Raw genomic sequence first — 139,808 nt, 5'->3', positions numbered from 1 at the left:
TGACAGCTCTAGGGATTCCTTCCCAGACCAATTTGCCCATTGCCCTCAGAACTCTTCTTCCTTCCTCCGCAGAAAATGCACGATGAAGAATGACGCCGCCTGCAGGCCCTTGCTGTTGCTAGCCCACAATAAACACAAATACCTGACTCTACCTGTTCCCTCTGTCCTTTCTACCAGCTGCCCATCTGAGCTAGGGACTTTGGTGGCCTAAGAGGAGAGTGGCCACAGCCTCTGTATCAGCGCTGTGGGTTCAAAAGCACCCCATATCTGTGGAGGAAGAGACCAAAAGATAAGGGAGGTGCCCTGTCCCAGGCAGCACAGCTACAGACCCTGCTCTGCATGGTCAATTGCACAAGTAAAGAAAATGGGAGACACAAAAGCCAGGTGCCATGACCCAAGCCTAGAGTCTCGGCAGGACATCAGAGGTGGAAGCAAGAGGCAGCCTCAGCTAGAAAGCAATGTGAGACCCTGCCTCTAAAACAACAGAACAACAACCCCTTAGAGGCGTAGAAAGAACAAAGGCACTGAACGGCAAGCCGACTCTAGACACTGGGGCATGGAAATTTGGTGTGGAGGTAGAACTGCCTCCAACCACTCCACCTCCAAGCTGGCAGAAACTAAAGTTGTCCTGGGCCATGTGTTCTTTCTAAAACGAACTTCCCACTTATGTCAAAAGGGCCTCCACACTGCTGAGGACTCAGGAAACAGCTGAGACCCCACTCTCCTTGGCTCTGTAGACGGAGCCCACAGGGCACATATTCCCACCCCCAGTATCAGTCCTAGGCCCTGTCAATCAGGCTTCATCAGGAGGACATTCCAGGATTCGAGTACCAGATAATGCTGAGCCAAAATCAGTGTGGGGTATGGACCAAGCAGGGACAGTCCTCATTTAGTATCCCTTCACACAGACAGACATAGGTGCATGTACAGACCCACAGTTGGATGTAAATCCAACCACCCCCTTCCTCCACACACTCTAAGCTCCTTGGAGGACTCGACACTCAGCCACTTGGGGGATAGAGCTGAGATCTGCTGGAAAGCAAACCCGAGCCCTCTTGTGAGAACTCAGACAAGGTTCTCCAGACTCCTTTGCATCTTTTCACCTATATGCTTCTTCCCACCTCCCTAGCCCAGCCTTTCCATCTCTCCTCTGAGACTATGCCCATCCTACATCCATCCTCCTGACCATGGCAGTCAGCTAGAATCAAGTGTAGACTATGCAGAAAGCCAGAGAACCCTGAGTAGAGTCCAGGGAAACCCAGAGTCCAGTCAGCTCCTTCCCTAGAGCAGCTGCCAGATACCAGAACATAAAGATAGAAAGACAGGAAACAGGAGACAGGGAAAACCTACTCGAGAGAAGTATGGTCATCAGAGAGAAGCATGGCTACCCCCAGGCTCAAGACCCTGGAACAGACAGCGTTTGAGGCCACAGCCCACAACCAAAAGGCCTAGCCTAGAGGAAAAAGGGCATTTCAGCAAAAGAACAAAGCATTGAAGAGAGGGAGCAAGAGGTCAGCTGGAATGGAACCTCTCATATGGACCGTGATGGGTTCCTCCAGCTGGGCAGAGAAGTACTGTCTAACCTAGACTATCATGGACCAGGCAGTTCCTCCTTTCCAAGCTAATGTGTCCTTTCAGGTCCAACTGTTACCTCTAAATCTCCGGTGCCAAGCATAGGCTCTGCAGACAGAAAAGACTCGGGAAATGTGTTCAGAGGAAGTGGCAAGCCGGGCAAGTGGGTCCACTGGCCAAGGGATGGGCCCGTGTTTTCAGATCCTCAAAAAAACTCAATACAGTATCCAGTTCCCTTTCAGTGTCAAGATGTTCTAGACCCAGCTCTGCTACAAATACAGAGGTCACTTTCCCCTAACTAAGCCCCCGTTTCCTCTTATATAGAAGGAGGGCATGTGACCAGCTCATATCTAAGACTTTTTCTTTCAGGTGCTGGTATTTTAGGAATTTCTCCTAAGACTCTTGGCTGTCCTCTAACCCTATGGTCTGCCCGCCCAGACCTCACCACACCACAAGGGGGAGCTCTACACAAACCCCAGAAAAGGCCCTTATACCCCCCCATGCCTAACAGGTGTGCTGGGCTGTTAGCATCAGGAAATTCTAGACAACATCTCACTCCCAAGCAGCCTGGCCCATTGCATTTTGGCACCTTCCTCTGACAGGCTGAGGTATAAAGTTTTGCCTTTGACAGATGACTTCAGTTTCTTCAATCTAACCCTTACTTCTTCACCCCACAGAGGGATCTTGGCTGTCTGGATTACTCTTTCCTATAGATCATGAATAACTGTTTGGCTTCCTTATTCTGTATGCTTTTCAAGGAGGAAGAAGAAGACCCACCACTAGGATTTGATTTTTTTTAATTTGGAAATGACTTGGAGGCACAGCCACCTACCCCGACCCCCAGAACTTCGCCATCTTTCATGGGTCCCCTGGGACTTCTCAAGCACGCATATCTATAGATGTGGAATAGATGATGGCACTTGGGTGGTTCAGAGAATCCAAAGATGACAAATTTGGGCTCTGTGGTTCCTGTGTCTGGCTGTGGGAGCCAGGTAACCCTGGAATCACTGTTGGTCTCCTGTGGAAATGTAGCCAGGCAGGGAAACCATGTATGACTGAAATATCTGTGGCAGAGGTAGGGGCATCTCCTCTCTCAGGGCATAAATACTCACCCTCGGTGGTCCTGGTCATCAACTCAGTTCGGTAGATCTTGAATGCATCATAGGCAAAGACAGAAACCAAGATGATGCCAAAAACCTGTGCGGGGGGGGGGGGAGAGGAACGGTGGTGCCACAACAGAGGCTGTCAGACTAGGAAAGCAGGACTGGAAATAACTGGGGGATGAGGTATGAGCAGATGTAGACTTTGGTTTGGACACAGGAAGTGTCCCAATATCCCAGCCACAAGCCCTGGGGGTTGGAGATCACGGCAGGGATGGACTCACAAATGCAGCAATGGCAGCTCCCTCCCTCGAGGTCACAGCAGCAAAGGAGACCACCAGGAAGATGATGATGGCACTGACACAGCGGAGGAAGTCCTGGGGAGCCAGAGGCAATGGGGTGTGGGGTCGTTACCTGTTACCCAGAGGTTCCCAAGTTTCAGCTTCCCCAGTCTGATCCCCAGAGGCTGAATTCCTTCCCAGGGATGCTCCCGGACACTGTGAAATTCTTTCAAGAGAGTGAGCTCACAACACTACCCAAAGGATGGGAGCAGATAAATCTAGACCAGAGGGGACACCAGTGAGCACAGGCAAATGGAGCTGGACTGAGCTAGGCCTTTGGTGTGTGGGACAGCAGGCCCATGGTCTGTATGTCCCTTTGACAGGGGCACTCTGATGGGTCAAAGTTCTCTTTTGAGCTTAGGACACAACATGAGTCAACCCACAGCTTGGTTGTGGAAATGAAGGGGGGCTATGAGACAACAGGAAAATCGGGCAATCAGAGAGAAGAGCCCAGGATGGAGTAGGAGAGGCAGGGTTCCTCACCAGACAAGGCCAGTTAAGCCTATCGAAACGCTGGTAGTACTGGGTGGCATAGAGGAAGAGGAAGGCGAGCGTGATAAAGAACTCCAGCAGCGCTGCAGCCATGTAGGCAGAGACGGAGGCCGTGAAGCAGATGAAGATGATGAAGGTCAGAGCCTGTGGGACCAAGGATGAGGCGCTTTCTGAGGAGACCCATGCACAGATCAGGTCACAGTAGTCGGGAGCCCCCAGCCTTACCCAGAAGGAAGAGTTCTCAGTGAAAACATGGAAGTGTCCCATCCCTGGTGACAAGAACCATCAAGGGCATCTCCATGATACCACTCCTGCTATCCCAGGAATCCCAGCAACTCTGGTTGTTTGGTCAGTCCGCATATCCCCAGGAGAATTCCCTGGGACACAGAATACTGGGCACACAAGCAAGCCTCTAGCACTTCTGTCCCCCAAAGCTACTCCAGACTGTTAAAACCCAGTTGGCAAGACTCAGAGCCTTTGATTCCATGCTGAGAGAGACTTAGATGGCAGGAGCCTGCTGCACATGGGATGGCAGTCAGGAAAGGCCCTGCGTTAGCACCATAACCTTGCTCAGCAACCAGGGAAAGCCTGAGAGGGGATGGTCACGGGCCACAGCAGGCTGGTAAAGCATGGCTGCAGAAACTCTACTGTTTGGGATGCTTAAACTTAGGCATGCCAAGAAGCAGCCCTCCTAGAATCTGGAGGAAGACAGACGAACCTCCTTCCCTGCCATCCTCTGCCCACCCCTGACCCAAGTCTCACTCCCTCGGGATCCTGGAAAGTTATCTTTCCGTCTAACTTTAGTAGTCTTGCAGCAAATGATACATGCTGAAACTATGCCAAGAGAGATGCAGCCAGGAAGCTAGGAGTTGTGGGAGGTGCACCTGGGAGTGGAAGGGCAGAAACCTGGGAGGGGCTCGTGAAGGGTGAGCAGAGGAGGCCAGCAGAGGTCTGCACCAGGGAGCTGGGATGGGAGAGATGGAGGCGCCAGGTTGGGGAGGCGGCTGTTACCAGCTCAGTTTCCAGCAGGATGCCTTTGAGGGAAGACAGGAAGGTCTTGTCCACACCGAGGCCCTGGAGCCCTGAAGCTGCTCCTTCCTCTGGGGGCCGCTCCCGGCGATCCCAAGCACTGAACATGTCTTGAGGTTCACAGGGCACAGACTCTCCTTCACCAGACTCCCAACAGCCCAGGAAAGGAAACAGCAATCTGGTTAGAGGAGCAGACAGGAGGAAGAAAGTGCCTCAAGAGCCTGAAAGTAAAGCTGGGGCCTGCTGTGGGACTCTGGGAGAAGGCAGGACCCAGGGGAGGCTTGCCCAGATGGGCTTCACCCAGCTGCCCAGAGTGACTCTGCTCTTGCCTGCAGGGCCCCTAGGAGGCATGGGGAGGGGTGAGGGAGAGGTGGTTAACCCTCCTCTTCCTCTAGCCTAACCCAAGCTGGAGGAGGAAAGAGGGAAAAGGGAGAGAAAGAGATGGGAAAGAAACCAGAGGGGGTGGGGGTGGGGGGTGAGAGACAGAGGCAGAGCAAGGAGTTCCTCAGTAAGCAAAGCCCGAAGACATTTACGCCCCCTCCCATAACCTTAGCCCTCTTCCTTGGCTGGGCCTTTCTCTCTTTTCCTTTAAGGGAGGTGGGAACTGGAGCCCAGCCCAGCCAGTACACTGCTGGACCAAGCTGCAACAGTAAGGACCAAAGAACAAGGGAGGATTGTTGGGGAGACAAGGGGGCGCTGTGCGCCTATTGCACTGCCTCAATGGGCTTCTGTCTCTCCCCCAGTTGAGCTGTCTGACCCCCACCCTTATGTTCAGGATGGCCAGGGGAGGGGATGGATGCTTGCAATGGACACCCGGAAGAGTGGCAGAACAGAGAAAGTGCTAAAAGAAGAGAAAGGACCCATTTGGAGACTACAGAAGGTTCAGGTACCATGGATGCTAAAGAGAGGAGACCATTTTTAAATACAGATATTTATTTGGATAAATATTTTCACGTTCAACAACAGCTTTCTTCTCCTCAGAATTACCCACGTCAAAGTAATTACGCCTGGCTGCCTACAGAGTTGGTGTTCACAAGCAAACAAAATGAAGGGCAAAGGAAATATGGAGAAAGTGCCTGTGCTGGGCGGGGAATTCAGAGGGAAGGAAGAGCCAGTAGTGTGGCTTCCAGGGATCAGCAGGCCTTTGGAGACCTTTTTTGAGAGGGAATGTCACAACAGCATCTTCAACAGCCACAAACTGAAACTGCTTCTTCCCAAAAGTTCTTTCAAAAAGTGCAAAAGTCAGGGTTTCTTCCAAGTTCTCCGTCTTGTCCGGGGACTCTGATGCTTCAAGTAGGACTCTGGAGGACTTGAGCATTCAGGTGCCCTGGCCAGTGCGGCAAGGTGTCAGCCTCAGGAAGGTGGCAAGTGTGACTAAGACGACTTTAGAAGAGGCCGCACACAAACACAAGCAAAGGAGACAGGGTAGAGCCTGCGCTCCAGGCAGTAGCCATGATGACAACCTTGCTGTCCGTGGCATGGCCGCCGGTAGAAGACCGTCTGGTTGTGGTAGAGTGGTACTGAGTTGCCCATTAGGCCCATGTGGGAGCCCCTCTGTAAGCTGGCACAGTGTGTACACAGACATCGCGCATGGTACAGATCCTGGGGGACCCGGTTCAAGTCCCTGTCCAACCTGTGGGGACAAAGCTGATCAGTTCTGAAGGAACAGGCCAGAAGCAAGTGGCAGGTGGGGTCGAGAGAAGGGAAGAAATGGTGTGGTTGTGGACTCAACTTCTTAAATCTGTTCTGGCACGCAATACGGTGTCACTTTGAATGCCATCCCCCTCCTCTCTGAGATTTATTTCCTGCAACTATAGTGTAGGTAGGGGACAAAACAGTGGCTTTCCTAGTGGCCCTGAATGCCAGGCCATAGCCATAGTAACTTCTTTTAGAAGCAGAGGAAGGGGAGTAGCCTCCTGCCGGCCTCCACCAGCCCAGCCCTGCATCTGTCTGATAGGCATGAGGCTTCCTAGTAAGGTACTATAGAAGTTTTGTGGGGCTTTTACAATTACAATTATTACAATACTAAAAACTGGTGTGAGACCACTATGGTGGCACATGCCTGTAATACTGGTACTTGAGAAGCTGAGGCCCAAGAGTGCCATGAGTTTGAAGCTAGCCTGTGCCACATAGAGGATTCTAGTCCAGCAGGGTTACTGAATGAGACCCTATGTCACAAAACAAGCAAACAAAAACCCCAGCTGCCTGAACGCCAAGCATAAAAGGATACATAACAAACACTGGCCATCTCCTTTCACTGGTCTCACTCCCCAGGGAGAGCTGCTTCATGTCCACCCTTCCAGACACTGTTCAAGCATATATTATAAGCACATTTAGGACGTGGACAAGAATTTTTTGTCTATTCAGAAAAGATTTGTGGCAGCTAAAAGCAAAACCAGACCAAAACAAAACAATAATAATAATAAACCCAACTACTGAAAAGAGGATACTAAAAATATTGTGTCCAGTAACCCAGCAGGAAGCCCCAATATGTCAGAACCATTTTCCATACAAGCCCTGGGAAATTGGGGTCCAGTTACTGCAAGCGTTACCCTTGGGAGGCAGGGGGCTGGAGAGATGGCTCAGCAATTAAGAACACTGACTGTTCTTCCAGAGGACCTGGGTTCAATTCCCAGCGCCCACATGGCAGCTAACAACTTTCTGTAACTCCAAGATCAGACAAACACGCAGGCAAAACATGCATCAGGGTACACAAAATAAAAATAAATTAATTTAAAAAATACCCTGTTTGTTTGTTTTTAAAGTTTTGCAATCAAAGTTTGGGGACAACTAATGGTCCCTTCTTGTAGATTTCTTGCCAACTTTAATGGGTGGAGATCACTAGGAAGGGGTGGGGCTGTGTAGTCTTTCCCAAATTCACTTAACACAATCACTTTTTTCTGAGAGACAGCTTGTGGGACAAGTGTTGTACAGAGCATACATCGGAGAAGGTCTGATAAGTGGTTATTAGGGTTCATTGCCTCTCAGAAAAGAGGATGGGCTGAGTACCCCCACCACCATCTGCTACACAAACAGATTTTCCAGACAGCCTCTGAGACCACTCCAAAGTATTAGGAGCTGGTGTCCCAGCTGACCAGCTCCCTATACCGGGGAACATCTCCACGCCCCTCAAAGGCCAGGCTAGGCAACTGAGACATGTGGGGAGTATGAGCACAGAACCCTGGGAAAACACAGAACTGCAGGAATGTGTTTAGGACCAAGACCCTAATTAGTAATACTTGGCTTCTCTGTCCTGATTTCACATCATGGCACAAACAGAGAATTATAATACTTACGTGACAAACTGTGTAAAAGACTAAGAGAACCATGATTTTGATTAAAGAAAACAAGCCCAGGGATCTAGCCACACACTAGCCCTACCTGCATCTGGCATAGCGGTGCTTTGTGTCTGCATCACATATTACTGCTTGATACTTTAGTTGGAAAAATATGAGTTATGGTACAGACCAAACAAGAAACAGAATCAACATAGATACAGGCTTTGCATAGATTATTTTTTTATCTATATATTAGCCTCTAGAATGTAACCTAGACAAAGGAAAGAAGGAAGGAAGGAAGGAAGGAAGGAAGGAAGGAAGGAAGGAAGGTAGGAAGGAAGGAAGGAAGGAAGGAAGGAAGGAAGGAAGGAAACCGGCCTGAACTTGGAAAACATCACCCAACATAATGCAATGAGAGCCGAGCTGAGGCTCAAATTCAGGCCTGTGTAATTCCCAAATCTTTCCGGTCTGTACAGTTAAAAGAGGCTGGTAGGTCAAACTCTCTATGTCCCTCATCCCTCCCCTGGACATGAATACATTCAGGTGAGGGAATAGTAAACAGACTCACTCATAGCTCCAAGGAGATATGGACCTCCTGTTGAGAGGTCCATCGTTGCTGGCCTTGCAGGAATCTGTGTGGGAGGTGTCTCTCAGAGGTTCTGGGGGAGACACAGATGCAGTGCTCAACTTCGGCAACTCAAGGGAATCTTGTTCTTTGCTGGGACAGCAGCTAGGCCAGTGACTGCAGTCATTGTGGACCTGCGAACTGACGGCGTGTCCCACCATCATAGCCAAGAATGCAGCAACCTGAAAGCAAAGACCAGTGAGAACGCTACTATCAGGTCCCCATCCCATATGAGCCTCCCCTGGCAGCTCCCTGAGACCAGGAACCTGGAGGCTTAGCCCTCCTACACCTTCAATGCCATCCCTGCTCCTTTCCCTTTTGACCTGAACTCTAACAGACATTAGGGCCACTCACCTGGTACATGCCGGACACTGTTCACTGGGCCACAGGTACTACCCTGCCTGACAGGCCTTCTGGAAGTAGGCTGACTGGATCAGTTGAGGTGTCCTGCTTTTATTTTCGGCAAACCTGTTTTGTTTATTCAAATTTATTTCCACTATCTTTTGGAGGGAGTGACCTAAGATTAAAAAAAAAAATCAAAAAAAAAAAAAAAACCCTCCAACAACAACATAAAACCTGGAAGTGTTGCCAAAAGCTGTTTAAATGCTGTTCTCATGGAAGTTGTAATAGCCATCATTATCAGCCTGGCAGCCCATTGGGTAAAGTGTTCCTTGCACTTTCCGGGCGGGGGTCGTAGTATTACATTCTGCAATATTGCCTCTGTCTCTGTGAATTGTCATGATGGGAATTTCCCTGGTAGGTTTGCTACCTCAAATTAAAAAATGTCATCTGGTCTCCCTTCCAGGGGCACTGTTTTTGAGACTTCTGCTACTCCTGCGTGGGATCTGACCTCGAGCTGTCCCTCTTCTTACTAGATGTCCCTATCACCTGTCTTTTTGTTGTTTTTGTTTTTGTTTTCTGAGACAGGGTTTCTCTGTGTAACAGCCCTGGCTGTCCTGGAACTCACTCTGTAGACCAGGCTGGCCTCGAACTCACAGAGATCCTCTGGCCTCTGCCTCCCCAGCTGGGATTAAAGGTGTGTGCCACCATTGCCTGGCTCCCACTACCTGTCTTGATGAACACTCCCCTCCTCTTTATCATTTTGACCTCCATCCCCAGTTTTCTCTGATCCCCCTCTCATTTTTAGGACTCCACCTCTTTTAAGCACTATCATCTGTCAGCATGAGTTCTCCCTCACTGCCCATTACTGCCCCCAATTCCTCTTTGCCCTCTCAGTTTGCTACCCTGTTCCCATCCCTGTCCCTAGATGTTCCCTGACCTTTTCCTGGGCTAAGGATGCAGCCCTCACCAGACAGTGCTACCAGAAGCATATGCAGGAGTTTTTGGTTGGGTGGGCAAGACTGACGGAAAAGCTGTGGGTGACTGTCCACACTGCACAAATGAGAAAGCGGAACATGGAGAAAAGAACACCATGTTGCCTAAGACCCAGCAGGAGGTCTCACTCCTGCTCACAGGACCCCAGGGACACACAGCAAGGACAGTTGTTACTCTCAGGTCACTCAGCCTGTGCACTCTCATCGGGCCCTATTGGCCAAGTGGGAGTATGTATACTTGAGAAAGACAGATTCCAAAGACACAGGGCAGTCAAGATCCAGTTTTCTGGGGAGGACTGTGCACACATTAGCCAGCGTCCATTCTTCCTGCACACCTTTCTCTGAATGCCCAGGGACCTCTGCCCCACCCAACACACTCACACACATTGTCTCTAGAATAATGTGTACTGATTTGCATGTGCTTTCCCTCAGAAAATACTCCGGAAGTAACCAAGGAATCAGAAAGTAAATAAAGTATATATCATAAAGGACCACTCTTTCAGATTCGGTAGAACAAAACAGTCTCAAAAGAGAGGTGTCATGGCAACAGAGGGTATTCTCAAGAGTTGGAAGAAATTGCTTTGGTGACTCTTAGGGGCCTGAAAGAGGGGGAGGCATTGAGGAGAAACCATTGGTGGCCAGGGTTAGGACACTTAGGAAGAGCAATAAGGCCAGGAATACCTTCAGCTGATACCCGTGCTCACCCTTGCTCAAGGCTCCCACCCTTGCCTAGTGCTCCTGGGTACCATCTCCCTGTAGATGCTGCTGGTCTTACTCCTATGCACTTGAGTGTGCCAGACACAGTGCTGAACCCTAGGCACATCATCTTACTCTGTCCTGATAATAAAACTATGACATGAAAACTATAACCCTCGCCAAGCGGTGGTGGTGCACACCTTTAATCCCAGCACTCAGGAGGTAGAGGCAGGTGGATCTCTGTGAGTTCAAGACCAGCCTGGTCTACAAGAGCTAGTTCCAGGTCAGCCTCCAAAGCCACAGAGAAACCCTCGAAACTCCCCCCCCCCAAAAAAAGAAAACTATAACCCTCATATTACAGATGAAGAAAGTGAGACCCAACAACATTTAGTAATCTACCCAAGATTACACAGTTAGAAAGACTCTGAGCTGGTTTTCCATTCTAGCCCTCAATAAGTCCAAACCAAAGCTCCTAGCATGAGTCAATTCTCAGCTAGCTGTGGATGGAAGGGGAGCCCCCACAGTGAATGTGTCCCTGTTCACCTGGACTTGTGCTGGACATGTTTCATTTGCACCTACCCAAGGTACAGGGCATTCCTACCCGCTTTGGCGTTCAGCCCTGCTGGCTGGGATCCATTGTTCCAGCTTCCTGTTTCCCAGCCTTTTGTCTGGCACATGGCCTCAGGTGGCTTGTGGTGTTCCTTAGCAACCCCAAGCCCAGAATAGGGTCCTTTAGCTAGCTAGTATTGCTGTTTCCAAAAGCAGGATTCCTACAGGTCACAACCCTAGGAAGCAGACATTGGCCAGTGAACAAGGGGATGCTCTTAGGACTGAAAATGATCCCAGCTCCTTGCCTCAACTGCTGACACTGCAGAATGGAACTGGCCTAGGTGACTGGGACAATGTTCTTCACAAGAGGCATTTGGGGTCTCTCTCTGCCTCTGTACCTCAGGCCAGAGGAAACCTCTGAAAGGAAGATGGGAGATCCCTCTAAGCACACGGTCTTCCCCAGGAGTGGCTTTCCCCATACCACAATGACCAAGCTGACCCATGAACTTAGTCTCTGAGCCACAGACCCTACCCCACCCTGCTTGGTCAGCCTCGGCCCTTATCTCATTAGTAGCTTTGTGGGACTCTTTAGGGTGACTCCCTGCCATGAGAAACATTTTCCAGAGGGTTTCCTCCTGGGGTGACTAGTTTTGGAATCCCTGAGTCATCTCAGCTTCCAGGGAATCCTTGGGGGTGTGGGGGTGGCAATGGGGAGAATCCTGGAGGCGGGAGCAAAGAAACATTGGACCAAGATCTGACAGTAAGAATACCCACCCAACATGTCCCTACTTGCCTGGGCCTGACCTGACTGCCAAACAGGGCTGGAATTCCTACTCCCGTGCCCCTGAGCACCTGCCAGGAAAGGGCAGGGGAAACGTGATGAGCTACATCTTCTATCCTCGGCTTGGAAAAGCGCTTGGGGCTTGCAGTGTGTTCGAATACAACTACCCAACAGCATGAGGAAACCCCTTACCTGCTGCCTTGGAATTCCAGTCTGCTCTTGACCTTGGATGCTCCTTGTGCACATCCTTCGTCACTGGTAAGAGTAGATGTGGTATAGTGGATGTGTTCCTGGAGGAAAGGGTGACATTGATGTGAGTGACCTTAGAGATGCCAAGAAGATTAGCTGCCCTGGACCTAAGGCCCTAAAACAGTGCAACATCCATGGGATTGAGTTCATTTCCACTCACCTTATAAGAAGCTAGGACACAGGTTGTTAGGACGTTGACATCCTTGTGCACCTGCTGCTTAGCAGGTGCTGCTCTTGACAGTGGGTCATCCCCATCACACTCTTCCAGGGACCTAGCAACGGCCAAGATGGAGACCCCTGGAATAATATTCCCACATTGTAATTTGTAGTGATAATGACCCTGGATACTAATCACTTTTTAAAGATTTATTTTTATTATTCTATTTATCTGTATGTGTGGAGGGGGGAGTATGTGCACATAAATGCAAGTGCCCACAGAGGTCAGAGGTGTGAGATTCCCCTTGGAGCTGGGGATTACAGGCAGTTTTAAGCTACCTGATGTAGGTGCTGGGAATTGAACTCAGGTCCTCTGGAAGAGCAGTATGTGCTCTTGACCACTGAGCCATCTCTCCAGCCCGCTAATAATTATTTTTAATACAATTGTTAACTATAGAACAATTAAGGTCAGGAGACTACCTTCAAGGAGAAGCCAGTTTGATCTGGGAGACAAGTGCAAGGGCCCAGGAATGGCACCTTCCCAAGAATAACTCAATTTTCCTATATTCATAGCTCCCATGTTCATTCATCCGCTCACCAAATATTTATTGAGCATCTACTACACAGCAAGCACTGACATTCTGAGTGTTAGAAATCAAGAGGAAGACAAGACAGACATGCCTCTTCCTCCTCGGGCTTACAGTTTAGGAGACAGATGATAAACAATGAAAAAGATAATTTTGGATTATAACAAAGTGCAGTGAAGAAAATGAAACAATGCTATGGCATAGGAAGGCACCGAGCTGCTGTGGATGTGGAGACTGGAGAGGGTGGGAAGGCAACTCTAGCTGGGAAAGCCCTTTTGGCATAACAGGAAGGGTCTGGAGGGAGGGTAGCCTAATCAAAGTCCTAGAGGTGAGTAAGGGTTTGACACATTTCAGACCAGACGCAAATAGGACAATGGAATGGAACTCTAGGGGTGAAGAGGGGTGGGATGAGGTAGAACATCTGGGTGGGACAAGGAAGAAAGAAGATGTCTGGATCCTTCTGGAAAGAGGGAAGAAGACGACAGAGACCAGGGAAGACAGAAGAGAGTTCTTTCTTTGCTACTCTTTAAATGTGGCCAGGGCAAACCTTGGCACAAGCCTACAAGAGGCTTGCTCTCTGCAACATACCAGCCCCTGAGTTTTCTCTCTGCTGCACCCTGAGGCCTGGTTTGATACCTGTGTATCTTCAACCTTAAAGGAGAGGGGAGAAGAAAGGGCAGAAGGACTCAGGGAAGGCTCCCACTCCCACAGCTGAGAGCATTCTGGTTTTTTGTTTGTTTTTGTTTTGTTTTTTGTTTGTTTTTTTCGGGTTTCTCTGTGTAGCTCTGCAGTCTGTCCAGGCACTCACTCCGTAGACCAGGCTGGCCTCAAACTCACATAGATCCATTTGCCTCTGCCTCCCATGTGCTGGGATTAAAAGCGTGCACCACCACCACCCACTGAACATACTGACACCCTGTTTTCATAAAAGCGCTGTTAGAGGAAGGAGGAAAAGCACCATACTGGGTGCCTTCCATCTGTGTTCTCACCAAAGCAAGGAGGAATGAAAACTCCAAGATCATCTATCTGCCACTCGACCAAGGTAACATAGCTAACACTCCCAACACAGAAGCTGCCCCTTACCTATAGTCATTCCTGAGGCTCTGAGATCCCCGTCTATCGCTCAAAACGCCACATTGCCTGCACCATTCACACCCTTTCTGCTTAGCTTCTTCCCTGCATCTAGTTTTCTGTGCTTGTCGCATTTATGTCTGGGGACCATCGTGTCCTGCCCACTTTCATTTTGTACTGGTGATCCTGGGTAGGTGTCATACCCTGTCACTCCCCAGCAGTATCAGGCAGCCAAAGCCAGATCATCTCCCCCAGGACTGGCGTCCGGAGGGTAGGGACCACCTCTAGCCAAACTGGACCTGGGATAGAACTCTCACTTCAGATGTATTTAGACACTTTAAAGTGTCTTGTTTTGTTTGGGGGGCGGTTTTGAGACAGAGTTTCTCTATGTAGCTTTGGAGTCTATCCTGGCACTTGCTCTGGAAACCAGGCTGCCCTGGAACTCACAGAGATCCGCCTGCCTCTGCCTCCCGAATGCTGGGATTAAAGGCGTGAGCCACCAACGCCAGGCTAAAGTTCCTTTTCTTGTAATGGAGTCTGAGTATGTCAAGGTTTCCAGCCAGTGCATGAGGTCTGCACTCCAGCCCTACAGCGGAGCCCAGAGCCATTACCATTCTTCCTGGGTTCGTCCAGAAACTCTCACTGAGTCATCCTCTAAGTAGCCAACTCTTCTCCACTCTGCAGAGGGTTCCAGGGGGTGAGGAGGGGAAGGATGTGGAGCAAACACTCTCCCCACAGGTGATTCTGGGAAATGCCCGTAGGTAAGCCTATGGAGCACTGTGATGTGATGGAGGAAGAGTGGTCTCAAAGCCACTAGTTCACAGAGGTCTTTAAATAAGATTTCAGATGTTCTCTCCTAAAGAGGTTACGACTAAGCTCGCTGTCTGGTGTGTGCTTTAAGCGTTCGTTTGCTAAACGTAAACACTGGAAACACACTACAGCTTTCCACCTGTTATCAGCTTGCTTTCCAAATACCGGGAACGCCTCCCTCCCCCAGTGGAAGAAGACCGGTCTCTCTCAACCCTCTCAGAAGCTCTAATGTGTATCTCCTCAAAGTAAGGGCCAGTGAAGAAGAGCGGTGACTGGGGGGGAAGGCCGGCAGGAGGGGTTTAGAAGGCCAAGAGCTCGAGTTCAGTGAAACTCCCGATTCCAGGCCCTCTGAAAGAGTTCTGCCCTCTTCTGCCCACGGTCTCCACCCCAACTGCTCCAGGAGCAGCGAGAGCCAACCTGAAGAAGAGAAAACAGGCCCAGACTGGCAAACGAGGCTAAAAATGCAGCGCAACCGGCCAGCCTGCGATCTGGGGCTCAGGATTCACGTCCTCTCTCAAGGGCCAGGATCTTTGTTCAACACCAGACTCCAAGTCAGTGCCCGGCTGGACCTCCCCGGATCGCTCCCGCCGCCCCCTGCAAAGTCAGCGCGGTGAAAACGCCTGGACCCCGGAGGCGCGGCGGAAGCCAGCGCGTTCCCTCCCTCGGGAAAGACAGATGTGGGGCTAATGAAAGGGAGAGAGGGAGAGGCGTGGGGCTGGCGGGGGAGAGCGGGGGCGTGGCGGGCAGAGCCGAGCTCCCCCGAGCGCGCAGTGCAGACCACCCGCCGGTCGGCCGCGCTGGTCCGGAGGAAGAAGGTGCGGGGAAGAGGGCCGGGCTGGGGCGTGCAGTTTGTGGCCCGAGGGTCGGGAGCTGAAACTCAACACCGCCTCGGAAAGGATCGTCCCCTTTCTCCGCAGCTTCCCCTCCCCCCTTCCCCCTCTTCTCTTAATCCCCTGGACTGAACCCCTCGCGAGAGGAGTGGGCCCGAGGGGAGGAGAGAGAGAGCTTGCTGAGGGGGAGCGGGAGCCCGGGCAGGGGAGGGAAAGGGTGAGCGGTGCCACGCGCGACCCCGGACCTCTTCCAGCCCTCAGTGTCCGCACCCCGGCCCCAGGCGAGCCCACAGGATTGCTCCTCCCCTTCACTGCTCCCTTTGCTCTGTGGCCTTTTTCTTCGTTCCCCAAGACACCAGGAGCTTCCCTAAGCTTTGGGGGCGCGCCGGGGGCCGGGTTCGGGGAGCGTGAGCCAGGACCGGGCGCCCACGGGCGCCGAGACCGAGAGTGCCGGACGGCCACCTCGGAAACCCGGCAGTGCTGAGAAGGAGTGTGGCCGGGAGAGCCCGGCTGGGCGCCACGCGCTCTGAGGCCTTGGGCGCCGGCCTGCCTTTGCGCTGGCTGACTTGAGCGACTTTAGAGACACGCAGTTCAGTTCTCGCTTTTCCTCCTCCTCCTTCCCCGCGGGTCGTCCCGCCGCAGTGCCCCGGCTGCCGCGACCACAGCCCTGGGAGCACCGCTCTGCGCCGCTGGGGGAGGGTTGGCCCCAGGAGTCGTTCATCCAGCCCAACCACTCGGGCAGCTTCTCCCAGCCCTCGGGGCTAGCCTGAGCTGCCTGGAGAGGCGTCGAAAGCAGCAGCAGCTCCTGCCTCCTCGCCTCGCTGGCCGGGGACGTGAGCTTTGGGCCCATGTGTGTCCAGGAGGCCTCTGCAGTCTAAGGCCACAGCCGTGGGGGCCTAGTGGCCCCCGAGAGACCCTGGGGACAGTTTAGAGCGCGCCCTTTGGATGAGGTCCCGCAGCGACGCCCAGGCCCGCCCCACTCCTCCTCCTGTCTGGCCAAGCTGCCTCCCATTTGGAAAGTTTTGTGGGTTTTCTTTCTCTTCCTCCAACTTTGGGGGAGGCAACTCCTCAAGAGCCACAGCTTGGGGTGACCTTCTGGCTTGGAGGCCGGGAACCATGGTGAGGGGCAGCCATCGCTGAAGTCAGCGAAACTGAGCCTGGTCTGAAGCAGGCGACGCTGGAGTCTAGAGCCATGGCCATTGCCACGTCGGTGAGTCCACCAAAGAGAGGAGGCTTGCCAGGCAGAGACCTCCAACCTGCTCTACCCATTCTCTCTTCTCCCAGGAGCTGTGTCCTCTCTTTTGTTTCCTTTCTCCCTCTCCCTTTGCCTTCTGGGCCTCAGTTGGCCCCTCCTCCCCCTCCCTATTCTCTTTCTTTATAGTGACTGTGGATAGATGGAGGGGGTGGGGGTGTAAACCCAGTCCTATCTGCTCTTTTCTGGGTGGGAACAGATGGACATTGGTGGTTGGCAGGGGCTATGATTGGGAGGTAAGTAAAAGGAGTTTTCTGGCAAAGACCATGCAGCCCACGGAAAATGGACGGCCAAGGAAGCCCAACTCTAGAGTGTTGGATAAAACCGAGCCTATGAACAGGCCGGGGAAAATAATATAGAGGAGGGGAGATGGTATCAGCTTGCCTGGGGCCAGTTTCTGGTAACTGGGGACAAAGAGAAGGGACAGTTAGCATGTTGGGATTGAGGGAGGAGGCCTACCAGAAAATGCAGTGGCACACTGCCATCCGAATAAGTCAGCCATTCCCTCACAAGTCAGCTAGGCCCCAAGGAGGAGATAGAGTAGGGGTGATCACACCCATTATCCATCATTCTCTCAACAGCTCTGGCCTGGGTTTAGGCAAACTGCAAAGCATGGGCCCCATTGGCTAGAATTCAAACCTAATACAGGGAGGAGCCATACAGCCCCACCTCTGCTCTGCTTTGGAGTCAGTATAACAAACCCATTCCTCCTCACACTTGGGCAGCCCTGCAGGAAGGCCAGCCACCACCTGCTTTCCTGCACTCTGGCTGTGGGGAGAGGAACTAGGAAAGTAAAAGAAAAGCATGGCGCGGCAGGGCACCCTCCCATTCCCCTCGAGGATGGCTCCAATTTTCATTCCTTAGACAAAACCCTTTGGTCCTCCGGTGGCAGGGTGCCTTTGGGAGTGCCAGAGCTGCTGTCAGGATCCTGGAGTTACAGTCACCTTTGAAGTCCAGAAGGTTTATGGGGGAGAGGTATTTATGCTAATGAAACTCACAGGCTCATAACAATAGTAATATTTACAATTTGCTTTACACACCTGGCCCTGTGCTAAACTTTGCCATGATCTTTTGATACATTGTCTCATGAAGCTCTCAACTTTATGAGGACATGTTATCATCCAAAAATAGGTATTTGGCTATAGACAGAAATTCAACACAGGAGGAAAACTACAGTACAGTGATGTTAAAACCACTTTGAGGCATCCAAGCAAGCAAGGGACTCAACCCCAAGTCCACCTGCACTTAGAACTTTGCCTTTAATCTCTGGCTAGGTCCAGAATACTAATTTCTAGTTTTCAATTAGGAGAGGTGTAGGGGACGTGGCTCAGTTGGTAAAGTGATTTCTGCATGAACTAAGGACCTGAGCTTGATCCCTAGCACCCACAGAAAAAGCCATGTGCTGGAGTGCCTGCCTGTAATCCCAGCACTGGGGAGGCAGAGGTAAGAGGATCCCAGAGACTTGTCGACCAGCTAGTCTAGCCAAATTTGTGAGCCCTGAAGGAAGACTCTTAAAATAAATAAAGTGGAGCGTGATTAAGGAAGATACTCACCATTAATCTCTGGCCTCCACATTCATGAGCGCACACATGGAAGGGATGGAGAGCACAGAGCCAACCAGCAATCTGTGTTATCTGTTTAGTGTGTTTCTTTTTGTAGACTAGATCTCTTAGAAGCTGCAGTATAATCAGAAATAGTGTGGTGAGGACCAGGCATGTAGCTTAGTGATGGAGCATTTGCTTGACATGCAAAAGGACATGAATTTGACCCCAGCACCTTGAGGAAGGAAGAAAGGATAGGTGGTTGTTTGGGAGCAAAAGAAAAGAGTGAAAGGGCTGGATGACTTGCCTTCTAGCACAAAACGGGATGCAGAGGACCAGCATGCCTGTGAGTGAGCTGAGCATCCTTCTTCCCCTGCTGCAGATGGAGATTTATGTGTTTGCTTGATGATAATGACGTTTTTAATAGTATTAGAGATTGAACCCAAAGCCTCAAACATTCTAGGGAAGTGTTCTGTCGCTGAGCTACATGTTCACATACTCAGTAGGTTTTTTGTTTGAGTTTTTTGTTCGTTTGTTTTGTTTTGAGGCAAAGCATTATTTAGCTCAGGCTGGCCTTAAACCCCTGATCCTCCTACCTCCACTTCCCAGGTGCAGGGATACCTGGTGTGTGCCACCACAACCCCAGACGCTAAATATAACTCCAAGACTTTATGTATGCTAAGGGAATTGCTCCACCAACTGAGTTACATTCCCAGTCCCCAGCCTTCTTTTTATTTTTCATTTTGAGATAGGATCTTACTAAGTTGCCCAGTCTGGCCTCCAACTTTCAACTGGAGGATTGCTTCAGCCTCCCAGGTAGCTGAGATTGGAGGCCTCTATCACCAGACTCAGTTTAACTAAATATTTTTCACTTACTTATCTAAATTATGTATGTGTGTGGCTATATACACAAGTGCAGGTGCCCACAGTGGCTAGAGGCATTGGATCCCCTGGAACTACACTTAAATGCAGTTGTGAGTAAGGCAGTGTGGCTGCTGAGGACCACACCTGGATCCTCTGGAAGATTAGTGTCCACTTTTAACCACTGAGCCTTCCCTTTTGCCCCTGCCTGGAGACTTGTAACTGAATTAGAGAGTCCATGGGGCTACCTGGCCAGCAGTGTCTAACTGACTGTTCTCCAATGTCTCTGGGTAAGCCACATTGCCTGGGATCCTACTGGCAGTCAGTCCTCTAGCCATCACAATGAAAGCTGAATGTGCTGGATAGTCTGAGAGGAGAAAGGTTAGTTCTACTAAAGGACCTTATGGAACTGGAACAAGAGCACTAAGAGGAGCTAGAAGGAGCCTATATACATACCTTACTCACCTTGGAGTCACTGTCCCTCTCTACTGCTGTGCTTAAAATTAAAAAAACACCTTAAACTAAAAGAAAAAAGCAGGGCTGGTGAGATGGCTTAGTAGGTAAAGGCACTTGCTGCCAAGTCTGATGACCTGAGTTCAATCCCCAGAGCCCACATGGTGGGAGGAGAGAACTGACTCCTGCAAGTTGTCCTCTGACCTCTGGCACACATACACACAAACAAAGTACATAACTGTTGAAAGACAATCACACCTGTGGTTGTAGAGGGGCAGTAGAGAGTATGGGCGTTGATACCAGTGCGTTTTCTGCCAGCTACATCAACTGCATGTCGCCGGACCAAGCACATGTGCCCCAGTTTTCCTTCTACGATGGAGATTGTGAGAATTAGATTCAATGTAAACACTTAAACAGTCCCTGGCACTTTGAGTTTTGTGAGTTGGTACCTGAGCTCATGGCCCTCCCTGAAAAGCTTAGGTTCCCACTGGACAGGCCTGGAAATAGATATACTTATGCTGCTTCTGGTAGAACTGTACTTGTTCAGGCTAGGAAAAGCTATGGCTCTGTCTTTTGCTTTCTCAAGTATGCCTTCACACTCCTAAATGAGACTCTTCCAGGCTCTCGCAGGAAGATGGGTCTCTATCGTTGCTTATCAAACCGTTCACTTGGAGGAGTAATCACTGGGGGATTGGGCGGGGGACTCAAAAGAAATTCTGTGGGGGACCCTAGAGAGATCTCTTCATGTGTTCTGAAGAAATTCATTTAGCAGTTGTGTATTGAGGACCAGTTCTGAGTGGGTAGGTAGTGTTGTGAAGGGAACAGAGGTGGCTACAGATGCGGAACTGAAGGATGTAAAAGGATCAGTCAGATAGATCCAAGAATGCTTGGAGTAGAGGAAATATAAGTGCAAAGGCACCGAGATGGGAAAGAATTAGGTCAAAGAATGAGGAGGAAGGGGAATGGGCCTTCCGTGATGATGACATGGTAGAGCCTAATCGGAAGCAGCTTGAATGGAATGGGAGACTGGTCTAGTCTCTACGTGACCTTGTGTGTGACCTCTTCTCTCCTAACTTCCCTACCAGGCCCAGCTTGCCAGGGCACTCTACGATAACACTGCAGAGTCCCCCCAGGAGCTGTCGTTCCGCAGAGGGGATGTTCTACGGGTACTGCAGAGGGAGGGTGCCGGTGGACTGGATGGCTGGTGCCTTTGCTCCCTGCATGGCCAGCAGGGTATTGTGCCTGCTAACCGAGTGAAGCTCCTTCCTGCTGGTCCAGCACCCAAGCCAAGTCTCACCTCAGCATCTCCCACCCAACCTGGCTCATGTCCCACCCCAGAGCATGGCAGTGAGGAGCAAGAGGTAAGAACTGGAGCCCCTCATCATCTCAGGCCTGGCCGTCTTTGCCCCCTCCAGGGCCTGGGGATGGGTGTCAGGGAGGTCTTGGCTGAGACCTTGTCCTTTCACTGAGTGATGACAGATGTGTGTCTGCCCCCTACTCCTGAGCTCAGCACAGGGAGTGTGGAGGGAGCAGACTACAGTGCTTAAGCTCCTGAAGTTGCACCTGTGTCAATGAATTCCACTGCTGACATTTCCACCTCTTCATCCCTAGGTGTATGTGGTACCACCACCAGCTCGACCCTGCCCTGCCTCAGGACCTCTAGCTAGATCGTGCTCATCCTCTCCTGACTCCATCTACAAGGTCCCCAGAGTCAATGGGACACAGCTAACTGCCCCCAGAGATGTGTTAGAGGTTAGAGCTCTGTGTGTGTTGGGTGAGAGCCTGAATTCTCAGGGGTGGTCTGCTGCTGAGCTGGAGGCTAACCCTGGTCCCTCCCTCCAGGTCTATGATGTGCCTCCCAGCATCCTCCGGGCTCCCTCCAGCTGTCCCTATGACTCCCCAGCTTCCTTCTCCTGTCCTCTGGCTCCAGCTGTCCCTCAACCCCCTGGAGAGGATGAAGCTCCCTACGATGTGCCTTTGGCCTTGAAGCCATCTGCCGAGCTGGAGCCAGATCTGGAGTGGGAAGGGGGCCGGGAACCAGGGCCTCCCCTCTATTCTGCCCCTTCGAACCTGAAACGGGCCTCAGCTCTCCTCAACCTGTATGAAGCCCCCGAGGAACTACTGGCAAATGGGGAAAGCAGGGACTCAGATGAAGGCATCTATGACGTGCCTCTGCTGGGACCAGAGTCACCATCTCCAGAGTCCCCAGGAGCTTCTTCCTCCGCTGACCTGGACACTGTGGCCCAGCTTCTGACCAAAAGCCCTCCACTCCAGCACAGGCCTCGGCTGCCCTCCACCGAGAGCCTGTCCCGCCGCCCTCTGCCTGCCTTGCCTGTCTCTGAGGCTCCCACCCCTTCCCCAGCTCCGTCTCCTGCCCCAGGTCGAAAGGGCAGCATCCAGGACAGGCCTCTACCCCCTCCCCCACCCTGCCTGCCTGGTTATGGGGGCCTCAAACCCGAGGGAGATCCAGAGTGCAGGGAGGTAGACGATGACTCAGCGGACCCTCACAATGAGTACGAAGGCATCCCAATGGCTGAGGAATATGACTATGTGCACCTGAAGGTGAGATCCTGGGCAGCCCCGCCAGAAGAGTCTCCCTAGCTCTTTCCCTTTCTCCCGGCCTTCTGCCCTTTAGCTTGGGACTCCAGCACTCATCCAGACCACTCGAGCAAGTGCAACATCCAGTCCTGATCCCAGCACAAGCTAAACAGCTGTCACTTGGCAATGCAAGGACGGCAAGCTTCGATGCTAGGAATACTTCCCTGAAGGCGTGTAGTCTGCTCCTTTCCCTACCACTGATACATGATCCCTCTGCAGGGTGTGGATAAAGCTCAGAGTTCCAGACCCCTGGATAAAGCTTCCGCCATGGATCCCGAATTGCTGGAGAGGGGACTGCAGGAACAGCAGGTAAACCTGGAGGGGTGTGCTAGACAAGATGGACTACAACTTAAGGGAATAGGTATTCCTAACCAAACCATCTGCGAGATGGGGTGGGGCAGGGCCGAGTGAGTACATGGGAATTGAGGACATAACAAAGCAAGTTAGTCACCAGAAGGTGCTGAAACATGGAAACCTTTTTTGGAATCCAGGAAAAGGGGAAAGAATGTGCTGGAAAGAAGTCAGGTAGCTAGGAGAGCAGAAAGAATTTCTGGGCAGTGGATCAAAGCTGCCAGGTGCCCTGTCCCCAGCAGTGAATTCCTGGGTTCCTAAGAGACTGGCTCCTAAGCTGGGCTCCACCACTGAGCGACCTGGGGTTCTGTAGCAACTGCTTTATCTTTCTGGACGTTGAAAGTGAGTCAGTTTCTTCAATTCCATTTATACTGATCTTAGCCAAAGGCCAGAAGGACATCCATCCCCGCCCTCCCACCCCCCACTCCCTCACCCCTGTTGGTACACCAGCACCCTCACCCCTGTTCAGGTATTTCCTGAGTGCGGGATCCTGGTGCTAGGAGGGCTGGCTGCATGGGACATCATGGTCACGGGTAGTGCACAGTGTGGTGATCACCCTGCATGCACTACACTGTGACAAGCCAGTTCAACATTTTGTCTCCATTAGTGTCACTGAGATACAGGCTAGACCTGCACCATCCAATACAAGTTTCCACATGAGGCTGTGGAAACATGAGGCTTGAGCACTTGGACTGTGGCTAATCTGAATTAAAATGTGATGTAGATCAGAGTCTGGTGCGGTGGTTCGGTGGATACAGGTGCTTGCTCCAGGTTTACTGACCTGAGCTGGGTCCTAAGGAACCCCATGGTGGAAGGAGAGAACAGGCTCATGAGTTGTCTTTTGACCTCCACATACATGTTATGGCTTGTTAGCGACACACATACGCACTCACACTAAATAAATGTTTTAAAACTAAAATACATATCAGGGTGCTCTTTTTTTTTCTTTTCTTTCTTTTTGGTGTTTTTAGGCAGTATCTCACTCAGTAGCCTTGACTGACTTTGAACTCACAGCAAGCCTCCTGTCTCGGGGTCCCAAATTCTGGAGTTTCAGGTGTGAGCAACTATGCTCAACTCAGGCTTGATTTTGCAAAGTTGGTATGAACATGAGTCGATTGATTACATATGGATGCTCTGACTTTTTAAACATTTGGATGTAGATAACATTTTTACTTTTTAAATGGGGGTACTAAAAAATATAAAACATGGCTTGTGTTATGTTTATGTTAGACAGTATAGGGCCACAGTCCCTGGTTTGCTTTGCTTGCTTCAGTTTGACAAACAACCCCATGCCCAGCTCTGGGCTACTTTGAGACAAGGAACCAAGGAAGTTCAGAGACTTCTCTGAAGTTGCCCGATGTTATTTGAGTCCAGATCTTTCTGTCATCTCTGGGCACTTTACTGCTGTCTCTGAGAATCTAAATTCTCTGATGATGAGAAAAGCTAACGGGATGGCACTCAGTGAAGAACCAAGGGAGTGAGTGGACATGGCCTTGATGACTCTGTCCTCACTGACCCTCCTCTTGCTCCACAGGAATCCCTGACCCCTGAGGAGCCACTGGTCCTGTCCACTGGAGACCTACAGCTTCTGAATTTCTACGCCGGACAGTGCCAGAGCCACTACTCAGCTCTGCAGGCTGCTGTGGCAGCTCTCATGTCCAGTACTCAGGCCAACCAGCCACCATGTCTCTTTGTGCCCCATGGCAAGCGAGTGGTGGTGGCTGCTCATCGCCTGGTATTTGTTGGGGACACCCTAGGCCGGCTGGCAGCCTCTGCACCTCTGCGAGCACAGGTTGGGGCTGCAGGTACAATGCTAGGCCAGACTTTGCGGGCTACTGTGCTTGCTGTCAAGGGGGCTGCCTTAGGCTACCCATCTGGCACTGCGGTCCAAGAGATGGCACGATGCGTAGCGGAGCTCGCAGGGCAAGCCCTGCGCTTTACCACTCTGCTCACTGGCCTCCTTCCCTAAGGGCCTGTTCGTGCAGCCTTAGTCTCCCTGCCTGCCAGAGCCCTGGCTCCATGTTGAGGGTGGCTAGAGGGCTCTGCTTGAGGGAAAGAACGGATTCTTCCCCTTTTCATCTCTTTTTGGTCATCTTAGCCACTCACCGAGGCATCTCTTCCCCCATACCTACTGCTTTTTGTATGAGCCATTTTGTATAAATTATTTATATTTAATATTTCTTGCTTTGCCCAGGCAGGCATCAGGCCCTCTAGGGGTAGGGAGGGACTGGACTCTCCTCATCAGCCTGGGGTGGAGGTCGCTGTACTGCCTTCTGCCTTTGGGGTTTTGGAACACGAAAGTCTGGTGGCTGAGTGTGGGGCAGGGCAGTAATTGCCCAGAATGTAATAGTCTGGGAAAAACTGGAGGGCCCCTCCCTTCATAGGTCAGGCAAGCTGGTCACAGGCATGGCGTGTACCTCAATAAACCCTGCTGTCTGGTTCCCTGACTCTGCTTCTTGAGAGCCTGAGGGGGAAGAACTGGCATCCATCGCCATTCCTGAGGGACACACAGTATGAGGGGTAATTTTGCTCCTTCAGGATCTATGTGATAGACTAGTCCTCGTCTCCTGCAATGGACTAGACAAAGTTCTACAGGTGCCCAGTGAATGTACTCTTTCAGAAAAACTGGGATGGACAGCAAGTCAAGTGCACTGGTGGGGGGAGGGGGAGCCATGTGTCAGGATCTATACCTTAAATCCTAGCACTTGGGAGGCAGAAGCAGGTGGATCTGGATCTGTGAGTTAGAGGCCAGCCTGGTCTACATTGTGAGACCCTGTCCCACATAAATTGCTGGTGATGGAGATGGATGGGTGATGAAAGACTAGATGAAGGGAACAGTTGGGGAAGGAGATGCTGACCAGGAAGACTGGGAGTGATGCCTGAACTGACACAGAATGAAAGAACTAAGAAGGGTCTGTAGCTAGTGCTTCCAAACTTCATTGTCACATGTCATTAAAGAGGTGCACATGTGGAGAATTTGGCCACAACAGCCTCAAAAGGTCCCTCTTTCAAGAGCACCCCAAAGAGAAAGGTAACCTCAGTTTCCCATCATAGGCCAACGCTAACCAACTGGAAGGTGGCTTCCTTAGGTGACTTCAGGAGAGTCCATCCTGCCCATGTTCTCCAGGCTTCCATCACTTAGAGTAGCTGAGACAGCAGATGAATGCAGTGGGTTATAAAGCCTCTGGACTTGGAAGAGGGTAAATCACCCTCTTTTTGAGTCTTGCCTTTAGCTTTAGTATGAGGGTGTTCAAAACAGTCTTACAGGATTTTGGAAAACAGAACATGCATAAAATTAAAGAATTATTAAGCTGGGCTATCACACATCTTTACTCCCAGCACTTGGGAAGCAGAAACAGGTGGGTTTCTGTACCTGGTCTACATAGTGAGACCATGTCTAAAAAAGAAAAAAAAAAAAAAGGAATTAGTGTTCCAAGATAAAGAGAAGGATAGAAACCAACTAGACCCAGGAATTCAGACCGTAAGAAGCACAGTAATTCTGAAGGAGTCAATAAGGGGAGACAGTCTGAGGGCACTTGCATTAGAGTTTCCTGTATTTGGAAAATTTCTGAGCAGAGAAAGTAATGAAGCAGTGATTCTGTGACTTAGACATATCCCAATGTTGTTCAGAGGAGAAAATGATATGATTTCATCACTGAGACTTGATACTCCTTTCTGGACTTTGGGGATTGAGGGTGAAATACCTGTCAAGCATTACGTTTTTTCAAGAATACATGCCTAATTTTAATATCCATATGCCTGGGTATCCAGTTGAAAATTATGGTTCAAGGGTCTGGATAATGCCAAGATTGTGCAATTTTAGCAATCTCCCAAGCAGTATGGATACTGAGTTCACCAGCCATACTGCATGGCAAGTATGGGGCTTAGGGGAGGTTTCTTTGAGGCAAAGATGCTTGAACTGACAGCCAAAGGATGAGGGAATGTTGGAGAAGCCCTAGGGCAAAAGCTTGTGCAAAAGCCCCATGGCACTGGAAAAACTGAAAGAGGGCTTGCCAGCTGGTTGGAATGCAGAGTGGGGGGCAAAGAAGTGGAATGTGGCTACGGGGAGCATGTGACCAGGCATGCATTGTCTAGAATATTTTCCCTGGTGAGAGAAGTCATTAAAGGCAGTTGAGTAGGAAAGAGACTCTGGCTCAGCATGGCAGCCTGGCAATCACCCTCTTCTCCAGAACCCATGAAAAGACGGAAGAACTCAAACGTAATCCTCTGACCGCCAACATACGCAGCACACTATGGACACCTACCCATACATGTCATGCACTTGTACACTAATAAGAAATTTTAAATACCTGCATTTTTTAAAAGATCATTCCATCTGCACCTTTAGTAACAGATGGGGAGAAATAAAGTGGGCTCATAACACCAGCTGGGAACAGAGATCAACAGCCCACCCAAGTGAGAGAACTATAGAGTAGCATCATAGGTAGAATTCTGTGAGGAACTTGACATGAGATGAAGAAGGTGTTTCAAGGGCAAACACCGGACATCTGACCATAGGTGGGTGACGAGGGTAACATTCCCTCAAAGAGGGGAGCGTTAGAAGACGCTCAGATTGTGGGGGAGGGTGTCACATGATTTCTCTCTTGAGGACCGGAAGGGACATTCGAGGTTAGGTGGGCTACCAAGAGGTTGTTTCACAGACGTGGGACTCCGAGAAGAGGTAGAACTAGGAAACGTATTGTCCGGGTCGATGGTATCTAATGCATATAGCGCAGAGGCAATGGTGAGATGACAAGACAGGCACAAACTCTGAGGAGGAGCATGTGACTGCCATGGAGAAAATAAGCCAGGAGAAGGTGAGACTTGGCAGTTAAGGGAGGAAGTTTAGAAGAAGAGGTGGTCAACAGTGCCAAATGTTGCTAGAAAATGGTGATTCAACCAAGCTGGATGCGGGAAAACCCAGAGACCTGTCCCCCAGCAGAGGACTGAAGCTAGAGAGCCACGCACGGTGCCAACCGATTCCTCCATCTGCATAAACCATCCTGCAATTACTGAATTACATGCCTGCTTCCCCTAGAAACCGCCTCTGAGGGTATCTTGTCCATCCCTTAACCCTCCAGATCTCACATATGGCCTGAGATACAGCAGGCGCTTAATAAATTTTATTGATAAAATTAATGTGGAGGGTGGATGAATGAGTGACAGGGGAGATTGGAATGAGGAGGAATCTCGGCGCTTGACCCAGCTATGCAGTATCCTTCATCTTTTTCTTTCTTTCTTTCGTTCTTTCTCCTTCTTCTTTTAACCGCAGTGGAACCTGCAGCCCCAAGGAACAAACAACGGAGACCCTAGCCCCTACTTCCACGCGGGCCCTGGCCCCCCTTTATCTCTGACGAACAGTCTGGACCCAGGTTCTGCTGACGTGGGAAGGGGAGGAGAGTCTGGAGGAAGGGGAGGGGAAAGCAGCGCAGAGACGGTAGAGACGGAGGAGGCGCCCGCGGCTGCAGAGCTGCAGAGCGGGGTCTCTCGGCCCTCGGCGTCCCGGGCCTCCGCACACAGCTGGGCCAGACAACAGTTCATCCTTTCGGCGAGGCCGACAGGGCCCCTGCGGTCGGCAAGCTGGCTCCCCGAGTGGCCACCGGGACCCCCGAGCCCAATGGCGGGGGCGGCAACAAAATCGACAGCACCGTAGAGATCGCCCCCAACGCCAATGGAGTAAGTGTCTGCGCCCTGGGGGCTCTGCCGACCCACCCACGCCCGCCCGCGCCCCCCGCCCGCGCCGTGCGCCCCGCGTCCCCGCGTCCCCCGCGTCCCCGCGCGCCCACGGCCTCCCCAGCCTCACCTTCTCTCCCCCACCCCTCGCCGCAGCAGGTCGGGAGCCTCGGAGATGCGGTGCCCCCCGAGCAGCTGCAGGGTGAGCGGGAGCGCCGGAGGGAGGGGGAGGGCGACGCGCTGGGCAGCAGCCTGTCGCTGGCCGCGCCCCCAGGCCCCCTCAGCTTCGAGGCTCTGCTCGCCCAGGTGGGGGCGCTGGGTGGCGGCCAGCAGCTGCAGCTCGGCCTGTGCTGCCTACCCGTGCTCTTCGTGGCGCTGGGCATGGCCTCAGACCCCATATTCACGCTGGCGCCCCCGCTGCACTGCCACTACGGCGCCTTGCCCCCCAACGCTTCGGGCTGGGAACAGCCCCCCAACGCCAGCGGCGTCGGCGTCGCCGGAGCGGCCCTAGCAGCCAGCGCCGCCAGTCGAGTCGTCACCAGTACCGACCCTTCGTGTAGTGGCTTCGCCCCGCCGGACTTCAACCACTGCCTGAAGGACTGGGACTATAACGGGCTACCAGTGCTTACCACCAATGCCATCGGCCAGGTGAGGCAGCCGGGCGGGATCTGGAGTGGGAGCTGACGAGGGCAGCGAGGACCCAGCCTTATGCGGCTGCACCCCTCTCGTGTATCCCCAGTGGGATCTGGTGTGTGACCTGGGCTGGCAGGTGATCCTGGAGCAGATCCTCTTCATCTTGGGCTTTGCCTCCGGCTACCTGTTCCTCGGTTACCCCGCGGACAGGTGAGGACTTTTGTGGGGGCAGGGCTGAAAGAAAGGAGGGGGTGCTGGCAGAGCTAGCCCAAGCAGCTGGGCTTGCAAGAGGACAAGGATGGTTCCATTGACTGTACTCTGCCGTCTCCTCTGGACTCCTGTTTAATCGTCTATCTCAGTCTCAGGCTCATCCCCCGTCAAGAAATACCCCTTCTATACCCACATCCACACAAAGAAGTGACTTCACAATTAGTGACCTTTACCCCATCCCCACTGATCAGGAGATCCGTATCCAAAAGCCAATGGCTTCATCTCCAAAGTTAAAAATCACTTCCTCAACCAAAACCTTGTCTCCACATTTCATGTTCCATCTCCCCTTCGTTGCCCTTATAATCCCAGCCACCTTCCTTTCCACCCTCATGGATTGACGGATTCATCTCTACTGGCTAATAGACTACCCAAACTGTTAGCCCATCTCAGGGGCCGTGTTCCTAAAACTTAATGTTAATTCCTAAATAGCAACAGCCCCACTCCCCATCGATCAATAATTCAACTTTGCAAACAGATGACCTCATCTCTGAGCAGTGGCCCATCTCCTACAGTTATTAGCTATCTCCACAAGTAACTCATACTTCCATGCCCACCACCCGATGCCTCTGCTGTGTGCGTCACCAACTCCAAGAGAGCCTCACAGACCAACAGTCCTATCTTCATGGCTGCCCAGAGCTTTCAGAACCTCTTGGACCAAAACCCACATTTCCATGAATCAGTGGTGTCATCTCCAAAGACATCTGGCTAACTAGTAACTATGGGTAGATCCAAATCCCTATCTCCTCTGCTTTTGAAAACCAGGACCACCGACCATCGTCCTGTGATCTACAGTCCCACCTAAGTGACTAATGGTTCAAAGGCATTAATGGTCAGGTTCCTTAAAACCAATAGCTGTCCTCCTTGCTTAGTAATCACATATACCTGTGAACCAGTGACCCTACACCCACAGAGTAGTAGCTCATCTCCAAGCATCAGTAGCCACATTTCCGTAGCCACATTCCTGTGGGACAGTGGCCTCATTCCCAGTGATGGATAAGTTAGTCTAAAGTCAGAGGCCTTAGCCACATGGATCACATCAGTTCATCCTTATGAAAGATAGCCCTAACTTACCATGTTAATTGCCATATTCTAAGGTATCAATGCTCCCCCCACCCTCCACCAAGGACCATTGACCCCTGTCTTCATCTCCCATAGACCACTCATCTCCCAACAGAAACTCAGTTCCTAAAAGTCAGTAGCCCTGTCTTTGCTAGGGGTCAGTGACCATCACCAGTTACCAATCTGTTTGTTCCAGTGGCACCCATCCACCTACACTAAGACCCTCAATTGTTCTATCACTAGGGATCAATTCTCCAGCCTCCAGATATAAGTATTGTGATCCATGGATTAATAGACCCATTCCCCTGGAATAGTAGCTCCATGTCCTGACTGACCAGTGGCCCATCCCACTGCCTGCCCATATGTGTAATGAGACCCAAATCCCAACTTTATGAAACAGTGGTCTCATCCCTAAAGGACAATAGCTGTATTGCACTAATGAATAAATAACCATTTGCAGTACTTCTGGCCAATGGTTACCCACCAATCGGGAGCTCCTATTTGAGCAAGACAAGATCTATTATCTTCGACCAGTACCTCTACCAACAAGGATGAAAGTCCCAACCCTCCTAAGCAGGACCTCATTCTCCACCCTCAGGGTTGATCTCATAGCCATGGTTAAAGCCCTAATCTCTGATAGCCCCAAGAGTCATTTGTTCCCTTCCCATAAAACAATAGCTGCACCCCATTGCCAGTAGTCAGACATCTCGTGTACATAGCTCCCATCCCAGTCCCCTGCCATCCTTTCTTTCAGTTTCAGGCAGGGTCTATCTGTGTAGTACTCTTGACTGTCATGGAACTCCTGAGGCTGGCCTCAACAGCATAGAAATCCGCCTGCCCCTGCCTCCCAAGTGCTGGGATTAAAGGCGAGCACCACCACACCCACTCTGACATCTTTTCTGACTTCAGTACCTCATCCTTATACTAGCTTTGAAGTAGGCAGCTAGGGCTCACCCAGTACCTCCTCCATCAGGGAGTCTGAGTGGCCAGAAGCCCTCCCTACTTTCCAGGTTTGGCCGTCGTGGGATTGTACTGCTGACCTTGGGGCTTGTGGGCCCCTGTGGAGTGGGAGGAGCTGCTGCAGGCTCCTCCACAGGCATTATGGCTCTTCGATTCCTCCTGGGCTTCCTGCTAGCTGGTGTTGACCTTGGTGTCTACCTGATGCGTAAGTGGGACCCTGCCAGAGACCTTTGCCTTGGGTTTCATGTCTTCCTTTCTATATTTCCAGGCCATTTCCACTGCCCCTAGGTCCCAAATGTCAGCTGTCCAGAATCTCAGCTGTTTTTCTGCCCTGGCTTTTTAGAGTCCAGGCAAAGGTCCTGCCTCTTCCCACACGGTCCTCCCACTAGCCGTCATCTTTGAAGTCCTGACCTGACCTTACTTCTGTCAGAGAATAGGCCCTCACTTTAAAAATGAAATATTGGCCACCTATGGTGGCATACAGCTGTAATTCCAGTACTTGAGGGGGCTGTAGCAGAAAGGTTATGAGTTCAAGTGTGGCATGGGCTACATTGTGAGACCTTGTCTCAAATCACAACCTAAATGGAATCCTAAGAAGCTTATTTGACCTTGGATAAAGGTCGATATGAAGGTCAAACAGAAGGAATGTGAGAGAACCTGTAAACTAGGAATGCCGAGTACCCAGATGGCTCTGATCCTAAAGCCCAGCTAGGTTTCAGGAGATGGGTGTAGGCTCTTCCTCCTTGCCACCCAGAGGTTAGTCTGCGGGAGGTGATGGCTACAGCCTCTGCTGAGGGCCTGACCTGGCTTTCTGTCCTTTCCTCCATCCCTCCCTCCCTCTCTCCCCTTCTGTCTCACACCTCCTTATTCCCTGGCCTCTCCTCCCTTCATCCCTACTGTATCTCCAGGCGTGGAGCTGTGCGACCCAACCCAGAGGCTTCGGGTGGCCCTGGCAGGGGAGTTGGTAGGGGTGGGAGGGCACTTCCTGTTCCTGGGCCTGGCCCTTGTCTCTAAGGACTGGCGGTTTCTGCAGAGAATGATCACGGCTCCTTGCATCCTCTTCCTGTTTTATGGGTCAGTATCACCCTTCATCTGTGGCCTGCTTCTTCCCGTCTCTACCTCCAGCATAGTCCTTAGTCCCCGCCAACTGCCCAGTTCCTCAGAGGTGGCAGTTTCCCACCCCTGGGTGCAGAGAAAGAAGGCTTTACCGTACATTCTGCCCCCCTGCCCGTAGCTGGCCTGGTCTGTTTCTGGAGTCCGCACGGTGGCTGATAGTGAAGCGTCAGATTGAGGAGGCCCAGTCTGTGCTGAGGATCCTGGCTGAGCGAAACCGGCCCCATGGGCAGATGCTGGGAGAAGAGGCCCAGGAAGCTTTACAGGGTAAGAAGCGAGGGGTCCCTACCCGTGATGACCTTTGTGGGATTGTAGCTGTGCCCCCTCCAGTGCGGGAGGTCCCGGGGACTCGGCTGTTTCTGATTGCTCCTGTCTTTTTTCCTGAAGAACTGGAGAACACCTGCCCTCTCCCTGCAACGTCCACCTTTTCCCTCGCCTCTCTGCTCAACTACCGCAACATCTGGAAAAATCTGCTTATCCTGGGCTTCACCAAGTGAGCCTGGCTGTCTGAGCTGAGGGCCAGGCCAGTAGCTGGGATAGGGGCTGGTTGGGTAGGGAAAGCCTCCTGAGACCCGGCAGAGGGTGCAGCTGTGGGAGGCTGTGGATAGGGACTCAGAAGCTGTTCTTTGTCTCCCCACCCTGTCACACAGCTTCATCGCGCATGCCATTCGCCACTGCTATCAGCCTGTGGGAGGAGGAGGGAGCCCATCAGACTTCTACTTGTGCTCTCTACTGGCCAGTGGCACAGCGGCCCTGGCCTGTGTCTTCCTGGGGGTCACCGTGGACCGTTTTGGCCGCCGGGGCATACTGCTTCTCTCAATGACTCTCACAGGCATTGCATCCCTGGTCCTGCTGGGCCTGTGGGATTGTGAGTGACTTCTCTTCTCCACGTTGTGGGAATCCTACAGTTAGTGAACCCCAACAAAGGTGTCTCAGAAAGGCCTAGCCACTACATTTAACATAGGCCTTCCAAGACTCAGACCTTCCCCAGACCACTATTTATCTGTGTAAACTTGTCTGTCCCTCCATTCCATTACGGGTGCCCAGAACCCAAACTGCATGGGCCAGAGGATGACCTCAGAGACTAGGCCGGGCATGCGCTCCTCACCTCCATTCATATCAACCCTGTTGATCCCCCAGATCTGAACGATGCTGCCATCACCACTTTCTCTGTGCTTGGACTCTTCTCCTCCCAAGCTTCTGCCATCCTCAGTACCCTCCTTGCTTCTGAAGTCATCCCAACCACTGTGCGGTGAGAGAGGGGTGTTGCCAGGGGGAGGGGCAGGGCCAGCCAGACCCCGAGGCCTTTGGCTGAGGTAAAGGATGAAAGAGAAGCTTCTGGAGAAGAGCTGAACTGAGGCCACTGCTATAGGCTCAGTGTCTTCTCCATGTTTCTCAGGGGCCGTGGCCTGGGCTTAATCATGGCACTTGGGGCGCTTGGAGGCCTGAGTAGTCCAGCTCAGCGCCTCCACATGGGCCATGGAGCCTTCCTGCAGCATGTGGTTCTGGCGGCCTGCGCCCTCCTCTGCATCCTGAGCGTTATGCTGCTGCCAGAGACCAAGCGCAAGCTTCTGCCAGAGGTACTCCGGGATGGGGAACTGTGTCGTCGGCCTTCCCTCCTGAGACAGCCACCACCTAACCGCTGTGACCATGTCCCGCTGCTAGCCACTCCTAACCCTGCCCTCTAAACAGCCTCTGAGCACGGCGATGGGAAGCTGGCCACACAGAAAGGTGACAAAGGGTCCTAGTAAGGTAGACAGGAAGGCAAGGCCACCCCACCCAAAAGGCTCAGAGGCTCCTCACTCCAGCCATCTAGGAGAGCTCAGAGGGCCTGTCCCCAACCCCATCTCCTCCCTGCTGCTTTTTGTTCACTTTGTCAGCAAGAATCAGTGCGGGGTGGGGGGAGCATCACACTATAACCATTAGGTCTGGGCTCCATCCTGTGCCCAAAGACATCTTCCCAGGCCTCACTCCTTCTCGCTCTTTCATTCTGTTTCAATAAAAGACATTTTGAATAAGTGAGCATATCATAGCCTGGACTTCCCTCCCTTATGTTGTCCTTTTATCTCGTGGGGAAAGACTTTTCTCAGTGGGGCACAAACCGGTAATAACGTCTTGTTTCTCACTCTGCCCCGCTCACTGCTGACTCTGCCAGATACACTTTGTCTCACCTCATCCTTACAACAGCTGCAAGGTCGGTGTTTGAAGCAATTAAGCTTTTGTTTTGGGGAGCTATAAAAATTAACTTTAGGGGCTGGAGAGATGGTGGTTGTGAGTGCTTGCTGACCTCTCAGAGGTCTGCTCACAGCTGCCTGTGACTCCAGCGCCAGGAACCTAACCCTGTCTTTCGGCCCCCAAAGCACCCACATGCATGTATGCGCACTAACACACGTGCCAGAAGATGATATGGAGCAGGTTAAAGTGAGAGCTCACAGGATGGAGAAGCACGCTTACACAGCGCAGCATACGCGCCTCGTCGTGAACTCCAGCAGCACTCCTTCCCAGAAGCCTCATGCAAGTTCCTCTCTAGCAAGCATCTGATTGGCTAGCTCAAGCAGCATTCTGCTCCACCCCTAATACTGAGGGAGTTAGGACAGGACTGGATAGTGTTTAAAAATGAATAATGGCTGTCTGCCATAATAGTACTCTTACCAGTGCTCAAGGACTAGATAACTTGCCCAGGGTTACAAAGCTAGTGAGACCTTGTTAGAGCCCAGACAGAGTTAGAGTTCTCTTGGGCATAGTGGCGCACGCATTTAATCCCAGCAGTTGGGAGGCAGAAGCAGGAGGATCTCTGAGTTGGAGACCAGCCTGGAATATATGAGTTCCAGGCCAGCCAGAGCTACTGAGTGAGACCCTGACCCAAAAACAAAATCAAAACCAGAAACAACCCCCAACACACACACACACACACACACACACACACACACGGAGACACACACACACACACACACACACACACACACACACACACACACACACACACACACACGGAGAGAGACAGAGACCAAAACAGAAAAGGAAGAAAGAACTAGAGTCCACCACTGCCACCTTCCCCGCTCAACTTTGAACACCTCCCTTGGCAGTGGGGAAAGGAATCCCTTGGCTCCCCTGGGAAGTGGCAGTAGGAGGCTGCAGCTCAGTTGGTAGAGTGCCTTACACTAACCCTGAGGTTTGATCATCAGTGCATGTAGTGTGTGCCATAATCTCAGCACCCAGAAGGTGGAGGCAAGAAGATGAAAAGCTCAAGGAAATGGTCAGTTACATCTGGAGTTCAGGGCTAGCCAGCCTTTGGTACATGAAGCACTGTCTCTAAAATCAAGACAATAAACCCCACGCTAGGAATATTAATAAGGAAGCTGGGCGTTGGTGGCGCACACCTTTAATCCCAGCACTCGGGAGGCAGAGGCAGGCGGAGCTCTGTGAGTTGGAGACCAGCCTGGTCTACAAGAGCTAGTTCCAGGACAGCCTCCAAAGCCACAGAGAAACCCTGTCTCGAAAAACCAAAAAAAAAGAAGGAAGAGAAGTTTGTGGTTAGGGAGTATCAAGGGGCTTCTTTGCTTTAGAGATGGGATCTTCTTAAAAAGCCCAGACTAGCCTTGAACTTGCTATGTAACCCAGGCTAGAAGATTGCTTTTTGTTTTGTTTTTTTGAGACAGGGTTTCTCTGTGGCTTTGGAGGCTGTCCTGGAACCAGCTCTTGTAGACCAGGCTGGTATTGAACTAAGAGATCCTGCTGCCTCTGCCTCCCGAGTGCTGGCATTAAAGGAGTGTGCCACCAGCACCAGGCCTAGAAAATTGCTTTTTGGAGGAGGTGAGGCACCTTCATAGGCAAGAAGCTCTGAGGTATTCCCCATACTCAATGTGCCTAACTCCAGCCAGTTGCACAGGCAAAGTGGATTCTTCGAGGCTGGAAGGGTGAGTTTTATCTTGGGGTGGTTCTGAGAGAGGACTTTCTAGGAAAATGGAAGTCATTCCTCTCCAAGAAAAGAGGTTGGTCATCTAGCTCTCAGCAACACTGGGCTTCCCTTCCCCTTCCCCTTTGCCTATTCATGCCTAAGGCCACATGCTATCAATAATGCCATGCTACTGGGCTCCAAATAATTGTGTTCCTGGAGACCTCACAGGGGCATACTCGGTTAGTCTTCACAGTCCCTCAGTAAGGAGCCGTTTTTATTGCTGTTCCATCACATTGCAGGAACAATGAGAACTGAGAAATTGATGGGGCTTGCTGTTCCATGGCAGAGCCAGGGTTCTAACCCAGGCAGTTGGTTCTACTCGCCTCTTGTTCATCGAGCCAAGTAACTGGTGTTGCTTTTTGCTTTGTGTGAAATGAGTTTAACCATGGCTTCAACTGGAGTAGAGGTTCTTCCTCCTTTTGCTTTCTTTCTTTCTTCCTTTCTTTTTATATATAGGGTCTCTTTTTGTATCCCAGGCTAACCTCAAAGTCACAATCCTCCAGTCTCAGCCTCCTGAGTGTTGGGATTCACAGGCCTTTACCCCAAGTCCCAGCTAAGAGATATTTCAATGAAAAGCCTCATTCTATAGAAACACTAAAGAAACAAAACCAACCAGAAAGCTACTACAGCTCCTGTATGGGATAAAAGGAAGCAAGAGAATGGTATGAGCCACACAGGGAGGTGCGCTTACCCCGGCTTCTAGTCTGGTGGAGACAGTGTGTGTAGACCCAACAACTGATGTCAGCTTCTCCAACCATGTAACCTTATTATTGGATTCTCACCCTATGGAAAAAGTGACTTTCTCTGAGGCTGTTGCCAGACTATAGCTTGGAGAGGCAACTTATTGAAGGGCCTTTGAACTGGCCCATGGAGTTGCCAGATCTTGAGGAGGTAGATCCTGCAATCTTCCAGTACAATACTCAGAAATGGTGTGGTTTTTTTTTGAGATAGGGCTCAACACTTTAGCACAGCTAGCCTGGAATTATATAATTCATGCTGGCTTTGAACTCACAGTGACCTTCTTGCCTCAGCTGGGGCTATAGGTGTGACACACCATATCCTGCTCAAGACAGGAAATTTTTATAAGTGCCATGTGAGAAAGTATTTCTAATACTTTATTTAAATTTTTATTTTTTAATTTTGGGTTTTCCGAGGCAGGGTTTCTCCGTGTAGCCCTGGCTGTCCTGGAACTCACTCTGTAGACCAGGTTGGCCTCAAACTCAGAAATCTGTCTGCCTCTGCCTCCTGAGTGATGGGATTAAAGATGTGTGTGCCACCACTCAGTTATTTCTCTAATACTAAGTTCACTAGGAACCCCAAGAATTTCAGGGAAGTAGTTTTCAGGAAAATAAGAAGAATGATTATTCTTTTTGTACTGGTTGAAGTATGGGCTTTATAAATGTTTTAGTTGGATTTACAACTAAGAGTCATAATGAAATGTTGAGAGGTAAGTCAAGAGGATATAGAGGGTACATTTCCAATGTTAAAAAGTTGTATGAAGCTGGGCGGTGGTGGCGCACACCTTTAATCCCAGAACTTGGGAGGCAGAGGCAGACAGAGTTTGAGACCAGCCTGATCTACAAGGGCTAGTTCCAGGACAAGCTCCAAAACTATACAGGGAAACCCTGTCTCGAAAAACAAAAACAAAACAAAAAAGTTTTATGAAATAATTGCTTGCTATTAGGTCTGACAAAAGTTCCATCACCAGGACCCACAAAATGGGACAGAAGAAGCAACTCTAACAAGTTGTCCTCTGATGTGTACATGTGCACTGTGGAACATCCCTGTCTCCCAACATACAGTAATGTTATTCTTTAAAACTATTTTTAAATTATTTAAAGTGACATGAAGGGTGGCTGGAGATATGGTTTAGTGGTTAAGAGCACTGACTGCTTTCCCAGAGGACCCGGGTTCAATTCCCAGCAACCACATGGCAGCTCACAACTATCAGTAACTCCAGTTCCAGGGGATCTGATACCCTCTCACCGGTGCACATAAAAATAAAATTAAAAAGAAATAAAGTGACATGAAATATACTTCTTGCCTTCTCAAGACAACCTCATCTGCTCACCGTGCAACCAGCCAGCTGCCAATCTCTGCTTTGGCCTCAGGTTTGAGAGGAGCACATGTCCCACATCTCATTCACTTGAACTGACTGAAAACTCTCAGGACAAATAATTACAAAGTGTATAGAAAATGCAGACAGGTATAAAAGAAGGAAAACAAACTTGTCAAACAATGAAGTGCATACATTGGCTTCCTGCTTGGTTCTGAAGGAGGCTGGGGAGTAAGGGCAGGGTGTGGACCAGTCTGGTGTACAGGTCAGAGCCACTCTACTGCACCCTCTGGGTGGAAAGTGTGAGAAAACTCACCGTGGTGTTTCTGGAGAAGGGCACTAATCATTTTATAAAGGCAGAGCCGTTGTGAAATGCCCACTCCCAAAGATCCTCACACTGGGGAATCGGTTGCAATACATAAATTTGGGGCTACAAACATTCAGACCATAGCAGGTTATATACTCTATTACAAAGATGGGGAAAGCTCCTTGACAAAAACACCCTTTTAAACTGGCACTCAGGAGGCAGAGGCAGGTGGATCTCTGTGAGTTCGACCCTGTCTCGGGGAAAAAAAAAAATTACGCTTCTAGGGACAGCAAGACGACAGAGCATGAAGGTGCTTGGTGCCAAGGCCTGGAGACTTGAATTCCACCCTGGCCTCCTATGGAAAGTTAGCATAGAACCGTCTCCACAGTTGTCCACCAGAGCCATGCATGTATGTACCTCCTCCTAATTAAAAAAATTTAGCTCTGAAGTCAGATGAGGTGGTTCACACCTATAACCACAGCAGCTAGAACCAAATACCATAGACCGAATATATTATATAAGCAACAAAAATTGATTTCTCAGTTTTGGTTCAGTGGGTGAAAGTGCTTCCTCCCCCCCCCACCACCACCACCACCACCACCACGACAGGGTTTCTCTGTATTGCTTTGGAGCCTGTCCTGGATCTCACTCTGTAGACCAGGCTGGTCTCAAAACTCACAGAGATCCACCTGCTTCTGCCTCCTTAGTGCTGGGATTAAAGTCATAGAGCACTATGCCCAGCAAATTTGGTGAATTTACTTACTCTATGGTGAGGGTCTGTGAGTGATAAAGACAAGCTAAGATAACCCAGTGCATTTTAAGGCAAAACTTCTTTAACTGGATTGGAACTAGGAAAAAAATATACCCAGGCATGTTGGCACAGGCCTTTAATCCCAGCACTTGGAAGGCAGAGGCAGGTGGGTCTCTTAAGTTTCAGACCAGCCTGGTCTACAGAGTGAGTTTCAAGACAGCCAGGGCTACATGGTGAGGCCCTGTCTCAAAAAAACAAAAGCAAAAATTGCCCAAATCTTTACTCTGCTGCCACAACAGAGCTCCAATGTGCTCAGTCTATTCTCGTTAGCCAGAAGTGATGAACAGAAAAATCTACCAAAAACTGGGTTTGTTCAAGAATGTCAACATTTTTCCATGCTTCTGCTTCTAAAGCATGGAAAAGGAAATAGTAGCTAGGGGTTCAAGGGAACACTACTGTCTTAATTGTCTTGTACAGACAAATATGGCATGACAACATGATTAGGACCACACCTGGAAAGGCCTTAGTTATGAGTTTGTGCTTATTGGTGGCATCACAAGTCTTTTTAGCAACAAGAACAAATAAGGTGCTCAAGTAGTAAAAGTAGAGTGGAGAAAAATAACCAACGTGATAGAGTAGAATGGAGTGGACTTTAAAAAATGGAGACCAGAGAGGGGTAAAAAGCCACTCACCTGCCTGGTGTGGGTGCTGGTGTCCATCTGAAATCCCAGCACTTGGAAGGCAGAGGCCTGGGCTACATAGTGAAACTGTCTCAAAATAAAACACCCAAAACAGTTCACAAAACATAATTTGTTCTGGGAGCATGCCTTCAAACACAGCAATGGGAGGCAGACACGGGCAGATCTGAGTTTCAGGCCACTCTGATTTCTGTGTAGTGCACTGGCCTTCCACAGCTATATAGTGAGACCTTGTCTCAAAACAATTTGTAAGGATCTTTCAGAACTAACCATTTTGTGCCCCCTGGTGGATAGTGAGTGAGACCAGAACAGTATTTGTGTAAGTCCAGTGTTTCACATCCCTCCCCCTCTTTTGGGGGGCGGGGGAAGGTGTTTAAAGACAGGATTTCTCTGTGAAACAGCCTGGAACTCTCTGTAGACCAGGCTGGTCTCAAACTCAGAGATCCACCTGCCTCTGCCTCCTGAGTGCTGGGATTAAAGGCGTGCACCACCATTAGGCCCACCACCTTTTTGAGACTGATCTATGTAGCTCTGGCTGTCCGGGAACTACATAGACCAGGCTAGCCATGAACTCAGAGATATAGCTGCCTCTGCCTCCCAAATGCTGGGACTGAAGGCATGTATCTGGACTGAGGCTGGACTAGGCCCAGTATCACATTCTTGTTTTTGGTAACCAAACAAAATAACCAGTGAGTAATAGCCCTAGTCATGGAACCTGACAAGGGTTTGATCCCCAGAAATTCACAAAGTCACCCTATTGACCTTTGTGTGTGCTTTGGGACACCTGGCTTCCTAACAATTTAAACAGAAAATGATAGAAATAGGGTCACACTTTCTAGCATAGGCTAGACTAGAACTCTAAGCAATCCTAAATGCTGGGGTTGGTCCCAGGTCAACCACGACAAAGTTCCCATCTTTTTCTTTTTTTTTTTTAAAGATTTTATTTATTATGTATACAACATTCTACTTCCATGTATACCTGCACACCAGAAGAGGGCACCAGATCTCATAACGGATGGTTGTGAGCCACCATGTGGTTGCTGGGAATTGAACTCAGGACCTCTGGAAGAGCAGTCGGTGCTGTTAACCTCTGAGCCATCTCGCCAGCCCCTCCCATCTTTCTAATACTGAATTTTAGACTGCTTCTGTTACTCAGCCTCTGCAGAAATCTCCAGAGATCACATATTCCAGCTTTATCTCAAGAAAGCGATCTATACAGAAGAGGTAGAATGACCAAATTCTAAAACACATTGGTGGCTTTCCCAATACATGGTTTCCCAAGAAACATGACAAGGTTTCGGGCTTCATGGACAGCTGTTTGTGTTCCAAAGCACATATAGGTCCCAAGTAAGACATCAGAAATAGTAAATGGTAGAATGGACGTAGAGGCTAAAAATATATCTTGGGTTGGAGTGGTTAAGAGCCCTGACTGCTCTTCAAGAATACCTGTTGGTGGAGTATGGTGGTGTTTGTTTTTTGGTTTAAGACAGGGTTTCTCAGTGTAACCTTGGTTGTCCTGAAACTTGCTCTGTAGACCAGGGTCTCCAACTCAAGAGATCTACTTGCCTCTATTGGGATTAAAGGTATGGCCACCAAATTTGATTCCCAGCATTCACAGGACTAGTCCTTGGGATTATAACACCATCTTCTGGCCCCCACAGGTAGTGCAAATATGGTATACAAACCCCCAAAACCTTCTCTTGGTAACAGATACTAGATCTAGTACCCAAGATTTCAGTCTGACATTAAGACATAAAACTGCAGCTCTCAGCCAGGTGGTAGTGGCGCACACCTTTAATCCCAGCACTCTGGGAGGCTGAGGCTGAGGCAGAGGCAGGCCAATCTCTGTTAAGTTTGAGACCAGCTTGGTCTACTAGAGCTAGTTCCAGGACAGCCTCCAAAGCCACAGAGAAACCCTGTAGACAATACCCCAACAAAAAAACAAAACAAAACAAAACTGAGGCCGTCTGGCATCTAACTCAGAGATGCACCTACCCTTGCCTCCTGAGAGGTAAATGTGTGGGATGAAAGTGGCCAGGCGCCTTTTATCCCAAGTGTGGAACAGTAAGCCTGGTTCAGGGAATGATATCCTTACACTTGTCCCTGCTTATTTTGTAGTTTTGAATCCATAGAGGCACAAAAGGGTTAGATAACCCAAATTTACAAACAGTAGTCACCGTACTCGGGTTTTGTCAGGAATATACTTGTTTTAGATCTCACTACGTAGCTCTAGCTGACCTGGGGAGATCTGCTGGCCTCTGCCTCCCAAACAATGGGATTAAAGGTGTGCACAGCCCTGTCTGGCTCCAAGAGTTATTAAATCAGCGCATGCCTATAATCCAGGCACTGAGGAAGACAGGCTCTTCGGTCACCAGAACTTCAAGGACAAACAGTTCCATTATCAGCCAGGGCTACATAACTTTGTACCAAAAAACAACCATTACTCTTAATTATTCTTTCACTGGCCAGAAAACCCACCATCCTCAACTGAATGCATTATGTTGTAATTTAATTTCTACCTTAACTTACAATTGACAACCCTCTTGAAAACAACAGTACTTCTCTCTCCCCAAACTAACAACCATCTATTACTTAAGAGAAATGGTTTATAAATGGTATTTACACCCAAAGTGCCAAACAATTTTTTCATAAACAACTTTATTCATGACACATTATTTTAAAAAAAAATTCCCATCCCCTGGAAATGAGTTAAAAAAATAAACAAAATCCACCTCCCACCTCCCTGTTCCCACTTCCTCCCATTCCCTCCAAATAAAAGGGAAAAAAAGATAAAGAAAAAAATAAAACAAAACAAAAACACCTGAAAAACAAAAACACCCCAAAACTCCCCAAAACAAAGTAGTGCATTTCCCCAGGGGTATGGGGAATTTACACTGGAGCCACTGGGAGCGAGATCTTCCGGCTACAGAAACCTGCAAAGAAAGACACTCAAAACAGAAAAAGAAACACAAAAGGAAACAAAATAGATCACCAGGCGAACTGGAGGGGCAGGGAGCCCGAGGAAAGAAGGGTAGGGTGGGCGTAGACCTGGTAGGACAGGAGCAGGCAGGCAGGGACTGCAAAAGGCAGGGAGAAGACGAGGGAAGGAAACAAGCTGAACAGTTTGGTGTCCTTCCAGAGCCCTGGGTAAAAAAAAGCCCTCCTACCACCCGTGCCCACCTACCCTTGAGCAGGCCCACAGAGGGTGACGGGGAGCAGGGAAAACAAGGAGCAGCTTGCACAGTTGAGATGTGTCCATGGCGAATCCCCAGAGGGAATATGTAGCCCCTGCCCCACTCCCTGGGCCTTCCCCTACTCCCCAAAGCAGGTCCCTCCTCACAGTTAGTTATGGGATTCTCCCCCCTTCCACAGTATATCTTTTTTTTTTTTTTTAAATATTTTTTTTCCATCAAGGTCATCTTCTGTTTTTCTTTTTTTTTTTTAATTCTTTTTTTTCCTTCTTTCCTCTTTTTTTCCTCTCTCTCCTCCTAATACACACTTTTTTTAGTAAGGGGAATACCATGATGTCGCTCTAGCCCGGCCCCTGGAAGAAAGAAGGAGAGTTAGGTGTTAACATGGTTACTAGAGAGCTCAATGCAAGAAGACCCTCCCCGTGGGCCCGCAACTGCCCCAGTGACCGTGGGAGCATCTCAAAAATGAGTGCTCGCTCCCAGGAATAACAACTGGCAAACTGGGGGTCTTGAGGGGGAAGCAGGGTGGGGTAGAAATATATCTAAAGACACTGAGGGACAAGAAAAAGGATCCATTGTTTATCCAGTCTCCACAGCTCTTAAACCCTATCTGGTGAAAAGGCAGGGTTTATCTTAACATACAATTTAAATGCAAGGACAGAAGTAAAGCACAGCCACAATCCGGTGCCACTGGGCCCAATCAGACAGCTAACCTTGGAACACACTGGCATCTCAGTCCTCCCACAGGGCAGTGGGAGGATCAGTCTGCAGCTGGATGCTTCCAAGGAATCACACTTAAACCCTCCCTAACTCTGGGAAAAGTAGCAATGTTCAAGCAGTGCTCTCCCTACCCGAGGCTTTATCATTCTTAGTGTAAACACTTTCACTGCACCAATTCCCAAAGGAAGAAATCAGAGGGAGGAAACATCTCAGAACAACTTTGCCCTCATCAGTTTCTCCTCAAGAAAACACAGAACTGGCCTCCTGAACTGGCCTGCAACTACTTCCTCCCTCTGCACAAGCAGGAAGGCCAAGTCTCTGGAAGCCAAAAGGAGGACAAGGGAGCGAGGGTCCTCAGATCAGGAGAGAATGAAGCCTAAGGGCTCATGGGAGGCGGAGAAGAGGAGCAGCCCATCTATCCTGACCTGTAGACTCGACCCCGGGGCCTGCTGTTAAAACCGCTGTAGAATCTCGATCGGGAGCTGTTGTAATTGGTAGTCCGGGCACGGTATCGGGCACGCGGGAAACCCCGGTCTGTTGTACTGATGCCTGGTCTGTTGGTTCGTTTGGGAATCACCTGTAAAGGAGAGAGGACAGAAAGCCTTGGCTTCAAGGCAGAGAATCTGCACAGAACCCATAGCCAAGGCACTATGCTTACCTTGATTTGTCTTCCTCTAAACAGGGACTCATCTAAGGCCAGGGAAGTCCTCACTGACTCTTTGTCTGAGAACTCTATATACGCAAACCTGGAAAAAATAATTTGTCATTTTATTTGACAAATAGCTCACAGGTTAAACCCAACTTGTAACTACAATTAATTGGAATGCAACTTGGTAACATTTTTAAATGATTAAATTAGTTAAATAACAGTATTTATAGAAATTTCTAACTACTTTTGGGGATAGTGAACAAAGCTTGCAATCCCAGCTACTCAGCAGGCTGAGGCAGAAGAACCCAAGTTCAAGGCCTGCTCATCCTAGAGTTGACTAGCCTGGGTAGATTAGAGACCCTGTTTCACAATAAAGTGTGTGAAAACTCGTGTGAGTGCTGTGTGTGTGATGACTCAGTAACAGCACTTGCCCAGCATACATCCTGAGGTCCTCAGTCAATCTCCAGCACCACAAAAAGTAAAAAAGGTTAACAAGGCCCAGTTTGTAGCCATACAACCACAGCTGGTGTCAATTAGATGCCACCCCTTTCTAGTTTATAATCTCATTCCTGCCAGTCTTTAATATCTGGTTTCTGAAGATATTTAATATAAACTACTGATAGACACTTAATAGGCAGCAACAAAAACAAAACAAAACAAACAAAACTACTGTTTTAAGTTGTTTACTAGTCTATAGAAAATATGAAATGTAAGTATGGCTAGGAATAGTGGTGCATGACTTTTCTCCCAGGACTTAGGAGGTTGAGGCGAGGCAGGTGATCTTTGAAGCCAGACTGGTCTATAGAGCTAATTCCAGGATAGCCAGGGCAAGCTGGCTCTGGCTCCAGAAAAGCTCTTACCTCAAAAATAATTAAGTAAAAATAAATAAAAACCATGAGTTCACACTGCTAGCTCAACAGCAGAGCACATTCTCAGCAGTTCAAGGTCCTGGGTTCAGTTCCCAGCTTGGAGAGTGGTGGCAGTACGAAAGTCTAAATTGTTAAACCACAGATAAATGATCCCAACTTCTACTCACCCTTTAGGATGGCCACTAAATTTGTCACAGAGTATAGTGACACGGTTGACTGAACCACAACCATGAAAGTGAGCTTCCAGCTCTTCTGCTGTTGCACCATAGTCCACCTAAGGAAAGGAACATTGTACAAGTACTGGGAAAACTCCTGCTTGAACAGGTACCCTTGTCCACACAACTGTAGCCTGAGTCCATCAAATATTGTTCCCCTTTCTTCCAAGTCTAGAACCAGCATTTCATTACCTTTATTTATCTCCTCACAACCTTCCCCCCAAAACTCGAAATTGAAAACCAATTCTAGATTCATTTCAAACGTATTAAGTAACTCCCTCAAATGCTAGGAGTACACACCTTTCATCCTAGCACTTGGGAGGCAGAGGTAGGCAGATCCGAGTTTGAGGCCAGCCCACTCTACAGAGTGAATTCCAGGACAAACAGGGCTATACTGACAAAGAAACCCTGTCTTGAAAAATCAAAATAAAACCCTGTGTGGTGGTTTACATCTTTAATCCCAGGCAGAGGCAAGTGGATCTCTGTGAACTCAAGGCCGGCACAGCCTACAGAGCAACATAAAGAAAACCTGTCAACGCCCCCCCCCCCCAAACAACAAAAACGAATGCACTCCTATGTAGAGTGGTGGTGCACACCTTTAATCCCAACACCCACCACTTGGGAAGCAGAGGCAGGTAGATCTTTGTGAGTTCCAGGACATCCAGGGTTATTACAGACAAAGCCTGTTTCCAAAATTCAAAACCAACCCAAAAGGTACTTTTCTCAATGCCAATACTCAGGAGGCTAAGACTGGAGAATCACTTTGAATCAGCAGCCAGTATGGGCTATGTAACAAACCCTATCTTTTTTTTTTTTTTTTTTTTTTTTTGGAGACAGGGTTTCTCTGTGTAGCTTTGGAGCCTATCCTGGCACTCACTTTGGAGACCAGGCTGGCCTCGAACTCACAGAGATCCGCCTGCTTCTGCCTCCCGAGTGCTGGGACTAAAGGCGTGCACAACCAACGCTGGGCACAAACCCTATCTTTGGAAAAAAAAACAAAACAAAACCAAATCAGACTCTTCCTCCATACATACATTGCCAACGTAGATAGAACGGGCATCAGCCTCCATCTTCTCCTCAAGAGACATGATCACTGGGCCAGCTTGGAGGAAAAAAAAAATTTAAGCAGGCATATTTTCTGTTGGATCAATACATATATACCCCCACCCCCATTAGGCTAAGGTCTGTTCTACTATACCTATTACCTAGAAAAGTGCTCAGCATAGGTTTCAATATGTATTTGAGAAACTACCCTCTCAAAAAAAAAAAATCATATTTAAGAATTTACATTTTCCAAATCAAGGTTCTATTGCATTGCTTTGGCTGAAATGCCTCAAGAGTGAGCAAAACTGAATGGATTGAGCTCTGACATTTCTAGATTAAAGAAGTCCCCGACAGTCATCAGTAACCTCTAAAGGATCTCTAACTGAAAAGTATTAGACTTGAAGGTCAAACGCCAGCTGGCGATCTCCACAAGAAGGGTATAGACAGACTAAGAACAAAGACAAACACATTTATAAATGAGACAAAGGAAGACACAAGAGTATCGCCATCAAAACAGCTCATGTCTAACAAAGGTCAGCAGAACACACAATGGACTATGACCACAGCCCCTGGCCAGAAGAATTACTCAGACAAGCAGCTTCAAGGTCCCGAGCCTCTAAAGCCACATTGCCGGTCTCCCCCCCAACCCCCAACCGACCCAAAGACCCGGACTGTACGTGCAATAGCGGATTCACTCACTCACTCACCATTGCCTGGGGGTGGACTCATATTCATCTGCTTCTCTACCTCGTTTTGTAGCTCCTTTAGCTTCTCAGCCTCTTCCTCCATCTCCCTGACTCGGGCTTTGATCGCTTCTAGCTCCTACAATGAGTGAGCAGGGCATGCAGAAGGTTAACCACGGCAGGGAGTGTGCCGTACATTTTGTCTGGGCCCGGCCACAGCCATCCATGCTCGGCCATTTCCCTCGCCTCGTGCGAGGCTCGTAATTACGGGGGGGAAAAAGACAGCGCGAAAATAAAAGCCAAATCACCTTCTCTAGAGCCACCCTAGGCATCCGCGAAGCCCCATCAGCCCGCTCACGAACGGCCCCGGCCCGCCATCAGCCACGTTATTCCCCGCCCAACCCCCCCCGCCTGCCCTCCCTCCCGCCCGCCCGCCGCAGCCCGCCCGCCCGCCCGCCCGCCCGCCCGCCCGCCCGAGCTCTGGGCCTCGCATGACCCGGCCCGCTCGCTCGGCCTCGCTCCCTCACCGGGTCCTCAATGGCGCCGTCCCCGGGGTCGGCCTCGACCAGTCCCGGCTCTTCCTCCTCCTCCTGGCTGCCGGGGGCTCCCGAGCCGGGCCCAGGACCCGGAGCTCCGGGGGGGGCACGGGGCCGGGGCGGCTCCTCTTCGGGCTCGGGCTCCGGCAGCAGCTCTCCAGGCTCCAGCTCCTCAGACTCCAGGCCGTTCCCGTAGTCCCCTGCGCCCCCCGGGTCCCCCTCCCCGGCCTCCCCACCGGCCCGGGCACAAGATGGCGCCGCCGCCCCGGCCCGGAGCCCCGACCGCCCGCAGCCCCCGCTGCTGCTGCCGCCGCCGCTGCCGCCGCCATCGCCGCTCAGACTGGGGCCCGCCGCTCGGCGATTGGAGAACTGTGCCGGTCACGCCGAGGATTCATTAGTCAGCCAGCCTGCCCGTCACCCCGAGCTCGAATACTATTGGGGAGTTCTACTTGGCAATCAAACAAGACCCCACCTCTAAGGCGGGCCACTGCGCCAAATTCTGTGATCCCGGTAGGTGAAATAGGCTTGTCAATCAACACACCCCACCTCCTGTCGAGTCCTTAGGTAACAATACGCCAGCACTGTGACGACTTTCCGCTCGTCCTCCGCCCAGGGGCGGGCCCACAACATGGAGGATGCTCCGCGATTGGCCCCTGACTAGCGAGTGGAAAGGACCAATCTTCCAAACGCCTGACTGAAGAGGCCTATTCTCAGATGCCGATTGGCTTGTGAGATTCGACGTGCTGACACCCGCTGTGCGACAGGTGAACCTTGATCCCAAAAGGGTTGCCAGGCTCAAAGCTAGCGAATTCCTGAGCGGGGCGTGGTGGCACACACCTCTAATCCCAGCACTCAGAAAGCAGAGGCAGGCGAATCTCAGCCTGGTTTAAATCAAATAAAAAACACCACTAAACAACAGCAACAACCAAACCCGGCTGGGGGCTACGTGACCCGCCAGGCCCTCAAGTGTGTGGGGCCGGCAGCTGTCCTGACACTACCACTGGCCGACCACCTAACAGATCATTGTTGGAAGACAGAGGACCGAAATGGGTCAGAGATTTCTGGAAACTTGTCTAACAAGAAAAGCACCGGTAGGTGGGATGTCCTCGAAAGCGGAGGTTAGGAGGGAGTGTACTTTTCCCAATTTAGTTACTGTCATCATCCAATAAATTGACACAAGTTACAAATCTCACTAATCCTCATCCAGACCTTCTAGTTTGGAGTTCGGGTTCTGCATAGATCTTTCTAGACCCTCAACCTGCTTAGTTTCATTCAGCCTGTTTGTTTTCTTACCTACACAGTTTCAGCACCCACTTTTTTCTAACTAGGTGATGAGTGCCTGCAGACAAGGGGCCAAGTGCTGTTTATATTTGTATCCATAAGTAATGATACACTTAGCAGAGTACACGTAGTATGATTATTGGCTGATTGCAACTTCGAGGTCCCACATTTCACCTGCAGTTTCCTAGCTTTCAAACCCCTTGAAGACCCCAAAGGAATTTCTCCGTGCAGGCTCTCAAGACAGTTCTGCACCTTTAGATATCCATCAGAACTAGCCCTGGACAAGGCAGGATTCCCACACTCTAGTGGAGATCCCAGACATTTAAAGTCGTAATGAACAGTAGTACTAAATCTGCAAGAAGACTTTTTGTAGGGAGACTAAACTACAAATTTGAGACACAACCAAAAAAGTTAACTCGACTGGAGGGGTAGGCTTGGGCAAAAATACCTATAAGCAAGCCAGAGTCAGAAGTACCACTCATTACACCCCACTATTGCCTCCACTTCTTGCAATTCCTTACCTCAGGAGGTTGGGAGCTGGGAGTAGAGTCAAACTTATTCATCAGAACTAAAGTTGATCGCCGAAGCCGGACACTTCAGGAGAAAGTTCTTTTATATTGATTCTAACCAATTCAAAATTTGAAGAGTTTGCTGGCACCCAATTTAATCAAAGCAACTAACAGAAATGTGATTGCCAGATATCTTTCTACTGTGGTTTTGAGACAGGGTCTCACTACCTATTCTGGCTGGTCTGAAGCACAATATATAGCCCAGGCTGGCCTTAATCTCAGAGATCACCCTGCCTTTGCCTCCCAAACACAGGAATTAAAGGTGTGTGCTACCACGCCCATCTATTAAATACTTTTGGCAAACCCAAAGCACTGTTTCTTATATCGGATCCTCACCTTTGTAGGAAAGTACTTCCAAAACCATATTCCCCTAAATCCTTTGGAGTTTGTTTTGTTTTATTTTTCAAGACAGGGTTTCTCTGTGTTACCTTGACAGTCCAGAAACTCACTCTGCAGACCAGGCTGGCCTCAAATGGAGATCCACCTGCCTCTGCGTCCCAAGCAGGTGGGATTAAAGTCGTGTGCCACCACCGCCCAGCTCTCTCTTTTTTTTTTTTTTTTTTTTTAATGTAGCTCAGTCTGGCCTTAAACTTGAGATCCTCCTCCCTCAGCCTAAGGTTATGATTTTCTCAGCACTGTGGTACACATCTATAATCTTAGCACTTGAGTTCCAGGACTGTCTGAACTGTATAGAGTGTATCAGAGTGAGTAGCTAGAGCTACACTGTAATTACCTGACTTAAAAACAAAACAAAAAACACAAGAGTACTTGAGGACCTGAGTTCAGTTCCCAACACTCACATGGCCACAACCACCTGTAACTACAGCTCTATTGAACTCAGCATCTTCTGGCCTCCACAGGCACCAATGCACACATATTCTCTCTCTACCATACACATATACATCAAAAGTTTTTAAATCCTTTTTGTTTTTGTTTTTCGAGACAGGGTTTCTCTGTGTAGCTTTGGAGCCTGTCCTGGCACTCACTCGGTAGACCAGGCTGGCCTTAAACTCCACAGAGATCCACCTGCCTCTGCCTCCAGAGTGCTGGGATTAAAGGTGTGTGCCACCAACACCTGGCTCAGTAAGCACTCTTAATTGCTGAGCTATCTATCCAGCCCTCATCCCTATTTTACAGAGATTCTGGCATCTTCTAATGTGGTATGGCTTTACTTGTGTTAACATCTTAGATCAGACCTTACACAGAAGTGGGTGGCCGTTTGAATGAGAAAGGGCTGCTGCCAGGCTGCTTAACTTCAGCAGTTTTTGTTTGCTTGTTTGTTTTTCCAGACAGAATTTCTCTGTGAAGCCCTGGCTGTCTGACACTGGCTCTGTAGACCAGGCTGGCCTTGAACTCACTGAGATCCTAGGATTAAAGGTGTGAGCCAGCATCACCCAGCAGTTAATTTCAGTTTTGGCTGCGTAACTTTGAAAACATTTTATTTATGTGTGTGTGTGTGTGTGTGTGTGTGTGTGTGTGTGTGTGTGTGTGTGTGTGTGTTTGTGTTCTGGTGCCCACAGAAACCTGAAAGTGGCTAATCTCCTGGAGCCGGAGTCACAAGTGGTTGTGAACTACTTGACACAGATCTTGGGATGTGATCTCTACTCCTTACAATTGAGCAGCAAGTGCTCTTACCCAGTTAGACATCTCTCTAGCTCCACTGATGGGCTAACTTTACTAATTTATTTTTTTACATTTATTTGAGGTGGGGAACACACACATCTTCATACTTGTGTGGAGGCAAGAGGACAACTTTCAAGACTCGGTACAGCTTTGCTACCATGTGAGATTGAACTCAGGTTTCCAGGCATGGTGGCAGGCATTATGATCTACTGAGTCGCCTCACCAGTCCACTGAGTAATTTTTTGATAAAGGATCTGCCTATGTAGCCCTGGCTGGCTTAGAATTCATCTGTAGACAGATTGGCCCCCAGCTTTTGGTGATCATCCCACGCCCAAAATACTGAGATTGCAAGTATATATGCCCCTCACTGGGCTTGATTAGTTAACTTTTTAAATAGGGAAATATACACCCATTCACAGTGTGATCTTTCCCACTTACAAACACTACTTTCATGAATGAGTTTTACAGAAACTTTTTTTTTTTTTTTTTGGTTTTTCGAGACAGCGTTTCCCTGTGGCTTTGGAGGCTGTCCTAGTACTAGCTCTTGTAGACCAGTCTGGTCTCGAACTCACAGAGATCCACCTGCCTCTGCCTCCCAAGTGCTGGGATTAAAGGCGTGCACCACCACCGCCCGGCCAGAAACTTTTTTTTACATGCTAATAAATGTATATTTTCAATTATACCATTCATGGTTTTACTTCTCACCTTGGACATGAGTGTTTTCTTGACCATTTGATTTAAAATTAGAATATCTGCATATTCCCAACCTGGTTTTCTTTACTTAAAATAGTATTTTTAGACAAGGTCTCACATGTAGGCCAGGCTAGCCTTGAACTTCTAGAGACCTGCTTGCCACTGCACTGCCGTCATAGTACCAAGACGCAGGTGTGGCCACCACACCACACACATCTTTCTCCATAGTTGTTACTATCTTCCAACATGTTAAGAAATGTATTTAGTGTGTGTCTGATTCCCTTACTAGTGTGTAAGCAACATGTAGGCTGAGGTATCTTCCCATTCTCTTTGCCTGCATGCCTAAAGCTATGCTAAATACATAGAAAATAGTTGAACATTTTCTCTAAGAGTAAATAATGAATGAAAACAACCATACAGTTCATTATGTTTTCTGCTCAAACTTTCTGTTGTCTCTGTGTGTGTTTAACACTGGTCCTGAACTACCAATCCTCCTGCCTCTACCTCCCAAATGCTGGGATTCGAAACTGGCTGCACCACATCTAGCTTCTGGTTGTGTTTTTATTATTTATATAGTTCCCCATAACCACATTTAAAGACTTCAGCCAGACATGGTGGTACACACCTGGAATCCAGAGACTGAGTTTGCAGCTAGCCTGGACTGCTAGCAAGATCCTATTTCAAAAAAAAAAAAAAAAAAAAAAAAAAAAAAGCCAGGTGGCGGCGGCGAATGCCTTTGATCTCAGTGATTGGGAGGCAGAGTCAGGTGGATCTCAGTGAGTTCGAGGCCATCCTGTTCCAGGACAGCCAGGACTATTACACAGAGAAATTCTGTCTCAAGAAAGCCAAGAAAGAAGGAAGGAAGGAAGGAAGGAAGGAAGGAAGGAAGGAAGGAAGGAAGGAAGGAAGGAAAAGTCAGGCAGTGGTGACTTTAATCCTAGCACTTGAGAGGCAGAGGCAGTCTTATCTCTTTGAGTTCAAGGCCAGGCTACAGAGTGAGTTCCAAGACATCAGAGAAATCCTCTCTCAAAAAAAAATAAATAAATAAAAAGCAAAGAAAAAATTTATAAAGAACAGCTGTGATCTACCCATTTGTCAGAAGCAGTCAGTCTTGGTTTTGTTCCTTACGCTGACAATGAATCTTCTCTTGCAGCATGGGCTGGCTTGGAGCTGACTATGTAGTCCCAGGTGGACCTACACTTGAAGTGCTTGCACCTGAGGTACACCAGAATTACAGCCTGAGCCAGAACCACCTCAACCCAACCTCCCTACCCTCTCAGTGGTCAGAAGTTATAACTTTGCCCAACTTTGTTAAAAGTGCCACCTGGATGAGTGGCGTTTATAGAGAAACAGTCACCTGTCCCTTTGGGTAGTCTAAAGTTTAGCAATCAGACCATTATAAAGTAATATATTTAGATTAAATTGTAATGAGACTGATAGAGCAAACCTAAGACCTTCTGGATCCTCACTTGGTATTTTTCTTTTTAAGATTTATTTATTTAATATGCATAGTGTTCTGTCTACATGTAAGCCTTCAGGTCAGAGGAGGGCACCAGATCTCATTATAGATTATGAGGCACCATGTGGTTGCTGGGAATTGAACTCAGGCCTTCTGGAAGAGCAGCCAGTGCTCTTAATCTCTGAGCCATCTCTCCAGCCTCCCACTTGGTATTTCTAAAGGACAGGGATATAAAATATTCTATTTGCCATCAATTATGTCAATAAGTTATCTTTTAAAAACTCTACCTTCTGAGTAGCAATAAAGCTTTGACTCTCACTGTCTTCCAGATTGCTTGAAACTCACAGCTGAGTTCACAGCCTGTCTTTCCTTCCTTCCTTTTTTTTTTTTTTCCCCTCTGTGTAGCCTTGGCTGTCCTGGAACTCATTCTGTAGACCAGGCTGACCTCAGCCTAGCTTATGTATTTGAGAATATTATTTAAGAATCACCTCCATTAATTAATCACCTTCTTTTGCTTTCTGATGATTTGTTTAGAGACAAGGTCTCATGAAGCCTTGGCTGGCCTTGAACTCACTATGTACCTGGGTGGCCAACCTTCCTGTCTTCACCTCTTACCGCTGGATTGCAGTTGTTTGCCACCACACCAAGCCAGGATATTGGGGAGGGGTGGTGTGTGTATGGGGCCTCCCAATGTACCATATGCCTCTACCTTCTTGAGGCTCCAGTTGGTACAGAGTTCTTAGGCTTGGGTGTTGGCCAGGATAGGGTGTTGTGATTTTTTTTTTAAACCTCAATACTCCCCCAAATCCCTGTAACTCTAATTATTTTCCTAAGCAAGATCATAGCCATAAGAAATGACTGGTTTAAGGGATGTTTTAAACCCAGGCTGTACAATATAGAAGTCACAAAACCCTGTTCAGTACTTCTCATTAAATTTCTGGGCTTTATTTATTTATTTTTAATATGACCATTACATATTACACAAAAATAAAAGTCAAATGAACTTGGCATTTATAAATTATTAAATAAAAATACAGGAATATATATTTATATTTATAGAGCTTTTTCTCTTCTTCTAAACTAACCAAATCTGTTCTCCTGCCGTTTATGATTTAAAAAAGTAAAATAGTATATGTATGCCCTAGTATAAGTGGGGAGTGGGATTAATAAATGCAGGACTGAGTTACCCCACTTCCGCTCTTTCCTTGGCCTATAAGCAAAGTCCCTATTTGTCCCTTTGGGCTTTGGAAAGCAAGAACATCCTCTCCACCTATTTAGTTTTTGAAAAATTATATCCATTTCCCTCATTAAAAAAAATGAAATGGATTTAAAAATTGGGAGCCATACTCAGCCCTCTTGGCAAAGAGCTAATCCAAAGGAACTATATGGCTCTAAAGACAGTCCCTGGTTTTCCCTGACAGGAGACTCTCTGGGTTTCCACTGGCCCTTACACGAAGGGCAGAACAGGTCACAACCCCTCACTATGGTCCCATCTCTGCTAAGCTTCTGGGAATCCAGACCATGCCCTTTACCCTCTCATAACACAGCCTCTCCTTCCACCCTGTGTGAAGGCTGGAGGGCAGAGCGTGCTGGTAACCGACCATGGTTCCCGCTGCTCCTGTCTGCTAAAGGCTTCCAGGAATGCTAACTTGGGTAGGTGTCCCGTGGGAAGGGTAGAACAATCTTCCCTGAACAAGGAGGAGTACAGGCTCCAGCTGGAGCTGATGGTCTAGTCAGTGGTCTTTCAACTTTGCAGCAGCAGAGCCCTTACCACAAATAAAATCTTACCCTGAACCCCGATACATAAGACAGCTACAAGGGGAGCTGTTCTGTCTGAGGGCAAATCACCAAGCCTGTGTAGCCCTCCACTCCCTCATTTCCTAAAGGACTCCTGAGGCCACCCCTAGAACACTTCAGGGCTCTGCCAGGAGTTTGAAAACCACTGGCCTAGTTTGTCCTGAGCAAGTGAGAGCCTCGTACTCCAGCTGCTTGCTACAGACAGCTCTGAGTTTCTTAGATCAGCACACTGGAAACAGGCCAACGGGCACATGCCGTCTACCACATCCCCACAGACACTATCTAAAAGTGCAACCCCCTCCAAAGCAAAAGTCTGGACTAAACACCTGAGGCCAATTTGGTCCCACATTCTAGCAAGCACAATATGATGCCACATTCTAGGACCAAGTGAAAAGTAGTCGAGTCAGTTGTGGTCTAGCTAAGCTGATCAGTGCTCAGGATCACAGGTCCGGTTCTAGAGCACTGTGAAGGAAGTCAGCATTGAAGAGCAGCATCGTTAGCACCTCGGCAAGTGCAGCAGTGAGGTCTGGCTCAGGGCATGCATTTGGAGTGAATAATTTTCTCCCTCAAAAGAAGAAGCTATAGTCTGGATTTGTTCTAGAGGACCGGACTGTGAGTTCTAGTGTTAGCATCTTCAGAGACTCTGTATTGACAATAATACCCATGCAAAGAGCACGGCTTCAAAAGAAACAAAGTGTTTAGGTCATGGTAAGTGCTCTAGAACCCATATGCCTGGCCCCTGATAAAGCAGCACCAACACCCACCACACAGAATAAGCCAGTCAAGGAGCATCTGTCACTGTCACACCCAGGGGCTCAGAGCTGGAATGGTCCTCTCAAGGCATCGCAGACTCACTGAGACCGTTCAGGACCCAAACTGAATTCTAGATCAGCGTTTATGTCCACATCCTCTAAAAGAAAATTAGAGCCCCAATTTAGAGTCTCTGCTGCATAGAGAGGTCCTAGAAATAGGCAACACTTTAGGTACCATTGTGCCCCCAGTGGAGGGGAAGGTGGCAGGCAGGTCCAACTACTGAAGCCCCTACCAACCCAGGCTCCACAGCCTAACCCTCTTGTCAGCCCAGGTGCAAAGATGCACACAAAGGGGGGCGGTGAAGAACAAGGTCAGATGCAGAACTTTTGTCTCCAAAGCCCTGCCAACAACTTTCAGCTGTGCCAGAGCCCTCATCTAGATACAGTATTCCTCCCTCAGCCTGGAGGCACAAGGTCAAGGGTAGGGACAGAGGGGGGAAGGGCAGTGAACTGTCCCGAATTCTTGCCACTGCAAGAAGGAATGTTTTCTCTAAATATCCCATCACCAGATTCGACAAACAGCCCGGCATGCACATGAGCATCCGTGCAGCCCACAGCCATAGCCATTTCATCCAGTCACCTACTCGCCAAGCTTCCATTCCAAAGGGAGGTGAATTCTAGGTTCCTTACACCCCATTCATCTAACAGGGACACAATTCTTTAAATAGGTTCACCTTCCTTTGGAGCCTGTGTGCCCATGGTATGGGCATGAACCCTCCCACCTCCCCCCAAGCCCTGGGATGACTCCATCTCCTGGGCTCCTGGCCTCGAAACCTTCCTTTATGTCTCTCCTGGCCACCTGCCTGTCATGCTTGGCTCCCTCACACTCTACCTTTCCCTGCCCTTCTCTTCCATGACCAACTTCTTCCAAGGGCATTCTCTGTTCTGTCCCAGCTCTCCTGGCCCCTAGTCACACCTAGCCCCACCTGGCCCTAGTCTTTCTCACTTGCTAGCAAAAAAGGCCCCTACAGTGACCAGGGCCCCCAGTGCCACGGCCCCAGTCAGCACTGTCCTCACTGATGCCCAGTTCCCCTCCCGCAGACGCCGTGCCTCCTCCAGGGCCCCGTCCCCGTACAGAGCTGTGAACTCGGCCTGTGGGAGAGAAGGGAAGTAGAGAAAGAAGGAGAAAGGGATATCAGAAAAGGAGAGTGGAGAGAAAGAGGGAAGGAAGAGTTCCAGTTCCATCCACTGTGAGCACTGCCCACACCCAGGCCCTCTAGCCAAAGCTCTATTGCCTGTGAGCCCCTCAGAACCCCCAGCCCCCTGCCCAGGGTCCACACTATGTACTCAGGGTCACAACTTTTCTCTGAAGGCTCTCTTTGGGTACTGTTTCTAAAACTCTATAGTCCCTCTTCTGCTTGGAACCATGAAACCCACCCAGTGATTACTGCCTGGCAGCCCTGGAGTACAGTTAGCTTTCAGTCTGATTCCACTTAAACAGGGAAAGTCGGCCCCGATGGCTGCTTCCCAGCACAATCAGAGGCCCCACTTTCCCATGAAGACCAGCTTTGCAGAGGGATGCGTAGGGCAGCGATCGAGAAGCTTCTTACCCAGCCCCCACTGCTGTGGATCCAGTCAGCCAGGCGTGTCTCCAGGTAGGTCACCATCCAATCCTGCACTTGTCCCACAAGTGGCTCCATTTCTTTGTTGACACTTTCAGCACACAGGGCAGCCCCAAAGACAAAGAATGCCACAAGACGGCCCCAATTGGGGCCCCCTTGGAAAAGTTCGTCGGAAACCTGGGTGAAGCGTTGCTGGGCTGAGCCTGGGGTCACGTGTAGCTGAGCGGCCAGGTCAGAGAAGGTGCGCCGGAAGCGTGTCTCAAACTCGTCTCCAGCAGCCCGCATGGCTTGGTGCAGCGGGTCAGCTGCTGGGCCCTCCCCAGGGCCAGCTCCACAGACATAACCCTTCTGCCTCAGCTTATAGCCTACAAAGTCAGCCACTAGAGCCCGTGTGTCTGGGGCTGAGGCTGGGGTCGCCATCCGGGCGGCTAAAAGGGGCAAGGATGACAGACTGACATAAATATATAGAAAATACTGAGAGACCCCCAAAGGGACATTTCCTGTTTGGCCAAATTCCTGAAGATAGGTGAAATGCTCAGAGAGCACTAGGCAGGGACAAACGAGCAAAAGGATTTAAGTCACGGGGATAGGTTCAGGGCATGAGCAGCAGCTGGCCACGTATAACATGTCAAATTAGTGTGCAACAGGGCATTTTAATTTTAGACTACTACTTCAGATTCCTTTCATACGACACCAGCTGTATGACACCTCTGCACCCCCAACCCAATATACACCTTTTTGGCTACAGGAGGAGGCTTAGGACCTCCCTAGGGGCATGATGTGAAGGTGTTGGCAGAGGCACAAGATAGGGAGGGGGAGGGGGGCTGAAGAGCAAGATGAAGCAAGGGTGAAGCAAGGGCTGTACGGGGCAGAAAGAAGAGAACACTTACCCAGCCTGGATGGCAGCTCTTAGGACCCAGTGCTGGTGGCAGGGAGCTCCCAGCTGAGGCCTTTCATCCTCCCGGCCAGAGTGGAGCCCTGGAAAAGGGAAGGAGTGAGCAGAACTAGGTGAAAAGGGCCTGGCGCCTGGGTCTGGTCCGGAAAGGGCTGGAATTGCGGCTCCTGGGACTGGGCCACTGCCTCCAACGCTTTGCCAGCTGTGTGGCCGATTCCATGTTTAATGACTGCCCTCTCGGGAAACCCGGGGCCACGGGCTTCCTGCCGACACCATCTCTACTCCGGGTTCCCCAAAGTGCAGCCCAAAGGCCCGGCTCCTCCCTTTCTCCCACCCTTAGCTGGTCTCCAACCCCGCCCGCCAGCCAGGTTAGGGAATCTCACGGGTCAGGCCGCAGCCGGGATCCGGATCCGGTTGTTTCCTGGTGGAGGAGCTAGGAGGGAGGGAGAGAGGGAGGAAGGGAAGGAAGGAAGGAGGGAGGAGGGGGGGCTGGGAGGGAGGGCCCGGCGCCGGGTGATGATGGGACCCAGAGATGCGTCCAGAGAGAGGGGCGGGGCTGGGAGGCAGGGCTGGGAAGGGCCACAACTCCTGGAAGAGAGGGCCATTGAAAGGCTGTGCAGAGGCTTCGGCGACCTGTGCCGCTTGCTTACTGAGCCCGCGGCGTATCCAGAGAAACACAGCGGGCCTCAACAACTTGGTGCAAATTCAGCATTTCCGGAAGGTTTCTCCTATTCAATGCACTTGTTGAACTTCCAAGCTTTGGATTGTGTGCCTGGGAAAACAAAAGCAGTTCCCATGAACCTGGGAACAGTTCCTTGCCTTTGTGGGACTTGTAGGGGTACTCCACACACTCAGAATCCTTAATCCCGGAATGGAGCTTCAGCTAGGCATCAGGGTGCAAAGCCTTCAATTGCAGTATCCACAAGCTCTCTTCATCTTTTGTAATCAGATTAATTTTCATTTATTTTTTATCCACCCCGTGAATTGATTCTCATTATTTTAAAAGGTCAAATACTAAAAGGCACAAATGGATACAAGTTTACTAATCTTACACACCCTTTCTAAATGCAGGGTGCCAATGTTAATGTCTGGGTTTTGTTGTTGTTTGGTTTTTGTTTTTGTTTTGTTTTGTTTTGTTTTTTTTTGAGACAGGGTTTCTCTGTGCAACTTTGAAGCCTGTCCTGGATTCGCTTTGTAGACCAGGCTGGCCTCAAACTCACAGAGATCCGCCTGCCTCTGCCTCCCGAGTGCTGGGATTAAAGGAATGCACCACCATTGCCCAACTCAGTTAATGTCTGTTTTATAGATAACATGCATCTATAACTTATACTTGAATATATATGTATACTTATGTTTTTAGAGACAGGGTTTCTTCTCTGTGTAGCCCTGGCTGTCCTGGAACCCACTTTATAGGACAGGTTGGCGTCAAATTCACAGAGATCCACCTGCCTTCACCTCCGATCTACTAGGATTAAAGGTGTGAGCCAGCCCCAGCATGTGGGAGGTAGAGGCAGGTGGGTCTCTGTGAGTTCTACAACAGCTCTATAACAGTTCTACAACAGGAGGTATTCATCAGGGCGCTGATCCCCCGTCTCTTCCCCCACCCTGGACTCTTGAAGCTGGCCATTCCTTCAGTGGTTTAAAACTCTAACCAAGTTCTAAAACACCACCAAGATCAGAAAGAGGCAACCCAACTATGCTTCCTTGCTTCAGTTCTTTCTTGTTGCTTCCCCTTGCTTCTCCCACTAAGCCTTGGAGCTCCTGTTTGTGTGGTCACCAGAGAAGCCACAGTGATGATGGTAACGACACATTGTGGGAACTTATTACCCTTACCCGCTGTGTGTCCTCTGTAGGTGAGTCTGACCTTGAACTCCTAGTCTGCCTGTGCCAGCTTTCTGGATTGGTGGCATTGCCGGTGAGCCACAGGACTTTCTTTACACATATAATGTTTGTTCTCACATCATTGCTTAGGTTGGTTAACCCTTATTCCATGAAAAAGGAAACTGAGGCTTGGAAAGGTTGCCACTTGCCCAAATCCACACACCAAGGAGAGAACCAGGACTCAGATCTAAATTAGTCTGACCTGTAAGTTTGAACTTTGACAGTGTATTGTCTCAAGATGACTCTTCATTCCTTTGGCATTTAGTACAGTCATAGTCCACAGCAATTCTGGGTTCTTACTCGGCTCTCTGACGCTGAGCATACAGCCTATTCTATCTCACAGTTCTGTCCTTTCACACATACTCAGATCTTCTTTGTTCTTGGGCTGATCATTCTGGATGCCACCAGCAACACACACCCCATTTATTTTTAGACAGATCTAGTTTAAGGCTTTCATTTGCAATATGGTTTATTCCAAGACATTTACCTGAAATAAATATACTTTAGGGTTGTGTTCTGCAGTGGGGCCTCGTGTAATCCAGGCTGGTCTTGAACTCACTGTGTAGATGGAGATGGCTCAGATGAACCTTCTATCTGCACCTCTTGATTAGTGCAGGGATTATGGGAGTGTACCCCACAGTGAATTTTTTTATTACTCACCTTAAGAGACCCTAATATATTTCTGTCTGACTTTTTATTTTAAGCTCTTTGTCAGCCAGGGCTGTGGTTTATTCAAATGTGTGTCTTCATGTTCAAATAAGCCAACAGCAAATGTTACTAAATGAATCAATTTAGACACCTCTGGCCAGTCTCTGAGCAGTTCCACTCAGGTGTTTAAAGATTATTGCAGTTGCTGTTCAGGAAATAAAGACTCAAGGTCAGTGTGAGCACTCAGGACCCAGTTGTCAGACTTCTATCTATATAAGCTATATACCTCAAGGATCCTCACAGCCCCACACTACAAAGCCAAGGCAAGATAGTGCAAGCTGTAAACAAGGCAGCAGACCCTTTGCCAAAAACTTGAGGCCATAAACTCTCCAGGAACCACCTTGGTTTTACATCAGTGACATGTTATTTCATCAGAGCAAGGAGGATCCCTTTAAACTGCCTGACTGTAACATTAATTAGCGTACAATTATTTTACACCTTAAGACATAAAGTATGTTCATGCATTTTATGTGTGAAATAAGAAACAAAATTCAATATGGTTTTTAAAAACGAGTCCTAGCTATTACTGCTATGTTTAAAGCTGCTGTGAAAACATACACAGGGATGAACTGTATAATAATAAGATAGCATAAGTCTGTTTATTTCCACTTGAGTTGCTTGTGTTTCATTTTGTTAAATCATCCTGTTATAAATCTAGAGACTTTAACTAGCTCGGTGGTAGAGTATTTGCCCAGCATGCATGAAGCCCTGGGTTCAAAACTTAGCACCACAAATAAATAAATGAATTTAGGGAGTTCATTTTTTTTCTTCACATTTTCTTTCTTTCTTTCTTTTTTTTTTTTTTTTTTTTTTTTTTTGAGACAGGGTCTGTCTACATAGTTATGGCTGTCCTGGAACTCACTATATAGACCAGGCTACTTGCCTCTGCCTCCTGACTGCTAGGATTAAAGGCATACATATGCATCACTATTCCTGGCCTCTTTTATTATTTATTTAGTTCTTTCTTTCCTTCCTTCCTTCCTTCCTTCCTACTTCCAGACAAGGGTTCTCTGTGTAACAGCCCTGCCTGCCCTGGAACTCACTTTGTAGACCAGGCTGGCCTCAAACTCACATAGATCTGTCTGCCTCTGCCTCCTTAGTGTTGGAATTAAAGGTGTGTGCCACCACACATGGCTTTATTTTAGGTTTTTAAGATAGGGTTTCTCAGTGTAGCCCTGGCTGTCCTGGAACTCATTCTGTAGACCAGGTTGGCCCAAAACTTAGAGATCTGCCTGCTTCTGCTGGGATTAAAGGTGTGAGTCGCCATGCCCAGCCCATTTCATTTAAAAATACGTATTTTTTTATTTTATTATGTGGTTGTTTGTGTCCACGTAGGGTCTATGCTTACGTGAGTGCAGGTGGCCTTGGAGGCCAGAAGGGGGCAGCAGATCCCGTGGAGCAGTGCATGTTCTTAGCACTGAGCCATTTTTTCAGCTCCGTAACTTCCACTTTTATATTAGATGTCAACATTATCATTTAATGAAAATACTAGTATCGTCATTATCTGTTTTAATGTATAAGAACTAAATGACTAAGAGAACCTAGCCCCACAATTAGTAACTATGTGACACCGGGCAAGATGTTTTCCCTCCCTCCCCATCTCTCAACTTTCTCTCTGTAATATGTTAACAATTACTGTAATCATGCCTAGTGTTTTGTGTTGTAAACCTCTGTAGAGAGCAGGGGAGATGGGGCAGCAGTTAAGAGCACATAGCACCCTTCTAGAGGACCCTAGTGGATTCTCAGCGCCCACTTCTAGCAGCTCACATGCACCTGTAATTCCAGCTCCACGGTATCTAATGTCCCCTCTGGCCCCTGTGGGCACCTGCACTCCTGTATACATAAAGCCGGACACCATACACGTAATTTAAAAAATGAAGCAAATCTTTGAAAATAAAAAAGATCAGTAGAGAAGTTAGAACACATTTTACATACCACTGTAAAATTGTCACTAGCTTGTTTTTCAAAAATGAAACTGGAAAATAGCCAGTCTTGTGTCCACCGCTCGTCCTTTGGCGTTTTCCACTCGGAAGACTTAACCTAGGATTCGCGGCCTTTCTTTTCACTACGCCCATCTTCACCTCTATCCCAAACCTGTAGCCTGGGTTTAAGAAAACACTGAGCTCTGGGGAAGAGAATTAGCCTCTCGGCATTTTGAACTTTCCATGCAAGAAAATGAAGGATTACTCTTTCCTCCCCGCTTTAACCCTTCTCATACTGGAGTTACTCATTTGGGACCCCGAGGGTGGAGTCAGTCCCGCCCCCTGGTGCAGCAGGGAAGATAGATGCCGAGCCACCTGTCAGAGGGCTGTGGGCGGGGGCCGGGTCAGCGAGGCCCGCAGAACCGAAGGGAGAGCGCCGTTGAGCGCACGCTCAGAGCAGACAGCGGGAAGCCGGCAGGACCGACAGTCTTAGAAGACAGTGGGGTTGACCGCCAAAGGCAGGGAAAGGTGGTCAAGGAAACCCGCCAGGCCAAGAACGCGAGGTGACAGCAAGAAGGCGAGTCCAGGGCTAGCAGCTGCCGAAGCAGCCTTCCGCCCTATGCGCGGACGCGGAGCGGGTGGCCGAGTGAGGACGCGCCGGGCGGGCACTGTGCGCCGGCCCCGCTGGGGCGCAGGGGTGCCATGTCCCGCGAGCGGCCTCCGCGCACCGACATCCCTCGCAACCTGAGCTTTATAGCAGCGCTGACCGAACGTGCCTACTACCGCAGCCAGCGGCCCAGCCTCGAGGAGGAGTCGGAGGAGGAGCCGGGGGAGGGCGGGACCCGGCCCGGCGCCCGCTCGCGGGCTCACGTTCCGGGTCGGGGGCGCAGGGCCCGCTCTGCGCCCGCAGGTGGCGGCGGGGCGCGGGCAGCCCGCAGCCGCAGCCCTGACACTCGCAAGAGAGTGCGTTTCGCTGACGCGCTGGGGCTAGAGCTGGTCGTGGTCCGCCGCTTCCGCCCGGGGGAGCCGCCCCGGGTGCCCCGCCACGTGCAGGTGCAACTGCAGAGGGACGCCCTGCGCCACTTCGCGCCGTGCCCGCCGCGCGCCCGCGGCCTCCAGGTAGGCGCCCCGCCCCCGTCCCCGGGACCTCGGCCTCCGCGCTCCAAGCCCTCCTCTGACCCGCCTCCCCGCCCTCTCTCCTCAGGAGGCGCGCGTGGCCCTGGAGCCCGCCCTGGAGCCCGGCTTCGCCGCCCGCCTGCAGGCGCAGCGCATCTGCCTGGAGCGCGCCGACGCGGGCCCGCTGGGCGTGGCCGGGAGCGCGCGCGTGCTGGACCTGGCCTACGAGAAGCGCGTGAGCGTGCGCTGGAGCGCGGACGGCTGGCGCAGCCTGCGGGAGTCGCCCGCCGCCTACGCCGGCCCTGCCCCGGCCCCGCCGCGGGCTGACCGCTTCTCCTTCCGCCTGCCGGCGCCTCCGGTCGGCGGCGCCCTGCTCTTCGCCCTGCGCTACCGCGTGACCGGCCGCGAGTTCTGGGACAACAACGGTGGCCGGGACTACGCGCTGCTTGGGCCCGAGCACCCTGGTGGTGCCGGAGCCGCGGAGCCCCAGGGCTGGATCCATTTTATTTGAACTAGGCTCCTGCTGGCCACAGCAGGGACAAAACAGTGGCACCCAGGCGTGGGGGGAGACTGTGGCGCCAGGAACCCGGGAACCACAATTGGCAGATGGGTGGAGGGCGGTCCCAGAGAGTCAAGTCGAGGTGGCTGGAAACCGTCTGTGAAACTCAAGAGATTAGGGTGGAAAATGGCAGGTAGGTGTAAGCGGAAGGAACTCGAGATAAGAGGCCCAGAAGGGCTCTGGAAAGTGAAGCCTCCTTGGGCTAGGAAGCCCAGTGAAGTCATTCGGTTTGCTTCCCTCTCACTGGCCCTACCACCTCAGGTCCCCGTGCCCTGCCCACCCTAGCTTTATCTGAGCCGAAATTGCCTTGCTTAACCCCAGGAATTTGACCATTGCCCCTGGGCCCTGGCAGTGTGACAGCATTCCCTTGACTCTCAGCAGTTCCTGGCTTCAGTCTTCAAGGAAACATGGGAGAGAGTCCTTCAGCCACGGGGCGAGCCTTGGTGGCATCTGCAGATGGTGGCAAAACCAACTCCAAGCCTGCCCTTGTAGTCAAATAATGGGGCATCTAAGGGGTTTGCATAATCAGGCTTCCAGAAAAATGAATGCCAGCCTTACTTTTCTGGGTGCCTCTTAAAACCTTGAAGCACTTTGTGGACTGTCTGCGGAGGGACAGTGAATCATGAAAATCACTACTGATTTATTCTTTGTGCCTCTGAAAGAAGAGGAAACCACCAAGTATCTGTATGATTGAGCAGGTTATTTTATCTTTTTGGACTCCAGGTTCCTCTGTGAGAAATTGGATTTGAGTTAGGTGGTCCCTTAAGGTTCCTTTTTTTTTTTTTTTCTGGACAGGGTCTCTAGCCCAGGGTCTCCTGCCCTAGCCCCTGCTGTGCTGGGGTTATTGGTGTGAGCCACTATGTTTTTAGGGCTACATTTTGGTGTCTCATGATCTGTTCATGGCACAGTATAGGTTAGAAACTGTATTCTCCAATCTAGTGCTACAATTAAAGCCCACAGGGCAAGCCAGGTGTTGTGACACACACAGGGAGACTGTTGAGTTTGAGGCCAGCCAGCTAATATGATTGATTATTTAATCTATCCTGGGCTACATGAGACTGTCTCAGAAAATTAAAAGCAGCAGCAAGGCTTACCTAGCACAGTGAGTCTGTGGTTGGAGATGAGGATAGTCTCCCCCACACACACACCACTTTTTGGGAGTGGGGCACAGATGATCCAGGATACAGCCCATAAGCAGCCCATAGCCTCAGTGTGTTCCACGCCACAGCTCACCCTGTGCCATTTGCTCTTAACTTCCACAGACTTAGAGCCCCAGTCCCGTGAGAAAACGGAGACCAGTATTACTGTTAGGGAAAGTGATGCATGGTAGCCCCAGAATGGAACAGTTGGAACTCTGGAGGTCATGGGTATAAGAAATAGAAAACAAAAAATGAAGGCAGAGGTGACAGTTTGATCCATATCCAAGTCAATGAAATGGAGAACCTGGAGCCTAATGCAATGCCCACATTCACACCTCATGCCCTTCCTAGGGAGGCTCCAGGTGAGAGTTGGGTTTTGCTGGTTGTTTTTCCTTTCCTTGTCTTTCCCTTTCCCTTCTTTCTTTTTTAAGATTTATTCATTTATTGTGTATGCAGTGTTCTGCCTGCATGTTTGCTTACAGGCCAGAAGAGGTCACCAGATCTCATTACAGATGGTTGTGAGCCACCATGTAGTTGCTGGGAATTGAACTCGGGACCTCTGGAAGAGCAGCCAGTGCTCTTAACCTCTGAGCCATCTCTCCAGCCCCCTCACTTGTTTCTTTGAACATGTAGGACTTTTGCCTTTATTTCCACTCTTCACCCTTGTTGGTCTCTACGGGGCATCCCCTTTCCCTTGAGAAATCCCTGTCCACAGCCAGTTTCTCACTCCACCTCTTCCCTGCCAGGTACCCACACATCATTCAGAATTCAGTTTGGGGCTTGTCCCTTTGCCCCTGCAGTCATTCATCAAACATTCACATCTAAGCATCTTCTGACCTTGTACAGAAAACAGTTTGATGTTTCCTGGGGATCACCTTCAGGTTCAGCAAAGTCGCAGGAGGCACTGTACTGGAAACCACCAAACTCTGGTCACTCTCTAATCTTCAACAAGGAACCCAGGGAGACTGGGTGGAGGTTCCATTGTGGTGGCATCATTCCTAGTGTGTGTGTGTGTGTGTGTGTGTGTGTGTGTGTGTGTGTGTGTGTGACTGTTACTTCTTAACAGATCCTATTTAACTTGTGTGCTAAATGTGTGACATGCATGTTTAAAACAGCACTGTGACTTGAGCATTATCTCTTTTAGAAATAAGTCCAGACTCAGTAATTTGTTCAAGAGTATGGGATTGTGAGCCCAGGAGGTTCCCATAGTCTGTGTGGGTAATCATGGTGGTATGTATTTTTCTTTGATTAAGAACAAAATTAAAAACTTTGCTATATATCCTCTATCATAGGGAAAGACCATCATTCATTATGCTGTGCCTTCCTGTCCTCCAAGGGGCCCAGACTTTTACCCCACCTTCTCCTGTGCCAGCATTCCAGTTCTACAGGGTCAGAAAGGCACTAGCCCATGAGCCTGCTAGAGAACTCGGGAACCAATGTAAATGCCAGCTTTCCATACACTGGGTTCTCTCCTGGCTCTGGCCAACCCGCTATACCACCTGGCGTGGCATCTTTCCTTCCTCTCCCTCCATTATCCTTGACTAGGTACATTATTTATTTAGGTTTTTTGAGACAGGGTTTCTCTGTGTCTTGGAGCCTGTCCTAGAACTCGCTCTGTAGTCCAGGCTCTGTAGTCTAGGCTGGCCTCAAACTCAGAGATCCCCCTGCCTGCTGGGACTAAAGACATGTACCACCACTGCCCAGATTTTTTTTTTTCTTGCATGACCAGGTAAACTCTGATGTTCCTTGAGAAAGGTTCCTGGCTTAGGACAACTGCTAGGTGGTCTTTGCTGGGCTTCCTCTCTGGAACCCCTGGTATTATCAATTAGGTAAATGTGAGCTTGGGAGGGGACATCTGGATGAATAGGAGTCTTCTGGGTTCTTTGCTTTGGTTGTTTTTTATTTGTTTTTGTTTTGTTTTGTTTGAGACAGGGTTTCTCTGTGTAACACCCATAGCTGTCCTGGAACTGACTCTGTAGAGTAGGCTGGCTTCAAACTCACAGAGATCCACCAGCCTCTGCCTCCTAAGTGCTGGGATTAATGGTGTGCGCCACCAACACCCAGCATTTTCTGGTTCTTTACTGAGCTGCTACACACTTAAGAATAAGTGGATACTTTTCTCTAGTCCCCAAGGTTGGATGACCTGGACTGAGCTACCTCCTTGTGCACACAAATAATAGGTGCCTCATTCTTGGAACCCACAACCAACTAAGCTATCACTGTACCACAAACCTTGTAAAACGGGGGAGAGGGGCTATTATGTGTTGTCTTGTGTGTTATTTGTGTGCCTAGTCCCTTTGAGATTCCCAAAAGACTTTCCTGTTCAGATGTCGCTTTCCTGGTACATGAGTTCAAGATTCTCCCTGTCTCTGGCATTTCCTTACCTTGTAAGTGGACTAGTGTAGCAAAATCATAAATTCTACCACCAAAAAAAAGTGAGACTCCTTTCTTTGTTGACACCGTTCTTTCCAAGATTCACCTACACTTCTTGCAGTGCCAGTAAGCAAAGAGGAGTGTGCCCAGGGAGAGCAGAGCTACAGCCGTCTACTCCCACCCCCTTGCTGTCTTAGTCCAGCCAGACATGGGAAATAGTTATTAGTATTTGCTCAGATTAAGGTGCTCTGGTGGAGACTCTCTCTGTGGTTCCCATGCACTGGAAAGTGCCACAAGAGAACACTACTGTCCTTGACGAATCCCAGCAGAAATACCAGCAAAGTCCCTTTGACTTCAGAAAGCATCCTACACCTACCTGTCTGGTAGCTCTCCTTACCATAGCCTGAAAGGCCAGCTCCCAGATCTGCTCCAGGGTCGCAAGAGTAAACCTCAGAGTAGTGAGGGCTTAGGAAAATTCTTACCTATCTGAGGGTTAGACTTTTTCTGAGGGGAAAAATAAGAAAACACAGACACTTTCTGGTGATAACTTACTTCATCTTGAAAAATTCTCTCTGAAAAATCTCTCTTCACAGCTTCCTAATTAGCTCTGTAACCCTTCTCATATCTCTTTCTACACCCTTCTCTCCCACAGCCAAACTCTGAATGATAGGTTATATGTTACGTTTTCAGGGCCTGACCCATTCTCATAACACAAGATAAGTCACAGAGTTTCTCCTAGAGGGGTCACATTGGCAGGCCAGTGAGTAACCCGTGGCCATGGACATAGCTCTTTCCCAAACAGAAAATGACACTGGAATTCAATACTTGAACAATAATAGTTAATTAGCTAAACCTTGAATGGTAGGGAGTACAAGCAGAAAGTCCATTTATGTCTACTAAAGTTACTTTGAGCTCTGACCTTGAGTTAGCAAAACACCTGGGAAAATGACTTCATGTAGGGGCAACTAGTTTGCTTTGAATTTGTTCAGGAATCTAAAATTAGCTGTCTGTGTAAAAGGCTGTCTTTATGCCTGAGAATCCTATGTCAGTCTAAGTAATGAAAAATAATCCTACTGTTAATTCTATTCATCAAAATTATACAGCTTAAGCAGAAATCATCTTCCTGACTATCCACAGCTGTATGTGTGCACAAATAGATGGAATATATACATGGGATAAACACACAAGCAATGGGAAAACATGCTTAGCAGTTCTTAGGGAAGAAATGAAGTGGCTCGTGGGAGAAATTACAGACAGACACAATTATCTACAGCCAGTGATACCACAGCCTTGCTCCATTACTCATCTGGTGGGTCAGCCTGCTGAACACTAGTTGTCACCCCTGTATACCCTCCTGGCCCTTTGCAACCAGAAGCTCTTGGCACCTTTTCCTGGCCCTTCTTTCATTCTCCCTTTCCTCTCTGATATTTTGACTTGAAACATGGTTCTATTGCTTAGCCCAGTGTTGGGACCCAGACCCCACGGGGTCTCTATGAATTGTTTTCCAGCATAACCACAGGTACCTCCTGTTTCTCGATACTCAGACTTAGTGGTGGTGCAGGGCAGCCACAGCCCAGCCTGATGTCAAATGTGTAATGCTCCTGCTTATCCTCCCGAGGGCTAGGATTGCTGTGCTACTGTGCCAAGCTGCTTTTTAACACGATTGCCCATTTCTTTTATAATGAGCCCTAACTCTTCAATTTCCAACTTCTATGTTTTTGCTTCTAGCTTGTATTTGTTGGAGGCTCTTCTGGATGCTTGCCAGTCACACACAACCAGAAACACAAAAGGCATGTCTACAGAGATCTTTGGGTTCACTTCCTTCCCAGAGAACACAAATCCGGAAGTGAGAAGGAACCAGCAGTAGTTGTAATTTGTCAGTGTATTTCCAAGTCAGGACTTAACACTTGGGCCTCCTGATGGTCATAGCTTGTTACTCATGATTGTTATGGCAAGGGCAAAGGTTAACATAAAAGATTCCTTAGCTGGGCTTGGTGGTGCACACCTTTAACCCCAGCATTCAAGAGGTAGAGGCAGGCTGTTAGTTCTCTGTGAGTTCAAAGCCAGCCTGGTCTACAGAGTGAGTTCCAGACAGCCAGGACTACACAGAGAACCCTGTTTTGGGGGAAGAAAAGCTGGGTGGTGGTTCACACTTTTAATCCCAGAACTGGGGAGGTAGAAGCTGGTGAATCTCTCAGAGTTTGGAGAACAGCCTGGTCTACATAGTTGCAGGACAGCCAGGGCTACACAGAGAGACCCTGTCTCAAAACCAAGAGATTACTTCTTGTACCATCCCCCTCCTTTCCCACCAGTCCCCTTCCTTCTCTGTGGCCAGAAACTGGTAAGGTCTCTGTGGCCAGCCTTGGGCTTCCTTGGGTGATGATGTTAAGAGCACTGATCTCTGTAAATATATAGCCCAGGTATTACAGCACAGGTAGCTAATGTGGAGAGAAAAGGGGTTTGTTCTGTGAGCCTCATCTGATGTCTCAGGTTTGGACCACCATACCTAGCTATCATTTAATAATTTTATTTACTTGGAGGGCACTTGTGGAGGTCAGGATAATTTTAGAGTCAGGGTGTTCCTCCCCCCTTTCACTGTGGGTCCTAGGAATAGAACTCAGATCTTTAGGCTTTGCTGTAAGTACCTTAGTTGGGGTTTCTATTGCTGCAGTGAAACACCATGACCAAAAGGCAAGTTGGGGAGGAAAGGTTTATTTGGCTTACACTTCCACAGCACTGTCATCATTGAAGGAAGTCAGGACAAAAACTCAAACAGGGCAGGAACTTGGAGGCAGGAGCTCATGCAGAGGCCATGGAGGAGTGCTGCTTACTGGCTTGCTCCTCATGGCTTACTCAGCCTGCTTTCTTATAGAACCCAGGACCTCCAGCCCAGGGGTGGCATCACCCACAATAGGCTGGGCCCTCAATCACTAAACAAATGCCTTACAGGTCTGCTTATAGCCCTTTAATAGTTTATATTTTAAGTACATCAGTATGTCTATATGAGGGCATTGGATCCCCTGGAACAGAGTTATAGACAGTTCTAAGCTGCCATGTGGGTGCTGAGAGTTGAACTTGGGTCCTTTGGAAGAGGATCCAGTGCTCTTAACCACTGGACCATCTCTCCAGCCCTTATAGCCCTTTCTTAAGGAGGCATTTTCTTGAGGTTCTGTCCACACAGATGACTTCAACTTGTATGAAGTTGACATAAAACCATCCAAAACAGTACCTTTACCCCCTGAGATATCCTGCCAACCCTTTTGCTGGAGTCCTTTGACTGTAAAAGTTGGATAACAAGGAGGTACAGAGGGGTTGGCAGCCCTGGCCCAAGACAACCCAATGAGATTCCTTTGTCGTGTTAGATAGTGGGACAGTATGGAGAGCTAGTTTCTGGCACCCAGCACTAGCTCCTGGTTTGTTAAAGGGAACAGCTTGGGAAAAGCTGTTTTCTCTTAGTCAGTATTCGTCATTATTTGGGGGCTAAGTTACATTCTGATCCCTAGGCAGTGGGAGTGAAGTGCTGTGCTTATCAAAGGCAACTCTGAAGCAAAGTTAAGAACGATGTGATGTGTGATGATGAAAAGCAAGGACTGCTAATCCAGAATGGATGGAGAGAAATAAATTTTAAAAGGAAGACGTCCTTGAAAAGGATCAGGTTTCGGTTTTGTTTGTTTGGTTTTTGAGACAGGGTTGTCTGTGTAGCTTTGGAGTCTGTTCTAGAACTCACTTTGTAGACCAGGCTGGCCTCCAGCTCAGAGATTTCCCCTGCCTCTGCCTCCTGAATGCTGGGATTAAAGGCTTGTACCACCACCGCCTGGCAAATGATCAGGTTTTAACAGAACTGGTTCTCACTCATCTAAATGATAAAATAATGGAATTAGCCATAGTGTAATGTGTGGTGATGTATTGTTCATGATTTATTAAAGCCACTGGAGATCAAAATGGCAAAGCAGCCACTATAGTTCACTATAGAAGCTAGGCAGTGGTGTCACACTCCTTCAAATCCAGGACTCAGGAGACAAAGGCAGATGGATCTCTAAGTTCAAGGCCACCCAGGGATACGTGAGATTGAATCAGTCTAAAAGAGAAACAGAGCTTACACCTTTAATCCCAGGTATTTACCACAGGAACAGCATCTCAGGGCTGTCGTTCATTCTCCAGCCACACTGAGGAGAGGCAGCAGTCTGAAGCTTGGTAAGAGCTGGTAGAGACAGGATCAACCCTTTCAGTCTGAGGTAGAGATAAGATCTAGTGGCTGGCTGCTTTGCTTTTCTGATCTTCAGCTTGAAGTTTGAGCCCCAGTATCTGTCCCTGAGTCTTATTTTTTGTGTTACAGTACTGAGACAATAGGGAAGCCCTAGTTGGAGCATGCCTCCTCATTACATCATAATAGCCAATTTATGATGTCACTGCAGAGCACCCACTCAGTGTGCATCCAAAGTGATACCACATATGAAGAGTCAACATGAGGGCCAGACCCCCAGGGAGAGGTAGGTAGAGGCTGTGCAGGGCTTCTGTGGTCCTAGTCTCTTTCCATACTTAGACATCTTAGTTTGGTGGTGGGTTTATCTGAACTCTTTCTTTCACAGACAGCTTTAATGTAGCTTTTGATATTTCAAATCCATCCCAAATTCCCAACACTTGCAGCTCTGACAACTCAGCCTTCCAGCTTCCTTCAACTCTGACATTTCTTAGGAGACACAAAAAGCTGGACAGAAATCGAGCATAGTTATTTGGTTACAGGGTAGAGTCATATTTCTGTATCCCTGAAGTATACATTTTTATTTATTTATTTACTTGCTTATTTATTTATTTATTTATTTATTTATTTGAGACAGGGTTTCTGTGTGACTTTGGAGCCTGTCCTGGCACTCGCTCTGTAGACCAAGCTGGCCTCGAACTCACAGAGATCCGCCTGCCTCTGCCTCTTGAGTGCTGGGACTAAAGGCGTGCGCCACCAATGCCAGGCTGAAGTATACAACTTTTAAGAAGAAAAATACAAAATTGGGCACAAAGTGAACATTTACAAAATGGGAAAAGATGGAAATAAGTTATAGTTTTTAAAAAGCTGATGAAAATTACCTACCTGGCCAACATTCTTGTGTGTGTGTGTGAAGTGTTTGGATACATGATCTTTGAAAGCTTTTTGTTGTCACTGTTCATTTGACACAGGTCTCACTATGTAACCCTGGATATCACTCTATAGACCAGGCTGTCCTCACATAGAGATCCACCAACCTCTGCCTCCTGAAGTATAGGATTAAAGATATGCACGGCTCCACTGGGGTTATTTGTGTGTGTTCAAGACCCACATAAAGAAGCAGAGGATAGCCTTCCTGGAGTGGTTCCCCTCCTCCACCATGTGGTTTCCATGGGATCAGACCTAGGTGATGAGCTTGGCAGCAGGTGCCTGTATCTACTGAGTGTTGCCAGTCCTGCTGCTCTGATAGCCTTTTCACATGCCGAGTAAATAATATTTACTATACAGGATAAGAAAGGGGGCCGGGTGGTGGTGCACACCTTTAATCCCAGCACTGGAGAGGCAGAGGCAGGAGGATTTCTGAGTTCAAAGCCACCCTGGTCTTCAGAGTGAGTTCAAGGCCAGCCAGGGCTACACAGAGAAACCCTTTCTTGAAAAACAAAACAACATCAAACACCCCCCCCCCAAAAAAAAACAAAAGTGATTTCAGTTTTCTAGCATAATCTTAACTTTTAGGTTATGGTTATTACAAAATACTATGTTTACACCTTTGATTGTGCTATAAAGAAATTTTAGACCAGGCATGATGGCTTGTGCTTGTACTTGTAATACTTTGGGAGAAGGACTGCCAAGAGTTCAAGGCTAGCCTGGCATGTGAGTCTTGGCTAATGTTGAGAACTTGTCTCAAAAAAAGCAGCCATCCCATTTCTTTCTTGTATGATCTAAGGCATTGCTAGGGCCACCATAACAAAATGGCGCAAACTCGTACTTCTTCAGATTTTTTGTTCACTTTTTTTTGTGGGTGTTTTGCAGTTCTGGTGCTGGGTTCCCACCTCGAGCCTTGCTGTCACTAGGCAAGCGCTCTCCCACTGAGCTTAGACCAGAGCCCAAGATGAAGATGTTTCATTCTGAGGTCTTCCCTTATCTGACAGTCTCCTTTACCCCCAAGCAGTGTCTCACTGTGTAGACCCTGAACTTGGCCTTGAATGTGATGGTCATTCTGTTTCTGCGTCTTAGAGTGCTGGGATCACAGTTGTGTTCGCCATGCATGTGCTACATACCTTCACATGATTCTCCACGTGCATCCACGCCCACGATGGGATCCCCTTGTTAGGACAACAGTCATATTGTGTTAGAGTTTAATGACATTATCTTTTTAAAGATCTCCAAATTGAGCAGGTGGTGGCACACACCTTTATTCCCAGCTCTGGGGAGTCAGAGGCAGGCTGCTCTCTGAGTTCTAGGCCAGCGTGGTCTACAAAGAGAATTCCAGATAGCCAGAGAAAGGTGTCTCAAAAACAAACATACAAATTGGAGTTACTATTTGTAACTGCTGCTACACTCCTTTAACATAAATAGAAAGACAGTTCAGTCCAGAAATTATGCCTGCAGTGGGATAATAATTTATTTGTGGCAGGAGTTTCTGTCCCACATGGTCCTGCAACCCTTTAGTCCCAAATAAGCACACAGAGGCTTTGTTTGGCCAATAGCTCAGGCTTCTTATTGGCTAGCTCTCTCTTCATGATTAACCCATTTCTGTTAATCTATGTATCTCCATGTGGTCTTGGCTTACTGGAGAATGCCTGGGTGTCCTACCTTCCCGGTAGCTACATGGTGTCTCCTCCAGATTCCTCTCTTGTGTTCCTCTTACCAGAATTCTGATCTAGTAGCCCCGCCTATACTTCCTACCTGGCTATACCCTTCCTGTCCATTCATTGACCATAAGAAAAACATATTAAAGCATACAGAAGAACATCCTCCATCATTTATTAGTAGACATAACTGTAAACCACACAAGTACCCCTACTAAACCCAAATTAGGTGTATGCCCAATTCAGCCAATCTCAAAATGTCTATGGCATTCATTGTCAACTGACAAAGGGGGAGTTTGATGGAGGGAGAAAAAGGAGGGAAACATAATTTTCTTCTTTTTTGTTGTTGATGTTTTTGAGACAGGGTGTCTCTGTGTAACAGCCCTGGCTGTCCTAGAACTCTCTTTGTAGACCAGGCTGGCCTCAGAGATCAGCCTGCCTCTGCCTCCCCAGTGCTGGGATCAAAGGTGTGTAACACCTTGCCCAAGTGGGACACATCAATCTTAACATTTCCACTATGTGTATTTCCTATTTTTGTTTTGTTTTGTCTTGTTTTTTTGAGACAAGGTTTCTCTGTATGGCCTTGGCTGTCCTGGAACTCTGAGATCTGCTTCTGCCTCTTGAGTACTGGGATTAAAGGCTTTAACCACCACCTCCCAATATGAGTCCTCAGTGTCAAGTACAAGTCCTGGAAGAGTTGAGGAGATTATTACCCTGCCAAAGGCAGGTTCTTTTTTATATTATGAGCCTGGATGACTGCTCATTAATTTTCATACCCAACTCCACTCTGTCTGGAGAGTAAAACTCATAATAAGTAAGCCTTTAACCTGTACTCCAGTTTAGGGGAGTTCCTTCCTTTTGTGGTTTCTTTCCTCCCACCAACCCCTCTCAAATATTTTACTTTTAAATGTTGGAATGTTTTGCACAATGTATGTCTGTACACCACGTGCATACAGTGTCCATGAAGAGGGCACTCTCCTGGAACTGGAGTTACAGATGGTTGTGAACCATGTGATTGCTGGGAATAAAACCCTAGTCTTATGGAAGATCATAAAGGATTTATTTTTTGCAGATGTTTTTTATTTGAATTAGAAACAAGATTGTTTTCCATGACAATCCTAGTTCCCTTTCCCTCCCCTCCTCCCCTATCACTCCCTCCCCCCCAACTAAAACCCTACCTATCACATATCCTTTCTGCTCCCCCTGAGGGGTGAGGCCTCATGAAGGGTTCTTAACCACAGAGTCAGCCATTGTTCCAGCCCTCTAACTCTTGGGAGTGAATGTTTGTAAAACTAAATGTGACTGAGTCATTATCTTTTACAATTCTAAGCTGGTAACCCTTCTTGCCCAAAGTAATTTACCAAACTCTCCAGAGTCAGCTGTTTAGTTCCCACAGACAGAGCCTTCCTGGTTTTTCAGCCAAACAAGCACAGATTCTTCCCAAGCAACCCAGTCCAATAGAGTTACAGGGAATGCTGTCCCCATCCCCCATCCCTGGAAACTGAGGGCTTCCCCTTTCTTCCTCACCTACCCACCAATGAAACACTGTCCTGTTATTCGGAATGTCTTGTAAACATCAACAGCTATGGCCTGACACATCAGGAGTGTCCACCTTTAAAAGGAGCCTGTTTTCCTTGTTTGCCCCACAGTGTTTCTACCAGGTGTTTGAGGACATAGATAGCTTTTAATATTGAGACTGAGTTACTAAGTGTAATGAGGAAGGGGGGGTTGGAGGCAGATAATGGACTAGTCACAGAAAATAGTCACAGAGACATTTAAAATGTCTCTCAGCCTGCATGGAGTGGAGCCCTGAAGAACGAATGGAGTTTTTGTACCTGGTTTCTTGCTATTAAATTTTTATCATTTATTTTTTACATACTGACCAGTTTCCCTTCCCTCCTCTCCTCCCGGTGCCTGGTTTCTTAGAGAGGATGTGTGGGATGAAATACTGTCCTTAGGGAATGGTAAAACTGTCCCTTGCTGAATTCATTCAGTACATCTGTTGTTACCTACGGGAGATCCACACATGATTGAGCCCACTATCACTGTCATGTGCTCATGGACTCATGAGGTCCCACCCACACCCTACAGGAACACCAGGTTGCCTGGGGAAGAGTTCCCAAGCTCCCGACATTCCCTGAGGATATATAAACAGTTTACAGTTGTTGGGATAAAGGAGACTTTGGTCTGGGCACAGCCACTGATAAGTTGCTCATGTTTCTGGAAGTAACCCAATTAAAGTTCGATTCACCAAGCTATACTTGGGTGGAGTCATCTCTTTGGTCTGTCTTTGGTGCCCTATTTGGGGTGAATAGTCTTTTGGGTTTTTTAAGTTTTTTTTTTCTTTTTTTTTTTTAATTGGGGGTGGGTGGCAACGATGACACAGGGACATGTGCATGTCAGTGCAGGTGCTTACAGGATCCAGAAGAGGGCTTCAGATCCCTCAGACTAAAGTTACAGGTGTTGTGATGTAGGTGCTGGTAACCTAACTTAGGTCCTTTGCAAGAGCAATATGTGCTTTTAGCCTCTGAGCCTTTTTTTTTTCAGCCCCCATTTGTTCTTTTCAAGAAAAGTTCATGCGGTAGTAGGTAAGGAAGAGTAAATAGTGAGGTCTGATATTGCCTTTTAAGTGACCTAAATAGTTAAGATTGGGCCTTTTCAAATGTCCACAACATAAGTCACTTCGCAAGTGTTGTTCCCAAGTAAGATGGGGAAATAGTAAACATTCCCAATTTGGTCGGTACCACATGGGAAAATGGTTTAGTGAACAGCACAACTTGTTACACCCTAACAGCGAAAAACAGAGTGTTTCCTCATTGGAAACACCCGTCTGTTACAACGTTTTATCTCAGAAATGGCATGAGCCTCCGGGTTCTTAAGATCCTCATCTTTCTGGGGGCCGAAACGAAACCTCTGATCCACGTTGAGCACGTTCTCGGCGGGTTTAAGTTTCGTTTGGCAGACGCTACTGGCCGCATTGGGCTCCAGTTTAAGACTGGGAGGGGGGTATCTTAAAAGGGCGTCCTTGGGGCTGGGGCAGGGGGCAGACGGGTCAGTAAACAACTTCGCAAGGAGTACCGGGAGCGGAGACGCACTGGCGGCGCGGGGCCCCGACTACATCTTCCCTGCCCTAAGCGCCCACAGTGACCGCTTAGGCCCACGCAGCCAATCGCGGACTTCGGCCGAGGCCGGCGCAGCCAATGGCCAGCCCAGTGCGTGCGTTATGCCGGTGCCCGCCCCCCCGATCCGGACCTCGGCCCCTCCTCCGCCTCCGAACTGGGCGAGCAGGGGCGGAGCGCCTCGCTTCAGGGGCGGGGGCAGCGGCAGCGGCAGCGGCAGCGGCCGCGGCGGTTCAGGGCTTCTCGCGGCTGGCGTGCCAGGAGCCGGTCGTCCCGCAGCCCCTCTCCCTCTTGGATCCCCTTCCTCTTCCCCTTCCCCGCCCCGGCCCACGGTGCGAGGCTGGGAGCCGCCGCCCGGGCCGCGCCGCGGTGAGTGACCGACCCCTAGCCCCTGGGCCTGCCTCCTGGCCGGTGCGACACCTCGACCCTCGGCCCCATCCTCGTGGGGGGAGGAGAACCCTCCGTTGGAAGTCGTCGGGTTCTGTCCCCTATCTTCTCCCTCCCCTGGATTTTCGAATCTGTGCTGTAACCCGGGGAGGCCAAGGAGTGTGTATAGGGGGGATGGGAAAGGCTGGTTGGGACGCGGTCTGCGAGGATGCAGGTTCCTGGCGCTCACCGCTCCAAGTGCCGCAACTTTTGTTCTCTGACCCAGTTCGGGGCCCTTCAGACTGCCTCCCAGGCCTTCCCCATACCCACCCAATGACTACCTCCTGGCAGCCTCAACACGCATATACACCCGGACCTTACTTCTGGGGAGCAATGCCATTTAGGAATGAAAGGTTTAAAAAAGCTGGCCCCAGACACACTCGTGCCCCGCCATACTGAGACAACCAACCAGGAAACAAAAAGTCCTCACAGGTTCCCGGTGTTGCGCCCCTACCTGAGACTTGTAAACTGGAAGAAAACTCAAGCTTGAGACTTGCTTGAAAATCAGTGTGGGCCTAGATCGATGCTGTGTCTTGTGAACCTTTCGTCATGTGTTTTAAGTCCATTTATAGTTACAGTATTAAGATGAGAGACAGTAATTGCAAAAGCCAGAAGTCTAAAAATTAAAATACATTCATATCCTAAACTTTACAATTGGAAGTAGATTTCACCAACTCTTTGGTGTGCTGTTTAACTCCAGTATTAACTGCACCCTGAGAACTTTTATGAATGCCTGTGTACCAGTCCACTAATCAGATGGGAATGAGGAGGAGGGGTGGCCTTTTAAGTTTCCCAGGTAATTTTAGTATGCCACTCTACATGAGAGCTACTCACTTTGATCATGTGTTATTTCCAGTTTGGCTTTCTTCAAAGTGGATGGAGACTGGACACATTTTGAACAATTCAATCTTCTACAGTTGCCCTCCCACTACTAACTGGGCAGCGTTTTAATGCATACTCTTGAAATTAGTCTCTTCAACACATTTAATTTTTTTGTTTATCTAGTTTTACTCTGTAGTTCAGGCTGGCCTCAAATTTGTCATCCTCCTGAGTTGGCTTGGCCCCTGAGGTAAACTTTAGTTTTCATATTTTAATAGATTTTCACGATGTCTATGTTATTACGCAAATATCCAGAAATGGGCAGCAACCTAGGGCATAAACAGTTGTAGAAGCACACTATTGCAGGCACACAGACAAGTGAATAAAACCAGTACCGTTGCACTAGAGAATAGCTAAACTTGAGTATCCAGCACACTGTGAGTATTAACCATGTAATCTTTTGGATCACTTAAACCAGGCTTCTGAACCATTCAGCACCTTTCCCACCCCAACTGGTGCCACAGACACCTCCCTTCTAGACGCCCAGCTGACAGTCTTAATTCTTGACTCCTGTTCTTCCATTTGTTTATACTAAGCAGATTGTTCAACTCTAAGTAAGATACTACACTGCCTCCAGTAAATTAGGAAGACTTCTAAAGCAGAGATTCTGAAGCTGGCTTCTTGGCAGTGACCCCAGTGCAAGTGTGAATTTTTTTTTTTTTTTTTTTTTTTTGTCCTGGAACTTGCTGTGTAGACCAGGCTGACCTTGAACTCAGAGATCTGCCTGCCTCTGCCTCCCAAGTGCTGGGATTTAAAGGTGTTCGCCACCACTGACCGGCTCATGTTCTATTTTTTTAAGTCATAATTTTCTGTTTGCCACTTTTAACAAAAATATTCATTTGTGTGTGCGCACGTGCCTGCCTGTTTGAATTTGTGTGCACCATGTATGTTCAGGAGCCCATGAAAGCTTAGAGGGCCTTGGATCCCCTGAAACTGGAGTTACAGGTGGTTATGAGTTTTGTAAATATGGGTGCTAGGAACTAAACTGTGCTGAGCTTTATCTCCAGCCTAGGGGTCTGTAATTTTTATCTGATTCCCAGAGAAGTTCATAATCTAAAAAGTTCAGAAGCACATAAATTAAATGTCACAAAAGTCCTTAAGGCCCTTAACCCTGTATTACCCAGACACACCTTAGGCAGTACTTAACACCCCCCCCCCCATCACTCAGACACACCTTAGGCAGTACTTAACCCTGTATCACTCAGACACATCTTAGGCAGTACTTAACCCTGTATCACTCAGACACACTTTAGGCAGTACTTAACCCTTCCTGTATTACTCAGACACACCTCAGGCAGTACTTAACCTTGTATTACCCAGACACACTTTAGGCAGTAGTTCAGACCTTATGTGAACAAAGACTTAGGGAATTGAGCAGGATCACATCTAGTTTTCTACTTTATCTTCCATTTTAGTACAAGCATGTGCTCAACTAGAACATTCCAAAGTCTTATTTTTCCCCACCAGTGAGTGAATGGATACCTAAACTGCAAGTTTAGTCAGTCTGCCCGTCCTTTCCATCTGGCTGGGCATATTAGAAGTCAAAGGGGGGAAGAGTGTTGAGTATATTTTTTACATTAATGACTAAGCAGAATACTGTATCAGGCATCTATAATAAGGGTGCAGGTGTGCTTAACTCATAATAGATACACCACCATCTCTGTCCCAGATAGAAACCCTCCTCCAGTTTTGATTCTCTTTCTCTACCCAGTCCAAAGTGGAGGACAATACTAACAATGTAGTTGTAGAGTCTATACTACTTGTCTTTTTGTTGTTGTTGTTTTTGAAACATGGTCTTTCTACATAGCCCTGCTTGTCCTGGAACTCGCTTTGTAGAGCAGGTTGGCCTCAAACTCAGAGATCCACCTGCCCTGCCTCTGCCTTGGGAGTATTGGTATTGAAGGTATGCACCACCATGCCTGCCCCCTACTTGCCATTCTTATGAGCCATCCTGGTTGCAGTATGCCCCTAATTAAAAAACAGACTCTTCCAGAGGATTACCAGCTCTGTAGCTATATCTTGATTTAAAACATTCTAGTTGGTCATAATGATACAAGCCTTTAATCCTAGCACTCAAGGAGGCAGAGGCCAGCTTGGTCAACTACAGAAGTAGTACTAGAACAGACAGCTACACAGAGAAACCCTGTCAAAACTAAGTAATATTAAAAGCCAACATTCTATTTCAGAAATTCTGCTACAACTTTTGTGTACTATGAAAACCAGATATAGACTATACATTAAGATGCAGTATTAGCGCTGGGCGTTGGTGGCACACGCCTTTAATCCCAGCACTCAGGAGGCAGAGGCAGGTGGATCTCTGAGTTCGAGGCCAGCCTGGTCTCCAGAGCGAGTGCCAGGATAGGCTCCAAAGCTACACAGAGAAACCCTGTCTCGAAGAAGAAAAAAAAAAGCTGTATTAGCATGCATTGTACTGCAAGAATCCAGTTTGTGCTGTGAAGGATAGCAGACCTCATGAATAAGATACTGCTTGAGACATGTAACTGTACATAACTCATATAGTCTTTTCTGTCAGCTCTCCTCCACACTGACTAGACTATTTCTTGGCTACATCTTGTGGGAGTTGGTTTTCTTTCCACCTTGTGTCCTAGGAATCAAGCTGAGGTGGTAGGCTCTGCTGAAAGTGCTTTTATCCCTATAAGACTTATCTATAGCCCTATGTTTTACCTTTCTGTTTTACATGGATGGGTGCTGTCTGTGCACCACATGCATGCAGTGCCCACAGAGGCCAGAAGAGGGCATCGTATTCTCTGGGACAGGAGTTACACATGGTGATGTGGCTGCTGGAATTGAACCTGGGTCATCTGGAAGAGCAGCCAGGTGCTATTAAGGTCGTCTCTCTAGCCCTAATTTTTTTTTCAAAGCAGCAAAATCCATTCTGAAATTGTATGCAAACCCCAAAATATAGAATCTAAAGTCATGAAGGCTGGAGCTGTATAGCTTGGTGGTAAACTGCTTGCCTACCAGAAGACCCAGGCTTCTGCCACAGTATAGACTTCGTGGGTAGGTACCTCTTTTTTTCTGATAAACTAAGCTTTGGGTGAAACATGTTGGCTAAGGAAACAGGGAAGCTTCAGTAAATCTCTACTCTGCCAAACCCAAACCTCCCATCTCTAAAATCTGTTTTCTGACTGTATACTGCATGACATGCAATAGGTGCTTGCTGACAATATGTAACTTTTTTAGACTTGCAGCATTCTTTACATAGGAGGAAAATGGAAGGTCATTAGGGTTTCAGTGACTTACCCAATGTCTCAGAGCTAGCTGCTAAGAAGCAGGAGCTAAGAATTCATTAGCGGCTTCTACATAGACCTGTCCTGTAAAGGACCCTTCCAGTATATTGCTTTAGGATCTGCATGGAATCTGGTCGATTAGATTTAACTGTTAAAAGCTATAGCAAACAAACACTCAGGTGATTGTGAAGTTTTGTAATCATAAAGCCTCTGGGATGGGGGTTTGGGGACTGGCTCAGCAATTAAGAGCACTTGTTGTTCTTTCAGAGGACCGGAGTTCCATTCCCAGTACCCACATGGTAGCAGCTCACAACCAACTGTAACTCCAGGTCCAGGGGAATTGATACCTTCTTTTGACTTCTGAGGGCACCAAACACATGTGTTGCATACATACATATATGCAGATAAAACATTCATAAAATAAAATCTAATTAAATTTTTAAGAGATTATTTAAATAAAGCCCCCAGGGCTTGACCTCGTGGTGTTACAGCACATGCCTAGCCTGGAGGTCTCCAAAGAAGTGAAGACAAGAACCGCTGATACACTGCCCTTTGTGGATTTGAAATTTGTTACCAGTAGTATCACATGGGAATCTTATCCTATCCCAAAAAGACCAGATGTAATACAGACACCAATGGGATTCCTCCAGGAATAAAGCATGATGTGTTGAAGTATCTCTAGTGCCTAAGGAGGGAGCTGATGAAAATGTTTACAGAATATTCTGGGAACTAGCTTGACAGGCATTGAGGAATGAATAGGTCCCCTTGCCTTTAACCCTGGAAGCAGTGCTACTGCTGAGGAGCTTGCAGGAGTTAGCATTAGGGTTTAGTGAACCTGCCCACCTGGTTTTGAGAAGCAAGCTGGACTGAAGAGATGAGAAGAGCCCTTTTCTCATTGTGGAGTGGGCTGTTAATGGCGGGAGGGGTTCATCTCTGGGCTCCTTAGAGAGGCTGAGCTGTAAGAGGAGACTTGGAGAAGGGCTAACCTTTGTTGACACAAGGGAGGAAACTTCGCTGTCCACAAAACCCAACCCAGGGCAAGTAACCTTTTTATTCCAAGATCCTGTTCTCAAAGCCTTCCTACTCCAGTAGGGAAAAACATATCTAGAGTTTAGGGCTTTACGGTACTACGAATACAGCTTCCTGTTCCCAGAACACAATTCCATCACCAAGAAAGGAGGCAAGGGGTGGAGTAAAATATCCCCACCCTGTTTCCTTGTTGGCTTTTTGTTTGTAATTTTTTTTTTTTCCAGACAGGGTTCTCTGTGTAGCTTTGGAGCCTGTCGTGGAACTCGATCTGTAGACCAGGCTGGGCTCCAACTCATAGAGATCCACCTGCCTGTGCCTCCCCGCCTCCCCACAGTGCTGGGATTAAAGGCATGTGCCACCACCAGGCTTGTTTGTAAATTCTGAGACTCCTAGTCCTACTGACAAATCTTCAGGTGCTGGGTTGTAAGTATGTATTCCCATGCCTGAGTAATCTCCAAGTGCCGGGCTGTAGGTATACACTCCCATGCCGACTTGACAGCTTGTTTTCCTGTCTCCAAATTCTAGGAGCAATCCACGATTGTTAGAAATAAAGAGTAATCATTCTGAGATTACTGCATGAGGTCTGTTTTTTTTGTGGTTTAGTATTCAGTCAGTGAGTACTATTCCATGAACTTCAAGAGAGTGATAGGTTTCAGAATCAAACTGAAATTGGAAAGGTAAAGACTTTGGGAGGATAATGTTTTTCCTTGGCCTCTATAGACAGAATTTTATCCTCTGACTTGGGGTCATTTTTATCCTAACTTCTATGAATTTTGTGTTTCATACAAAGAACCAGGAATTGTGGCAGGTTCTGATGACAAGATTATGAAAACTGAGAAATGATTGAAGCATTTTAGGAGCAATACAACATGATTCAAATAAAAACTGTTTGGTGTTTAGCAATTTGGTAAAAATTAAAAGATGAGCCAAAAGCGCCTTGTTGATGGAGCTGTTTTTCTTCTTACAGCTATCTCTGAAGGGCATAAGTCAGAGCACACCATGCCTCCTAATAAAGATGCCAGCAGTCTTAACAGCTCGGCAGCAGGGCTCATCTGCCTCCCTCCAATCTCTGAGGAGCTACAGCTTGTGTGGACTCAAGCAGCGCAAACCAGTGAGCTGGATGGAAATGAACACCTGCTACAAACCTTCAGCTACTTCCCCTATCCAAGCCTGGCAGATATTGCTCTCCTCTGCCTGAGATATGGGCTGCAGATGGAGAAGGTAAAGACCTGGTTCATGGCCCAACGGCTCCGCTGTGGCATTAGCTGGTCATCTGAAGAGATAGAAGAGACTCGAGCCCGAGTGGTGTACCACCGAGATCAGCTCCATTTCAAGTCTCTCCTCTCTTTCACAAATCACGCAGTGTGGCCCCCACCGGAGATGCCTCCAGTGCCCTCTCCAGAGCAGGTTGCTCTTGGACTGTGTCCTCTGGCTCTTGGTGAGCCCACCCAGATGAAAGGATTGAAGGTTGAGCCTGAGGAACCCTCTCAGGTACCACAGCTGCCACAGAGTCACCAGAAAGTGAAGGAACCTCTGATGACAGGCAGCAGAGCGTTACCCCACCAATCAGGTTTTTGTCAGGATCTTCAGATCAGTGGACTCTCTAAGGAGCAGGAAAGGGGTTCTGACCAGTCATGTGGTGTAGGGACTGCTTCCTGGAATCACTCCACAGCTGTTCATCAGCCACATGCTGAGGATAAGCCCCCACTGATCTCATTACTTGTCAGTAGTTGTAAGGAGGAATCAGCACCTAGTGGGACACCTCCATCTCCTCCTTTCCAGGTATTGGCTAATGGAACTACTGCCACCCCTAAACCCCTCCAGCCTTTGGGCTATATTCCACAGTCGTTCTCGCCTAGTGAGCAGGCACTGTCTCCACAAGTGGAACCACCCTGGCCCCAAAGGCTACGGAATAACTCAGTAGCAAATCGGGTTGGCCCCACAGAATACCTTTCACCAGATATGCAACACCAGCGAAAGACTAAGCGTAAAACCAAAGAACAGCTGGCCATCCTCAAATCCTTTTTTCTACAGTGCCAATGGGCACGACGAGAAGATTACCATAAATTAGAACAGATAACTGGTTTACCTCGCCCTGAGATCATTCAATGGTTTGGTGACACCCGATATGCCTTGAAGCATGGACAACTGAAATGGTTTCGGGACAATGCAGTACTTGGTGCCCCTACTTTTCAAGATCCAGCCATTCCCACACCATCAACTCATTCCTTGAAAGAATGGGTCAAGACACCGCCTCTGCCAGCCCCACCACCCCTACCAGACATACAACCTTTAACACCACCTCTGCCAGCCCTACCGCTCCCACCAGACATAAAACCTTTAGAGAGGTACTGGGCAACCCACCAGCAGCTGCAGGAAGCTGATATTCTTAAACTGAGTCAGGCATCAAGACTTAGCACTCAGCAAGTGCTGGATTGGTTTGACTCTCGATTGTCTGAGCCAGCGGAGGTGGTAGTTTGCCTAGATGAAGAGGAGGAGGAAGATGAAGAACTGCCAGAAGATGGTGAGGAAGAGGAGGAGGAGGAAGATGACGATGATGATGATGATGCCATACAGGACTGGGGGGTTGAGGAAGAAAAGGGTCTATTACCGAAAGATGAACCACCCTATTGACCGTTTAAACCTTTTTGAAACACACTGTCACAAAGAACTAAAAAGCTTTGTGTTTTTCAGAGTGGACAAGGCAGGATAAGTAATTTAACAGTAGACTGGGGAGGTAACCACACTAAGGTATTAGATCAACATAAACCAAATTCTCCAGACTCACTGTGGAGAGGGCCAGGGATCTGGGCAAACAATTGCTAGACAGGGCTCTTGCTTTCCTCTTACTCTTTTCCTTTAGTACGCTTAAGCCTTGTCTCAGCCCCCCATCTACATGAGACCTGGGATGGAGAGAAGTATTGTGATCCAAATCCTGCCGTCTGTCAGAGAATACAAGGCTGCTTTGTGCCCATTCCTGACTTTCTGAGCACATGCGCATGCATATTGCAGCTAGGATCTGCAGTGTCCCGGTTTTGTCATAGATATTTGTCATACCAGTTTGATGTTTTTACTCGTTTTGCCACTTGATTCATGCAGAAGTAGATACCTCTTGCTTCTAATACTGGGACCAATCTGCCTTCTACCATTTTATTTCTAAGAAATCTCCTCTTTGCTCACTATTGTCTCAGGGTAAATCTTTACACAGAGTCTGTGAAAAATTTTAAGAATCAGATTGTGAATGTTAGTCTGTATATTTATTGAATGTGGGGATTAGGGGATTTGCCCTTTAAAGTATGATGAGCTAGGCATGGTGCCTGTGATTACAACACTTAGCAGGTGGAGACAGGAAGATCAAGGAGTTCAAGGCCAGCCTTGACTACATAAGAGTCTGTCTTGAAACATAATGGCACAGTGTAACAGAGAAGGATAGTGGGGATGTTACAGGTTTGGATTTACAACCTGACACCACTTTCTGTCCAGACTGATATTGTTGGTTTTTTTTATTTTTTTTTTTATTTTTTTTCCTTTTTTGCTACTGGTTCAGTTTGTATCTAACAAGAAATGTTTCCCTCTTTATAGGATCTGTCTTGGTGACAGAAGGACCATGGTCTTCTAACTCAATGATGTTCTAGAATAAATGTCAACATTGGGGATCACTGGTAACAGTGGGTTAGTCGCCTGAAAATAGAGTGCAAGCACTAAATTGCTAAAATAATAAAAAAGGCCAAAAATAAAATTGTTTATTTTCTCCACTTTGCCTCTCCTATGGTTTAAAATCTTATATAATCTCTCTCTCTCTCTCTCTCTCTCTCTCTCTCTCTCTCTCTCTCTGTGTGTGTGTGTGTGTGTGTGTGTGTGTGTGTGTGTGTGTGTGTGTGTGTGTATGTGTGTATGTGTATGTGTGATTTTTCAAGACAGGGTTTCTCTGTGTATCTTTGGCTGTCCTGAAACTCACTCTGTAGACCATGCTGGCTTCAAACTCACATAGATTTGCCGGCCTCTGCCTTCTGAGTGCTGGGATTAAAGGCCTGTGCCACCATGCCTGGCTTTTTTTTTTTTTTTTTTTTTTTTTTTTTTTTTTTGATAGGCTTGCCTTGAGTTATGGCTGTAGTTGAACTTCTGCTCCTCCTGCTTCCACCTTCCAAGAGCTCTGCCAATGGGCTATATCTATACCAAGCCTGAGTCTAGGGGTTTGATGTAGTCAAGTCCATTAACAATCTAATTTAAGGGCTGGGTATGTAACTCAGCAATAGACCTCTTGCCTAGCATATATGACACCCTAATTTCAAGCTTCAGCACACTTTAAGATTATTTCTGATTTAGTCTACTTTTATTATTTAAAGATTCAGGATATATTTTGATATATTAAATAAAAATAGAAAACCAGAGGACAGTAAGTCAGCATCTGTTGGCACATACATAGTTCCCAGCAGTCAGATGACAAGATTTATTCATGCTTCAGTAGTGACGGCAGGCTGTAACTCCACTTGCTCATCCCATCTTTCTAGAACCTGCAAGAGTTGCAGTAGCCATAAAAGAGTATCTTCTTTTATGATTTTTTCCTCTTTATTAATCTACATACTTTAGTAAGCTGGAAATCTATTCTACCAATTGTTCTGACAAAGGAAAAACAAAGCATTTCATAACTGGATGTAGAACGAACAATGGGTAAAAGAAGTATAATAAATTAGAGGAATGGTTGTTTTGCTTATTAAAACTGGTAACAGGAACACAAAGTCTAATGCTAAAAAGTGAAATTCAGAAATGAACCAGGATAAGTATATTATCCAGTCTCTATACCCCAAAGCATGAGGCCAAGGATTTCTGCAACTTTAGTTTCAAACTGGGAAATGAAAGGCGGTACATATGGGGCAGAGATAATTATCTTTCTGAAGCCTAGTGTAAGACATAAAAGCTTTCTTGTGCTTTGATAAAAGATTGAGCCAGTGAGATGACTTAGATGGCCGCCAAGCCTAGTGACCTGAGTTGTATCCCCAGGACAGACCTGGTGGAAAGAAATGACTCCCACAAGTTGTCCTCTAACTCCCAGCCCATACCTACATAAAAATTATTTAAATAAATATTTAAGTAAATAATAAAATTTATTATTAAATTAATAAAAAATTTAAGGGCCTGGAGAGATGGCTCAGCAGTTAAGCAGGCTTTGTGCTTGTCAAGAAGGTCCAAGCTGGGTTTCCCAGCACCCACGTCAGTCAGCTCACAAACTGCCTGTAACTCTGGCTCTAGAGGATCACACACCCTCTTGGCCTCCACAGGCATATGCAAGTGGTACACACACACAAACACACACACACACACACACTGTAAAAAAAATTTAAGTGTTGTGGAGAGGAAAATATAAAGTATAAGAGAACAAGCTGCAGAATGAAACCAAGAAACAGCCGGTATACATGTTCCAAACCTATATCTCCTGGTAGGTATACTAGACTCTGAAGTCTATCCTTGAGCATTATGCATAGATCAAACCTGAAAGAGATGTCTATCTGGAAATGCTCCATCCTTCTCTCCTGGCTAATCCCGTCTGCTTCTGTTGGTAGAATGTCTGCAGTAGAGAACATATTTGCATGTTACAACAAAACAGACAACTAGGAGTGTTTCCAACCATCAAAGTTTAATGGAACAAGACCAGCTGCCATTGCTTCTCCATGGTGTCTCACTGTATGATGACTAGCTTCCAAAATTTTGTTTTTTGAGACAAGGTCTCACTATCCCTGTTTGCCAGAGCTTGTCTATGTAGACCAGGCTGACCTTAAACTCACAGAGATCTGCCTGCTGGTTTTCCAAGTGCAGATATTTAAGGTGTATGCCAATATGTCCAGCCCAAACTAAGATCTGATGCATCCGGTGTGATGAGGGCTTTGTCATACTTAAGAAACTAGAGGCCAGGCTTTGGTGGTGCACGCCTTTAATCCCAGCACTCGGAACGAGGTAGGCGGATCTCTGTGAGTTGGAGACCACCCTGGTCTCCAGAGCGAGTGCCAAGATAGGCTCCAAAGCTACACAGAGAAACCCTGTCTCGAAAAAAAAAATGTAGAATATTTCAGTGCTTTGTGATTATAATGTCAAATATATGAGACACTTTGGGAAGATAGGAACATTTGACTATGATATTACCAGGGAGGCAGAGATCTTACAACTCTGGGGATATGGTACTTTTTCAGTAATTATTTTTAACTTCTTCATGTTTTATTTTTTAAATTTTATATTTATGGGTGTTTTACTGCATGTATGTGTGTGCACCCCTGCACACAGAAGAGGGCATCAGAGATCCCCTGAGACTGGAGTTAGAGGGTTGTGGTCCACCATGTGTAATCTACACTGGATGCTGGGAGTCCAACCCAGGTCCTCTGAAAGAGCAGCCAGTACTTTTAAGTGCTGAGTCATCTCTCTAGTCCTAATAGGTTTTGTTTTAAAGGACAGACTAGAATAATAAACCCATCATCCAACATAAAAAACAAAACAAACAAACAAAAAAAACAACTCCTGGCCAATATTTTACTCATATATTCTACTGCCTCTTTCTACTAAATTATACTAAAGCAAAATCTAGATACCATTTAACATCCTGTCTTAGTTAGGGTTCCTACTGCTGTGACGAGATACCATAACCACTGCAACTCTTATAAGGGAAACATTTAATTGGAGTGGCTGGCTTGCAGTTTCAGAGGTTCAGTCCATTATCACCATGGCAGGGAGCATGGTAGCATGCATGCAGATGGTGTGCTGGCTACATTTTGGCTTACATGGAAAAGGAAGTCAATTGTCACATTGAAGGAAGCTTGAGCAAAAGAGACCTCAAAGCCCGCCAACACAATGACATACTTTCAACAAGGCCACACCTCCTAATAGTGCCACTCATTTTGGGGGTCATTTCCTTTCAGAGCACCACACTTGCTATTCATAAATTTTTGTATTTACATATATACGTGTACATATTGTATGTGTATGTAAATACGAGTCATCAGACCTAAAATACTCCTTGGTATTTAAAGTTCTTTAATAGTGTGGGGCATAGTGTTCCATACCTTTAATTTCAGCACTCAGGAAGCAGAAGCCGGCAGAGCTCTTTGAGTTTGAGGCCAGCCTGATCTACATAGTGAGTTCCAGACCAGCCAGGGCTATAAATGAGACCCAGTTCCAGAAAAAACAAACAAACAAACAAACACAACTTTAATAGTGCCCAACAGAATACAATTCCTCAAGTATCTTACAGAGGCAGGTTTTTTGTTTTTGTTTTTGAGATGGGGTTTCATATAGCTCAGACTAGCCTCCAAACTTGTTATGTAGCCTAGGATGATCTTGAACTCCTGATCCTCCTGCCTTGACCTCTCAAGTGCTGGGATGACAGGTGTGCACCATTACATCCAATTATGTGTTTCTAACAAGATTCAACTTGGGGCCAAATATTTATAGGTCTCTTGTATTTCCTTATAGGTTAATCTCTATTTGTAAGGTTCTATGAGAGGGATGCTGTTTCTTCAGTGTTTCTTCTTACAGGTTAAACCCCAGGCTTTTTGTTTATTGTTTCTTGTTGTTTTGAGACAGTTTCAGGTATCTCGGTCTGGCCTTGAGCTCCTAATCTTCCTACTTCTATCTCCCAAATGCTGCCAATGTTAGGCTTCTAATGTCTAAAAAAAGAAAAGAAAAGAAAAGAGAAGCAACAGCAGCAACAACAAAAACTCTCTTCCTGTCCCCTCTTCTCTCCATTGAAACATGAGCCTTGAGTTTGTTATGTGGGCAAGGATGCCTTTGAATTTCTTGTCCATCTCCTGAGTGCATGTACCTAGTTTCATGAAGTACAGGGGACTGGACCCAGCGCTTTGTGTATGCTGGGCATGTACTCTACCAACTGAGCTACATCCCTAGACACCCCCCCTTTTTTTGTAAACTTAAAAAACAATTACATGCAAAGAAATTTCTTTTTATTCTCTTGTTTTTGGATATCACCTAAGGCCTTGTATATGCCAGGCAAACACACTTACCATTGGCCTATATCCCTAGTTTGTCTATTCTTTTATCTAAGACAAGGTCTCTAGCCAACCTGGCCTGGAACTTACTGTGTAACTCAAGATGGCCTCAAACTTGTGATTCTCCTATTTCACCTGAAATTCTAGGATGTAAGTATCTGGATAATTTTTACTTTTCAGACAGGGTTTTACTAAGGCTTGAAACTCATACTATAGCACAGGCTGTTTTGAACTTGTGATCCTCCTGCCCCAGTCTCTGAGTAGCTGAATTACAGGCTATTGTCACTAGGCCCTACTTAAATTTTGATTTCTTACTGATAAAATAAAGGACATCTGGGGGGGGGGCTGAATGATGGCTCAGTGATTAAGAGCACTGGTTGCTCTTCCAAAAGTCCTGAGTTTAGTTCCCAGCAACCACATGGTAGCTCATAACCATCTCTAGTGAAATCTCTTCTGTCATAAAGGCATACATGCAGACAGAGTACTCCTATACATAAATAAATCTTAAAAAAATTTAAAAAGGGCATCCTGGATTATGGAAATAAATATATCCCAATCTTACTATGCAGGAATGGATTATTCCTTGGTTCATGAGAAACTTTCAGAGAAAATAGCTTCAAAAAAAATCTTAAAACCCAAGACACAAAAGTGGAATTAAAAGGCAAGACTGAATTTTTCACTTATTGGAACTTCTTACAAATTTCCACCACACCCTTTTTCTTTTGTTGTCTGATTAGGATTAGTTCCATAAATTCACCTTGAGAAATAAACACTCTTCCTTGTTCACCCAAAAGATACATTCCATTGAAAAGGAATTTTCATTGCCAGGGCTAATGGGTCAGGTTTGTAATCACAACTGTTTGGGAAACTAATCACAGCTAGTCTGGGTAACTCACTACGATCTGACTTAAAATGAAAACGGTCTGGGGATACAGATGACTGGGAAAGTACTTTCCTACAACACACAAGGTACCCAGTACCAAAGACAAAACAAAAACTTTGTTTGGAACTACTGGAAATGTTAGTATGCTTTTGGCTAAGATTAGTTACTGTCATGTGTCTTAATTTTAGAAAACGCCAAACCAGCAAACTGGTTTGTAAAAATCTGTCCGTAAGGTAGAATCATGGAAACTGAGGCCATCCTGAAAACACCCATTATCACAATCATACCTGTCTCACTCACTCACCATTGGTTACCTTCTACCACCCTGAACCTCAGCCTTAAGTGTGAAGGCCTAAGAGTTCTACACACATATGAGTTTGACTAGCCAGACATCACCTGTAGGACCGGAAGTTGGAAACCAGGAAGATTCTCTGGTGTGGCTCTGCTTTCCCTCTGACCTAAAGGACAGGACAGAATTGTGACAGATAACTTACTTGGGCAGTTTCTTAGTCATGTTACTTGTAGGCCACAATATCTGGTGAGCTCTTAAATAAAGACTACTACTTGGAAAGGGAAAAACTATTAAGTAGCTTGGCATAGTGGTGTATGCCTGTAAATCTAGTATCTGTAATATTGAGGCAGAAGAGTCATGAGTTTGAGAACAACCTGGCCATAGACAAGGCCAGCCTGGACTACATTGGAAGACTCGGGGGTGGGTGGGTGTGTGTGTGTGTGTGTGTGTGTGTGTGTGTGTGTGTGTGTGTGTGTGTAAAATCCTGAATCCCAACCCTTGAGAGACTAGCTTCAGTTACAAAGGGAATCCAGACCAGCCTGGGTGAATGAAAGAAACCCTGTCTGAAATCGATTAGCTAATCACTTAGAGAAACGGGCCATCACATCAATTTTCTTTCTCATGACAACACAGCTCTACATGGTGGCATTAGGAGAAAACAGTTTGAGGGTGGAGTTGAACCAGAAGTGGAAATGCGGGTGAGCTACTGAAGAGGACAGCAGGGCTGGTGACAGCAGGAGCAAACACACTGCATTTTGTTTTATTTTGTTTTGTTTTTTCGAGACAGGGTTTCTGTGTGTAGCTTTGGAGCCTATCCTGGCACTTGCTAGGCCAGCCTCAAACTCACAGAGATCTGCCTAATCTGTTGGGATTAAAGGCGTGTGCCACAGACGCCTGGCTAACACACTGGATTTTGCAACCTTTGGAACTGAACTCCCAGCATGTTCAATGTGGGATCTAAAAATCCAGTTTAATTTTTTACATTTCTTATTTATCTCTGTGTGTGTGTGCTCACATATGCACACAAACCAGCACACACATACATGAGAGCCATGGTGCACATGTGGATGTCAGGACAACTTTGAGTTGTTTCTCTTGCCTTCCATCATGCAATTTCCACACCTGTGAGTTCTAGGGATCAAACTCATGTCACCAGACTTGGCATAAAGCCTTTACCTGATGAGCCCTCTTAGCGAATCTCAACATGGGATATCCAAAAAAGCTAGGCCTGGTGGTATGTGCCTATAGTTAAAACACTTGGGGGAGAGATGCAGGGTCATCACAAGGTTTTTGGTAAACCTGGACCTCACTGATGGTTGGAGGCTACCTGACCTGCACAATAAGATCCTGTCTCAGGAAACCTAATTTGTGGTTAGGACACATAGTAAGGCCCTGGTCCTGGGTTTCATCCCTAGTTTGAGGGGAACATGGAGGAAGGGGCCAGCCTAATCCTAAAGGCCAACCTGTATATTATAGGATACGACTGGTGACAAGTTTGTACTCCTCAGGTAAAATTCAGACCTTCCTCTCATTGTAAAGGAGACTTGAGAACATTAACTTACCAGAATTGTTGGGAGTGAGGACTCTTGTGTGGCCTGAGTCCCCAATGAGGAATGGTCTAAAAGAGATCCCCTGTCCAGAGGAGGCAGATGAAGGTCTAAGGAATAGAAATAAAAGCATCAATAAAGCTAGAATCACACCATCCCAATTGTAATCTCAGAGGAGGGGATTTACAGAGGCAGGAGGATTGAGGCAAGTTCAAGTCCAAACTGGTCTACATAGTGAGTTCCAGGATAGCCAGGGTTATAGACCAAGACATATCTCAAAAACTAATTGGCCAACCTAATGAAGGTAAACACAACAGAGGAAAGATGAAGGTAGAAACGTATATAAAGAGTAAGCCTTTAGGCCAGAGAGGAGAGAAAACCCTGTCTACAACCGAGAAAGCAATAACTTGACTGCATATTATACACAGTATTCTCCCATCTTCTCATAAATTGTGGATTATGAATGCCAGTAGTATAGGCCACCAGACAAGGAACCCTAGGAATGTTGGCAGAATCACTGTGAATACATCACCAGAAAAAGGAAGCAAGACACTAGGCATGGTTGTGCTCCCCTATGATCCCAGAACTTAGGAGGCAGAATCAGGAGGAGTTCAAGGGTAGCCTCAGCTACATACTCAGTTTGAGGCCAACCTGAGCTATATGAGACCCTGACTCAAACACACACACACACACAGAGGAAGTGCAATGTTACTTACCTGTAAGAGAGGCTATGTGTTGAAGCTGGTGAAGGGGTTTCTGGAAAGCATAAATATGAGCCAGTGAGAAAATTCAGAATGGATTTAGAGGCTAGTGTGAAGGAAATGGGGTCAAAGTTTTTTTTTTGTATATATATTTTAGGGTTAGGGCTAATGATAAGTGAAAAGGCTCATAAGTCACTTAGTACCTCACAAAGGCACTCTTTTCCCTTTCTTGAGTGTGGGGGATAGGGCCCAACACTCCCTTGAAGTGCTTTAATATGTATGTGCTTTCTTTGGCTTTCCCTTTAAGATGGTAATGAAAAGTGTAGCCAAAGACAAGAGTCATGAAATTGTCTAGCAGGAGCATCAGTGAAAAGAAAGTGATACAGATCCCCAGCATCCAAGTCAAGGAGCAAGTTTGCAAAATCAGTCAGAATATCATTTCAGAACTCCTGAAATTATAAAGATCTGGAGGTAATCTGGAAAATGTACATTAATAAAAACAAAATACTGTGAATGTGAGTAGAAGCAGCTAATGTCATAACCTTTTAACCATACTCATGTCTCCTCCAGCTTCATGGTAGCTTTGGAAACCAACAGGCCATAATCATGATGAAAAACAGATTTGATAGTCACTAGAGGGAAGGAATGGGGTTGGAGTTCTTACGTGTTGCATAACATAGTTGTGCATATGTGCATGTGGATGCACATGTATGTGGAGGCCAGGAATTAATGTCACATGTCTTCTATTGCTTTATAGATTTATTTATTTATTTATTTATTTATTTATTTATTTATTGTTTTTCAAGACAGGATTTCTCTGTGCAGTCCTGGATGTCCTGGAACTCACTTTGTAAACCAGGCTGGCCTCAAACTCACAGAGATCTGCCTGCCTCTGCCTCTGCCTCCTGACAAATTTTCTTTTTAAGTTTTTCAAGACAGGATTTTTCTATGTAGCCTTAGCGCCCCATTGCTTTGCATGCTTTTTAAAACAAGGTCTCACTATGTAGCCCTGGCTTATCTAGAGCTCAGAGGGTTCCACATCTTCTGCCTGCTGAGTGCTGGAATTAAAAGTGTATGCCACCATACCTAGTCAGTACCTTAAAGGTCTATTTTCAATTATGTATACATGTGCATGTGAGTACAGGTGTGCAAGGCACGGGATCCCCCAGAGCTGGAGTTATACGAAGTTGTAAGCTGCAGGCCTGATGTGGGTGCTGGGAATAGAACTCAGGTCCTCCGAAAGAGCAACATGAGCTTTTAACCACTCAACCACCTTTATAGCCCTAGTACCTTATGTTTTGAGACAGTATCTCCTACAGAATCTGAGCTCACTAGTTCTGTTTGTCTGGCTAGAGAACAGTGCTGAGGTTACAGACACATGCCACTGTACCTGGATTTTACATGGGTGCTGGAGATTCAAAGTCAAGTACTTACTCTTGCCCAGCAGGCTCCTGACCAACTGAGCCACAGATCCTCAGACCCTCAAAGCTGCATTTTTAGACAACTGTCATTATGTGAACTGTTTGGTTCCCACACATAAGACTGTGGTTTGACGAGCTTAAGAACTAAAGGTCATCAGGGTTTTGAGCTCAGAGCTCATCACACCCCAGCCTCTTCCCCAGGAGTGTTTAATGAAAACAATAAAGCACCTGTTTTGGCCGCTTGAGAAGACAGACTTAAAGACATAAAGGGAAATGGAGGAATGAGACGTGTGTGGGACTCTGAGACATTCCAACACATGCCCAGCATCTAGGCTCAGGACTGTACATAAGTGCAGGAAGCAGCTAGAAAGGCCTAAGTTCTTACCGAACTAACCTCAAGGGTATACAAAAGGAAGGTCTCCAGGAACAGTTACCAGTTGGATGACCGAATGCTCTAAGTGGGCAAATTATGTGACACACAAGGAAAAGATTGTGGACTGTATTTTTAAAAAGTAAATAGCTGGGTAGTGGTGGTGCATGCCTTTAATTCCAGCACTTAGGAGGCAGAGGCAGAGGCAGAGGCAAGCAGACCTCTGTGAGTTCGAGGCCAGTCTGGTCTACAGAGCGAGTTCCAGAACAGCAAGGGCTATAAGAGAAATCCTGTCTCAAAACACCAAAAAGAAATTATAATAATAATATTTGCTTTGCTACACAAACCTGAGGGTCCGAATGCCTGGGTTTGATGCAGAGAACCAAGGGGAGAGGAGAGAACTGACTCCCAAAGTTGTCCTCTGGCTGCCACATGTGTGTTCTAGCACTAGAGCTCCTGCTCCCCACCCCTCCCTCATACAAAAATAATATTAACATGCTAGAAGAAAGAATGAGAATGGAGCTTCATCAAACCAAGAAAGAAAACTGTATAAAAAAGAACCAGTAGGAGCTAGGTGTGTGGGGGTGAGGGTGAGGGTGAGGGTGAGATGGCTCAGTTGGTCCTCATGTGTAAACATGAGGACCTACATTGGGAACCCCAATAAACCCACTTAAAACCTGGACATGGCATTGCAGTGTGAGCCTAAAACCCCAGCACTGGATGGGACCAGAGAGAGTTGGATCCCTAGGGTTCTGTACCTAGCCAGTCTAGCAAAAACTGCACGCTTAAGTGAGAGACCTTGTCTAACACATTAAAGTGAATGGTCCCCATGAAGCTCAGGGAGCACTAAGGAAGATGGGATAGTAAAATGTAAGAGCTGGAGGATGGGCTGGGGGTGGGAGGTGGGGGGTGGGGAGGTGGTGGCTCACTCCTTTAATCCCAGCACTCGGGAGGCAGAGGCAGGCGGATTTCTGTGAGTTCAAGACCAGCCTCTGGTCTACAAGAGTTAGTTCCAGGACAGCCTCCAAAGCCACAGAGAAACCCTGTCTCGAAAAACAAAACAAAACAAAAACAACAACAACAAAAAGAGCTGGAGGATGAGGAGGAATGCTGTGAAATGCTGTCTTCTGGACATGCCATGCATTCATGAACTCCCAACAGATATGGCTTGCAGGATAAAGACAGTAAACAATTCCACTATGGATAGGGGAGGGCTATGAAACTTCACCTCAGCTGAGGAGTTATTGGCAATTGAAGGGGTGTCATTTTTCTTTGAGTGTGGCTGGTAGATTGCATATGTTCATGTAGGCAGCACTCGGTGGATTATTTTTTTTTAAAAGGAGAAAAAAAGAACATGAAGTTGGGAGGGAGGAGTGGGGTGACCTGAAGTGGGCATGGTAAATATCTTTTTTTTAAAAAAAGCTGGGCTTGGGGGCTGGAGAGATGGCTCAGAGGTTAAGAGCACTAACTGTTTTTCCAGAGATCCTGAGTTCAATTCTCAGCAACCACATGGTGGCTCACAACCATCTGTTATGAGATCTGGTGCCTTCTTCTGGTGCACAGATATACACGGAAGAAGAATGTTGTATACATAATAAAAAAAAATAAAATCTTTTTTTTTTTCCTTTGGTTTTTCGAGACAGGGTTTCTCTGTGTAGCATTGGAGCCTGTCCTGGCACTCGCTCTGGAGACCAGGCTGGCCTAGAACTCACAGAGATCCGCCTGCCTCTGCCTCCCTAGTGCTGGGATTAAAGGCATGCACCACCAACGCCTAGCCCCAATAAATAAAATCTTAAAAAAAAAAAAAAAAGCTGGGCATGTAGTACATGCTTTGATCACAGTCCTGGGGAGGCAGAGGCAGGTGGATGTTTGGACTTTGAGGCCAGTCTGTTTTACAGAGTGAGTTCCACGATAAATAGTGAAACCCTGTCTCAAAAAAAGAAAAGCAAAAAGAATGAAATTAAGGAATTAAGGTGAATGGTTTGGTGAAATGGCTCAGTGGATAAGGCACTTGATGTCAAACCTGACAATCTAACTGAGATCCCAAGAACCCATATGGGTGAAAGAGAGGACCTGTTTCAAAAGAAGTCCTCTGATCTGCATGCACGTGGTGGCACATTTGTACCCACATACATATGCATACACTAAATGAATTAGTAAATACAATCTAAACATTTTTCTTGGGAGCAGGTATTGAGACAGAGTCTCTCTATGTAGCCCTGGCTGTTCTGGAACTCTATGCAGACCAGGCTGACCTCAAACTCAGAGATCTACCTGGCTCTGCTTCCTTAGTGATGGGACTAAAGGTGTTCTCTAACACACCCAGGTAATAAAGCATGTTTTAAAATGAGGCAAGCAGTGATTGAGGAAGACACCCAAAGTCAACTTCTGGCCTAAGTAAATAACAAAAACCCTGATATTCTTCATTTTAAAAGTATCCCTAGGACTGAGGTCCTTTGTATGGATGATCCAAACATTTAAGCAGTGCTGTTTTACACTTGGGTAGAGAAGGAACCAGCAAAGGGGAAGCCAGGGAAGTCAAAGAGAAATGTGAATTTTAGAATAAGAAAGAAACAAAAAATAAGAACCGTTTCAAGAAAGGAAAATGCTGAAGGTCTTTGTGGAAGAAGACCTGAAATCTCGTGGTTTGAAGTGAAATGAAGTTGAAGGATGAAGGACAAATGAAAAAGTTAAATGATACTGGAAAAAATTTAAGAAGCAGCTAGGCATGGTGGCAAATGCTCAAAAATCCCAGTTCTTGGGAGGATAAGGCAGAATAATTTTAAATTCAAGGCCAGCCTGATCTGTACAGTGAGACCCTGTCTCAAAAAAAAAAATTGGTCAGTTGTGGTACACACTTTCAATCCCAGCACTCAGGAGTCAGTGGCAGGTGGATCTCAGTGAATTTGAGAACAACTTGGTCTACATAGTACATTTCACGGGAGCCAGAGCTATGCAGAAAAATCATGCCTCAAAAAACAAAAACAAACAAAAAACAAAAACAAATCTGGCAGAATGTTCAATACCATTTAACTTAAAAAAAAAAAGAGTTACTATCTGAGAGTTCCCTATATTTTGCTTCTTGTCATAATAGCCAATGATTAATTGAACTTGTTTTTTGTTTTTTTTTTTTTGAGACAGAGTATCAAGTAGCCCAGAATGCAGTCAAAGATGACCTTGAACTCCTGATCCCTCAGCCTCAGTTTCTAGTGCTGTAACTATAGGTATGCACCACCATGTCCACTTTGCTACATGCTGGAGAACAAGTCAGGGCTTCATGAACCCTGTGCAAGCACTCTACCAACTGAGCTTCATGCTCTTTCCCTGGCAACAGATCTTAAAAATAGCAAGAAGAAGCCACTTATCACAAATAATACTCAGCAAGATTGGCACTGACTTTGTCATCAGGCATACCAGCTACCAGAGAGCACTCAAAAAGTTCCCAAAGATTATCAACCAGAAATTTATATGCAATAATACTATCTTTCAAAACTGAAGGAGGAATTAAGATATTCTTACACAAACAAAAATTTAGACACTGAATTTATCACTCTCAAACTTGCCTTATAAGAAATACTAAATGGAGTCTTTCAGGCTGAAATGAAAGGACACTAATTAGTAACTCAAATGCAGAAAGATAATTATGTAGGTAAAACAAAAGACAGTTTAAGTGCAATTTTCTTGGTAACCCCCCATAAGATTTAAAAGACAACTGTATAAGATAACAATTTAAAATTTGTGTTGCTGAGTATATTAATTCAACAGAACCATGACATTTAGTATAATATTGATGTTAAATGTGGAATTAATTTAAACCAGGTTTTCAAAATTTGTTAGTTGTAATCTCAAGCACTTTTGAATATACTAAAAGGGAGCTAAAGTGCTACTATAGAATTTATTAATGCTGTACTAGAATAAATTTAACACAAAGGAAGGCAGTGACAAAGGAATTAATGAAGAAAAAGGATCTTACATATATTAAAGAAATAGCAAAACGGCAGTTCTTTCTTATTAACAATTACATCAAATATAAATGTATTAAAGTTTCCAATTAAAAGGCAGAAAATCGAAGGGTGTTGTTGGCTCTCCCCTTTAATCCCAGCCCTCGGGAGGCAGAGGCAGGCGGATCTCTGTGAGTTTGCGGTCAGCCTGGTCTACAGAGAGAGTTCCAGGACAGCCTCCAAACAATACAGAGAAACCCTGTCTCGAAAAACAAACAAACACAAAACAAAACAAAACAAAACCAAAAGGCAGAAAATCAGGGCCAACGCTGCTCATGTCTGGTGACCCAGATTCAGTCTCCAGAACTCACCTAAAGTGGAAGAAGAGAACCAGCTCCACAAGACTGTTTTCTGATATCCACACATGTTGTCATGGTTTGGTATGTATGCATATGTACACATTCTAAGTTTTAAAAAAAACATTTACAGAAAATCTAAATACGCTGGGGATATAACTCAGTGGTAGAAGATTTGCCTGGTATGTATATGATCTCCAGCACTGATTGAAAAGAAGGGGAAAAAGAAGGAAAGAAGGGGACGGGCATTGGTGGTACACACCTTTAATCCCAGCACTCGGGAGGCAGAGGCAGGCAGATCTCTGTGAGTTCAAGGCCAGCCTGGTCTACAGAGCGAGTAACAGGATAGGCTCCAAAGCTACACAGAGAAACCCTGTCTCAAAAACAAAAAAAAAAAAAAAAAAAAAAAAAAAGGAAGGAAAGAAGGAAGCTAACAAGGAAGGAAAGAAGGAAAAGGAGAAAAGGATGTGTCTGTGTCTCAGTGGGAGTATGCTTGAGGCCCCTAATTCAATCCCAGCACCACATACACACAAGATGGTCCATGCAGAAAGCAAACAAGAAAAGTGAGGTGGCTGTACTAGTAACAGACAAAACAGACTTTCAGAAAAACTGTTACTAGGAACAAAGCCCATGTTTTTACCTTTAATGAACAGTGAAAAGCCAAACACCTTTCTGGTTTGCAACTGATGTTTTCTGGGCTGGTGAGATGGCTGAGCAGATAAAGGGCTGGCTGCTCAAGCCTCTGACCTGAATTTGAGCTCTGAAGCCCACACAGAGGTGGAAGGAGACAACTGGCTCCACACAACTTTCTCTCTGACTTCCATATGTGTGCCATGGCAGCAAATGTAGAAACAAGTTGCTATCATTACAAAAGAAATTGGCATTTGGTTAGCTTTTTCTTTTAGACTTAATTTCTACTGCCATCTTGTGGCAGTTTTGAAAACTCAACTCAGTTAAGTTTTTCTGAGTAGGGTTTTCTTTTTGAAGGGTGGGTGGGGGTGGGTGGTGTGTGTGTGTGTGTGTGTGTGTGTGTGTGTATGTATGTATGTATGTAAGTATGTGTATGTGTGTGTGTACGTACACAAGTGAAGGCCAGAAGACAAGTTTTTAGTTGGTTCTCTCCTTCTACCTTTCTCTGTGTTTGGGGGATCAAACTCGTGTTAGAAGGCTTTTACTCGTTAAGCCAAGCCCCAGCCTTTGATCAGATTTTCAATGACTATCACTCCATTTTTATTTTCTCACTATCTGTTTCAGAACAGAAGTACCATTACTTGAAAACTGTAATTCATGTTTGTGTACCTAGAATCATTCTCTAGAAAAAAAGTAAAACACATTATATTATTGTACATAGAACACATATTGTGCATAGAAATTTCTAGTCTCTGGCCAGAATATGCTGGCTTCAGATACCTTCCCCTACCCTCTCTCACCAGTGTAAGAGTCTCTGGGAGTGCTCCTTTCCTGAAGGCCTCTTCCCTGACAGAAAAATAATGACCATGAATTATTATTCCCTGGTTCTCTACATTCCCAACTCCCCACTGTTTCTCTGTAATCATTCATCATACACACATTGTTCTCCCAGATTGTGCATACTACTCTTAAGGACCTGTGCTCTATTATTTCCAAACTGAACATGACCAATACTGTGTATTTAATTCTTGAAGGCTTACACTATCATCACTCCTCTTGATTCTGTGTCATTTTCTAATATTTAGAAATATTTTCACATGACATGAAAACATTTTTAACATTTTTATTAATTTATTTTTTACATTCCAATCCTAGTTCAAATTTAAGATGTCTGATTTACAGCCATGCTTTCATTAAGCACTAGAAACCTCAATATAGAAAAATAATGTGACTATTACTTACCTGTTCCACATTACCAAAGCCAGGCACTGTATAAGGGATGGACTCCATAGAAGAAGAGCGACTACATAAAATGAGACAAAACAAGAATGCAAAAAAACAAAAACACAAAAAAACTGGTGTCAAATTTGACATGGCAGTAATTCTCTTAAGTACCACATTCATCTTCCAACTTTGTCAACAGTTTTAATGTTGAATATCAGGCTTTCTACTCACCTGACCACTTGGCTGCTATGCTGTGAACTTGGGCGTGGAGCAACTGCAAGATCACAGAGTTTAGGAAAAATTTGCCATCAGTGGTACACTCTGCCTTGTCTGGCTAATTTGTTTTGGGTACTTATCTGGTTATATCATGTTTTTCACACTATATGTAAGATTAGCAAAATCATATTATGGTCTCTGGGAAAAAACAACAATTTCCATTTGAGGAAAAGATATTTATTCATTTCACACAAGTAGCTGGAAAGAATTGGTTTTTCACCTGATTGTGACGGGGAAGTAATGCCCACTGGTCGAGGTGTGGTTAATCTACAAGGAAACGAAAGAAAAGGTAGCTCTGGTCTCATCAAGCAGAAGCAACACCACATTAGAGAGTCAGTCAGTCACTGATTATAGCCAACAGTAGTAGCTTTGAGGCTCAGGAGATGGCTCAGTGGTGTTAAAAGCAGGTACTGCTCTTGCAGAGGGTTCCAGTTCATTTCTGAGCATCTATATTTGGCTGCTCACAACTGCCTTTAACTCTAGCTCTAGGGGATCTAATGCTCTCTTCTGGCCTTTGTGGGCAGGGACACACACACACACACACACACACACACACACACACACACAATTAAAAATAAAATCTCCTTTTGAAAGATGGGGTAAGAAGAAGGAAAAAGAAATAACAAAACAGTAGTTTCTCTAAGCACAGAGTACTTATTTCCAACATACAGAATCCAAGTTTGCATTCTGAGATCTCTTTACTCTCCAATTCCCCAGGGGAACCTTCCTCCACTTCTCTCTCATTCATAATGTAACTCTGGAGTCTTTTCTTCCTTCCTTCCTGTAGCTTCTTACAAATACTCTCAACCTTATATCTACTGATTCATTCATCTATTCACCATACACTCATTTAGCCATCCATTCAACAAATATATATATATAAAATATGTCTATGTCCTATGCCTTGAGATTAAATCAATTAGCTACCAGAGATTCATAGGCTACTAAGAGAAAAGATAAGAATCAGTCCTGGAGAAAACCTAGTGGTAGAGTGCTTGCTTACCAAGGCCAGAGATTTGATATTCCAGCACCACAAAGAAAAAGAACCCCAGCACTACGATATTTATATATTATAATGGATATATAAAATACAGAAACTTGAAAGAAGACTAAGCCGGGAATTGGTGGTGCATGCCTTTGATCCCAGCACTCGGGAGGCAGAGGCAGGTGGATCTCTGTGAGTTCGAGACCAGCCTGGTCTACAAGAGCTAGTTCCAGGACAGCCTCCAAAGCCACAGAGAAACCCTGACTCGAACCCCCCCCCAAAAAAAAAGGGGGACCAGAAGGGCTGCATGAGGGGGCAAGGTGGCATACACCTTTTTAATCCCAGCACTCAGGAAGCAGATGCAGTCAGAACTCTGTGAGTTCCAGGCCAGCCAGAGCTACACAGTGAGATCCTCCTTTCATTAAAAAGCAAAAAAGAGGGAGCTCTTGAGTACACTAGCGTAGTAAATACTCAGAAGACCTTAGCCCCCAGTACCACAAAAATAAAACAAAAAGATTTCACTTCTGTCAGAGAAAAGGAAAAGACAAATTCATCAACCATTTTATCCAGCTTGGAGACCACACAAGTGGAGGTTGAAAAAACAAGCCAAAAGCATCCCAACATAAGAACATGGTTAAGGATTCAGAAGAGAGAAATGCTAGGTACTTTAACTTGATCACTACACATGGCACACATGTATCACATATCATCATACAGGTATATACAATTATACAACTAAATATGTTTTGAAGAACAAATCAGAAAATTTCAAGGTAGAGGGCTAGTGTGGTAAAAACTGACCTGCTTCCGTAGTAGCAGCTTGGAGATCCCTGTAGGTGAAAACATGGAAGTGACGGAAGTTACAGGTAAAGGCTGTAATAAATGGCTATCAGTCTTATTGTTAGATAATTTATCTGCAAGCTCCCTTAGCTAAGGCTGCCAACAGGAGGACAAAAAAAAAGTATTTCCTCAGGAAATTATTAGCTTTGAGAGAATAAAAATTTAGTTTCTTTCGTAAGAGCATACTGAGGAGCTAGTCATGTGGCACATACCTGCAATCTCAGCACTAAGGAATTGAAGGCAGGAGGCTCAGGAGTTTCAGGCAACTCTTGAGTATATAAAGAGTTCAAAGTCAGGTTCAGTGAGATGGTTCAGGGGGTAAAAATGCTTGCTGCCTAAACCCGACTGGCTTTTGATCCCTCATTCCCATGGTGGAAAGAGAGAACTGACTCCCTAAAGCTACCCTATGACTGCCACCTGCACATACACACACATTACATATCACACATCTTACATACATTAATGTACATACACACTAACAATAATAATAAATAAATAAATAAAAGTTTTGGGATTTTTAAAAGAGTACAAAGCCTGGGCTATTTTAGAATCAATCTCAAACTAAACAAGACAAAAATATCAAACAACAAGGAAAGGGTCTTGAGGCATCTTAGACTTCTTCAAGAGAAATATTAAGTTGAAATGCGCTTTTTGATGAGATCCTCCTATCAGTTATAGCATCACTCTCTGACATTTCAGAATGGATCAAAAATATTGATGTTCTCACCTCTCCAAGGTCTTCTGTACCCTTATTTGTTTACTACAGTGTATCTATTGTACAAACACTATAAGCTTACTGGGAAGCACTGTTTTATATAGCCAGCTAGAAAGATGGACTGATGGGAGATAAAATAATAGTAAAGAGAACCAACGTCAGCCGGGCGTTGGTGGTGCACATAATCCCAGCACTCGGGAAGCAGAGGCAGGTGGATCTCTGTGAGTTCGAGACCAGCCTCGTCTACAAGAGCTAGTTCCAGGACAGCCTCTAAAGCCACAGAGAAAGAGAGAGAGAGAGAGAGAGAGAGAGAGAGAGAGAGAGAGAGAGAGAGAGAGAGAGAACCAACTTCAGCTGAGCACAGTGGCACAGATGGTAGTCTTCACACACAGGAGATTGGGGCAGAAGGATCCTGAGTTCAAAGCCAGCATGGACTACAATGGTAAGTTCTAGGCTAGCTTAAACTACATAGTAAGACCCCTGGGGATCTAGCTCAGTAATAGAGCATTTATTTAGCATGTACAAAGTCCTGAGTTTGACTGATGCCTAGAAACACAAAACCAAAACAAATAAATAAATGAAATCTATTTTATTCACCTTTAGGATGGCTAGAAATTTCTTCAGTTCTCCATTCTCCTTTCTCAAGATTGATAGCTCTCTAGGCAAAAGATGGAAACAATCAGGTCCAGGTCACTAGGATAAAAATTATTACTATTATCAACATCTTAGTTAATGCTTACTGAGAGGTGTTTGCAGACATACAAGGAACTTCCATCGGGGATCTGGTGGTTCAGAGAGAAGGTGGCAGGGTTTTGATGATGAATACAAGTGAACAAAATAAGCAGTCACTTGGTATGACTTTAAAGGGTTTTTACATAGAATTCCATTTCTTCTTCATACACACTCTTGGACTGTTGGTATCTAAAGGTTCTAACAACTGAGCCTTTGAGATGGCTCAGTGAGGAAATGTGGTATTTTGTTTATGATCTAACAAATAAAACATGCCTGAACATCAGAGTGTAAAGCTAGCCATACTAGTTAGCCACAGAGGCCAGACAGAGGTGGTGCACACCTTTAATCCCAGCACTCAGGAAAACAGGCAGATGATCTCTGTGAGTTAAAGGCCAACCTGGGCTATATGAGAGTGAATCAGTTGAAAAGAGAACAGAGCTCATGCCTTTAATCCCAGCCCTAGGGAGGTGAAGACAGGAGTGATTTGGCTTTACGGAGAGAGGAATATAAGGTGGAAGAAGACAGGAACTCATTGCAGTCTCAGTGAGTCTGAGCAGCAGTGCAGTTGGGAGCAGTTTGGGGTTTGGTGGATCACCCCTTTGGTCTGAACACTGGTAGAGGTGAGAACTCTCTAGTGGCTGGCCACTTTGCTTTTCTGATCTTCAACTTGAACCCCAATATTTGTCTCTGGGTTTTTATTATTTGTGCTACAGGGAAAGGCCTTGCTATCACATCTGATAACTTGAGTTCAATCCCTTGAATCCACACATGGGAAGGAAAAAAACAACTCTTGTAAGTTGTCATCTGACCTGGCATGCATGTAGAGGTCAGAGGACAATATACATGTATAAACATGCATTAAAGAAAATTTTAAGTTTCCAACAAGGATTCTGTCTTTAGCTTTAACTTTCCAAAATAAACCCCCTCCAAAGAAACAGTGTTATCAGTGTGAGCTATATCTGACTTCACTGAAGAAATAATTTTTTAATATAACGAAGTAGAAGAGAAAAGCTAAAAGGTGAAGCGGGTTCTTGGAGTGAAGAAAAAAAATTAACAGAAACCAAGGGGGATAACCAAATACTTGTGCCTGACTCTTTTGGGTTTATTTTGTTTTTTAATTAGTTTACTTTTATTTTATGGCATTGGTGTCAGATCCCCTGGAACTGGTTACAGACAGTTGTGAGCTGCCATGTGGGTGCTGGGAATTGAACCCAGGTCCCCTGGAAGAGCAGGCAGTGCTCTTAACCACCGAACCATTTCTCCACACACAACCCCCCTCATCTGTCTGTCTCTGTCTCTCTCCCTCTCTCATCTTTTGTCTGCCTTGGAACTTGCTCTGTAGACCAGGCTGGCCTTAAACTCAGAGAGATCTGCTAGCCTCTGCCTCTTGAGTGCTGAGATTAAAGGCATTCACCGACACTGTCATGCTATACCTGACTTTCTTAAGACAAACATGAACGCACATAGGGCAATTTTCAGTCATCTGGAAATGACTATAGCTTTACTAAAAGAAAGAAAAGGTGCTAGCTGAGGTCTGACTTGGTACTTACTTGTTCTGGCTAGCCACTGTTTGCTGGGCCTCCTTCACAGCTGCTTCTAATTTTGTAATTCTATCCTTATAAAAGGCAATAAGAAGATCTGTTTGTTTCTTCTGGAAACACCACACCTACTAAGAAAAAAAGAGGTCTTTGGCATATGCTTTTATTAACTCCTTCATATTACTTTTGACAACAAAAGGAAATCTACCACATCATAGTTTACAACTGCTCTTCTTCTCCTAGCATAACTTGTGGCTCCCCAAAACTATAGAGTTCAACACTAGAGATAGTCAAAGCTTTCCATTTTAGGACACTGGCTTTCTCCTATCTTAGTGGGAATGTTCTAGCACTGTAGATATTATATATATATATATATATATATATATATATATATATATATGCATATATATATTCACTCATCTTGAGCAAAAGCAAAAAAAACAAATAAAGTATTACTGGGCAAAAGCATTTTTGCAAAATGTAAATATTTCCAAAATGGGAAATTAAATATGGCACACATAATCAAAACACTTTTCAAGCTCCTAATTGCTTCTAACTTACCTACTTATTTGATTAGTTTCCACATTGTTAGCTATTACATTGTATTTTCCACATTACACTTAGACTGTGCTACTTGAAAGATGTTTATGCTGTTTCAGTAAAAGGGATGTGGCCAGGCACTAGTGGCGCCGCCTTTAATCCCAGCACCCGGGAGGCAGAAGCGGGCGGATCACTGTGAGTTCAAGGCCAACCTAGTCTACAGAGCGAGTTGCAGGACAGCCTCCAAAGCAATACAGAGAAACCCTGTCTTGAAAAGCAAAAACAAAATAAAAAGAAAGTGAAGATGTGACCAGGTGTGAGGCCGCATACACACCCCCAACCCAGCACTTAGGAGGTGAGGGAGAGGCAGGAGAATGAGGAGTTTTAGGCCAGCCTTGGCTAGCCACATCATGAATTTGAAGCTGGTCTGGGCTGTGACATCTTGTTTCAAGAGGAAGGGCATAGAAGAAGAGTATTTATGAACCAACATAGGCCCAAACCAGGCCCCCTGAGCATGGGTGTCAGCTAGGAGGTCTGAGCAAGTCTAGGAGACCTCTGGCAGTGGAGCCCATTCCCCATGGAGGGATGCTCTCTTAGCATAGATTAGCCTAGATACACTGGTGTGTGTGTGTGTGTGTGTGTGTGTGTGTGTGGCTTCGGCTAGGCCCTGCCCCAAAAGTCTTGACAGATTTTTGATCCCCCATAGAAGGATTCATCCTCCCTGAGGAAAGCATGAGGGATGGGATGGGGATCTGTGGGGGGCATGGGAGGATGGGAGGGAGAGGGAATTGGGAAACGGAAAATAAGATTGTTTCTAATTTAAATATAATTTATAATAAATAGTATTTCTGAATTTTAAAATTTTCCTGGTTTATTTCTGCATATAGACACTTAACTTTATCTTTTGTGTTATTTTACCATTTGCTACACCAATGTACCTATCATGGGACTGTTGAATCAGGTAAAGAGTTAATATTTACAAAGTGTTTTAGCTGTGTCAGGCTCTATTTTGAATACACAGCAGAATTTATGTCTCATCTGCTTTCCACTGTTCAGACTATAAACCCTTTATCATGAGCCTTAGGCACTAGTAACTTTTTCCCTCATCTAATTTGTTGTTTATAAAAGTAAAATGTCTATTTTAGAAAAACTGAACATAGCAGAAGCAGAAAAAAGTCACTTAGAATCTTAGGAGATAGCCAGACATTGGTGGTGCACGCCTTTAATCCCAGCACTCGGGAGGCAGAGGCAGGTGGATCTCTGTGAGTTCAAGACCAGCCTGGTCACACACACACACACACACACACACACACACACACACACACACACACACACACACACTCTCTCTCTCTCTCTGCACTGGGCCTGGTGTGGGCTTTTGAAATCTCAAGGCCCACCCCCAGTGACACACCTCCTCCAACAAGGACTTGTACACACTTCAACAAGGCCATACCTCCTAATCCTTCCAAGCAGCTCACCAACTGGGGACTAAACATGCAAATATATGATCTCTAAAACCACAACATGCATTCACACAAAATTTTAAAAATTAAAATGTGGGCTGGAGAGATGACTCAGGGATAAAGAGCACTGACTGCTCTTCTAGAGGTCCTGAGTTCAATTCCCAGCAACCACATGGTGGCTCACAACTATCCGTTATGAGATCTGGTGCCCTCTTCTGGTGTGCAGATATACATGGAAGCAGAATGTTGTATACCTAATAAATAAGATCTTTAAAAAAATAAAATGCACAAAACTTTGGCTGGGTGATGGTGATACATGCCTTTAATCTCAGCACTTGGAGGGCAGAAGCAGTTGGGTCTCTGAGTTCAAGGCCAACCTGATCTATATAGTTGCATGCCAAGCCAACCAGAGTTACACAGTGAGATCCTGTCTAAAAAAAAAGTATGAAGTTTAGCTTAAGGATACTAACAGGCTTTTATGGCATTTACTAAAGGCTTCACTTTTCTGGGGTTTCAGTTACCTAAGGTGCAACGTGGTTTAAGATATTTTCAAATCAACTCTTGTAGTGCTTGTGTATGAGTAACACTTAACTGTACTCAAAATGGTGCTGGCAATTTTGATATATCAACAGGAAATCACAAAGTGCTTCCTTTAAGTGAAAAGTACAAGTTTGCAACTTAAGGGAAAGGGGAAGAATGTGTGGAAGTTAAGGTTTTGGTAAGAACAGGGTTGGAGAGATGGCTCAGAGGTTAAGAGCACTGGCTGCTCTTCCAGAGGTCCTGAATTCAATTCCCAGCAACCACATGGTGGCTCACAACCATTTGTAATGAGATCTGGTGCCCTCTTCAGGTGTGCAGGAATACATGCAGGCAGAACACTGTATAAGTAATAAATAAATACATATAGATTTTGGTAAGAACAAATATATCCATGCCTTAGCGTTTCTATTGCTGTGATAAAACACAATCAAAAACAACTTGGAGAGGGAAGGAACTTAGCTTACATTTCCATACCACAGTTGATCATCAAAGGCAGTTAAGGCAGGAACCTGGAGGCAGAAACTGGTACAGAGGCCATGGAGGAATGCTGCTTACTGGCCTGCTCCTCATGGCTTGCTTAGCCTGCTTTCTTATAGAACCCAGGACCACCAGCCCAGGGATGGCCCCACCCACAGTGAGCTGTGCTCTCACACATCCTTCATAAATCAAGAAAATTCACCACAGGCTGATCTGGTGAGGGCACTTTCTTAACTGAAGTTCCCTTTTCCCAGATGACTCTGGCTTGTGTCAAGCTGACATAAAACAAGCCAGCACACCATGAAACTTCGAAAAAGGAAAAAGAGGCCCTTCAGTTTTTGCATTGTGAATCTTATTGTGCCTAATTTACAAACTCTACTATAGGTTTATGTGTACAGAGGAAATGCACAGCACATATAAGTTTTAGTACTATCTGCAGTTTCATGAATCCATTGGGGATCATGGTATTCCCTGTGGCTAAAGGATGACTGTGATGTTTATGATTCTTAAATTAGGCAATATCTCTCCATAAAACTGATGGATCCTAATGAACTGAGCAAAGTTGGTATTAGAGGCAGAAAAGGGCTGGAGAAAACAGAAGCAGAAAAAAAGCAGATTAATTATTTTTTTAAAAAATTTATTATGTGTAGAGTGTTCGGCTTGCATGTATGCCTGCAGGCCAGAAGAGGGCACCAAATATCATTACAGTTGGTCATGAGCCACCATGTGGTTGCTGGGAATTTATCTCAGAACCTTTGGAAGAGCAGGTAGTACTCTTAACCACTGAGCCATCTCTCCAGCCCGATTAATTATTTTTTTTTAAGGACAGGATTTCTCTATGTAGCTCAGCTGACCTCAAATCCATGATGTATTGCCTCAGCCTCCCAAGTCCCGGGGTCATAAGTATATATTAGTAACTTCAAAGTAAGTTTCCTTTTAAAGATAAAAGCAGAAAGGATATCTTTATCATGACAGATAAAACTGGCATGTTTAGAATTGGCCATTTTCCTTTTTCTCCCTCTCCACCATTCTTAAGCAGTCAGATAACTTAGTTTGGGCTTGGTGGCATGGAACTTCTGCAGGCATAAGTCTATGTGGTTTGGTCTGTTGGGCCTACTGTGACAGCTTAGTCTAATTCTAGTCTCCTATAAATTTAACACACAGAACATAATTCTTTTTGTTTTGAGACTAGGTCTTATTACATATCCCTGGCTATCCTGGAACTTTCTATAGATTAGGCTGTCTACCTACCTGTCTTTGCCTTCCTGTGATGATATTAAAGGTATCACCACTACACTCAGCTAAAACATAATTGTTACTTGCTGAGAACATCATAAAACTTCAGTTCTGAGTTAGGTCTATCAAAAGGCGGGAGAGAGTAAAAGGAAGACACCTGAAAAGTATCGAGTTCATTATCTTTAGTGACAAAATCCCTGAAATAACTTACAAAAAGGAAAGATTTGTTTGGGCTTATTGTTTCAAAGGTTTCAGTCTATGGTTACCAAGCATGTTAGGTACTTTTTTGTTGCTGTGATAAAACACCATGGCCAAGGCAACATATAGAAGATATTTATTTGGGCTAATGTTACAGAGGGTTAAAGTCTATGATGGCAGAGAGAAGGCAAAGCAGCAGGACCAGGAAGCTGAGGGCTCATATACTGAACCACAAACATAAAGCTGAGTGAACCAGGAATGGCAAAAAGGCTTTGAATCCTTAAAGCCTGATTCTAGTGATGTATTTCCTCCAGGAGGTTCTATTTCCTAGACCTCCCCAAATATCACCATCAGCTGGGAACCAAGTGTTCAAATGTCTGTGGGGAACATTCTCATTCAAATCACCATACCATGTAACCTGGATTTTGGACCTGTGGCCAGGCACAGTGGGAACATGTAGCAAAGTAAGCCCTGCCCTGAGCTCCAAAATGACCTTAACCTTCCCAAATTTTCCACCTGGATTTCTGAGAAGCATCTAAAACCTAATGTGTCCATATCTTCCTGGCAGATCCAAGAGAAAATCAGCACTCTGCACAAGCAGTATTACTTCTTCAAGCTTTAATGTTGGAAACCAGCCCCCATGGGGTCTGTAAGAGTTGTTTTCCAGCATAACCACAGGTGCCTCCTGTTTTCCTGACCTCACCCCACTAGAATCAATATCCTGTTGTGAACCCTTTGACCTGGGGTTTTTGTAAGTTTGTATATAAGGCTGCTCCACAATAAAGGTGAGAGACATTCTCTCAGAAAAGGACCAGGAGTCTTGTGGTTCATCCAAATCTCCAGGCTTTCGCCCAATACTCGGATTTAGTGGCCAAGAGCAGCCACACTTTAAAAAATAAATTATTTTCCAGGTGTAATGTTGTACACCTTTAGAAGCAAAGGATCTCTGTGAGTTGGAGGCTAGCCTAGCCTACATATTGAGTTCTAGGAAAACCACGGCTAGGTAGAGAGACCCTGTCTCAAAACAAAACATACACACCTCCCAAAAAACAAATAAAAACCAACATCTGCCTCCCCACCCCCAAAAAGCAATCTTTTGGGGTTTCCTCAGCTTCCTAGCCTAATTCCATTCTTGGGAGTACTTTCCCATTTATTTATTTATTTAATATTTTCATATTTGTTTATTTATGTATTTTATGTATGAGTGCTCTAGTTGCATGTGTACCTATATGTCAGAAAAAGGCACTGGATCCCATTATACATGGTTGTGAGCTACCCTGTAGGTGCTGAGAATTGAACTCAGGACCTCTGGAAAAGAAGCCAGTGCTCCTAACCACTGAGCCATCTCTACAACCCTTCCTATTTATTTTCATTCATTCATTCATTCATTCATTCATTCATTCATTCAAGTGTTTTGCCTGAATATATGTGTGCTATGTATATACTTGTGAGGTCAGAAGAGTGGGTCTGAAACCCTGGAACTGGAGTTATAGACGGTTGTGAGCCACCATGTGGGTGCTGGGCACTGAACCTAGATCTTCTTAAAGAATAAATGTCCTTAGTCACTGAGCCATCTCTCCAGCCCCTCCCCTTTTAAAAGTAAGCTGTCTATTTCTAATGCCTAACTCAAAAGGCATTACTTTTTCTCTGCCTTCTCCTGCAGCTGCTGGTGTTTTTACCTAACCTGTATTATGTTTTTTCTTAAACACTAATAAAACTACCCTTGAGTTTCCAGAATACAAAACAGAAATAATGACCTTCTCTCTCTCTCTCTCTCTCTCTCCCTCTCTCTCTCTCTCTTTCTCTCTCTCTCTCTCTCTCGTGTGTGTGTGTGTGTGTGTGTGTGTGTGTGTGTGTGTGTGTGTGTTGCTTGAGAATCAACCCTGGCCTTTCTGCTTATTGGGAATGGTCTCTGTCACTAATCTATAATCTCCATGTCTTTTTCTCCTTTTTGCTGCCACCACTGATTCAGTGCAAACTGCTTAGACTTTTCCCTCCTGACTGGTCTCCCTGCCTTAACCTATTTATGGCTTAGTCACTAAACAGCCACATTCTCTTTTAAAATTATGCATCATGCCAGGTGGTGGTGGCATGCATGCCTTTCATCCCAGCACTTGGGAGGCAGAGACAGGTGGATTTATGTGAGTTTGGGGCCAGCCTGGTCTACAGCGTGAGTTCCAGGACAGGCTCCAAAGCTACACAGAGAAACCCTGTCTTGAAAAACCAAATAAATAAATAACTTGTCTTAACTTGTCTTACATACTCATTCACTTACAAGCACTTCTATTTTTTGTTTGTTTTGTTTTATGAGATAGGATGCTTCTATGTAGTCCTGGCTGTCCTGGAACTTTCTATGTAGACCAGGCTGATCTCAAACTCACAGAGATTGTCCTCCTACCACTGCTTCCCAGTGCTGGGATTAAAGGGGTATACCACTACGCCTGGCTCTACAAAGCATATATTATTAACATAATGTGGGTCAGGCATCTAGTAACATACTGAGTGCTACAAAGATGCATCTGCCTTTGAAAAGTGAGAAAAACAGACATGTGAACAAGTAAATCATATTTTCAGAATTAAGTATTTTGCAGAGTTAAAAGCAATATAGGGTACAAAAAACAAGACAAAATTGTGTTACAGAAACCATGGAAGGCTTTTACTAGAGAAGGAACAATACTGAACACATTTGAAAGGTGCCTAGTTGTAGGTAAAGGTAGGGGGTCTATGATCTAGGAATAGAAGGAAATGTGCAGGTCCTCAGGGGCTCTTCAATTCCATTAAAAAGTTTAGAAGTGAGTTAAGCATTCAAAACAGGCAGTTTTATCAACAATTAGCACAGAGCAGAAAAATGTCTTTGTTGGGTTATTATAGTGAACAGAAATGGACATTTAGAGCAACAGTCCATTTGTTCATTTAAGGACAATGTTTTGGATGTTCATTCCATATTAGGAACTGTTCAAAAAGAACAGCAAACAAAACTGACCAAATTTCTGTATTCCTAGAGCTGCATTTCAGTGCAGGATTCAGACAATACATAAATACACAAGACAATGGTAGAGACAGGAGCTATGATGAAAAATAACACAAGAATCAGAGGGTGCTGGAGCTGACTGTAAGATGCTAGTTAAGGTAATTCTGGACAAAGAAACTTTAAGCAGAACCTTGAGTGAGACAGTTTAAGAGTAGGTATCACCTCAGTTATTCAACTTCACATAGGAAAACACATTTCCAGACTGCTGACTTCACCAAAATGATCCTTCACTAAAGTGATGATTAACTGACCCTTTCTATTTATTTTATCTTGATTATTTGACCATGTATAATTGGTCCCATGATTAGGCAGGTTAAGATTCAGGCTATACATAATTTCTTAACTGATCATTAACCAAGGGCTTAAATATTAACCAAAGGTCTGCTCTTTCTCTTGTTCATGTGAACTCTTTTACATTTCTCCTTGAGTCTCAGCTGGATTTTATTTACTCACAACATTAAATGTAGTTATCTCAAATATAATGGCTCATCCAAGTGACTAAGACAGCATACAGCTAAAGCTCTAGTTCTGTTTACTCTATTTCCAGAGTTGACATTGGGGACTGGGGAAACACTGCTGATAATTGCCATGTTTAGAAAAGGTGTACTCAAGCTGGTTGTGGTAGGACTTGCCTGTGATCCTAACACTTGGGAAATGGAGAAAGAACAATCGTGAGTTCAAGGTCATCCTTGGCTATCTGGGAAGTTCAAAGCCAGCCTAAGCTACAATGAGGCCTGTCTCAAAAAAATTGTACTATCTTAAGAATAAGAACTGATACTGATAGACAGCTTACCTGGTATGTTTGGGACTCTGGGCTCAACTCCCAGAATAAGGAAAAGAATGTTTATAGCGAAGTGTGGTTTTTGGTACATACTTATAATCCCAACACTCAAGAGGTAGAGGCAAGAGGATCATGCATTCAATGCTAGCCTAGTTTTCAAAGTGAGATTCTTTCTTAAAAAAAAAAAAAAGAATATGCTGGCGCTGTAGCTCAGTTGGTAGAGTGTATAAGACCCTGGGTTCTATTCCTAGCACATGTTAAGTCTAGAGTGGTAGAACATTTGCATCCTCAGCATTCAGGTAGAAGAAGGAGGGTCAGAAATATAAGGTCATCCTCAGCTACATAATGAGTTCTGAGTTCTGGAACACAAGAGACACTGCCTTTGGGTTAGAGAGAAATGGCTCAGTAGGAAAGGCACTTGCCACCAAATCTGATGACAGGACTTTGATCCCTAGCACCCATGTAGTGGAACAAGAGTGGAGGACTGACTCCTGCAAGTTGTTCCACATTCTTGTTATATTAAAATGTCCCTCCCCTAACATTCTCTCTCTCTCTGTCTCTCTCTGTCTCTCTCTGTCTCTCTCTGTCTCTCTCTGTCTCTCTCTGTCTCTCTCTCTCTCTCTCATACACACACCACACACACACACACACACACACACACGGGGGGGGGCTCTTCATTAAAGGCAACAAGCAAATAAAAAAGATAATCTATCAATAATGATAGAGTACTTGATAAGCATGCAGAAGGTCTGGGGTCTAATAACAGCACAATAACAAAAGGAAATATTCTTAAATTACCTATTTATTGTGCACACACACACATGTGTGGATGCAAGCACTCAGTGGTATGAGAACAACGTTTGTGAGGCAGTTTTTCCTTCCATCAGGAGTGTTCCAGAGATTGAACTCAGACTGTCAGCTTGGCAGCAGGTGCCTTTACCATCTCTCCAGTCTGATAAGCATGCCAAGAGAGGTATCCCATATGCTAAAAAAATCATCTCAGCAGAGAACTAGAGAGTTGAAACTTAAAAAAGCAAAGTCTTCACAACTTGGGAGCTCTCTCAAATAATTATACTGCCTTCTTTCTAACTTTTGCTATATTCAACTACTCCTGATCATGTCAATCATTTACCAAGATACAAGGCATCGGGAAAAGGCAAACATTTTCTGCCATTCAAGCAATTAGTTGTTAACTCTAAATAAAGTTAAATATTATTGCAAAGCCTACTAAAAAATGAAAATGAAGAATAAGACATCTACAAGCAAAAGGTCACAAGTGAAATTAACAAATCCATTCTTTGCAGGCCTATACATGCAATTTTTAAGAAAATGTATCTCTTTTCAAAGAAAGATAAAGTTCCTTAGGGCACCTTTTAGTGACAGGAACTTGTTATTAGAAGTAGGAACTAAAAGCAAGATTCAACTAGATTGTGGTTTTGACAGCATACCATAGATTCTAGGTTAGTAAAAAGTTAACTGGTAGAGATTTCTATCAGGGAAGTAAATAAAGAGCAGTTTCTCTCCACTGTGTACAAAGACAATTTAAAGAGAAACTCTTGCCTGACGGTGGTGGGTGCATGCCTTTAATCCAAGCAGAGACAGAGGTAGGCAGATCTCTGAGTTCGAGGTCAGCCTGGTCTACAAAATGAGTTCCAGGATATCAAGGCTACACTGAAAAAAAAAAAACTGTCTCAAAGAAAGTAGGGGTCCTTGGGGACATGAGTTCTATGTACCCAGCTGCACCCATTACATAGCCTAAGGTGGCCTTGAGCTTGCAGCAGTAAGAACTTTTCTTCATTTTGGTTCTCATACCTGAGAGATGTGACTAAAACACTGCAAAGCTGTCTCTACAGGGCTTTTGAAGAACTTCTTCTCTTGAGGCTTTAACTATAAAGAAAGTAAGATACATAGTGAGAATACTCCCAACAAAATGAAAGAAAATACTGAACCTGGAATAAAATGACTCTATTTTATACAACTGCAATCTTCAAAATTGTTTCTTCCTTTTTTTTTTTTTTTGAGCAACTCATCATCTATGACTATACTTACTACTGGTCAGGGACTGTATGAGGCAGTTTTCAATGAAGGTAAAAACTTACATTATCAGAAAGAGCCAGATGCTTGCAACGACTTCCACAAACAGCACATTTTTCTAAGAGAAAAAGGAGAAAATATTTGTTCCAAAGGCAGGAGGTAAGATTTTCCCAAAGTATGTGGTAACTTTCAAGTAGGCTAGCAAGAGAAGAAACAGGTTCTTAACTAAATTGTGATTATCATTAAGATACTAACTTAAAGACTGGAGAGATGGCTCAGCGGTTAAGAGCACTGACTGCTCTTCCAGAGGTCCTGAGTTCAATTCCCGGCAACCACATGGTGGCTCACAACCACCTTCAATGAGATCTGGTGCCATTTGCTGGCATGCTGGCAGAAGACTGTGTACATAATAAATAAAATCTTAAAAAAAAAGATACTAACTTAAATCTCTGTTCTCTAAAATCACCATCTCCAAACAAATATGCTGAAATAGGAGGCTTTGCACTATGCTTATCTCCCTGTTTTCTTTCCTTTCTTTCTTTTTGAGACAATGTCTCATAAACGCAGCCCAGGCTGGCCTGGGACTTGTAGCAACCCAGTCCTGTCTCTCAGCCTCCTGAATATTGGGACTAGTGACATTTACTGGGAGGATGTACTGTGCCAACAGAAGTACTGGAATACATCTGCAGGTGTTTTGGGATGAATATAAGAATATCAATGATTTTCACTCTAGGTGAATTGTAAAAAGGATTTATGTTTTGTCTTCATGTGTGCCTGTGTACTGTGTGCATGTCTGGTGCCTGAGGAAACTAGAAGAGGTGTCAGATCCTCTGGAACTGGAGTTACAGATAGTTGTGAGTCACCATGTAGGTGCTGGAAATTGGACCTGGGTCTTCTACAAGAGCAGCCAGTGCTCTTAACCACTGAGCCACTTTTCCAGCCCAGGACTCTTTTTAATCCTTTCTACCGGACATTAGGCACACCCTGGGCACTGTAAGTGGCTGGCTCATGCAGTATTCTTAGATCTTGTTCTGAAGCTTTCCTTCTCTTCAACTAATGCATCTGAAAGAAGCAAAGTGTAAAATTTATAAGCTTTCCTTATCAAATGCATTATTAGTAGGTGCTGATGATTAAGATAAATGCCACACAGTTGGGAATGAGGTTGAGTGATAAAGCACTTGTTTACCAAGCATAAGACCCTGGGTTCATCCATTAAAAAAAAAAAAAAAAAGATAAATGCCATGCCAGGAAAAAGCATTACATGGCTTTACGCTTCAGAGACAATCACTCCAAAGTGAGCTGCTGTCACCATAGTGAAAAGTCTCATTGCATCGGCAGATAACTCAAAAGGATCATGAGGGTCACACATGGAAAAGTTCTTCAGAGACTATTTAACCCGACTGGTCTTTCCTTTTGGGAATAAAGTTTCTTTCCCAGTCTTCCCTCTATGTTGTTCTCAGTATGAGTGAAAAACATTCTACTTAAAAGAAAAGCAACCTTTTACAGCTCTCCAGAAGCAGCAGGGCAACAGTTCAGGACCTTTACCCTGGTGGGCAGAAATTTCTATCGATTTCTACTGCCTACCTCTTTGGCTTCATCTTTCACCATTTTTAGCTTTCTCTGCATAATCTCAACTCTGCAGAAGCATCTGCACTGCAGTTTAATGATGTCATATATCATTACACATGCTACTATTGCAATTTTTTTAAAGATGTGTTTTTATCTTACACACGAGTGTTTGCCTGCATGTATGGATGTATGCCACATGTGGTGTGTGCCTACTACTGCCTGTGGAGGCCAGAAGAGGGCATCAGACCCTCCTAGAAGTAGAGTTACAGATGGTTGGTTGTGAGGCACCATGTGGGCACTGGGAACCAAACCCATGAACTCTGCAAGAGCAACTGAAAAATTTTAGTTTGCTGAGAGAAAAAGTTTCCCATAGGCCTTGACCCAGGACAAGGAAATTGGCCCCAACCGGAGGGCAGACAACAATCCTTTTTGGGTCACACCTGGCTAACAGACAATCGGGGACTTTCTAGGGTACATTCTGTGGCTTTTCCTTTGTAGAAAAGCAGATCACACCTGGGTGACCACTCTAACATGAGATCATACTTTGTAATCAGTCACTTTGTGCCCCTTGCCTGTATGCTGATCTGCGATTTTTTCCTATATAAGGAGCTTGCACCCCATGCTGGGGTGTGCAGCTTTCCCAGTATTGCTGCACCCAGTATTCCCAGTATTCAGTGATTTTTACAGGGTATTTGCTTAGCATTCCAGAGGTCCTGAGTTCATTTCCCAACATTTCAAACAAAGTTTCCTTTGTTTAAGACAGGGTCTCCCTTTGTAGCTTTGGCTGGCCTGGAACTCCTCACCATGTTAAATCAGGCTGGCTTCAAACTCAAAGATCTGCCTGACTTTGCCTCTCCAGTGCTGGGATTAAAAGGCATGTGCCACCATGCCACCTGGTTTTCAAGTTTCTTTCAAAACTTGATAGTTACAAGAAGTTGGTCATCATTTATTCTTTGATTTCCTCATTTGCAAAATAGTGCTACCAGTAATTGCTATCAAGGACTGTGGTGAAGATTAGACAGAACTGGTACTAGTAGCTGGGCATGGTGGTGCATACCTGAAAGCCCAGCACTTGAGAGGCTGAGACAGGAAGACTGTGAACTCAGGACAGTCAGGTCATATAGTAGAAACAACAGGAAAAACTAAAAAGTATGTTTATTGAAAATAAACACTAACTTATTTTTTAAATCGTATGGGAGCTTGGGATGTAGTTCCTTGATAGAGTATTTGCCTAGCATGTGCAAAGCCCTAGGTTCCATACTTAGCACTGCCAAACAAAGAAACAAATAGGAAATTGCTTATTAAACTCCAAGATAGCAACATCATTTTTCACCCATTGTAACTTTTCTTGACACAACTCAAAACACTGAAGAGTTAACACATTTGCTAAATCACTTAGATTCACTCTTTTATTAATAGATTCCTTTAATTTCCAAAATGGACAGCTACCTACAGTATCTGCATTATCACTGATGCCTACCAAGTGATTTTTATTCTACATCACACAGAGAAATGGCTACTCATTATGTCTAAGTTAAAAAAACATTTGGGGATAAATTGAAGTCACTCACCCACAGTCATACACTTTTTACAGAAAATATGGCCACAGCTGGTGACAAAGAAATGGGCCCCATCCTTTCGGAAACACTGGTTGCAATGAAACCAATCCATTCTGGGCAGAGAAAGAAAAATGGTAACAAAAATGTGTAGCATAATATAATTATAGCTGTTCCAAAATTGACATAACACTGCTTCACTTTTGAGTTTAATGTGGGAACAAAGTTGTGGGCATTCCATTTATCTGTAGGGATATACATACAACATGAGGAAAAGTCAGCAAATTACATTCACAATATGCCATGGTGCATTCAAGTGCATGTGTGTTTGTGTGTGTAAAAACAGAAAAGTCATAGGAAGACAGAACCACGCTTTTCTTATAGTAGTAAGGTTGTGTTTGTATTTATGTGTTTGCCTTTACTCTCACTTTTGTTTTCTAAATTTTTCAGATGAACTCATATTCTATTTGTAACTAGAAAAACAATTTTTAAAATTAAAACATGCCACCATATTTGTGTGGTGCTGTGACATTAAACAAGTACTCTACTACTGAGCCCTAGGCCCAGCGCACATCTTTATTAAGTTTCCTGTTAATAGGGCAGAGAAAGGAGCCAACAGAGGCGAGTGGATCAGAAAGATCATGTATTAGTCACCTGGACACATTTTATGTAAGGGAAACAGCTGAGTGATGATAGTCTCGGCTTATACACACCTACTACTCCACAGAAACCCCGCCACAGGTCTGGAAGGTATAAAATCATGTTTTGACCAGGCTCATCTCTTTTTTTTTTCCTACAAGATATACACTGATTATAACTAAATAACTTGTCCAAAGTTCCATCTTTACTGACAATCTTGGGATTAGAACCCAAGTCTTCTGGTTCTGTGGAACACTCATGTTCCTACATTAAAGAGCCCTTGGGTTCCCACAGTAATTATACTGTAATTTGTTTGGTTTGAATCTGGTTTTTTTTTTTCTGACAACAGCAAGTTTTGTTTTGTTTTTCAAGACAGGGTTACTCTGTGTAGCCCTGGTTGTCACTGAATCACTGAATTCACTTTATAGACTAGGTGGTAGGGGTTTTTTTTTTTTTTTTTTTTTTTTTTTTTTGGCTTTTCGAGACAGGGTTTCTCTGTGTAGCTCTGTAGATCAGGCTGGCCTTGAACTTAGAGCTCTGCCTCCCAAGTATTAGAATTAAAGGCATGTTCCACCACTGCCCAGCGGTGGGATTTTTTTTTAATGAAGAAATTGACACTTGAAAAAAAAGCAGTGAAGCTATAAAGAACAACGAAATACATTGAATATGAATATGCTCTTTAGTAATCTTTATTAATTTAATCCTTAAAAATGAAAAATTAAAACAAGTTACTATTTCCCCACCACAATCCTTTTCTCTCAACAATTCTTCATTTTTAGAGTTCCAGTTTATGTAGAGGCTTATTAAAATGAATGGAGGGTACTTTGCACCTTAAAAATTATGCCACTTACCCAAAGAGGTGACACACACCTTTAGCTCCAGAACTCAGGAGGCAGAAGTAAGTGGATCTCTGTGAGTTTAAGGACAGATATACACATATATATTGAGGGCAGGTGAGATGGCACAGAAAGTAACGGTGCTTAGTGTTAAGCCTGTTCACTTGAGTTTGATACCTGGGACCCACAGGTAGAACAGACTCCCACAGGCTGCCTTCTGTCCTCCACTCTTCATTCGGTTGACCACGCCCCCACTCCACCACACAAATAAACGTAAATTTCCTTCAATTTACTAAATAAATAAACGAGGTGGCACATGCCTTAATCCCAGCACTCAGGAGGCAGAGGCAGGAGGATCTTTGTGAGTTTGAGGCCAGCCTGGTCTACAGACAACCTGAACAACAGGGGTTATGTAGTGAGAACCTGTCTTCGTCTTTTTTTTTTTTTTTTTTTTTTTTTTTTGGAGACAGGGTTTCTCTGTTTAACAGTCCTGGCTGTCCTAGAATTCATTGACCAGGCTGGCCTCAAACTCACAGAGATCCTCCTGCCTCTGCCTCCCAAGTGCTGGGATTAAAGGCGAGCGCCATCACTGCCCGACTGAGAACCTGTCATTAAAAAAAGCCGTATAAACCGCTCCCACAGCACGGGGTGCGCGGTCCAGGCGCGCCTTCGCCGGAGTCCTAAGCGGCCCTGACTGGCTGAGGCAGCGCCCGCGCGAGGGCGGCGGCCTCCAGCTCCATGCTCTCTAGCTCGCGTCCCTACCAGCTCGGGATCCCGCGCTTCGGCTCTCAAACCCTACGGTTCTCTCACGAGGCGCTGGAAACGGCGGGAAAACAAACAGCCGCCGCCCGGCGCGGCCTCCAGGCACGAGGTTGTCAACCAAGCCGGCGCACGCCAGACCGAGCCAGCGCGCGGCGTGGGCGGGGCGCTGAGCCTCCTGCGCAGCCGCAGAAGCGCCCGCGCCGGCTCCCTGGACAGGCGGGGCCTACGGTGGCCTGAGAAGCCAAGGAGGGCTTCAAAGTAGTCCCGTTTATCTGTGGAAGCTGAGCGGTGAGAATGAGCCTATTAATGTCCCAGCAAACGACCCCGAAACAAAAGAAAACGGGGTCGCAAAGCCGTAGAAGCTTTGACGTGATCTAAACTGAAATTAAGATAGTGGGCGCTTTAAAAGTACAGAATAAATCAGAAATAGAACAACTAAGGAGTTACATGGATAGAGGCGGATTGGCTATCAACTCGTAACAAACAGGTCTCCAGAAAAGTTTGTTTGTTTGTTGGTTGGTTGAATAATTGAAGCCAGCCTCGAGGCTGCATGCCTGTGACTCCTGCACCTGGCAGGGTGAGGCAGGAAGATCCATGACTTAGTTCCAGCCTGAGACTCAGGGTCCTACCCGAAAAAGAAAAGAAAAAGGGAGTGGGGGAAAACGGAGATGGGAAGAGAAAAAAAAATAAAGGAACGAGAATAAGCTTTTCTACTGCACTGGTTGTCAGATTTTTGTTTTGTTTTTAGGTCAGTGTGGTCTAGATAACAAGTTTCAGTATATCCTGGGCTACAGCAAAACGCTGTCTCAAAAAAAATTAAAGAAAAAAAAAAAAAACCAAACAAGAATATCCTATAAAAAATTTTCAGTGTCCTATGTGGTGGGAAATGTTACTTAAATGTTAAATATAGAGCACCTGTAATTTTAGAAACCTGTTATTGGTACCTACCAATAAATATACCGACGCATGCCTTTAATCCCAGCACTGAGGGCTTGGGGGGCACAGACCAATCAGTTCGAGGCCAGCCTGCTGGTATACACAGCGAGTTCCTGGACAGCTAGGGCTACACAGAGAAATTTTTAAAAACAAACAAACAGAATAGGCTGAGGTTGTAGAACACATGCTTATGCACAGGCCCTTAGTTCAGTTTTCAGTAACCCCCCCCACACACACATACACACACACACACACACACACACACACACACACACACACACACGAAATAGAAGGGAAAGCCAAGGAATAAGACTAAGAACATTTGGGAAATTTCAGTTAGGATTTAGGAGGGAATTATGATAGAAAGGGAAGTTGAAATTTTTAATAAACTTTCTTTTCTTCTTTTTTCAAATAGAGTCTCTCTACATGTTCCTGGCTGTTCTGGAATCCATTATGTAGACCAGAATAAAGATCCACCTGCCTCTGCCTCCCAAGTGCTGGGATTAAAGGCTGTACCACCATGCCTGGTTTAAGTATATTCTTATGTTGTTTGTCAGGATAAATTTTAAATTGCTCAGAAATGTGTGAAAATGAAACAATTATAACCTAGGAAAAGGGGAAATATTCATATTAAATAAAAATCTAAAGTTCAGGAGATGGTGGCACACGCCTTTAATCCCAGCACTCGGGAGGCAGAGGCAGGCAGATCTCTGTGAGTTCGAGGCCAGCCTGGTCTCCAGAGCGAGTGCCAGGATAGGCTCCAAAGCTACACAGAGAAACCCTGTCTCAAAAAACCAAAAATAAATAAATAAATACATAAATAAAAACCTAAAGGAAATAAAAACTGATCTACTTGACTATCAATAACCCTCTTAGAATTGGGATAGAGCTGTTGGTGCTACATTTGCTTAGGCTTCCGGAGACCCTCAGTTCAATGTCTGATCTTCAGCACGCTCCAAAAGTTTTTAGATTTTATTTTCTTTTATTTATGTGTATCTGCTTCCCCATGTTTGTGGGTACCCCTGGAGACCAGAAGAGGGTGTTGGATTCCCAGGAGCTGGAATTGGAGGTGCCACCAAATGTAGGTGCTGGGAACTAAGTGATCTCTTCAGCCTTCCGCTCAAAAATTAAAAAAAAAAAATCTGCTTGAAGAAGCATACATAACCGGGGTTGGGGCATCACTATAGATAAAATTTACTATTAAGTGACAAATTGTGAAATCGATTTATATAAGAAAGGGCTAGTTCCTTTAAAATACAAAGAACTTTTTAAAGAATGTCAACAACTTCATAAAATTTGAATAACATAGATGAATGGTTAGTTCCTAGAAGAAATAAAAATGACCTTTAGGGGCTCGGAATACAGCTCAATGTTAGATCATTTGCTTAGCAACCATGGACTATGAGCTCAAGTCACAGTGTTGCAAAAACAAAACAACATACCTTTTGAATGGTTTAAATTATTTTATTTATTATGACTGTTATTATTAGTGAGTATGCATGTGGCGGGTGTTGGGGGTCAAAGAGTTTTTGGAGTTGGTCCTATCCTTCCATCATAGAGTCTAGGGACTTACAAGGCAAGCTCTTTAGCCCACTGAGCTATCTCACCAACCCTCTTTCAACATTTTAGAAAATTTATAACCTTACTTTTAATAAGAAACATACAAATGAAAATGTCATCAAAGTGTCACTTTCCAGCTGTTAGGTTCAGATCAATTCTGTCTACCAGGAATAGCTGGGTGTTAAGCCTCAGACCCTGGGACAAATGGCTGAGGTGCCTATTTAACATATCAAAGCGGACCTGTCCACCAGGTTCTCCCAGCATCCTTCAGTCCCTACCTGTTACAGGGTATAGCTGGCATACCCTGCCCTCCACCCTGAACTCTCCAGCCCAGCGCTGGGCTGCCCTTCCCCCAGAGGCTCTTCCTTGTATAATCCACCCATTTTAGTTACCCACCCCTTTTTGTAGCTTTGCCCTCTTGGCTGTTGCACCTGGTTCCCCTCTCTTCCCTCTCCCTTCCTTTCCCCCTCTCCTCATACAGCCCAGGCCATGCCCACCCTGGTGTCTGCCTCAGGCTATGCCCTCCCATTTTATTTACAATAAATTTTCTTCTCCACCATCCCTAGGAATGGTCACATCCTTTCCTTTCCTTTTCATTTCTTTTTTTTTTTTTTAACCCAGTGGGAAGAATCATGTATTATAGGTTTGAGCATAGCAAATGGTGATGGGCTAAGGGGATGATTGTCACAACCCCTGGATGCAGAAAAAAGGCCCAGAAGCCACAAGGAAGCTCAAATTCCCAGGCACAGCAGGCTATTTTTGCTGAATTGCAATTGGAGCCAGAACCCATGGGAAGATATCAGGTTTTTCCCCACCTTCATCCTTCCATTTCCCCCATTTTCATAGCAGCATGGAGGGAGGGCATGGAAAGGCAGCCTTTTGAGAACACCCTTACACACTTGGTTCCTCTTTCACTGAATTTGACAGCTCTCTCTCTTGTTTAGACCCATTTTATACTTCATTTGAACACACACACCTAGCCAATCAGAACCTACTGGGTTCTGTATTGTGTATCTGCACAAGAGGGTCTACAATACCTGGGCAGACACTCACTGGATCACTCATTGTAACTAGAAAAAGAGAAAACCTTGAGAGTCCAGTCCAGTCCCAGACACTGTTTGGAGAAGGAACACAGTTCTTGAAATTCACCACGGGACGAACTGGAGACCTGCCACCAGCAGGGAAATTTTCTTAAGTTCCCATTGCTCCTGCTCCATCCAAGAGATGCCCCGGCTGCTTTCTGTGCAAGGAATTTGTTCTGGGGTGGGTGAGGGATGCTGCTGCTCCTGCTTCAATATCCCTTATTCCTGCCCCAACCTTGGATGTCCACGGCTTCAGCTGCCAGAGGGGGACTTGCCCCAGACTTTCAGACTTGGCAGAAATGGAAGGCCTGCTGCTCCTACTACTGATGTCCCTGAGGGATCAGTGACCTGCCCTCTGAAACCTTGGTTGGTACCCGAAGACCTCTGAGAACTTTCAAGCTGTCTCTCAGCTGGCACCTCAAAGCTGTCACACAATGTCCTAGTTACTGTCCTTTCTCTGTGAAGACATACCATGACCAAAACAACTTACAGAAGAATGCACTTAAGAGCTTGCTTACAGTTTCAGAGGATGAGTTCATGACTCTCATGGTGGAGAGCATGGCCACAGACAGGTAGGTATGATGCTGGAGCAGTAGTTTAGAGCTTACATCTGATTCACAAGCACAAAGCAGAGTGGGGAAAAAAAGACTGGCCCTAGTGTAGGTCTTTTGAAACTTCAAAGCCACACCCAGTAACATACCTCCTCCAATAAGTCCACACTTTCTAATCCTTCCCAAAATAGTCCACTAATCAGGGACCAAGCATTCAAATATATAGGCCTATTGGGGTTATTCTCATTCAAATCACCACAGATGACGTCTCTATTTGGCATCCTGTTGCCACCACAGGTCTCAATTTCTGCTTTCCTGTTCAAATTGTTACTTTGTTTTTTGGGTCATCCCCCCCCCCGCCTCCCCCCTCCACCCCAGGGTTTCTCTATATTGCTTTGGAGGTTGTCCTGGAACTTGCTCTGTAGACCAGGCTGGCCTCAAACTCACAGAGATCCGCCTGCCTCTGCCTCCCGAGTGCTGGGATTAAAGGCGTGCACTTACTCTTATGTGGCAAATAAAAGTTCACTTTGTCTGCCTATTCTTTTCCCGGAGAGAGGGCAAAATAAGAACCCCAGATAGATGGCAATCGTCTCTCCCTGCAGTGAAAAGGGTCATATCTAGGAAACTTATATGTATACATATACATATGTATAAACCAGCAATTCCATTCCTAGAGTTCTGTTCCAAAGGTACTGGCAAAAATATGCCCTAACATATTAAGTTATTCCTTGCAATATTTTCAGAACACCAGTTCTGTGAGAAGAATTCTGAGTGCTTGTGAGGAAACTCCTAGAAAACAAGACAAGAGTCTCGTGTCCTCAGTTTCTTCAAAAACAGAATTTTTCTTGGACTATGACCCTCCCAGGTATAGCAGATGAGCTTACTTCAATTATCCATTATAACTGGCTATTGTTATTTGTTTATGTGCCTCTATATGGCTTGTCTGCCATATGTGGCTTGCTCTTGCTATTTATACATTTTCCTCATGTGATTCCATTCAACCCTCAGAGTATAAACTGTCTGATGCTTCGAATAAAGCTGGTTATTGCATGAGACTTTAGTCTGCCTCATTTATCGACTCTATTCTCCCAGGTCCCACCATCTCTAGAGCAGTAAACACCGTACTACTTATAATTGCAAAAGACTGACAACAGCCCAGATTTTTATCAGTGACAAATCATAGCTGAATGTTATGCAGACATAGAACAAATGAAAAAGCTCTTTATACAAAAATATGAAGTGGTTCCTAGAATTCATTTTAAGTGCATGTTGTGGGAGACTTGAGTAAACATCTACTCACCCCAGACATGGAACTGATGACAAGCTAAAGACATGATTCTGATTCTATCAAAGTCCTTCTTGGTGACATTGATCTCTGGCCTACACACACACACACACACACACACACAGATACACACACAGAGACATACACACACACACACATACACAGACACACACATACACAGACACACACAGAGAGACATACACACACAGACACAAACAGACACATACACACACAGAAACAGTAAATGAGTACATAAATTCGTTCTAAATTATTAAAAAAAGTAATTAAACTTTTTACCTTGGAGAATGGGTTAGGAATGTACTGTGTTTGGCGATGTGGGTTTTCTTTTCTATTTTATTACTTGTTTTCTCAAAGAGATTCAAAAGCAGTGTTTTTTTTAAGTTTTTAAAAATTATTTATTTTTATGTTATTTGCATTGGTGTTTTTCGGGCATATATGTCTGTGTGTGGGGGGTGTCAGACTTGTAGCTACAAACAGGTGTGAGTTGCCATGTGGGTACTGGGAATTAAACCCGGGTCCTCTGGAAGAGCAGCCAGTGCTCTTAACCACTGAGCCATCTCTCTAGCCCCCCCAATGATGTTTTTATCATACTTTTTTTTGGTCCTAGAGTTTGAACTTGAGGCTCAGGAATGCTTTTTTACACTTTTATTCTAGGACCAGATCTTTATAAGTTTCCAAGGCTGGCCTTGAAATCATTTTGTAACCCAGGCTGTCCTTGAATTTGTAATCATCCTGTTTTGGCCTTCAGAGTAGCTAAGAGTATAGGTCTTCAACATCAGGGCCAACTCTATCATTTAAAAATTAGATTTACTGATTTGGTTTATGTGTATGAATGTTTTTCCTGCATGTATGTACATGCACTTTGTGTGTACCTGGTGCCTACAGAGATCTGAATAGGGCATCAAATCCCCTGGTACTGGAGTTATAGATGGTTGTGGACTGCCATATAGATGCTAGGAATTGAACCCAGGCCCTCTGCAAGAGCAACAAATGCTCTTAACCACTGAGCCATCTTTTCCACCCTTAAATTTGTTAGTGTCTTTACATGTGTATTCTTGTGTATGTGCGATATGATGACCAAGAAGATATACCCGTGGGAAGTCGTCAGGCTGCAAGGAACTCAGAGGCATTAGTCATTAAGGAAACACAAATCAAAGCTACAAACCATGCCACACTTCTAGAATGGTTATCACTCTTTAAATGAAAATAATAAATGTCAGGCAGGCTATAGAGAACCCTGCATGCTGCTGGTGAAGATGTAAAATGATCAGTGATCAGTTTGTTAGTATTCAGGCATCTGTACTGTCCTGCCTTTGGAGTTCTGACAGGATAGGCCCTCAGCTGCTGCCACTAAGAGCACCACCTGTGCCTATTCAATATGTTCAATGTAGTTGTCCCGACCCGAAGGACAGCAACCTAGAGCAAGAAGTCCAGGGAGGGGAACGGGGACAAGAGACACGAGAGAATGACCACAAGATGGGATTCTGATCAAGTGACCAATTTTATTTTTCTAGGCCACCTTTTATAGTCAGTAGTATGGAGTAAAGGGGAGGGGGAGAAAAGGCTAAGAGCCAGGTGTTAGTTTAAGCACGATGTTAGAAAACTATAGAAAGAGGATATTGGCAGGGTAAAAAGTTCATGGGTGGTGGGGAGGGTTACCTAGGTGAGTGGTGGGAAGAAGGAAGGTTGCTTAGGTAAGTGGTGGGGTGAAGGAGGGTTGCCTAGGTAAGTGGGCCTGTGGGTGGAACAAAGGATTGACGTCTGGGTCATGTTGTTCCTTCTGAGTGCTCATGCTTCTAGAAGCCATTTATAATCAAAAGACAGTTCTATAACTATGTGGCTTGCCGAGTTTGGTCTAAAGTTTCATGCCAAGCTGTATGGCTCCCAACAGTTTAATGTTCCTAATGTATTTTGAATTGAGATGAGAGCAATTAGAAGAGGAATAGACCCAATTAGGGTGTAGAACAAAACGTATAGTCCTGCGGTTAGTCGATCTTTTTGATTACCTCATCGGGTAATAAGTGTGAGGATTAGAGTAGCTTCAAATAAAATATAGAATATAATTAATTCATTTGTGGAAAATGTTATAATTAGAAGAATTTGTAGGGTTACTAACATGGAGATATAAGTTTTTTTTTTATTAAAGTTAGTTTCTTTTTTGATGTGATTTTGGCGGGCTAGCAGTGTAAGCGGTAGAAGTCAGATAGTGAAGGGGGAGGAGAGTGAATCTGTAGAAAACACAGGTGAGAAGTTTAGGCTGCCATCATTGTTTTGCCATAGTGTTGTTAGGGCAATAATATTAATTACAAAGCTAAAAGTAGTTACATTAATTCATACTTTTTATTGTTTGAAAAATCAAGTTAATGGTAGTAGTACAAGTGAGGGTATGATCATTTTTAACATTGCAGTAAGTTAAGGTTTTGTACGTAGTCTGTGCCATATGTACTTGACACTTCTACTAGTAGAGCTAACCCTACTGCTGTCTCACATGCTGTGGATACTAAGATTATGATAGGAATAGGAAATATGATTATTGAATGTGAGTTTAATGAGGTAATGGTGGCTATAGTGAATAGAGGAAGTATTATTCCTTCTAGGCATAAAAGTGTAGGTATTAGATGGGAGCAGAATATAAGTGTTCCTAGAAGTGAAAATGTAAAGGCTAGTATGATGTTGAAGACTGTAGTTGTCATTTTGGTAATTATGATTTAAGAGGGCCCTACCCACCTCCCATACCTCTCTCTCTCACTTTCTCGCCCTCTCGCCCTCTCGCCTTCTCTCTCTCTCTCTCTCTCTCTCTCTCTCTCTCTCTCTCTCTCTCTCTCTGCCTCTTTCCTCTTTCCCACTGCCAGAGGCCAGTCTTCCCCCTCCCCTCCTCTTTCCCCTTTTTAAGATCCCTTTCCCTTAATAAAAAAACCTCTCTGCTTGGACTCTGTTGCATGGTGTCTTTCTCTCTTGAGCCACTTTAAAAAATTACAACACAATTCATACAATGAAATAGCATTCTAAATCACTTTCTCCTACTTTCCCAGGGACCTATTTGGGAAGAATTTACTTTTTAGGAAATTGAGTCTTGTATCTCATGAACAAAGTACATTTTCCCATAGATTTATGTTTTCTTCAATTTCTCTTAGTGACGTTCTACAGTTTCCACAAATCTTGTCAGAATTATTTCCCCAAATTTTCTGTTTTATGCTGCTATAAATGGTATTTTAAATTTTAAATTGCTTCCTGGCTATGTATGTTTGTATGTATGTATATGATTTTTCATATGTTAATTTTTTTCCATTTTTTCCATTTTAATTAGAAACAAGATTGTTTTATATGTCAATCCCAGTTCCCTCTCCATCCCTTCCTCCCCTACTATCCTCCCCAATTAAAACCCTACCTATCATATATCCTTTCTGCTCCCTAGGGAGGGTGAGGCCTTCCATAGGGGATCTTCAGAGTCTGTCATATCCTTTGGGATAGGGCCTAGCCCACCCCTTGTGTCTTGGCTCAGGGACTATCCCTCTATGTGGAATGGGCTCCCAAAGTCCACACCTATGTTAGGGATAAGTACTGATCTACTACAGGAGGCCCCATAGATTTCCAAGGTCTCCTCACTGACACCCACATTCCTGGGGTCTGGATCAGTCCCATGCTGGTTTCCCAGCTATCAGTCTGGGGACCAAGAGCTCTCCCTTGTTCAGGTCAGCTGTTTCTGTGGGTTTCACCAGCCTGGTCTGGACCCCTTTGCTCATCACTCATCCTTCTCCGCAACTGGATTCGAGTTCAGTTCAGTGATAAGTTGTGGGTGTCTGCTTCTACTTCCACCAGCTGCTGGATGAAGGCTGTAGGATGGCATATAAGTCAGTCATCAATTTCATTATAGGGGAGAGCATTTAAGGTAGCCTCTCCTCTGTTGCTTAGATTGTTAGTTGGTGTCATCTTTGTAGATCTCCAGATTTTCCCTAGTGCCTGATTTCTCTGTAAACCTAAAATGTCTCCCTCTATTATGGTATCTCCATTCTTGTTATCTTCTATTCTTCCCCTGACTCAACCTTTCTGCTCTCTCATGTCCTTCCCACCCCTTCTCTTCTCCCCTTCTTATTCTCCTAGCTTCCTCCCCTCCCCCCATGCTCCCAATTTGCTCAGGAGATCTTGTCCCTTTCCCCTTCTCCAGGGGACCATGTATGTCTCTCTTAGGGTCCTCCTTGTTTCCTAGCTTCTCTGGGAGTGTGGATTGTAGGCTGGTAATCCTTTACTCTGTGTCTAAAATCCACATATGAGTAATGCGTCTAAATGTCTAAAATCCACATATACTATGTTTGTCTTTTTGTGACTGGGTTACCTTGCTCAGAATGGTTTCTTCTGGTTCCATCCATTTTCCTGCAAATTTCAAGATTCCATTGTGTTTTTCTGCTGAGTAGTACTCCATTGTGTAAATGTATCACATTTTCTCTATTTTTCAGTTGAGGGGCATCTAGGATGCTTCCAGGTTCTGGCTATTACAAATAGTGCTTGTTGATTTTATTTTAATCCTACAACTATGTGCAAGGCCCTTGCTGGTTCCAAGACTTCTCTTTGCAGAATCATTTGATTTTCTACCCAGGCGATAATGGCACCTATGAATAAAACAGGTTTTGTTTTGCCTTCACCATCTGGCAGCCTCATTTTCTTTCCTTGCGTAGGCCAGCACTCTGCAGCTGTGCTTTATCCCCAGACCCCTTGACTACATTTTTTTGGGATAGAGGGTGAGACAGGGTCTCTCTGCATAGCCCTGGCTGGTCCTGGAACTCACTATGTAGACCAGGCTCTCCTCAAACTCAGAGAGATCTGTCTGCCTCTGCCTCCCAAATGCTGAGATTAAAGGTCACTACACCCAGCCCCCCTTGTCTAAATGTTTACCATAAGCAAAAGCATTCATTATTTTTACCACCGAAGATAGTTTGGGCTGTATAAGCCTCACAAATGTCCTTTCATGGAAATTCCCTTCTATTTCTAACTTGTTTTTTTTTTTTAAAAAAATCAAGATTAAGCAGGGTGTGGTGATTAATGCTTGCAACCCTAGAACTTGGGAGGCTGAGGCAAAAGGGTTGTCTTGAATCTGGTGCCAGCCTGGATTACATGGTGAGAACCTGTACCAAAAAGAAAACAAAAAGACCAACAAACACAGAAAACAAAACAAAAAATCAGGATTAGACTTTGGACTTTTTCCCCAAAGATATATTTTATCTGTGTGTGTGTGTGTGTGTGTGTGTGTGTGTGTGTGTGTGTAAGGCAAATCCTAAGCACTGAGCCATCTCTCTAGATGATCACTGAGCTAGGTACTGTGCTTTTTAAATACCTTTAAAAAAAAAAACAGGGGAAGATTCTTTTTTTTTTTAAGCTTTATTTATTATGTATATAGTGTTCTGCCTGCATGTATGCATACACACCAGAACTCATTATAGATGGTTGTGAGCCACCACATAGTTGCTAGGAATTGAACTTAGGACCTCTGGAGGAGCAGCCAGTACTCTTAACCTCTGAGCCATCTCCCCAGCCCCCTTTAAAAGCCTTTTAAAATGTCTGTTGATGTGTTAATTTTTTCAGTGTGTTACTGCATGAACAACAATGTTTTTCATGTTATACTAACAACATACTCTTAGAGAAAAATTTGCTCATGATTATTGGCCTTTTATATATTACTGGATTTGATTTGTTGAAATTAACTTTATAATTTTTGATTGTATATTTATGAGAGGAGTGTGTCACCACTGCCCGGTGAGGTGAACTAGTTTTAACCTTCCTTTTTGTTGTTACATTTTATTTTTTGATCTGTGTGGATAAGAGTGTGCACATGGGTCTGTGTATGTGAGAGGGCACAGGCCATATGCTTGTGGTCACAGGACAACTTGTAGGATCACACTCCAGGGGTCGGACTTGGCAGCAGGCATCTTTACTGTCAAAGCCATGTCACTGACCCTGCTTAGGTTTCTTGCAATGTCTCTGGCTTTAGTGTCTGGGTAAAAGCTAACCAAAGAATCATTTGGGAACATTTTCTTTTCTTCAGTTTTGTGGGAGTATTTGTTAAGGAACTGGCATGCTCGCTCTCCAAACACTTGGAAAAGCTTATTGTGAAGCTGTCTAGGCCTGGGGTTTTCTTTGTGAGAGGCTGGGAAGCTGGATAGAGGTGGGGTAGTCTGGTTATCTCTTTATCGTGTGTGAATTTTGATAGTTTTTGTCTTTCAAGGTATCTGTCCATTTTTATCTGTGTCCAATTTATTGGTATGGAACTTCCCTGCCTTTTTTTAAAGTAAAAACTTAAATTTGAATAATGTTAGACTTAAAGCTGTAAATAGTACAGAGACGTCATTATCTGTAGTATATTTGCTAAGACTGAGAACAGGCACTGGTGTGTTGCTATGAGCTAAACACACACTCTATTCAGATCCTATTGCCTTTTCTGTGTACACACTTTCTGTTGATCTAGTCAGGTACACCACACTGCATCTTGTTGCTTTCTGCTGAGTTAATCCGATACTATTGTTAAGATGTTTTTCACTCTTTTGGCTTTTTGGTGTGTTTTGGGGGGCCCACCACCCAGTTCCCAAATAACTCACACACGGAGTCTTATTGTTACTTATGAATGCCTGGCTTTACCTTGGTTTGTTTCTAGCTTGCTTTTCTTATCTTAAATTATCCTGTCTACCTTTTCCCTCCAGGATTTTATCTTTCTTGCTTCTGTATATCTTACTTTTCTTCTTTTGCTGGCTGACATCCACCTCTCCTTGTTCTCTGGCTGCTGCTTCTTCCTCGGTTCTCCTATTTATCCTCTCTGCTTGCCAGCCCCGCCTACCCTTTCTCCTGCCTTGCTATTGGCCATTCAGCTCTTTATTAGACCATCAGGTGTTTTAGACAGGCAAAGAATCACAGCTTCACCAAGTTAAACAAATGCAGCATAAACAAAAGTCACACAACTTAAAATAATATTCCCCAGCATGGTACACCACACTACCTCTTGGTGGCATGTCCCAACAGTGTTCTCTGGTCAGCAACAGTTTTTCAGTCTTTATTTGTCATAATCTTGATAATTTTAAGGAAAATTAGCCAAGTGTTTTGTAGAATGTCCTTCAATTTAGGCTTATCTGATGTTTGTGCCACAATTAAAATGAATGCTTTCTTTCCTTCCTTCCTTTTTTCTTTCCTTCCTTCCTTCTTTCTTTCTTTCTTCTCTCTCTTTCTCCCTCCTCCCTTCTTCCCTCCTCCCCCCCTGTTTTCTAGGACCATTTTGGAGCATACTGTCACATACCTGTAATCTCAGCTATTTATTTTGTTGCTCAAGTCAAGCCAGCTTCGATCATCAGAACACTTTCAAGTTGACACATAGCCCTTTGAAACCTAGACTCATCATATGCCGTCCTGGTCTTAGCAGCAGAATCAACCTTTTCTCCAGGGAATTATGATTGCTTTCTTCAGAGAGTGGCTTTTTAAAGCCCAAACCCGGACTTAGTGCTACAGCAGTATCGTGTCTAGGTACACCCAAGGGATAGCACCAAATAACATACATATGTACACTCACCCATGTGTACATATGTTTACATCTGTATAGCAGGAAGCTAAACAAAGCTGCATGATGTCTCAGATTCTAACCTTGTACCACTGGGTTCATTCTACCTTCCTTCTTGCTTATGTAGCCTCTCTTCCAGACAGTGAGAAGCTTGGCTCCAAAGGTCATCTATACATTTACTTATTTACTCAACTCTGATATACATGTAGAGCGTGCATGCCATGGCGCTAGAGGCCAGAAGACACGTTGTGGGAGTGGAATTGGTTTTCAACTTGTAGAATACACTTCTCTCCTTTAATTATGTAGGTTCCAGGGCTCAAACTTAGGCCATCAGGCTTGGCAGCATCCATAGGTGCATCCATAAAATCTCCACTCATGATGGGGGGTCTGTTTTCTCTGTCCACCATTTGTGATCCCAAGTCTATTTCAGGTCTTTAGGCTTGAAGCAAGTGCCCTTACTGGCTGAGTCATTTCGGAGCCTTTAAATCTTTACTCGTGTGCATGTGCATGTGCATGTGCATGTGCGTGCGTGCGTGCGTGCGTGCGTGCGTGCGTGCGTGCGTGCGTGCGTGTGTGTGTGTGTGTGTGTGTGTGTGTGTGTGTGTGTGTAAACGGGGGGCCTGTGTCATAGAGCAAACGTGAGGTCAGATGACAACTTTGTAGAGCCAGTGTTCTCCTTTACACAGTGTGGGGTCTTGAAGTAACGTCACCAGACTTGTACAGCAATTGCTTTTAGCACCTGAGAAACTCCACTGGCCCCTTGTTTGTTTAGTCTGAGATAAGATCTTGCTCTGTAACCCAGGTCAGCCTCGAACTTGCAACCCTCTTGTCTCAATTTCCCAAATCCTGGGATTTAGGAATGTTTCACCATGCCCAGCTTAGAATGGCTATTTGAATAAGCCTTAAATAAGGTAAAATTTTATACAGCAGCAGTGGGGAGAGGCACATGCCCAGCAGAAGGGACACACCGATATTGACCTTAATATGGGAAAACAGGATGGTCCAGCGTTGCTGAAGGGGACTCAAAGGCAGGGATGGCATCAAAAGGGGTGATGGGGAAAGGTGTTATGGAAAAGCTTTGGAGGGTGAGCCTGATATTTCTGTGTGGAAGTTTAGGCTTTATTTTCTAAGCTGTGGCTTCCTCAAGCAGTAGGTGGGTCCACTGGAATGCTAGAACCTGGGGGATGCTGTGGGAGAAATGAAGCTTGGCTGTGGCAGGAAGTGACCAGCAGAGGGCACTATAGGAGAAGGTGTACCTGCCAGGCTGCCCAGCACTCCTCTGGGTTAAGTCTAGTTTGCTTCTTGTTTTTGTTTCTTAATTAAATTTATTTTCAACTATTTTGCTGAAAAATAAAAGTTGTGCCTGTTAGTGGAGTACTACGTGACGTTTCAGTCCATACCTATATCACAAATGTTTAAGTAGGGTTAACCCGTGTCTCTTCAAATAGCTCTCATTTCTCTTGGTTTTTGTTACTTTTGGATTTTTTTTTTTTTTTTGCTTGTCTGTATCTTGAGACAGGATTTCTCTGTGTAGCTTTGTAGACCAGGATGACCTCGAACTCACAGAGATCTGCCTGCCTCTGCCTCCTGAGTGCAGGGACTAAAGGCCTGCACTGCCGCCACCACCCAGCAAGATTTTTTGTTGTTTTTGTTTTGTTTTGTTTTAAGAGTCTCATATAGTCCAGGCTAGCCTCGAATGCATAAGTAGCAATTTCAAGTTAGCCTTGAAATTGATCTTCCTGCCTCTAATTTTCATGGGCTAAGATTCAGGCATGTGCCATCACACCCAGCTTTTATCATTTCTTTATTGTGGAAACTTTTTTGTTGGGGGGGTTCAAGACAGGATTTCTCTGTGTTATCTCTGGCTGTCCTGGAACTCAGCCTGGTGTAGACCAGGCTGGCCTCAAACTCATGTAGATCCACCTGATTCTGCCTCCTGAGTGCTGGGACTAAAGGGGTGCACCACCATGCTTGGCAACATTTTTCCTTTTAGAGCTGATGGCTCATGGTGGGATGGTGACGATGGCAACAGTACAAAGTGATTTGCTTCAGAAAGACAAGATTTAAGGCCACACCTAAGAAGATTGCCTGAAACATGAGATGTCGGCTATGTGAGAAAAAGAGACCAAGGCTGATTTTAAGACCAACTAGAGATGGTGAGAGAGACGGACATGGACATTCTTACGTGTTGATGGTTCAGAAACGTTCACTTGCAGATAGGTGGCAGGCTCCTAAGAGCTTCTCTGGATGAGGCCAGCAAAGCTCTCTAGTTTGTGGCTTAGCTTTTGTCAACTTGACACAAGCTAGGGTCAGCTGGGAAGAGAGACCCTCAATTGAGAAAATCCCTCCGTAAGATTGGCTTGTAGACAAGCCCATGGGGACATTTTCTTGATTAAATGATTGATGTGGAAGGTACAACCCCTAAGCAGTTTGGTCCTGAGTTGTATTAAAAAGCAGGCTGAGCAAGCCATGGGGAGCAGAGCAAGCCAGTAAGCAGCACTCCTCCAAAGCCTCTGGATCAGCTCCTGCCTCCAGGTTCCTGCCTTGAGTTCCTGCCCTGACTTCCCTCAGTGATGGACTATGAGTTGAAAATGGAAATGAAACCCTTTCCTCCCCAAGTTTCTTTTGGTTACAACAGTTATCGTAGAAATGAAAAGCAAAGTAGGACATCTAGGTTAGGCACGTAGTGACCATTGGTGGCCTTTACAAGAATAGTTTCTGCTGGATGCTGGGGACAAAGCTTTGGTGTTATGAACTTAAGCAAGAATGGAGATAAGGAGGGAAAGACAGCATAGAGAAGTTAATACATGGAAAGGGATCTAGGATCAAGGGAAGTTCTGCTTGTTTGTTTGTGAGTGATGGGGTCTTTCAGTGTAACCTGGGCTGGTCTGGAACCCATGATCCTACTG

General features: G+C 46.0%; 10 protein-coding genes across 21 annotated transcripts in view; 5 read left to right on the top strand and 5 right to left on the bottom strand.

Moving 5' to 3' along the window:
• The window catches only part of LOC100770130 (myosin-6), a 24,766-nt gene extending 24,673 nt beyond the window's left edge, over window positions 1-93 (top strand). Inside the window, exon 37 of the mRNA XM_035452518.1 lies at window positions 73-93. Within this exon, the coding sequence (XP_035308409.1) occupies window positions 73-93 (21 nt within the window). The remainder of the gene's footprint in view (window positions 1-72) is intronic.
• A 1,355-nt stretch (window positions 94-1,448) lies between these two features.
• On the bottom strand, window positions 1,449-4,642 carry Cmtm5 (CKLF like MARVEL transmembrane domain containing 5). Its single transcript, XM_035453097.1, has 5 exons — window positions 4,517-4,642; window positions 3,497-3,649; window positions 2,957-3,049; window positions 2,685-2,769; window positions 1,449-1,453 (listed from the first exon to the last, which is right to left on the bottom strand). Exons 1-5 carry the CDS (start codon window positions 4,640-4,642, stop codon window positions 1,449-1,451), a joined length of 462 nt encoding a protein of 153 aa, XP_035308988.1.
• Window positions 4,643-5,446: 804 nt separating this feature from the next.
• Window positions 5,447-17,344, bottom strand: Il25 (interleukin 25). 8 transcript variants are annotated; one of them, XM_035452313.1, is made up of 7 exons: window positions 17,212-17,344; window positions 12,207-12,343; window positions 11,990-12,087; window positions 11,069-11,252; window positions 8,792-8,954; window positions 8,381-8,619; window positions 5,447-6,167 (listed from the first exon to the last, which is right to left on the bottom strand). In XM_035452313.1, exons 5-7 carry the CDS (start codon window positions 8,798-8,800, stop codon window positions 5,909-5,911), a joined length of 507 nt encoding a protein of 168 aa, XP_035308204.1. In that variant the 5' UTR covers window positions 8,801-8,954; window positions 11,069-11,252; window positions 11,990-12,087; window positions 12,207-12,343; window positions 17,212-17,344; the 3' UTR covers window positions 5,447-5,908. The 8 variants fall into 8 exon arrangements, with proteins under 8 accessions (XP_035308204.1, XP_027246404.1, XP_027246405.1 ...); XM_027390603.2 differs by lacking the exon at window positions 11,069-11,252; XM_027390604.2 differs by lacking the exon at window positions 11,069-11,252 and having other exon boundaries at window positions 8,792-8,905.
• On the top strand, window positions 15,724-24,997 carry Efs (embryonal Fyn-associated substrate). The gene is made up of 6 exons (XM_027390595.2): window positions 15,724-16,710; window positions 20,693-20,968; window positions 21,219-21,359; window positions 21,450-22,169; window positions 22,425-22,514; window positions 24,091-24,997. Exons 1-6 carry the CDS (start codon window positions 16,693-16,695, stop codon window positions 24,523-24,525), a joined length of 1,680 nt encoding a protein of 559 aa, XP_027246396.1. The 5' UTR covers window positions 15,724-16,692; the 3' UTR covers window positions 24,526-24,997.
• Window positions 24,998-27,976: 2,979 nt separating this feature from the next.
• Window positions 27,977-34,294, top strand: Slc22a17 (solute carrier family 22 member 17). 2 transcript variants are annotated; one of them, XM_027390597.2, is made up of 10 exons: window positions 27,977-28,232; window positions 28,389-28,877; window positions 28,969-29,072; window positions 31,202-31,356; window positions 32,060-32,225; window positions 32,386-32,531; window positions 32,652-32,757; window positions 32,915-33,132; window positions 33,405-33,516; window positions 33,664-34,294. In XM_027390597.2, exons 2-10 carry the CDS (start codon window positions 28,611-28,613, stop codon window positions 33,950-33,952), a joined length of 1,563 nt encoding a protein of 520 aa, XP_027246398.1. In that variant the 5' UTR covers window positions 27,977-28,232; window positions 28,389-28,610; the 3' UTR covers window positions 33,953-34,294. The 2 variants fall into 2 exon arrangements, with proteins under 2 accessions (XP_027246398.1, XP_027246397.1); XM_027390596.2 differs by having other exon boundaries at window positions 28,386-28,877.
• Window positions 34,295-42,675: 8,381 nt separating this feature from the next.
• Pabpn1 (poly(A) binding protein nuclear 1) lies at window positions 42,676-48,285 on the bottom strand. The gene is given in 8 exon segments (XM_027390612.2): window positions 42,676-43,578; window positions 44,371-44,522; window positions 44,604-44,691; window positions 45,631-45,737; window positions 46,713-46,780; window positions 47,430-47,544; window positions 47,933-48,180; window positions 48,183-48,285. Coding segments are annotated over 8 exon segments (906 nt in total). The 5' UTR covers window positions 48,271-48,285; the 3' UTR covers window positions 42,676-43,538.
• Window positions 48,286-54,481: 6,196 nt separating this feature from the next.
• Window positions 54,482-59,126, bottom strand: Bcl2l2 (BCL2 like 2). Of its 2 annotated transcripts, XM_027390615.2 has the most exons (4): window positions 59,016-59,126; window positions 58,628-58,715; window positions 57,726-58,165; window positions 54,482-57,267 (listed from the first exon to the last, which is right to left on the bottom strand). In XM_027390615.2, the coding sequence occupies exons 3-4, from the start codon at window positions 58,155-58,157 to the stop codon at window positions 57,118-57,120; spliced, it is 582 nt and encodes a 193-aa protein (XP_027246416.1). In that variant the 5' UTR covers window positions 58,158-58,165; window positions 58,628-58,715; window positions 59,016-59,126; the 3' UTR covers window positions 54,482-57,117. The 2 variants fall into 2 exon arrangements, with proteins under 2 accessions (XP_027246416.1, XP_027246417.1); XM_027390616.1 differs by lacking the exon at window positions 59,016-59,126 and having other exon boundaries at window positions 58,628-59,009.
• Window positions 59,127-63,556: 4,430 nt separating this feature from the next.
• Window positions 63,557-67,248, top strand: LOC113832707 (protein phosphatase 1 regulatory subunit 3E). Its single transcript, XM_027390613.2, has 2 exons — window positions 63,557-64,262; window positions 64,348-67,248. The coding sequence occupies exons 1-2, from the start codon at window positions 63,846-63,848 to the stop codon at window positions 64,768-64,770; spliced, it is 840 nt and encodes a 279-aa protein (XP_027246414.1). The 5' UTR covers window positions 63,557-63,845; the 3' UTR covers window positions 64,771-67,248.
• On the top strand, window positions 64,771-87,581 carry Homez (homeobox and leucine zipper encoding). 3 transcript variants are annotated; one of them, XM_027390609.1, is made up of 2 exons: window positions 64,771-64,951; window positions 84,794-87,581. In XM_027390609.1, the coding sequence occupies exons 1-2, from the start codon at window positions 64,945-64,947 to the stop codon at window positions 86,458-86,460; spliced, it is 1,674 nt and encodes a 557-aa protein (XP_027246410.1). In that variant the 5' UTR covers window positions 64,771-64,944; the 3' UTR covers window positions 86,461-87,581. The 3 variants fall into 3 exon arrangements, with proteins under 3 accessions (XP_027246410.1, XP_027246412.1, XP_027246411.1); XM_027390611.2 differs by lacking the exon at window positions 64,771-64,951 and adding an exon at window positions 78,443-78,610; XM_027390610.2 differs by lacking the exon at window positions 64,771-64,951 and adding an exon at window positions 81,933-82,567.
• Window positions 87,582-89,181: 1,600 nt separating this feature from the next.
• Window positions 89,182-124,064, bottom strand: Rnf212b (ring finger protein 212B). The gene is made up of 15 exons (XM_035453464.1): window positions 123,931-124,064; window positions 121,709-121,809; window positions 118,634-118,686; window positions 118,347-118,421; window positions 108,281-108,396; window positions 106,596-106,656; window positions 105,245-105,273; window positions 103,679-103,725; window positions 103,414-103,456; window positions 103,201-103,261; window positions 102,759-102,804; window positions 95,256-95,295; window positions 94,555-94,649; window positions 93,097-93,158; window positions 89,182-89,392 (listed from the first exon to the last, which is right to left on the bottom strand). The coding sequence occupies exons 2-15, from the start codon at window positions 121,806-121,808 to the stop codon at window positions 89,330-89,332; spliced, it is 891 nt and encodes a 296-aa protein (XP_035309355.1). The 5' UTR covers window position 121,809; window positions 123,931-124,064; the 3' UTR covers window positions 89,182-89,329.
• Window positions 124,065-139,808: the final 15,744 nt, after the last annotated feature.

This window comes from Cricetulus griseus (genome assembly GCF_003668045.3).
Source record: "Cricetulus griseus strain 17A/GY chromosome 1 unlocalized genomic scaffold, alternate assembly CriGri-PICRH-1.0 chr1_1, whole genome shotgun sequence".
NCBI classification, from domain to species: Eukaryota; Metazoa; Chordata; class Mammalia; order Rodentia; family Cricetidae; genus Cricetulus; species Cricetulus griseus.
This window is presented reverse-complemented; position numbering and strand designations above follow the sequence as displayed.

Bases quoted from the DNA above. Each gene is read 5' to 3' on its own strand.
- Cmtm5 (XM_035453097.1), bottom strand. From the start codon at position 4,642: ATGTTCAGTGCTTGGGATCGCCGGGAGCGGCCCCCAGAGGAAGGAGCA. The intron at 3,650-4,516 runs GTAACAGCCGCC...TTGGTCCCACAG, and splicing joins TCCTGCTGGAAACTGAGCTG to GCTCTGACCTTCATCATCTT. The intron at 2,770-2,956 runs GTGAGTCCATCC...CCCCCCGCACAG, and splicing joins GAGCTGCCATTGCTGCATTT to GTTTTTGGCATCATCTTGGT.
- Slc22a17 (XM_027390597.2), top strand. From the start codon at position 28,611: ATGGCCTCAGACCCCATATTCACGCTGGCGCCCCCGCTGCACTGCCAC. The intron at 29,073-31,201 runs GTGAGGACTTTT...CCTACTTTCCAG, and splicing joins CTCGGTTACCCCGCGGACAG to GTTTGGCCGTCGTGGGATTG. The intron at 32,532-32,651 runs GTAAGAAGCGAG...TTTTTCCTGAAG, and splicing joins GGCCCAGGAAGCTTTACAGG to AACTGGAGAACACCTGCCCT.
- Bcl2l2 (XM_027390615.2), bottom strand. From the start codon at position 58,157: ATGGCGACCCCAGCCTCAGCCCCAGACACACGGGCTCTAGTGGCTGAC. The intron at 57,268-57,725 runs GTAAGAAGCTTC...TCTCTCCCACAG, and splicing joins TCCACAGCAGTGGGGGCTGG to GCCGAGTTCACAGCTCTGTA.
- Rnf212b (XM_035453464.1), bottom strand. From the start codon at position 121,808: ATGGATTGGTTTCATTGCAACCAGTGTTTCCGAAAGGATGGGGCCCAT. The intron at 103,726-105,244 runs GTCAGTTTTTAC...GTTTCCTTGTAG, and splicing joins AGCTGCTACTACGGAAGCAG to ATTAACCACACCTCGACCAG. The intron at 94,650-95,255 runs GTAAGTAACATT...TCTATTCCTTAG, and splicing joins ACACATAGCCTCTCTTACAG to ACCTTCATCTGCCTCCTCTG.
- LOC113832707 (XM_027390613.2), top strand. From the start codon at position 63,846: ATGTCCCGCGAGCGGCCTCCGCGCACCGACATCCCTCGCAACCTGAGC. The intron at 64,263-64,347 runs GTAGGCGCCCCG...CTCTCTCCTCAG, and splicing joins CGCGCGCCCGCGGCCTCCAG to GAGGCGCGCGTGGCCCTGGA.
- Il25 (XM_027390598.2), bottom strand. From the start codon at position 12,043: ATGTGCACAAGGAGCATCCAAGGTCAAGAGCAGACTGGAATTCCAAGG. The intron at 8,620-11,989 runs GTAAGGGGTTTC...CTTTGCTTTCAG, and splicing joins CTGGAATTCCAAGGCAGCAG to GTTGCTGCATTCTTGGCTAT. The intron at 6,168-8,380 runs GTGAGTCTGTTT...TTGTCCCCACAG, and splicing joins ATATCTCCTTGGAGCTATGA to GTTGGACAGGGACTTGAACC.
- Efs (XM_027390595.2), top strand. The intron at 22,170-22,424 runs GTGAGATCCTGG...ATCCCTCTGCAG, and splicing joins ATGACTATGTGCACCTGAAG to GGTGTGGATAAAGCTCAGAG. The intron at 22,515-24,090 runs GTAAACCTGGAG...CTTGCTCCACAG, and splicing joins GGGGACTGCAGGAACAGCAG to GAATCCCTGACCCCTGAGGA.